General features: G+C 39.7%; 5 protein-coding genes across 8 annotated transcripts in view; 2 read left to right on the plus strand and 3 right to left on the minus strand.

The window, feature by feature from the left end:
• Window positions 1-616: 616 nt before the first annotated feature.
• Window positions 617-89,941, minus strand: bsnb (bassoon (presynaptic cytomatrix protein) b). 4 transcript variants are annotated; one of them, XR_006106859.1, is made up of 13 exons: window positions 89,673-89,941; window positions 77,100-77,490; window positions 54,667-55,545; window positions 22,275-22,484; window positions 13,414-19,719; window positions 8,722-10,816; window positions 7,493-8,331; window positions 5,834-5,957; window positions 5,602-5,748; window positions 4,569-4,624; window positions 4,213-4,334; window positions 2,902-3,113; window positions 617-760 (listed from the first exon to the last, which is right to left on the minus strand). XR_006106859.1 is itself a non-coding variant. In XM_042507653.1 (11 exons), the coding sequence occupies exons 1-10, from the start codon at window positions 89,849-89,851 to the stop codon at window positions 4,584-4,586; spliced, it is 11,808 nt and encodes a 3,935-aa protein (XP_042363587.1). In that variant the 5' UTR covers window positions 89,852-89,941; the 3' UTR covers window positions 4,234-4,249; window positions 4,569-4,583. The 4 variants fall into 4 exon arrangements, 1 of the variants encoding a protein (XP_042363587.1); XR_006106857.1 differs by having other exon boundaries at window positions 21,678-22,484; XR_006106858.1 differs by having other exon boundaries at window positions 2,898-3,113; window positions 21,678-22,484.
• Window positions 89,942-91,971: 2,030 nt separating this feature from the next.
• On the minus strand, window positions 91,972-107,375 carry bap1 (BRCA1 associated protein-1 (ubiquitin carboxy-terminal hydrolase)). The gene is given in 18 exon segments (XM_042507669.1): window positions 91,972-92,953; window positions 95,100-95,172; window positions 95,267-95,359; window positions 95,573-95,811; window positions 96,581-97,041; window positions 98,004-98,134; window positions 99,257-99,441; window positions 100,839-100,968; window positions 101,232-101,355; window positions 101,452-101,530; window positions 102,230-102,372; window positions 102,536-102,597; window positions 103,113-103,153; window positions 103,156-103,231; window positions 104,078-104,210; window positions 104,706-104,760; window positions 106,866-106,895; window positions 107,184-107,375. Coding segments are annotated over 18 exon segments (2,226 nt in total). The 5' UTR covers window positions 107,221-107,375; the 3' UTR covers window positions 91,972-92,819.
• Window positions 107,376-108,760: 1,385 nt separating this feature from the next.
• On the plus strand, window positions 108,761-130,833 carry rad54l2 (RAD54 like 2). The gene is given in 23 exon segments (XM_042507683.1): window positions 108,761-108,865; window positions 113,443-113,641; window positions 113,892-114,201; window positions 114,681-114,817; window positions 116,348-116,488; window positions 116,602-116,837; window positions 116,935-117,117; window positions 117,243-117,376; window positions 118,000-118,124; window positions 118,127-118,195; window positions 118,660-119,002; window positions 119,110-119,287; window positions 120,290-120,520; window positions 121,564-121,682; window positions 122,757-122,875; window positions 123,336-123,435; window positions 123,681-123,886; window positions 124,329-124,498; window positions 125,533-125,729; window positions 126,776-126,960; window positions 127,479-127,568; window positions 127,649-127,741; window positions 128,386-130,833. Coding segments are annotated over 22 exon segments (4,527 nt in total). The 5' UTR covers window positions 108,761-108,865; window positions 113,443-113,493; the 3' UTR covers window positions 129,399-130,833.
• A 3,515-nt stretch (window positions 130,834-134,348) lies between these two features.
• On the minus strand, window positions 134,349-140,051 carry LOC121958643 (transmembrane reductase CYB561D2). Its single transcript, XM_042507717.1, has 3 exons — window positions 139,679-140,051; window positions 139,553-139,590; window positions 134,349-138,517 (listed from the first exon to the last, which is right to left on the minus strand). The coding sequence occupies exons 1-3, from the start codon at window positions 139,809-139,811 to the stop codon at window positions 138,014-138,016; spliced, it is 675 nt and encodes a 224-aa protein (XP_042363651.1). The 5' UTR covers window positions 139,812-140,051; the 3' UTR covers window positions 134,349-138,013.
• Window positions 140,052-140,070: 19 nt separating this feature from the next.
• Window positions 140,071-144,179, plus strand: part of rassf1 (Ras association domain family member 1) — a 14,865-nt gene continuing 10,756 nt past the window's right edge. The window contains exon 1 of the mRNA XM_042507705.1: window positions 140,071-140,132. The gene's annotated coding sequence lies outside the window, so the exon portion shown is untranslated. The remainder of the gene's footprint in view (window positions 140,133-144,179) is intronic.

The raw sequence follows: 144,179 nt of genomic DNA on the forward strand, positions 1-144,179 counted from the left end.
GGTCCTCTCATCTGTGTGAATCTCACACTTGTGGGCACACCGGTAGTACTTTCCTTCCCTAAAAACCTACAGCTGATGACTAGTGGCATCTCATAGGTGGTGAAAAAGTATTGATATGGGCTTCTTCTTCTTTTTTTTTTTTCCAGTTTTTCAAATATTTGTGCGTGCATTCTCATGTCCACATTTACACAATGCATTCTGTAGACATTAAAACAAAAAGAGGAGAAATAAAAACACATTCAGAGAAAGGGTCAAATTCCCTATACTGGAATGTAGAGATCGGAGAAACCAAGCATTCGAGGATTGTAGTGGAGTCATCAGGTTAGTTGTCATTGCCGTGAAACACCTTGTCTACTCCAGGTATGTGCTGTCATTGTGGGTGGAGATCGGTTTCTTTGATACTTTGATAAAACCTATGAAAGTCCTTTTTTTCACCGTGTTTTGCATGAAAAAGAAGACATCAGTATAGAATCAAATATCCTTGCCAGATGTGACTCCTCAGACATGAGCGCTGTTCCTTTAAAATTCCCATAGAGGGCGCTGTGAGGCTTCCTTTATCAAGCTGTTTGCATAAGGAGATATGCACGACCAAACACACACCGAATTTCTCCCATGATATCCAGGTGCCTCTGTCAGCGGGCCTTTTACTGTCACACAGATCCCAGGAGGATTTCTCTGAGAGGAGGAGGGGAAGCAGGACTCGAGTCCCCCTTCCCCCTCTGCTCTCCGCTTCTCCACATCCTCATTATCGACCGTCCTCCTGAAAATAAACACAGTGAGGATGGGAATGTTAGCAGAGATACATTAATTGCACAATACGAATTTCTCAAGGCCACAATATTAATGCTTCTATGTAGACTTAACCAACATAAATGACAGAAATAAAAACGACCAAACAACTTAATTTAAAAAAAAAAAGAGAATGTATTTTAAAATGATCTAGGTCAGTGGTTCTCTAGTGGTGGGTTGTGGTCCAGAAGTGGGTCATGGGTTCACTCTGAATGGACTGTAAGTGACTCGCAACCATGTCAAGTTTGTGAAAAACTTGCTGTCTGGGCTTTTTTTTTTTACCCCACCCCAAAGCTACAAATATTTTTCCTTGAGTGACTCTGGGTGAAATGCATGGCATTCGTCCCACATGATGTGCTCATGGAGCATTGTTTTTAAAGTTTCTAGCTGGGAGAAATGTGTCATTTTGGCATTTTTGATTTTGGCAGGCCTGCAGTCTGTATGGCATGTTTTCTTTCAAAATTGCCAAAACAATTTAGAGAAAAAAAATCTGCAAAAGATTTTGAAGAAAAAAAGAAAATAATTCCAAAAGTTAAAAAACTACCTTAAATTGTAAAGGAAAAAAAAAAAAAAAATCGCTAAGGCCGTCTTGATTTTAAGGGGTGTAAGAAAACTTAAAAAATAAAAAATAAATAAAATTATATATATATATATAGTAGGCCTATATGTCAGCACATTATTCAATTCTGTGAAGAAATTAAAAAGTAAAAAAAGTAAACGTTTTCAAGACAAACTGCTTACAGCATGTCATCCCTCTCCGACCTTTCCTGTCTGTCTGTCTATCTATCTATCTTCCTACCAATCCTTATCAATAAAAGTAAAATATTAGGATAATGACACAATGAAGACCTGAACACAAACTGTATTCACAGTCTTTACTCTCTGCCTCATCCTGCATAAGAAAAGTACAGTTAATAGACTTAGAGATTATTAAACAATGGCCAAGCATCATTTAGAAGAAAACACTGACTTTGTCAATAAAGAAGCATATTATGTATGTTTGATTGTTAAAAACTAAAAAGAAAAAAAAAAAGGACAGAGAAAAAAGTTTCTGAAAATAATCATCTCTGACGCAATATCCATCGTGCTTGTTTTACACAAACTTCCTGCAGTCATTGTGTCACTATTTGTGTAAATTGTTCAGTTCACCAGTTGTTCTGTGCTGATATTGTTATGCACTGAATATAATATAAAATATCTCACTTAGTCAGGGGTCGTCACCTTATGGTAAAAAAAAGTTCCTCAAGGAAAAAAGTTGGAAACCACTGATCTGTGTGTTATGCCGTGGTCATTACACAGCACACTTACACAGACTGAAATCTTCTGCAATGTTTACGTTAGAGTTCTGCTAGCCTTTACTTCCCATGCCACTCTAGCCAATCACAGCCCTGCTGGTATCGGCCGTTAATCCACGGGGCTGAGCAGACCGGCCTGCTGCTCAAAGAAGCACTGAGTCGGGTTTATCTCCACATTCCCCCACTTTATCCCCAGACTGGCCACAGACGCAGAGACGACTTGACACGGCTACTGATATTAATCCAAGTGTCAGCATGGACGGCATAAAAACTGAATGATAGACCTTCAGTCAAATGAGCCACAACTTTATCCTGTGCAAGTCACAGCGTGTGTTGTGACAGACGCCAAACAAAGTGCATTGAAATCGTCTCTATTTGCACTTCTGTAGTTGTGCTCCATTGAGCAGAATTAGTTTGTTAGGTCGCTCTACCGTGTAATGAGTGACGCTTACCATGAGTCATGCTTCTGTGTGTGTGTGTGTGTGTGTGTGTGTGTGTGTGTGTGTGTGTGCTCTTGTTCCTGTGTGTCTTTGCGTGTGTGTCATTTAAGCAAAGCCACAGTTAGCCTTCTCAAGCTTATTATAGCTCAGTGTGCTTGGCCCAGATTATTGGGCGTGCGTGGAGTCAGAAGGTAAACCGTACTAGTGCTGACCTCCCCTGTTCTCAGCTTTGGCCTCTCACCTCTGCGGCACAAAGTTCATGAGGACTGTGACTTTAATAACCCGACCTGACACAGCAGTACACCAATAAACAAAATGCTGAAGCAAACAAAAGAAAAACCAAGACAGGTGTATGCGAATGGCTTTTACTTACTCACCATCGGTCCAATGAGGCTTCAGATGTCTCCACAATCATCATTCTGGGACTGTAGCTCTGTCAAGGCATCCACTTACTTTCAGGCCTCTTCAGCCCTCTGCTCGTGTCTTGTAACACCGTGCTGACGAAGCGATTGCCCTTATTTAATTCACTTCAATCGTGCGCCCATGTCTGGGGAATTCAGTGCTGACAAGGCATCCTTTGATTCCAGCTCTGTTCAGTAATTTGGGGTAGGGGAAAGGTACAGCGGATCAGTCAGAATTTACAATCACAGAATTTAATCAGTCATCACTTCTATTGAATCTTCTCATTTTGCCGACACAGAGTATGATAATCTATGTAAATATCCAGCTGATTAAACACTTAATCAATTAATCAAAGTGTGACAGAGTTTGATGTTTTCACAGTTTGGAGTCTTGGCGTGAAACTAAGACTCATTCGCACCGATATGTTTTTGGCTTTGGCAACTATTACTTTGTTTAGGCCAAATGTCCACACTACTTTTGCATTTTGGAACCCCTAAAGCTGAGACCTTTATATACAATATCCTTTATATGACTAAGTAGAGTCTCATTGAAATTTTAAATCTCTTTTTCAAGAGTGATCTGGCCAAGAGGGTAGCATAAGACATGGTTACAACAACTAATACAAGCAGACAAATACACTGTCACACATTACATAAGTGGGCATAAAACCCAAAATAATAAATAAAACACAAGAACCAGTTGAATACATAAACATGTGCAATTGTCTGAATCAGTTTCAGTGATTATTTGAATGCAATCACAGATTCACCTCGTTGTATGTCCAAGCAAAGAAATCTTACTTTTCTTTACTTTTTGTCACCTCCATAGTATTTTCTTTAACTGATCAACTAACCACAGAAAAGACGATCCACCTTCTGTTGACACTGGCGTGTTCATGCCCAGTGTATGTGTATGGTCATGTTTTTTCAGGCATGTTTGTATGGACAGTGATTATTTCTGAAATGGTGCTAAAATGCTGGTGTGAACGGGATTGTTTTCACATAAAAATGAATTAGTGTGGATGTGGCTAAAAACTAACAAGTTAAAATGGAAAATATATCCCACAATCAGCAGTTTACCAAGTTAACGCATTACTGCTTTTTGTTTTACACAATGAAAGTGTCACAAAAGTGAATGAGTGCATTATTACATCTTTAAATAGTTTTCCGCAATGCCATTGTTTTCACTTGCTTAGCTGAGCAGATGACACAGTATTTATCACAAAGACTTGTCCAAAAAAAGTCTCCATTTCTGAAAGAATGAAGGCAAGTTAATGAGATACTCACTGATGCACTCAGGAAATCTCCTCCTCGATCTCTTCTTCTGTAATGTGAAATGTATTTAATGCAGTTTCATAGGTTTTTCAAGTACAAAGCTACCAATCCATCTCATTTCGACTCTGCATCCCCTGAAACAAAGAAACAGTTGATTCAAAATAAACAAGTAAAGCAATAAGCACATACATTATCATTTCCCAAATATCCATATTTCACAACGAGGAAGCAATTTATCATTTCTGTTGATAAGAAGGCTGCCAGCTGTTGCCTCCCATCCTAAAATCAATCCATGTTTCTAAATTAAAAGTTTGAAAAAAGGAATTGCTAGCGCCTGTAACTTTTAGAGAAGTATTGAGTTCACTCACCCTCCTCTCTTTAGTTCACCAAAAAGAAGTGAACTTCTTTCCAAGGCCAGACAAAGCTGCAAGAGAGACAAAAGGAGGAGAAGCCAAATATCAGAGTCTAACCCAAACAGTGACAAACGCATTCAAGAATTCAAGTGTCTAAAAGCTCAACAAAACCTAGAAACAGAGTTCCCACACATTTTCATGGACAAAATTTCGACAGTTTTCTATGACTTTTTAAGAACCCATGATGTTTTTTTCCCCTTCCCCACTTGCAGGGCGCTTTTAAAACATAAACATAATTTCAGGCAGCTGGCACACATGAGGGGAGAGACAGGAAGTGGGGAGAAAATTAATAAACCTACATGATGCAAAATAAAATGTCACTAATTGACGCACATTAGAGCAACGTTACATCAACAGTCTTAGAAAATACATAGGAAGGTTATCCATGCAAGATTACTGTAACAATTTCATTACACACAGCAAAATTCCATGACTTTTCCAAAACTTTCAATGATTTTTAACCCTTCAAAACCTGGATCGACATTGATTTTCTCTTGCTGCTTTCAGACACGTGCATTCTGAGCAAATTGGTTTGATGTCTTTCGAGAACATGGGAGAAAAAAGACAATGAGCAACTTGACATGAAATGTTCTGCAAATTGCAAACAAAAAGTTATTATAATAATTCTAATAATAAGAAGATTTTTATAATTATTAGAATTAAATATTTAAAGTTTTAAAATTCAGGTCATGTCCTTGTTTGCTGCTGTTTTTTACTTGCCTTTTTTGCTTCTGTTCAGGTAATTTTCTCATACTTTTAACTAATTTGTTGCTAATTTTTGGCTCATTTCCTCTCATAAGTTGCTTGTTACCTTCTCCTCATTTTGAAAGAAATCAATCCAGTTGGCTCAGATTTTAAAAATTCAACGACTTTTCCAAAACTTCCAATTATTTTTACTTATTCTATGACTTGTCTATGTTTTTTAAGACTGTGGGAACCCTGTAGACGTTGTTAGACTCGAAAATACATTAATTTATGATGACTGTACCATCTCCCAGTTTTCCCGCCTGCTCTGCTGCGCCTCCTTGCAGGATTTTAGTGAGAACGTTGTCCCCTTCAGCGGGTGGCGGTGCTGCGGCGGCGCTGCCGATACCCATGGGTTTGCTACCAATCCCTACAGGAGCGGCCTTGGAGCCTGCAAACAACAAACATCATCACATATGTCGTGGTTTGCCTGTGGTCATTGAGTGGTTTATGGTAAAGGTGGAGCTGAGACTTACCGATGCCTGTTAGAGGAGGGGTGGCTGTTTTGGTGGACTGAGGTGCTGGTGGGACTACTGTCGTAGGTTTCACTCCTGTGGCTGCGGCTGCTGCTGCTGCTGCAGGTGCAGCATCCATTTTTGCCTGTTGAGCAGAACAGAGACAAGTATTAAGCACAAAAGTTTAAATTGCTACTATATATAATTCTACACTATATCTAAAATGTAATCCTAATTGAAATATAATCAAATAAAGTTAATCAAATAACTTCTTATTCTATGCTTCTTTTTTTTCTCAGTGTATTCTGAATTTTCCTTTCCACTTCTGTCTGTGTACAGCGATTGAAAGTAATTGCATAATTTAATAGTTATTTAAATAAATATGGTAAAACACTTTCATTTAAATATAATATATTACATACATTTAATGCAAAAGTCGTACATTATCCCATGTTCAGATGTAAAGGAGTAAATATTTGCACATTATTTAATGTGGGGAAAAATGTATTGAAAAGGCACTGGTGTTTTTAGTATTTACAAATTTGTTTTCTTTTTGCATTTATTCAAGGTAGCATATATATAAAATATATTTTTCTTTTTTTCAATGTTTTTTCTTATTAAAAGGTTTTTCACCTTATGCTACAACCAGCTGCTAATGATATAACTACAACTCACTATCAGCTAGTGGCTAAAAGGTTAATGAAGAGATGGAACTTATCGAACTGTCTACTGACTGATCTATCAAATCAAACTGCTGAACCTGAAAAGAAATGAAAGAAGAAGAATGAAAAGCTGTTTGGTCACCAATTGGAATCCAGATGGATCAGTCTCTTTCAAGTGGAGAATCTGCGCATAATTCAAAATAACTTGACAGTGGATATTATGCTCGTTATCAACTACAAGTGTCTTTTTTGAGTGAGTCAGATTGTTCTCACACTCTACAATCAAAACAAACAACTGTTGCTTCGTTTTGTGACATTTAAAAGTGTTTTTGAAGGTTTACGCAATAGGACACTGTGATAATGGCATCTAATGGTTTGAATTATTATCTGTCACCATGACCAGCCTCTTAGGAATATTTTAATAAAAAAGAACCACACAATTCAGGATTTCAAAAGTAGCACATCCTTTAAAACATAAAGTAGGAACACTTAAATGGTAAGTTAGGTATTTTTTAACCTGGACCCTGTTTTACCATGTTTTGTGTCTAAATGACTAATGGAGACAACTTAAAAAAAAAAAAAATCTCTTTGGCATTTTTGTTTTATTTTTAAAGTGAGAGAGGCAGAAAAGCCAAGGGAGAGAGGAGAGATGGAATAAGTTCAGGTTCATATTTGAAGTTTGGCCGCTGTGGAGAAGACTTAGCCTTAATGGTATGTACTCCACTCGGTTGGTGGGGAGTTCTCACCACTCCTCAGAATGACCTTCCAACATGATGTGTGCATTTGCAACACAATAAGAGATGTATTGATATATAGTAGAGGACCCGCCCCTACTTTTTATTTGTTTTTAAATTACCCTACCCTAGGACATAAATTAACAGTGTGAACATGCCTTGAATAGCTATGGATTTAAAAAAAAATTGTTGTCTCCATTAGTCTCTTAGACACAAAATAAGGGAAAATAGGGTTCAGGTTGAAAAATGCCAAGTAAAGTAAAACAAGGTTTAGGTCCACTCACCGCTGTCGTAGCTGGCTGCCCTGCTGCAGACCCTGCTCCAGGCTGGCGTCCCTGTGGTGTGGCTTGGCCGGGTTTGGGCTGCTGCTGTGCCGGTCCGGCTCCTGCGGTGGTTGTTGCAGGCTGGCTGCCTTGAGGCGTCTGGCTGTGCTGCGGTGGCTGCTGCTGCTGCTGTTGTTGTTGTTGTTGTTGTGCACTCTGCTGCTGCTGCTGCTGCTGTCCCTGCTGGGTACCATCAAGCTGTTCTGGATGTCTCCCAGACTGTCCCTGACCACCTGACCGCTGCTGCCCAGTATGGGCCTGAGAGGGCTGCTGCTGCTGCTGGGATTTAGGCCCTGCTGTGGACGGATCCTGCCTTCTGGGGGTTGTCCGATCTCCTTGGGGTCTCTGGCTCCGTCCCCCCGTGCCGTGGTGATGACCAGACTCTCGAGAGAAGTCACCTGAGTTCCGGGGGCTTCCCTGGCTAGAACGAGTGTCTGGACCGCCTCTTCTTTGTGCAGATGAAGAGCTTCTGCCATCAGAGCGGACATTTGGGTCTTTGGGGTGTGTCCTGGAAGAACGGGACGACCTGGGATCCTCTGAGGTGTGGCGGGAAGAACTGTGTCTACCAGAACTGCTGCCATGGTGACGGTGATCTCGTGGTGTTGAGGAGGAGTGTCGTTGTTGGCTGTAATCATCCTGGGGACAGTATTCCTCTGGAGGTTCATCATAATCATGGTAGGTGTGTTTACTACGCCTGCCTGTGGATGAGTGACCTCCACCTCCATGATGTCTTGAGCGTTCAGAACGGGCCTCTCGTGGCTTCTCAAACCAATCAGTCTCCTCTTGGCCCAAATGATAGGCTTTTAAAACCAAAACAAACAGTATCAGTCAATTGTTTTATGTGGTGAAAGGAGTAGCATGCAGATTGAAGCCATGCAAAATAATGGGGAAAACATGCTCCACAGCCCAGAGCCATGCGCAGTTTTGAAGAATCCAACAGAAAAAAAGTTAAAAAAACAAAAAAAAAAAACCAGACATCACCTTTCACTAAAAAAGGATGCGTGCAAAACAAAAATACAAAACAGGCATTTTTGGCTGAATTCATCACAGGGAACAATCCATAAAAAAAGACAAACAAAGTAATGTCACTCTTCCTAAAATTCCACACATGGCATGCAGTCCCTTTCCAGCACACTTTAAAGGTGGGAGGAACAAATGTCAGGCAGCACAAATGATTCAGCACCAGTTACCTTCACTGTCAGAAACAGCACAGTGCATGTCATCTACTAGGTAAGGGTCATCTGGTTTATAGACATGACTCCTGGGCAGGTCCTTCTTGTGATGGTCCTGCACATCTGGCAGCGAATGGCTGGAGCCGTACTGGTTCCTCACATCATGGGCGTCTGCTATGCCAGAGCTTCTTCCCATGCCTACAGGCTTTCCAACAGGACTGAGCGGGCTTTCCTCTTCTGAGTTCTGGGTGCGCACTGGAGCCCTTCCACTGCGGCTGCTTCTCTGAGACCTCTCCATAGCGTCTCTCTCGTAAGATTTGCTCCTGTGGCCTGTGGCATCTCTGGATGAAATCTTGTCCATACCATATCCAGTGGATCTGGACCTCCCGGAGCTATACATGCGGTCCTCCTCCTCAAGACCATCTCGACTGGTGCCGTAATATTTCTGCTGGTCATATGCGTTCTTCTTCATCCCGTAGGTGCCGTCATCCTGAATCTTCTTGGTTCTGGACACAACTGTACAGCTGCCTCCTGTTGATGTTGTCATTGTGTATGAAGCAAGGTCCGACTCCACATCCCGCGCTTCCTCAATAGGGGAGAATTTAGAAATCTTCTGCTCCATTCCCTGCTTCCTGTGCTTACTGCGTTTAGAGGAGACTACTGCAGGGGCGAGATTCTTGGGTGCGAGTTTGTGGCTACTGGAACTGCTCCGTGATGTGTGTTTATAATCATCATAGTAATAGGAAGAGCCTCCGCTCACTGTGGTGCTTGTGCGACTGTCCACTGCACTCTGGTACCCCGTTGTTCCTGTGGGTCGGCCATAAGCATCCACAGACTCCTCTTCGGGCCGACCGTAGGCACTCCCACGTGCAGGGCCATTCTCACTGCGATACCGCCCTCCTACAGGATGACCTAGCGCATCAGTAGGTTGGCTAGTGTTGTCTTTTGTCAACTCACTGATGTCGTCAATCATGACATAGTTCCTGGGAATATTCTGCTCCAGGTTGGAGGTGTAGAGTCCATCTGAGGCGTAGGCAGAGGTGGGGCTGTCCACAGAGTGAGTGAGGCCAGGCTCCGGGGGGCGATACTGTCCATACGCGTTGCTGTAGACTGAGCCAAAGTTGGTATCTGGAGCTGAGGTAGCCACTGACACTGCTGGGTTGCTAATAACTTCGTAGTTGGTGGGGAGTTTCTGCTCAAGGTCAGCCAGGGATGTTTGTCGTGGTCTTTGATGAACTGTGAGGATCTCTGCCTGGGGCTGGTACGAGAGCCCGGGTTGGTAGGAACTGTGGCTGGGGTAAGGAAGGGTCTGGCTCGGCATAGGCTGACCAGGTGGATGGAAACCCTGGTGACCGTGCTGCTGCATGCTGAGGTCTGTTTGGTAGGAGGACTGGCTGTACATGCGATTGGAATAAGTTCCCTGGTTCTGGTAGCCCGGGCCTGGAGGGGGATGAGGCTGGAACGTTCCTGGTTGGGGTGCAGAGGATGAAGGATACTGAGGAGGCTGGAAACCTATCTGTTGGTAAGGAGCGCCTGGCTGTTGCGTTGATGGCTGACTTTGAGGGTATGGATAAGACATATAGGACGAGGTCGAGGGATACTGGGAGGTGGCATTGAGGTCATTAGTAAACTGGCTCAACGGTGCAGTACTGGGCCTTGTCAGCAGACCATTAGCATCAAAGGTTCCTGTTGCAGCCACCAGCCTGAGGTTATTGAGCTCACTGTCCGACATGTAGTCCCGAGCATCACCCATACACCTCAGGTAAGCCAGCTCTCTCCTCTCCCTCTCCTTCACCATGGTCTCCTTACGTTGGGTGATGCCGAGCTCTAAGTAACGTAGCTTGGCGTCAATCTCTTTCTCTTCCTCCTCCAGTTCAGCCTGCTGCTTTCGGAGTTTCGACGACTCTTGTTCCACAGCTTTTAGTTCGCTCAGTAGGCCGGCCTTGGTGACCCCCTGGGCAGGTCTCGGAAGGACCCTCTGGGGCATGCCAGGAGAGCTGTACATTTGCGCTGGAGTCACAATGGGGAGCGGAGTCTCCTCTGGAGGGGGGCTGGGAAGAGTCCTCTTTATTTTCCTCATCAGAGAGTTCTGCTGCTGCTGCAGGGAGGCCATCTGCTTGGAGAGGCAGAGACACATCAGCAAACACTGAGCTATAAACAGAATGTGTTTATGTAAATTAGACTCATTACTGTACACTGGGTACTCACAGAGGGTCTGCACATTTCTTTAGCCCTGGACCTAAGTGAAGAGCTATCAGCCTGATACGCTGTCAGAATACTTGGTTAATTAACATGTGTATGATGGGGGCGTAAGCTCCATCAATAGTTCAATTAACATAGTTTGATGTCATTATATTGATTAAAACGCTGTTTCACTGAAGCCGAGAGACAAAGTGACTTTTTTTCATTTTATGCCTGATTAACTATGTTGAGATGTTTAGTAGTGGCAGTCAGTGCAGTCAACGCAAAGCACCTCTTTTACATAACAATACTGCAAAGTGGCTAAACTTAGGGATTAAATTTAACTTATTTTACTAAACAAGTAACATTGATAACATTGTTACTGCTTTGAATTAAATATCAAATGTCTCTACCATTAAATGTGTTTGAAAAAGCACCATTTGTGCTTCTTCAGTTCATATCTAATTTTAATAAATGTGGCATCCATGAATGTCAGAATAATTCTTAATTGAAAAAAATACTGCACAAAGACATGTTTGTCTGGATAGATTTGTAAATGTAAACATCAACATGAAATGGCAATTTAATTTTTTTCCAAGTTGACTGGAAACATCAGAGTATAATGCATTTTCATGTAAATGTATTTTCAGAAACATTTTCCTTTTACTTCTTTTATAAAATATCTACAGTATCTAGCCTTTTTTTCACATAGCTTCAAATATTTATGAATTGCATGCAGGTAAAAACAGTAAAAAATATAAACTACAAATAAAAACACAACATAAAAAGGCATTTGTGCTAGTCTAATACTTACAAAATAGCTGTGTTGGGAAGCTCCATGGTCATATTTTTAGGTATCCACATGAGAACCGTGTATGAAACATTAACACTAAAGATTAGAAGTGCAAATGTGTGAAATGCCTGAAATCCTATTGCTATGTTTGCTTCTCGGACTAATTTTGGTCTAAGTGCACAGCAATGTTAATTTACTTTGACCAGCTGCTAACAATCAGGAAGACAGCAAAGCAGCACCAGGATTCCTCCACATTGTATGTCCCCCTGGCAACTCTCAAGGCTTTGCCAGATATAGAAGACATGACAGAGACGTATGTGTGTGTGTGTGTGTGTGTGTGTGTGTGTGTGAAAGAGAGAGAGAAACAGACAAAAAAGCAGAAATGGGAGAGATAAGGGAGGAGATACAGCAGAAAAGGATGATGGGAAAAGCTTTCCTGGCGTGGCCAGCTGCTCTCATGAGAACATTCTGTCACCTTCTTGATGCCAGATCCTGTGTGATCATTACACACACAGCATATTCTGCATAAACATGCATGTACAATTTTTTACTCTCAGACAATGAATTGACAAAAACTGCCTTAATTAAAAGGCCTCGATTTCTACTGAATGTTTCTCCACATGCTAATTGGCTCTTGTAAATGTTAAGTGAACTTATTTTTCCAGGGTTCGGCACTAGTATGCACTGATCTTTAAATAATAGTTTGAGTGCAACAAAATACCCTGCAAGTTTTATCACATCCTGAATATTGTCAGTGTCACCTCAAATACATACTGCATTCTATCCCGTGAAAATTCACATGTACGGTAATCTTGACATCATTAAATGTTGTGTATCAGCAGCAAAAACATATGTTGTATTTGATCAAAAGACTTACAACTCCAGGGGGGACCTAAGGCATTAATGCACTGCAGCTTTATTTAAAGAAGCTATGCCAGATTTTTCAGGGGTTGCTGCATTTCTAAAAATAGATATTTCTTCTGAACACATTCCCCTGAAATACAGTGTTCTGTATGTTTATTTAGGGGTGTCAGTTTCAGTCAGCCTGACACCCATTAACTGGTAGTTAACCAGTTAAATTTTTAAGGAAAAAAAAAAACAACAACTGCGAAATTAAAGTGAAATACAAGAGGCCTCTCCTTTTAATTTGGCACTCCACAGACTCATAGAGCTTAACGCCACATTTCAAAACAAAGCTCTTCATTTAGAAGCAGAGAAATTTTTATGTTTGTTTTCTAAAATGCCTTGCCTTTTATTTTCTGTTGGTTTTGACAGCTAACACTGCTTTTTAAAAAAATGCCTTACCCATTTTGCAGGATTTAGGTGTGTTAGTCCAACTTAGAGAAATATGATTTAGTACGATTTCAGTGGGACTAACATGTTTACATGTATTTTAAAAGTTTTAGTGGGACCTACACAATAATTTGAGTTTTTCTGACATCATGAAAACATACGGACTGTTGGGTCAGAAAGACATTGCTAGTGGTATTTGTAGAATGATTGTGCTGCTAGCGTGCAACAACCAGACCTTGTAAATGCGCAATGCATTTAACTGAAGAGTAGCAAAATTTACCTACAGACCGACATGGGTAACTGATCAAAAGTACTGGCAGTTTACCGACGAGCGGTAATCAATTGACATCTGTAATTCTTTTAATTATCGTTTAAGTAATCCTTCAAAAATTAGACAACTGATAAATGAAATTCAGTCTGAAGAAATAGAGTTCGTTTCGTACCTGACTGTTGGACACAGCTTGCTGATGATATGGGGAGAATCTGTTCTTGGCAGGATCCTCTGATGTGGGGCTGAGAGGCTTCGGATCCGACATGGAGCGCTGCACACTCTTTATGGGTCTTGGTAGGGTCTGGTGGCGTTGGGGTGATTCAGCAGTAAAGGCTTTCTGCTGGGGCGTAACATGGGCCTTGTTGAGCTTCTCCTGGGAGGCAAATGTGGTCTCCAGCATGCGATGAGGAGACAGTGGAGATACAGGGGAATACAGCACCTGGGGAGATTTGGGCGGCTGGCGAGAAGGAGACTCATTTTGTTGATAGCCAATTTCCAGGGGGTCTGGTTTTCTCCTCTCAAATTTAGCGACTCCTTGGAGTCTAGGTGAGGTTGGGTCAGATGTGTTTGCACCGACAATATGCAGACTTGTGGAGTACGGACTAATAGTCGTCGGGACGCTCAGTTGAGGGACGACCACACCCTGAGACTGAGACTCTGGTTCTGTCTGGCAGGCAAGACTCTCTCCTTTGTGGGTCCTCTCAGGGGCCGCTATGTAATGTAATAGGTCAACCTTTGAGGTCTCCGCCATGGTAATATGGATTGCAGGTGAAATCCTGCCTAATTGGTCGGACTCTGTTTGGCATGATGAATCATTTGTGGTCTGAATAGCTATACTTGCAGAAGCCACTTTAGATGACCCATCTGATTTAGCCTCACCACTGGACTCAGAGTGTTTTGATGCGCGTGACCTCCTGCGTCTCACTGGCTGCTGGTCCCATTCTCCCTGGTCCTCCTCATCGGTCTGCACACTGCAGTCTGCAATACGCCTTGTTCTCCTACGCCTGTTCATGAACCTGTCCTCTCCTTCTTCATCGTCTGTTTGCACACAGCTGTCAGTAATCCTCTTCACAGAGTCCTCCTCCGAGCCATCCCTCAGCCGAGGCATGGAGTTCTGCTTTTTCATGATCTTGGAATCAGCCTGTTTGTCGCTGCTTCTCAGAGACATTTCAGAGGCAGAACTATGAATAGGTCGAGCAGCCACCACAGCTTGGACCACTTGTCCATCCTGCCAAAACTGAACACTCTGACCATCTTGTTGGATAACTCTACCACTCTGGTCACAAATAATGAACCCTTGAGGGGCCCCTCCAACAACTACCCCTTGTATAGCACCCTGGGCGGACGTTGCTGCTGCTGCCACTGCTGCTGATGCAGCAGCTGCCTCTGCTGCTGCAACAGCAGCTGCTGCCTCCACTGCTGCCGTCTTTTGCCTTTTCTGCTCCTCCAACTGCTGCTGTAGCTGCTGCTGCAGAGACTGAATTTGCTCAAGCTGCATTCTCTGCTGGGCCAGTTGTTCTCTTTGCATGATGAGTTGTGTCTCCCGCTCTGCTTGCTGTTGATGCAGAACTTGCTGTTTGATTGTCTGCAGCTCTTGAATCTCACGCTGAACTATAAGTTGTTCTTTTTCTCTGTGTCGCTGAAGCTCCATACGATCTCTTTCAAGCTCTTCGTGTAGGCGCAACTGCCGTAATTTCTCCAGTTCAACACGCTCCCGCTCCAGCTGCAGCACATGCTCTTGTTGCTGACTCAGTCTTTCATCTTCCTTACTTTTCTGGGAATCCGTGGGAGGAGAAAGTTTGGAACTTGGTGCCAGGGCAGCTTGTGGCTGGCCCTGTGGCAAAGCTAATGGTTGAGGTTGACTGATGGGTTGAACTTGAGGTTGGGTCTGGGTTAGAGATAAAGGTTCGGTTTGAGCAGGCAACTGGTGCGGCTGCAATTGAGCCTGCACTTGCTGAACATTTGGAGGTTGGCCTTGAGCTTGAGGAAGGGACGTAACACTCTGTGTGGTAAGTTGAGTGAGCGTTTGTTGATCTGCCGTGGTTTGCATGCCTGTTGCTGGTACATTTTGTGCTCCTAAGTGTGCTGCAGGTTGAATGGGTGGAACGGTTGCAGGTGTTTGCGCAGCTACTGTTGTTAAAGGCTTCCCCAGGTACACAGCAGTTTCCTGGTGTGTGCTGCTTACATCAGGCACGCTTCCTGATGGTGTGGCTGATGTAGGATACTGGGTGGGAGGAGGGTAGGAATATGGTCCCTGTGTGGACAGAGGCATTCTGGGACTGACTTGAGGCAACCTGGTGAGGCTAGCCAATGGTACAGCAGTTACACCTGTAGGGTATGGTCTATAAATTCCTCTAGGCATGGGACGCAGGACAGAGGAAGGCTGGGTGGTAATTGGCAAGGTGGAGGCTATGGGAGTGTTAATGGTGGAGTATATCATGCCATCACCTCCTCTCATAGCAGCAGGGTACAAGGCGCGTATACTTGCTTGTCTAGCATTTATTAGGTTTGTTAGGGTTTGGCCATTTGCTGTTGGCCTCCCATCTGGTCCATACAGTAAGTTTGCTCTTATTGATGCTAAGCTTTGCTGGAGGTTTAGTCTAGCTAAAGGTCCACCCCTTCCAGCCCCATATGCTACCAGTTCAGGATTATTCGCATACCGGCTTCCAAACTGGTCCACAGTGTTAAGAGCTGCACACATGCGACTTATCTCCCTGGCAGTGGTTGCACTATACTGAGCCAGATTGGAGTCCTGTGGTGCTGTCGGGTCGCGTGAACCGTAGGCATAGTCAGCACTGATATTGGACATGGAGCCATATCTGCGAAGGGGTAAGGAAGGGCCTGCAAAGTCTCCTTGGTGACGCAAGTCTGTGTAAGATCCATACTGTGCTCCAATGCCAAGGTATCCGCCATCATAAGCTTGATTCATGCTGCTGAGATCAACAGCAAGACCCCCCTGGACGTTACCTGGATAGTGACCAGCATCAGTCATGGATGGCAAATTAGTATCAGACATGGAGGGCTGAATTCTTCCTGAGGGGACTATGGGTGGTTGATATGGTTTATGTTCCTCTGTTACCCCTTGTGTAGCTTGAGGCTGGTGTTGTTGCTGTTGTTGTTGGCTCACATTGTAGTGTGGTGGATAGGGAGGATGGGCTGCTTGAGAGGCTTCAGTGGTGGGATTTTTATCTGAGGATACTGTTGTAGGCTTCTGAGTGAATGACCCTGAACAGGAACCAGCAAAGGGCAATTTGTAAACAACATCACAACAAGCCACCTGGTTTTCTGGTTTGATCTGTCCAGTGAGATCCAAGACCTGAGGAGGGGGAGGAGGGGGAGGCTCCTCTCGCTTCACCAGTTGAGTCACTGTACCCCCCTGCGATGTGTTACTTTCATCCATTTGCACCATCATAACATGGGGCTTACCCGTGGACAAGTTCATTACTGTTGGCTTGTTTTTTAGCTCTAAGGCAACTCCACTATAGACTTCATGAGGAGCATTAGAAGCGGACACTGATGGTGAAGCCAGGGGGGATAGTCTAGGAATGGCACTAGCAGTCACCGCAGGCTGGGCACTGCTTGTCTGGCTCACTACGAGGTCTTTTTTCATCAGCAGTGGCTGGACCTGATTAGCTAAATTGTAACGTGCAAAGGAGGATTGCTGATGGTGCTGCTGGAGTTGCTGCTCAAGAAGCTGTTGCTGTTGCAGGAGTTTCTGCTGCTGCAACTGAAGCTGTTGCTGTTGTATACCCAGGTTTTCTAGGCAGGCATCAATTTTGGGAATAGATGGGTCAGTGACAGGTGGCTTGGTCTGGGTCAGACACACAGCGGATCCAACACCCTGCCCCAAATCCATACGATTTTGCAAAGGATCCCCGTACACGATTGGTTGCTTGGGTTGGGACATGAACATAGAACCTGCAACTGTGACGCTAATTGTGGTTGGTGTTGATACAGATATGTGCGGTTGCTCTTGTGCATTCAGGTTCATAATAAGAGGTTGTACTGCTGTGTGTCGACCAGACGGCTGCTCTGTTCCTAAAGAGTATCTCCTTGAATCAGAAGCAAGGGATGTTAGGTCCATCCCCTGGTCTGTAATAATAATCGGAGCTGGCCTCAAGGGGGATCTGAGATCCACCACATTAGTACTCGACACACCCTGACCCACAACCATTGAAGAGCCAGGAATATTTGAGATTTTACATAGAGATATGTTTTCCATAGATCCACGACTATGTGCAGTTGTTGTCACAGTGCTAATACCAACACTTACTTTTTCAACTTTTTGAGTCATGTGTGAGGCATGTTTGGGAGACTGTTGTGACGGATGCCGTTGTGGTGATGTTGGGGAACTTGCTGAGGTGGGCTGGGAACTATACAAAGTTTTACAACTGCCCTGTGTTGGCGATGACAAAGGGGAAGTGGAAGAATTTACAGTGATTGGCTTGGCGGGACTTGTTTTGTCGGAGCCTAGTGTAATCACCATCACTGGTGAGTCTTGAGAGGACTGCTGTCGTGCAAGACGTGGTGACATTGCCCTTTGAGGTGCCTGACCTCCGTGAGATGCTCCAGCCGATGTAGGACCACCAGGCAAAGACGGCAGCTGCCTGCCGCTACCACCAGTGGGTCTAACGGACGGTGAATGCGTTGGGCTTTGTGCTGGAGAAGTGCTTGGGGAGACTGGGGGGCTGGGACCTTTAAAAAAGGAGAAAACTTTGGAGCCTAGGGAGGATGCTCCAGGGTCAGGTGATGCCTGTGTTGGCCTCTGGGAGCCTGCTCTGCTGCTAGCAGGCACTGTGCTACCTGCCTGTCGAGATGTGGCAGTCTGACTGACTTGGGCTTTGGTTGGGGCAACTCCAACAACGCCTTCGATTTTGGCACTCTGTGACATCATCCTATTTTGTGTTTCTTTTGATAAATGCTGTGCTGCATGAATTGCTGGAATTCTCGGATCACTCCCGGTTGTGGAGAAGGACATAGGTGCAGTAACCTGCGTTGGGCTCGAGCCCGGGGTTAGAACAGTTCCTGCTTCAAGATGCTGTTTACTGTCAGGCTGAGAACCACCTTTCTGTTGATGTCCTTGCCTCTGCATGAGCTGTGCTTTCTTCATCATCTCCTCATAGACCTCCTCTGCACTTTTTAGTGTTTTATCAGATGGTGATATTGCTGATGTCTTTTCTGTAGGGGAGTAGAGCGATGTGAAAGTTGGAAGATTGTATTCATTTCCTGATTTGTAAAGCTTTCCACCAATCATCTCAAAGCCCTCTGCCTCTGAGTCCATTGACGGTGAGTATTCAGAACATGATGATCTGTGAAGCTCCTCCATCTCTGCAGCCTGTCTTAGCTCTTCTGTTGGAGATGCATCTTCAATAGGAGAGAGGTTACTGGGGGGAGTTTTGGATCTTTCCCTGCGTCTCTGTGCCCGTAGCTCCTCCTTATCCCTCTTTGTTTTTCGGGCAGTGCTTCTGATCCTCTGTTGCTCTAGATCTCTCATCTGCTCCTGTTCTCTCAGCAGCTCCTCCTCCTCTCTAAGCTCATCCTCCTCAGATGAATCCTCAATAGTGGGCAGTAGTGGCCCATGGGACCTATGTCGAGCCTTCCTCTGCTGCTTCGCCTCCTCTAGTCTTGCCCTACGACTGGGGCTGCTGTCACTGTCATCCTCCATGGATGACACAGATGTAGGGGATGTTCCGGAGGTGTAGCTGGGAGTGGTGGCAGGTAGGGTGGATGAATATTCTCCTTTAGAGCGCTCCTCAGGAGAACCAGTCAGACTCTCCATCTCCAGCTCTGGTTCCCGTAGATCATGCTCAGTGCTGAGCTCCATGTCTCGGTTGTAACTGTTGGTGTTATTCAGTTCGATGGTCTTGAAACGCCGAAGTCCTCCAGCCATTACGACATCTTCCTCATCATTTGCCTCTGATGCCTTGGTGTCTTCCTCAAAGCTGTTAGAATGATGAGAGAGTCGTCGTCTCTCTTTGCTCAAATCCCCACTGGTTTTATGTCCCCTTTTAGTCTTCTGAGTTCCATGTTCTTCCGTCTCCTCTTCGTCCGCACTCATCTCCATAATTTGCCTCCTCATGAATTCCTCATCTGTTAAATCTTTATGTGACTTCTTCTGTCTTACTGGCAATGGTGAGAGACCACTTTCACTGCTATCTTCCACGTAGTCATGGCGAAGCTTACAGCTGAGGTCATCCTCTGATTCATCTCTTGCTGCATCATCATCAGGACTGTAGTCCCGGCCTTGTCCTACAGACAGTGAATGTGGCCTGTGCTTTTCTGATGTCGTCTTTGACTCCAGTAGAGGCTTCATGGAGCTCTCTAGCTTGGTGATTTCTGATGGGATGGACACACCTCGTTCACTGAGCTTGATTCCTTCTTCCCGGATCTGTCCTGTAATCTCTCCATGAGAGCTGGAGATGCCATCTGAGGAGTATCCAGTGTCACTTAGACTCTGTGTGCTTGACTTGTTGTAATCCTGAAAAAAAGAGAGAAAGAAAAGGAGAGAGGTCAGAAGCAAAAAAAGGGCACATTTTTTTCCCTAAATTAACTCACGGCATGGTCTATTACAAGCTTCAATGCACACCTTTTATCCCACTATTTCATCAAACTCATCAGCAGTGACATTTTCATGAGCATTTTTAGATAGGGAGTAAAATTAATGCAGTGGACCTAATACAGTTGAAATGCTCTCTAATACTTAAATATTAGAGGATAATTACATTAGAAGGAACAAACCCTTAATCAAACAATCAGATACCATAAAACTTTAGGCTAAAATCAACCCAAATATTTCCTTTTGGTTTTCAGAATTTGACTTTCCCCACAATTACCACCAAGCAACATTTATACATTTGATATCTTTAAAAAATTATATAAACACTTTTTATTTTGAAATACATAAAAGAGCTTTTGCTTTGACTTGCTTGTGAACACAATCTTATTTTGCACTTTATTGAAGGTATTAATCATATTCCATTGATTTGGGTTGAGTTTGCCTTTTAAAGTTATGTACAAACAGATGGATAAATACACTGACACACAGAGTGAATATAACAGACAATTGAACATACAAACATCTACAGACAAATGTCATTTTGGTTACATGCTTGATTGCCATCTCTGACGCATTCTCCGTTGCATTCTTCGAACCGTTGAAGAATAACGAACATGCTTAGAATGCTTAAAATATCGTCACGAAGTGTCACAGTGAACAAAAAGCTTGCGTTGGTTACAAAAAAAAAATTAAAGTGTACAAAATCAGGCGGAGGAATGGGGGAACAGGCTGAAGATGAGAAATGGACATTAAGACAATGATGATGGCTATGATGATGATGATCAGGTTGATAAAGATGACGATGGTGATGATGATTATAAGGATGATCACCATGATAATGACAAAGATATTATGATGTTGAAGAGATTAATACGGATAGGAATATTTCAAAAAAGGGCATGGTATGAAGAAACACTTATGTAATAACTATATTACATTAGTGATCATAATATGGTTTGACAACTTTAATAGTGCTGAGAATGAACAATAAGAGAAGAAGATGGAAATGATGGAACTAATGATAATGAGGAAGGAAAGAAGAATAAGAAGAATGAAAGTTTGGATTGGAGCAACAATTAAAACAGAAAACAAACATGGTAACTACAGAAATTCTAATTACGAAAAAAGAATTAAAAGAACAGTGTGTGAGATTTAGTGGGATTTTGTGGTATCTAGCAGTGAGGACTGCAGATTGAAACCAGCTGAAACTTCTCCTGGTTAAAATTCCTTCAGTATTCTTTGACCAGGAGGATTTTACTGGGAGCCAAATTATCTGCAGAGATCTCTTCTTTGCCAAAATAAACAGACCCAGTTTCACTTTTAAAAACACTGAGTAAAGAAGTTTCACATTAAAAATCATTTCATCATCATCAAAAATCATCAACATTTTCCTTGATGCTGTTTGGCATGTCAAAGACGGGCTGCTAGTGAAATGCAAAAATCAGTCTTTTTTCTGACACTGTTCAGTTTGTTGCAGAAGGGCTGCTAACTACAGTGGCAGACATAAAAATGTAAAAAGGCAAATGGGCCTATCTAGAGCCAGTGTTTGGTACAATGGCTCACTCTAATGTAACGAAAAACACAATTCATATTTTTAGGTGATTATACACCAAAGAACGCATATTAATTATATTCCAATTATACCAATATATCCCCCTAAATCTTTGGCACTGGACCTTTAAACAAGATAGAAATAAGGATATGACGACAGTGATAAAAGTGATGTGGAATGAATGATTATAAGGATAATTATTTGATGAAAATGATTCTGAGAAATGGTTAGAATGGAGCAAACAATAAAAATAAAAATAAAGTAAAAAAAATTAAAAATGGTGACTCAAGAGTAACAGGTGAAGGCGAAGAAGTTGCAGGTAGCTCACTTCATGGTGTCTTGACTTCTGTGTATCTTCAGTTATCTTCATGTCTTTTGGTGAAGTGACAGTCTCTGACATTGTCTTCTTCGGTGAGGCCTTGACGTCTTCTTTTAGAGATTTAGACACGACTTTAGTCTTCTCCTGGCTCTGCGGCTGTTTGCGGGCCTGGTTGTTACCTGTGGGTTTAGACTGAGTGGGTGCTGTCTTTGATGGGGTGGGAGAGGCCTTGGCATGGTTGGGTGCAGGTTTACCAGGGGTGGCTTTTGCACCAGAAGGATGAGAAGGGCCCTTAGTCTGAGCTGAGGGCTGAACAGATCCCTTTGCCTGAGTTGGCCCTTTGGCCTGGCTCTGGCCCTTTATTTGGTTAGCAGACTGAACAGGGCCCTTACTCTGAGACTGTGATTGATTAGGACCTTTAGGTTGAGGTCCCTTACTCTGAGCTGAGGGTTGTGTTGGACCTTTAGTTTGGGAAGGTGGCTGAGTTGAACCTTTAGGTTGGGGAACAGGTTGGGCAGAGCCCTTGGTTTGAGGGGAGGCTTGGCTCGGCCCCTTGGTTTGAGGGGCAGGCCCAACATGTTTCACAGGAGAGACAGGGCCACTTACTTGGGGACCCGATGGTTTCTGTTGTTGTTGAGGACCTGTGGGCCTAGGCCCTAAAGGTTGATTTGGCCCTTTCTGCTGAGGTGGTTGTTGATTGGCTGCAGCAGGTGGCCGGGGGGATCCCACGGGCTGTGCAACAGGAGCTGGAATATCTCCCAAGCTTCCTGACAGAGCCCTCTGCGTCTGGCAGTTCAAGCACAGCCATTCTTTCTTCTGAAAAACAAGCACAAAGAGAAAAAGAATCAAAACATGTTGGAACAGAATAATCAAAGCACGTACGCCATTATAATAAACTCTATTATTCATGTACATAATTCAGCATAACACACTCAAGTTTTCTTTTCTTTTTTGTTAGCATAGATATGATTATTGATTTTCCAAGACAACAGACTCAACAATGTCAAACGCGGGGAGGGGGCTTGGATTGTGTACTTTTTCAATGCCAGTTTAGATCTTCATGCACATTTGCACAATTTTATCAATAGACTTGCTTTTACCACCATCAAGCTTTCTTTCAACGAAGCATGAGCCTTTTAAACTGAAAAGCTTGAACACAGCTTTTCATTGTTCACTATGGAGCAGCTTTTTCTGTTGCAGGAACAATCCTCTGACACATTTTCTTTGGCCTTTTTTTCACCAAAAGTAGTGCATATATGCAGTTTTTTTTAAAATGCAAGAAAAAACACAGAAAATAGGGAATAAACTTTTTTTCCAAATTGCCAGTAGACCCAAGTCGTGTACACGGCTCTGCAGCAAACAAATACGCCCAGTTCTGTTTTTTTTTTCCAACTCATGCGGTGCATTCATTCACCGTCACAAATGTGCTGGAAAACAGGTAAAGCAACTGAAGATGACAGCATGGAGGCCAGTTTAATATCATGCTGGTACTTCTCTGGTACTTTTTTTTATCAGTTACTTATTCAGCCTCTCACATTCACACTTGGTGCAGACTAATTTGGAACAATGTTCAATTGCATTGCTGCTTTGACACAGACACACACACACACACACACACACACACACAAAATATTTCCATCACTGTTGAATGGAGCCCCTGACTACTGCAGAACAATTTATCCTGGAAATGAATGCAGATTCCCAGCTGGCCACCAACATTGTGGGACTTCGATATTTGGTTACATTTAGGTTGTGACATTGGATGGCCAACATTTAATGGCAGACAACATCTAGCACTAACAGAAATTTGACGCAGAATGCTGACAACAAATGACAATATTTTGTTGGTTTTAGGTTGTGTTTTTAAGTAACCAGAATCTAACATCTTCCAGACGTCTCATGCCAACATCATCTTGATGTAGAATAATGACATTTAGTCATAAGGTAAAGAGAACAAAACCTGACGTCTGCAAAATGTCCTAAAGTTAACGCACACACAACTTAAAATTTTATTTAAAACATTGTTAACACCTTTTTCATTCCAACAAAAAATAACGTTTGTCCAACACAAGAAAACAATGTTTTTCTGATGCCATATTGATGTCCTGTGTCACCTTATCCACTGAAGACAAAAAAAAGCCAGATGATATTGGGTGTTAGTGGGTTTTTTGTGCAGTTAGAAAGCCTTCAGTGTCAGCTGGATTCCACCTTACTTATTAAATGGGCAGCAATCTGACTATGCACACAAAGTATGCTTAACATTTGTGTTTACTTTGATATTGACATTGTGTCGACACATTATTTGATTATCAGTTGTGATGATTGATGGGTAAGGAAATATAAATGTGTCTGTTAGTCAGAAAAAATTAAATCAGAAAGTTGTTGCTTTCCAAACGGTCATGGAGTGCCAAGGACTCAGTACAGCGAGTCTGAACAACTGAATATTTGAAAGCCTGTCCAAACAAGGCCTTTCATCTCTTGGTGAAGACTTAATCATTTGACAACATTAAGCACTCTCAAACAGGGTACACAGAGGAAGAGTGCCGTGTGAATACAAATTAACACATCTACTATTAGATTGAAGGGGTGCAACTGTCATTAGACCTTTTATGAAGCCCACAGCAAACTTTCAATCTGCAAGATTCGTCCTTCACCGACATCCTCACTGAGAACTATGTTTGGAGGTAGTTATATATTCTGACACTGCTAAAGCTCCCGAACAGAACCCATCAAAGACATGATATTAACATAAGCTGATTCAATTTCAGGTCAATGCAGCAGATCGATGAAACAGCTCGATTGAAAGAGATTGCTATATTACAGGTTATGAAAGCTGAAAAGCGAGGTGGCGGCACCATGTTTGTAACACGGCCCTCGGTTTTCTGTGATAATCATCCGTACCCCAGGCCTGAAGAGGGAGCGCTCTTGAGTCGCAGACTCATACAACAAAACAAATAACCTCATAAACACCTCTGTTGCTGATTACCATCTGCCCAATAAATCATTACTTTTATTGGTGTCATACCTCAGAAGCATAAATAGAGAAGATGGAATTCAACAGCATGCCCAGAAACACTGAATAAATAAAAGCAATGCAGGTGCTCAATGACTGTATCAGAGGACATCTTCACTGCGATCCAAATAGTCAAGATGGTAGAGAGGGTTGCAAATATATATATATATATTTTTTTTACATGCCCTTACTTTTTTCACATATGCAACTATCAAATATCATCTGTGCTCTTGGAATTTGGTAGGTCACAAATCAACCCAATCTGCAGAAAAAAAGTTGGCATTGTACATTTCTGCAAACAATGGATACCTTACGTTTGCAAATTATTATGTAGCGGATATGTTGAAAAACTTTATGGCAGGAAAAAAACGCGCTGTGTCAGTAAAAAAATGACCTTTTTTATGCCACTATGCCAGCAGGAAAAGCTGCAATGAGTCATTAACAAACAGACGCTTTTTGGACCACTATTTGGTATGACAACTGCAATTGTCTCGGTGAAAAACAATTGCTTTTAGGGCCACTATAAGGGGAAGGAAAAGCAGTGATGTGTCATCAAAAAGCAATTGCTTTTTGGACCATTATTCCAGCAGAAAAAACATGCATTCTGTAAAAAATGCTGGGCCACTTTCTGAAAGAAAATCCAGCGATGTCTCACTGACAAACAACTGCTTTTCGGGACTCTATTCCGGCAGGAAAAACAGTGTTGTCTCCATAAAAAAATGACTTTGCACCACTATCCAAGCAGGAAAAGCAGCTACGTATCTGCAAAAAAAGAAGTGCTTTTTGAGTCAAAAGGGCCACTAAAAATACAGCCAAAAACAGTTGCAAAAAAGCTGGAAAAACAGCCAAGGGTTGCTTTGAAACACCCACATTTGGTGCCAAAAGAGCCGCTGGAGACACAGTGATCACTCACTAAAAAAATATTATTTTTTTATTATATTATTGGTGTACAACAGTGGCCTGCAGCTTGGCATGCATCTTACCTTGGCAACACACCATCCTGTCTGCCTTGAAATCTCTAAATCAGCTCATATGCTACGTCACTTCAGACATGCTGATATGATTTGTATAAACTGTAAACTGTATAAATTTGTATAAACCTGTTTGTGGTTTGCACAAATGTAAAATGCCAACATTTTCTTCTGGAGACTGGGCTGCACATCTCTGACACGGACGAGAGCTTAAAGAAGAGTGATCTGCCTGAATGATATAAATAACTGAGAAAAGCCGACATTACAAGCAAGACAGAGCGAGATAGAGTGACAATCATTTAGTCAGCGAGGAACATCCTAACAGCACGATAGGGATCTTAATCTAGAGACCCCAGAGACCGACATTTGACCGACAAGTCTCCAGTGATAGGAGGACACAGTCTGTCTTCTTTTTTCCTTCATACTAAATCTGTGTAAAGAAATTGATCAGGCTCTGTGTGAGTGAGAGATTGATTATTTGTTCTTCTCCTTGTGTCCTCTGGGTTCTTGTAAAAAAGAAGCTATTTAGCTCACAGGCCACATTGAAGGGTCCATCACAGGCCACTTCTTAGATTCTGCCCAGTAAAACTGATTCGTGATGCTGAGAGGACCTACAAATAACGGTTAACCACTCGCTGATGTGGGTGGAAAGAGACAAAGCTGAAATTTAACAGAAGAGGATGAAAAAGGAGGAGGAGGATGGAAGGAAGAAGGAGAAAGTGGTGGTGGACTAATGATGATGACGATGAGAGGAAGAGAGAGGGTGGTGGTGACGATGATGGCTACAAAGGATGAACTATATATTGTATGTAATGCTATGTCTGTATATTGATTAAATGAATAGATGTCTATCAATCAAAAGTAAATTGGAAAAAAAACAACAATTCTCTGTTGTGGGAAAATCCATCATGTTTATGATGTTGGGAGAATCATTAAAGACAGTTTCCAAGTTTACACGCAGATATTTAAAGTAGTGCTGCAGCTTCCATAATTGAATAACCTTTGATAATATTCTTGCTTCATTCATTATCTCTTTGGTCTATAAATGACAGCATAGTGCTGCGTGAAATGGACAGAAAATTATATCACAATGTTTTTAGGCTGTATCTTGATACACAATATATATCTCGACATTTTAAAATCTCCTCAGAAGCATCTCATTAATGCTAAAACTGGGAGACAGAATTGAACAGAACATTTTTTTTTTTTACTAAATTCCCTCTTTTTTGTGACAATACTGTAGGAATGACTATTGGTACATTGAACAAATATTAATGCAATTCCGCTTTTGATCAATAACCATTAGTAATGCAGATATAATTAAGTGGGTAAAGGCAACTATTGAAACAAGTAGAAGTGTCTGATGAGTTGAGAAAAGTGCATCACTTTACTGTAACGCAACCGTTAAAATCATAAAAAACCACCATGTATTCCATATCACAATATAACAATATCTAATATGTTGGACAATATATACAATAATATATGATCTCATGTCTAGATATGATAGAATATCTTTATACTGCCAGTCCTATGACAGCAAATAGTCACGAATATCTGTCAGAAGTTCCAAGAATCAAAAGTAATGAATTTGCATGTCTTGTTTTGTCTGTTTATTTTCTTATGACCAACTGACCGATCAACTAATTTTTGCAGGCTGTAATTAATTGCTACATTTATCAGTTATCTAAAAAAGCTAAGAGACAAAAGCCCTTGTATATTGTGGCCTTTGAGGCTGTTATATTTGTCATTTAATATACAACTGCCAGATTACACATTCTGCAGACACAGAGAAACATTATCATCCCATTGGACTCATGTTTCTGGACTCATGACAAATGTTTCATATTAATTGGACTTTATGTACTGGTTTGGTCTCCGGTGAGTGGTAAGCAAAACATTTGGGTTGTAACTATAAATTAATTTTATAATAATTCAGGCAACCAACTATTTTCTTAAAGGGACAAAATACATTCTGAAAAACATAGCAATGTCTCTTTCTAGATGCTTCCTTCTGTATGGTGATACAGTTGGCAAGTGTAGTAAGGTATAAAGAAAATAGTTCCTACATTAACCTGCTCACAACAAGGTCAGTGGATTATCTTGAGTAACAGGGTCATGATCTCTGGAAAGAGTTTTTAATTGCAGTTTTTAAAATGTATTTTTTTAGATGCTTTGAGCATAACAAGCCAAGTGCCATCTAAATCCATTATATTGGAGATTATATTGCTGTTATCTCCAACAACACACACCAAAACCATCTAGATTGATAAACAGCACTTCAGGTAAAAGGAAAAATATGTGTTTTTGATTTGGATGAGAACTGTTCCTTAATATAATCAACTTTTTTAGTCTAGGAAACATCACAAAAAAAGTGAAAAATGCCAACTACAATTTCCTAGAGTCAAAGTTGACTTTAAATGTCCTTTTTGTCTGACCAACAGTCCAAAACTAAAAGAAACTATTAGAATTTTTTGTCATTTTTGCTTGAGATATTACTTAAATTATTGATCGACTGTTGCCAATGAATCTTCTGCCATCCATCTAATCGATCAGTTGACTAATTGTTGCAGCTCTTGACTTTTTAGCTTGCTAGATGTTGCCTGTGTGATGCTGCACAGGTAGCTTGCAAGCAGTGCTTATATCCAAACCAGCTGCCTGCTGTAGTGACAGAGTGTTGAGACTCACCCTCTTTGGATTAATGTGAAAATTAATGATTAATTCAGCTTTGTTACTGGTAGACTTCAACTATTCTTCTGTTGACAATAACTCAATTAGAGCCCTTGTGCAATATGAGTGTTAAATTATGCAACTCCCTCGTTTAAAAGTGATGCCATTTGAATCATGAATGCTGTGAAAATATGCAGTTGAAGAAGGACCACGCTGCAACAATTGAGGAAAAGTGTGGGCAGCTATAACATTTTTCAGTATAAAAGGAGATAAAATAAGAGGCTGGCAAACATTTGGTCAGCTTAAAAACCTTTCAAGGACAGAAAAAACACAGTGACTATGAAAAGTGAACAACTTTAAACTTCACCCACTTTGATAAAGTGAGATTCATAAAAACAATAACTGCCAAATATAACATGGTGTAAAAACAGATACGGTGGCTACATTTGAAATCTATGTGTAACACGCTATTTTTTGTGATGCTATTTTTCCATTCAAGATGAAACCTTTCTTAATGTGCCCAAATCCTTCAGGAATCTGTTGTCTCAACTGAGACCATGAAGCGTGGATAGAGCCACTGGCATGCCAAACAGACAGACTTGCTTTGTTTTCATCTCTCTCAAGTGCTCTACTGAAAAGCTATATATAAACAGGTGCAGGACTCTCAGAACTAGCCATCTGTGCTGCTTCTTTCACATGTAAAAAAAAAAAAGAAGAAAAAATGAGTAGAAATGTCAGTGACAAGTATTTGTGTGTTTGTGGACAGCTAGTCCACATGTGGGACAGACACAGAACCACTGAACTGAAAATACAGACTTGAGGACATGCTACTGTATGTGTGTGTACTATGTGCAGCACATGATCATCCGATCTAAAAAAAAGCTGCCGGCCTCTGAAGTCAACTCCCTATCAACTTCCTCAAAAGCACATCAAATCTGCTGTAACTATTTTTTGAGCATGTTCATAAAGCAGAATTTAATTAGATACCTAAATTAGATACTATAATGAAAATTTTCCTCGACCACGAAGCTTTCTTCCTGCCATTTAGGCACTGCCAAACTCCGCTCTTTGCTCCTGAATCAGCATAACATCACTGCGTGGGTGAAAGGGAGAAAGGAGCAAGGCCAAACCGGAGCTGGGAGTAGCAAATTATTCATGTAGAGTGCTTTAGCTTGTACAGCAGTGAGCGGTGTGGGCTGTGCTTCCCACCTCTGCCCACACTGTGTGGAGAAAATCAGGTCCATATAAAAGACTGAGCCTCTGCGCCTCAGAGACAGGCATTTAATGCACCCTTAAAACAGAGCAACAAATTCACTGTGGCAATCCCCGTCTACTTTTTAACTGCCCTCTGAAGAACAGCACTTCAATAGCTCAATACATAGACATTCACCTACAGCTAAAGCTACAAAGGAAATGTATATCAAAATTAGGGCTGGAGGATAAGGAGAAAAACAAATACTTAGATAGATAGATAGATAGATAGATAGATAGATATACTTTATTGATCTCAAAACTGAGAAATTGGGGACTTTACTGTAATGCAGCTTGTAACATCAGAAAAAGGCAACACTTCTGCCATATTACATTACTATTAAATCCAAAATCTAGGCATGTCATGATACCAGATCATTAGTAGTCAAAACCGATACTTGTGAAAATCAACACTTTTCTTATTCTGTAAGAGAGCAAAGAACATAAAACAATAAATCCTGTGAAGTGATATATAAACATACAGCATACAATGTATTTCTCCTCTATTGTTGTTGTTGTTGTTCAGCACTAAAATGTGACAGTTCATCTTTGTGAAATTTGTACTGCCCCTCCTCCACTGTGACTGGACAGCTAGGTAAAAATTGACAGAGACGAGTGCAGTTTTTTACCCAAAGCTAAACATTTTTTAATTCTAGGCGACCTGAAAAAATGCCAAATGTATAGCGCTCAATGCAGAATAGACGCTCAGCACCTCTTCACCAAACAGTAACCTCCAGGGCTGAAAAATTAAGCCAGTGTGGAAAAAGCCAAAATTTGTAGTTAGTCTCTATAGACCCCCTTGTTAAAATGCCCAACTTAACAAAGAAATAATCATGTTCAGAGTTCTGGTCTCCATAGCTAACTTCAACATTCACAGGGTGTATTTTTGTTTGTTTGTTGTTTTTTAAATAACTCACCCGTTTACATTTTCTTGAGGCTCAAAGTTATGCATGTTTAAGAGCAAGACTGCTTGAATGACAAGCTGTCTGTGAGTTGCCGCTACTGGTCGCCAAAGCCTATGAGTCAGATCCACACCTCGCGCCTCCACAGCTCAGACCTTTTTTCCAAATATGGTCACCTCTGGCTCCAATAATAATTAATACTTCTTGTCTATTTTGATGTTTATCTGTTGTTGTCTGTTTGGTGTGCACCTGAATCTGTGAATGTACAGAACTTGAAGCCATGTTATTTGAACATGAGTATTGTTTAATTTTAAATAAATGAATAAAATTGGCTTCAAAGCTTGGCGCACTTCCTGGGGGGCTGGTTACCATCCTTCGCAGATTGTTGTTCTTTCATACTTGTAGCAAGAAGATTAAAGAGAGGATAAGTCACAGCATCATATTATGCATATCATTGGGGAAAAACACATGCGCAGTAAAATCTGGTCTGCCCAATAGCTGCTACACTATCTTGGAACAAGGGAACGACTGATTCTTCTCACTGTGGCGTACAAGAGAAAAATGAGTACTAACACATTTTCTGAATTTTTGGCATTGACTTGGTACTTAAAAATTAGTTCTTGTGACATCGATACCAAAATCTGAGGCGATATCTTGTCTTAAATCACAATATTTTGCCCAGCCCTGAACAAAATCTTTTCTTCAAGCAGAAAATAATTAGTTTTTAAACAGTTGTTTTATCACTCAGCTGACTGCTCACTTTTTGTGTTTTGGGACTGATGTGTGTGTGTGTATGTGTGTGTGTGTGTGTGTGTGTGTGTGTGTGTGTGTGTGTGTGTGTGGCAGCAGCAGCAGGCTCAGTTCGTTAGTGAGATCATCTTGTTAGTGAACTGGTAACCTCATTAAATGGCGGGAGGCTAACTTGTTTGCTCAGTGGAGATTGTACTTAACCTTGGCTCTGAACTGTAACTCAGAGACTCCACACAAAACAAGACTACACACGACTTTAATCTATCAATTACATCTGCAGCATTTGGTGTCTGCGCTTATCCACTGCAACATGTAACAAGCCACCAACAGAGCATCCAGTTAGAAGGCATTTCCACAGATTTTTTTAACACTGTATCCTTCCAACAGTCTCTGCTGTCACCAGTGCAGCTACAGCATCAGTGTGTTTATTATATCTCTTCTGTATATATGACAAATTTACCATTTCAGATTTGATTTAAACCTTTTAGGACCTGGCGCAAGACGGCTGCAGGGAGAACTTAGTGGTTAGAGGAAGAGCTAAACTCTGCTGAACTCATCGATCTCTACAATAAAGCCAGAGCTGTTTTTGCCTCGGCCACAGTCCTGTCTAATGTTTTTGTCCTTACATCAGCTAGTTAAAGCTATTGTTTATGTGTCTAGATAATTCTACGGTGTCCCTGAAAGATCAATGCACTGCAATTTCACAAAACACATGCAAATTAAGAAAACATCTTCACCAATTGGACAATGCATAAACAGCATCACAAAACACCCTTCAAACACAAACAAAAATAGAAATGGACTGACAACCTATACATGATGTTAAAACAAGCGCAGACAATAATAGTGTATTTGAGTCTGAACATTCTGTTTGATTGAGACAATGTTGAGAAATCTCTACATGTTTACAGTTTTTAGTGTCCCTTGGAACGGTAGTTTTGTCAGTGTTTCAGCATCAGTGTCAGCATTTATGTATTTGATGTTTTCTCTCTTCTCTGGTGTTGTCTGTGTTTGGTTGTATGGTCAGTATTTTCAGCTTGCTTCCATATTTGGTTGTTTTCTATAATTGTTCTGCATGTGTGTTGCCAAATTAGTGAAGATGTTGATGGGGGTGGTTTTGGGAGCACACACAAACAGACTGAGATACAGTTTCACAGTTCTATTCATACATTTGCAACTAATTTTGAAACAATTACACCTATGTCGATGATTTCTTTAATTGCAGTTTGTCTGTTTGCGTGTGTTGTCATCAGATACGTTCAGCTCTCAGGGCTTTCGTATAATTCTATGAAAAAATCAAAATCTAGAATTCCATATCTGCAACCTGTTCTCATTCCCGTGTTGTTAAACAGAGAGTCTTTGCCCTCGGCATCTCATAGTAACGCACAGGGTGCCCTTTTGCATCTCTATGTGACCCAAAGCTGATACACGTAATAACAAGTGGTTAATGTTGTCAGTTATGGTTAAGATTATGCATCAAAACTACTTAGTAAGGTTTAGAACTCCATTCAAACTTTAAAACTTAATATGGAAAAAAAAAAAATCTGAATCATCTATTATTCATATTGAACAGCCGAATCTGATTCGACAGCCATATTTCTGAAATGGGAAAAGCCCTACTTCATACCATTTCAGTTGCTCTCACCTTGCGTGAAATCCAGGTGTGTCTCATAAAGATGCTACAGGGAGCCAAAATGTTGGTATTGACAACCTAGTGATGAGAATGGGCTGGTATCTTACAGTAAGCTTATGAAGTGGTGTACTGTGGAGCACCAACTTTCTTTTTTTTCAGAGTGGTACGTCACTGCAGCAAGAATTACAACATATGCTCAGAAGATGATCTTAAGGCCAAGTCTGAATGTAAAGTTGTGCAGCTGAAACAAAAGTGTTGGCTGTGTTTGATGCAACAGCAAATGTGAATTCTGCTCTGTTGTTTTTTTCACTTGACAAGGCAGCAAGATTGGAGTTGAGAGAGCAGTTAGTGAGTGAAACTAAATCTGCCATGAGAGACAGAGGTGGACGGTGTGAACACCGGCAGTGTAGTGATGCTCCATCCAGTCAGCTCACAGCCGGAAAAGCTGCCCTTTCACTGTCAAAATAATGAGAGATTGAACACTGCAGGTTACCACAAGGAAAAGGTCAGAGAGATTGATCCTATTCTCACAGATTGATCCCACTCTCAGAGGAGCTTGCTGAGACATTACAGCCCTGATCACTCACGTGTGTGTGTGTGTGTGTGTGTGTGTGTGTGTGTGTGTGTGTGTGTGTGTGTGTGTGTGTGTGTGTGTGTGTAAGTGTGTGCACATGTGTCTGTCTATGCCTAATCAACAGTGGCTGGCTATAAATTCACCAAATTATGTAACGCAGCAGGGAAAGCATATTAATTATCCAGACTGCAAACCCCTAATGACAAGCCGAGCTAAAAGCAGGTATGTGAATGACAAATTAAAAGCGCTCAGATGGGGCTTAATTTGATTAAGGAATGTACCATCCTGAATTAAAATCCAACCATGTTTTCTGTCTCTCTCAATTTGAATGATCAAATAATGGCAAAAATTGCTCAAATCTAATAGGGCAAGAAGACCAAGCCCTCAAAAGTAACAAACCAACTCCAGGCTATAAAAGTTGTTTTTTTGAGTTGTTAACAAAAACAAAAACTGTAAAGTACAAAAAGAAATAAACTTTCTTCTGGCAAACCTGCACAGCGGAGTAAAAAAATAATTGCAAACCCCTGCAGGATGGTCCTCCACAGTGTGTCTCTGAAGAGGAATTCAAATGGCCATGATTGTTTATTTTCTGTGGTTTCCATGCTAATCAATCAATTACACACTTCCACAAGGACAAGACTCCTCACATGATATCACAAATACAAAAACATGAAAACGGTCTGAAATTAATTGCATTATTTGAGCCTGGACACACAAAAGCATCAAACTTAAAGCTACAACAACTACTTTATTTGTTTGGCCACTTGGGGGGCAGGAAAAACTAAAGTTGAATATCTGGCTCAGTAGCTGCTAAAAGCTCCACTGTGTTCAACAGCTAGTTGCTAAATTTGTCAGTCTGTGTAATATTACATAGCCTAGAGTAGAGCAGTGATTCTCAATCAGGGGTCTGGGACTCTGACCAGTGGGTCAAGTCATTCCTGTGCAGTTCCTGCAGAATGGGAGTCAATTTCAATATTCATCACAGGAAGAAAAGTTGATGGTAGTTGGTGGGAGAGGAACCAAAATAAACTGGCAATATTAAGTTAATTCATTTTTTACAGAACATAGAAAAGAGCACAAATGTCATTTTATGTTAAGCATGTGAAATAAAATGGGTCTTTTGTTAAGATAATAATACTGCGATATTGATTTGTGATAGCGTGTTAATGACCGAATAATAGATTGTCGATTATTTGTTATCATCTCAAGTTAGAACTGCCTTTTGGTAAATCCAATATGAAAAACAACAACATTAGAGACAGCACATTGTGCATGTATTGTTTCAGGTAACTCGGTGTCTGTTGTTGTGGTCCTCATTTGTATTAATTTCCATCTTTTAATTAATACTGAAGTAGTGATTGCTTTAGTTTGCATACTCCCAGTGGACCAGTGACTCCACCTTCTAGCTGATATGCAGCTGCAGTATCTCTTTTGATAGCAGGAGCTCGTCTATACAAGAGGAGGCTACTGCAAAGCATTTTCTTCAGGGAGAGATAACTCTTAAGAAGGACCCAGTGGACTCTGTGATCTGTCTTAAAAATACTGTGCTGCACATCCCACCTTTTTCTCCACACGGCTGAAATAAAAGGTCACATTGTTCAACAGCTGAACTCACAATCCTGGTCATAAATCACAGACTCTCTCTTTCTTTAGTTGCAACCATGAAATAAAGGCCACAAAAGTAACCAGAAATGTGCACGGATGACAGAAGCCAAACTGCTGGTGAGGCAGGAATATGATGGAGAGTTTTAATTCTTCTGACCCATGGAGGGAGCCAGAGAGCGCAGAGTTTCATAGAGAGATATGGAGCCCAGTGGGAGCGTACACACCCACACAACATCATGAATGCGCAGAGCAGAAGAACAAACAGTGCACTCACAGAGTCGAGTCTAGCATCCTGCTAAATATTACACTTTAGATATGGACTGCATATTTAACACCAATATTTTTGAAACCATCTCTTATTTCTGCACTAACTGTAGTGACAATCCCACTTTCTGACACACACACACACGCCGGCATATTTTGTTATGCAGATCTGCAAAGTGTACGAGCAGTCTGTGTGTAGCCTACACAGCCTCAGTATCCACCTCTCACTGTCAGTCAACTCACAGCACGAGTCTGTCCCCCGCATGGTGTCTCCGCCAGGAACCAGACCACAAGCTGCGAGCAAGAAATGTCAGCTGTCATTAAACGCAGTCACAAACCTCATCGAGATATAATATTTTGGGTGCTCATTAACCAGGAAGGAAAGGATGATCACTTCCCAATAAGTTATTGTTTTCATGCCACAGTAGAGACCACAAATGTGAAAAGAAAAAAACTGCAGCAATGTTAGAGAGACAAACTTTCTGCGAGGAGAATGAGCAAATGGAAGCATGACAGCAACGCACGGCAATATAAAACATTTGTCACGCATCATGTGTAATCCTCTCCCCCAAAGTTCTGCTTAGAAATGTCAAACTTTGTCAACTTCTTACACAAGTTCTCCTAAAATAATTCAACAATAGCTTTCACGTCTCTCTCATCAAAACCGCCTCGGTCATTACCTGAATGTAAATTTTTCTCGACAGTGCACAACAAAAGCGCTGGCCACGTCAACCTTAAGAACAAAGAAGGGAAATGAAGAGGATAACCATGTAACAACAAAGGCAGAAATCATCATAATAATCCTTCAAGTTCTGCGTCTCGCAGAGATTAATGAGGCGTGCAATGGAGGAGGTCATAATTAATTCCTAACAAGTGAAGGTCAGGGGAGCAGAGGGTCAGTGTGAATTATTAACTACCACGTGCACAGGGGCGCGCTGCCAAGCAGGTGTGAATGGGGTGAGTATAAGGTGAGTCGGGAAATATGTCACACACAGTTTGGTGCCCAGACACAAAGACACGCACATGTTTAATGAGAGTAAAGGAAAATCTAAACACAATGCATGAAAAAGAAATGTAAACAAAAATGCACCAGTAGCAGTCAAAGCTTATATAAAAAATAAATAAAAAATCGAATTAACGACAAATACTCACTGTATTCTGCCGTTTCCCCGCAGTAATATTCACAATCAGGATCAAAAATCAGCAGAGCAGGTGAGCCTTATCAGAGTTCTTTAAACCACCGTATCCATTTCTATTATGCACAGTCTGAATGAACAGTGCTTCAAAACCACCGAGTGAGCAGTGCAAAGCGTGAACGAGCACATGTCACAGCCGTGTGCCGGTCTGTGCCAAACCACACCACGCCACACCACGGCTGTGACAGGTCAGTAAGAGTCAGCAGGTATATAGGTCAATCCCCTGGGACTCCTTCAATGGGGACACGTGAACAGGCCTGTGGATTAGAGAGGAAATTAAGGATCATCCACTGAGCAAGCAGGAAACGACTACAGTAACAGCCACTCATATACAGTACAACGCAGCACATTCAAAATCAATATATGAAATATAGTAGATGATCATCTCAGTAATGTTTTGTAGGACACAAATAAAGAGCATCTCCAAACTACATTGTCCTAAATAAATACTCCTTCTACCTCAGGGCGGCAGTGGCATGTTCGACAGGCCAACCTGCAGGTAGACAAGTCAGTTTTCTGAGATTATTTTTATGAGACTAACATCAGTTTGAACAAGGTCGCGTCCAAAGCATGAAGAATCTTGTCCCAATTTACTTAAATTTAAAAGAGATACAGTTCTATATTAAGGGCTAAAGTAGTCCCTAAAGTCGAAACAAGACTGCCAGCAACCTCCAAAGCAGGTTCTATAGTAATATATTTAGAACCTGTGAGACATACGTTTTAATGGAAGCACAACATGCTTTGCACAAAATTCAGCCAACGAGCCTCTGCACATCTACTGCCACTGTGTCCAGCTCTAATCAATGCACATTTTCTATAATAAACAAATCTGAAAAAAGATTTACTTCACTACTGTATTAACTATGTTACAATAACATTCAAAAACAGCTACTTTATATACTTTGTCAAGACGTGAGAGTCTGCAGCCACACTAGTAGCTATGTAACACGGTCTTTAGGTAAAGAGTTACTTTGTGTCAGCTCCAGCACATTCAGTGTCCTAAGTAAGCTTCCCCCAGATTATATGCTTTGAGCAGCATGCTATTTTTTGTAGGTATAATGTTTACCTCATTCTCCATCTTAATTTAGGATATTATCATGCTAGCATTTGCTAATATGCAGGAAATACAGCTGAAACTGATAGGTCTATCTTCTCAGGTATACAGTAGTAAATCAAAGTATCGGATAAATTGAAAATTTGACCTGATGATGGCTGATTAAAAGTAAAAGGATCACCACGGTAATTACAATTTGTCCTCTAGGAACCATTAATGTCACGCCAATCCATCCAGTAGTTGATGAGATATTTTGGTCTGGACCAAAGCAGTAGATCGACTGACCCCCTGGCTAAAATGAGAGACGCGTGTAAACTAATTAATGTAAGGTCATTATTTTAAAAAATTATAAAAATGCATAGAATAATGATCGGACAAGCAGATCTTCAAGGCTGACCCTATCTCTTACTTCATTATTATGTTTGCAGTAGACTTTTTTTCTGCAGTAGAGTGTGTTACTGCAGGACAACAGTGTGTCATCTGCCACTAAATATGCGTCTCTGGTGTCCCTCCAGGGGGCTAGGCAGCACAGGGTCAGGTCATGTTTTCTTCTCTTTATTTACTTATTCTGTCTGTTTCTATTTCTTTTAACGGGGGCAACAGGTGGCCTCTGTCTGCCCCGGTGGCCGATCACATCGGTGAGACTGTCCTGCCTCAGTACAGTAGGAGGCTCTCCATCCATAAATAAGACACTGTGAGAAGCATCAAGACAGCCAAGTGATCCCACAAGATCATTTTGTCTGAAAGCATGTTTCTAACCACCCATCTTCTTCTTGAAGTGACTCTGCCACAGACTGGTGGTAATATTTTCTGCTCTACCCTACAAGGAAGCTACCTGATGCCTTTTAATCCCATTTTTTTGACATTTCTGAATCTGTAAAGGCACCAGCAGCCTTCTACATAGGAAAAAAAATAGCAGGAATTATATGGTATATGTGGTAAAATGTCAAATTTGACCTTTTTTACATTGAACCTGTAGCTAAAAATCTCTTTGAGATTAAAGATCTTTGTATCAAGAGTTTTCTGGCAGCTATAATGATGGTTTACAGACCAACAACAAGACAGATGACTTACAGATTTAAGGCCTAGTAACACCAGACCTTCATCAAAAAACTAGTAAGGCCGACTGTTGTGTCGCCTCATTTCGTCTGTGTCTCGGCCAAAAAGTTGCTCTTGAACACATAAGAAAGCCCACAGCTGACAGCCAACTGTCACGTTAATTCAGCGCAGCTTGAGAGGATATAACTTGCCATACCAGCAGGCGGCGTTCATCTGTATTCGTCATTTAAAAAGGGAAACCGGAGGGTCGACAGGACGGATTCAAGATGCTAGTTAGTCAGTTGGCACATTAACAACACAACCCAATGTTGAAAAAATTCTGGATATTGACAGTGCACTAGCAAAAGATAACACAAACAATTGCACACCTTTTAAGCTGAAGTGTTCAATGGGTAAAAAGAAAAATAATCTTACCTTATATAACAGGTTTGTTATGATTTCATGCCCTCTTGACTTTAGTCATTTGCTTGCTTTTCTCACTTCTGTTTCTCTTCTCATACACTGAGCTGACCTACCAATCAAAGTGATTTCATTCACCAACAGGTTCTGACACTGATTCAACATGCTGAATTGGTTGAAAAGCAGCCAAAAGGGTCTGACTAGTGCCAAGGACATACCACAAAAACTAGGGCGACAGACACTCACTGACAGACCGACAGACGGCCAAGAATTGGCCTGGTGTATCATGGCCCTTAGACTTTAAGACTTCAAAGACTTAAGTACAACACGCAGGATTGTTGGTTACTATTTGTGAACACACTCGCCAGCAAAAGTGAAAGTAAAACCCAACCCCAGATTCGCTTGACAGGGAAATACAAGGAAAATAAGAAAATACAGGCAGGGGCAGAGTCTCTGCAGAAAAATACACTGCCAAACACTTCCAGTGACTCTTAAGTGATTACTTTTGTACGAGTCTATACATTTTTTGTTGTTAAATTAAAATCCTGAAGAGTATATCTTTGAAAATCAAAATTTAAGGGAAATGCAATTCTAAACAAAACAGAATTATTATTATTATGTAAAAGATTTAATCTTAGAAAAAAATCTATAAAACTTATTATCACCAAATCACCATCATATATGAGGTACTAAGCTTATAAACATGGCATATAATAACCCTAATCCAACGCCCCCGCCATGTCTAAATATAACTGAATCTTTAAGGGTGATCGTGTGGATCCACCTCTTCATCCCTCAAAGAAGTGAAATCATTCCTAGAGGACAAAAACAATCCAATACCCCACTTCACACACTTCACTTGTAAGACACCATTCAAAGAACAACTGAAGCTCTTTAACAGCAAGTGGTATTTGACCGTTTCCTTAGTTTTCTTCTTTTTTGGAGGGGGTAAGCCTTTTAGCCCAGCTCTGCTAATTTGCCTTGAGAATACTCAAGATGAATTGCGGTGTTTATCCCCCTGCAATCCTGCTTAAAAAGCATCCAGAGCAGCATCACACAGCTCAGCTCAGTTTAGTGAATGCACCTCTCTCTGTGGTCAAACTGTCTAATGCAGTCAGTGTAATAAGAAGTCATTGATGTGTCTTATTTCAGCCTTCCTACACTACCTACTTCCAGTCTGAATCATTCACTGTTTCCACCTTTCCGGGCTCTAATCAGCATAGAGGCTTAATGTCAGCGAGATAATGAGACACAAAATGGCAATGTGGCTGCATAAGATTAAGTCAAATGTACACACAACAGTATAGTTTGTCTGCAGCATCACACAGACAATGGGTGATGCCATGGGTAATTAGCTCACTCCTTTGGACACACGGGAAGATTCAACAGTCAGATGTGTGTTTTGCAAACACTCTTCAGAGGCAGCAACGGAATAAAGGCAGCGGCAGAAACAACAGTCAGACCTCTAAACATACATCTGTTCTCCAAAATGTTAATCAAGCCACAGCCAAACAAACCTATTTTATACTGTGCTTGGCAGCTGAACCCAAACAAGTCATGTGTCTCATCGCATATGTCTATCCCCAGGACAAGTTAATCAGGCTGTCTTCTCGGCCCCGTTTCATTTTAGATGAGTTACTAATATTCCTGCCAGGCGAATCTACAGCCATCAGCCAAGCAAATACAAAACATGTATTTCGCATTTATCTTTCAGACAAGTTACTCAAGCTGTAACCTATCACCAGCGTCTCGTCAGGTGATACTTTACTGGAATGAGTCCAGCAAAGATATGTGTCTAATGCAACACCAGTCTTTCAGAGAAGTTGTTCATTGTAGATGTACTTGCAGGGTTCCCACACATTTTTACAGATGAATTTTCAAAACCTTTCCATAACTTTTTCATATTTTACCCTATTTCCATGACTTTGTTAAAGTACTTTAAAATAGGTCAGCATATGTAGTGATCATAGATCATACTAAAGGTCTTACTCCAGTGTGCTAAGACAGGCAATGTAGAAAAAAGCTTATTACACATTATTAAGCAAGCATTTCCCAGCTTTTGCTTTTACAAGATATTTTCATATTATAACAGGATGTTTTTCATATAAAAAGATATTCTCATTTTATAAAAAGATGTTTCTTGTTAGAAGTTTGTTGAGACATGTAAACATTTTTGTCGTTATAACGACAAAAAAGTTTATAAAAATGTATGTTTTAATATTAAATTATCTTGTAAAAATGTGAAAACGTTTCATTTTATTGCCTGATACTGATTTGTTTTTGTTTTTTGGGCCTGGCAGTTTTACGTTTCCATATGGAAGGTTATCCTTGAAAAGTCAATGTAATAATTTCATTACACACAACAAAATTTGAAGACTTTTTAGCAAACTTTCAGTGATTTTAATTAATTTCATGACTTTTCCAGGTCTGGAATCTGTGATTTTGAAATTCCATAATGTTTCCAGATTTCCCATGACCATGGGAGCTCTTTGAAGACACCAATATAGTTCCCTTATTGTTGTTCTTCAGCAAAGTAAAGCAGTGATAGTATTACACTTTTAATAAAGTGCCTTGTCCAATAAAACCCTTTGAGGTGTTATTATTATTATTATCAGTGCTTACCTTTCTAACCTACATCATTGCTTTCTGCTAATGACTGAGTGGAAATGATGCAATCACCCTTCAGAGACTAGAAAGTGTAAAAAGTAGATTTCCTGAAGAGAGAATTAATTTAACAATAAGCTGGCTGTCACTTTGGGCTTGTCTCATACTTTGTCTGAAAATAACAAATTTATGAACTCAAGACTACGGAAAAAATGTCTTCCTACTGATAATACAGGAACATTACTCATAAATGTACTGTTTGGGGGGCTTTTTAAGCCTTTTAAGAGGCTGACATTTCCATCGCAAATTAATTTACTTTCACTTGTTTGTACTGTGGTCATTTTACCCATTAGAGTTGTTAATGGAAGGATGAAAAAGGTGGCACACCGTGTGGTGAGTTGTGAGTGGTTCTCAGGAGAAATAGCAAAGTTCAAATCGCATTAAGTACGGTAGATTGATCGGACATCTTTTTGTACATTAACTGGTGTAAAAAGGACAGAGATCATTAACATGGCTTCCAGAAAAAAAACATACATTTGAGATAAAAACAACCTTTTATGTGTTGGTTTTGTGAAGTGAGATGTTTATAAGAAAACGACAGTGACCAAGTGAACCCATTAAGCACTATTACCCTTCCTCTGGTTGCTGTGTCACGCCCCAGCAGTAAACTGCACTGGCAGTGGAGCCCCAGCATCTTCACTAATGGAGGCAGTGGGAGAACCATCTCTTTGGCTGAGTGTAATGATCCTCATACTGCTCTTGCTATTGTTAATACTGTTGTCAAGCCGCAGCTCGAAGCCACAGCCCATTCCCTCAGCACTGATCTGGTCATCTCCACTGCTGCCCGACAGCTGCAGCACTGAGAAGATTAGCAAAGGGTTAAATGTAATATCTGAGTGATCAGTCAGCTTTATCTCTTTCATTTTGCCTCTCAATCTCTTGCTCCCTTTCATTATAGCTCTCCCTCTGTCTGGCTGTGTTTTTCGTTCCCTTGACATACAGCTACACGTCTCCATTCCATAATCTCACATTTGTGTCGGCAGCCTTTTAGTATTTGCTGCCTTTGAGCATAGCGCACACTCAACTAACCCCCTCCTTCTCTCCTAATGCCAGCATTAGGGAGTAGTCGCATGCCTGAGGTGCTGCAGGGAAGAGAAAGCGGGAACACCGATGAGGCGGGTGAAGTGATGTGTTGAGACAGGAGGGCCCAGTAGCAGGAGTGGAAGGACTGCTCCGGCCCACCTCTGTGGCTCTGACAGCGAGGAGAGACAAGGCACTGCCAGGGGCCCCCGGAGCATCGCTAAAGCTCGTTAGCATAGCCACCAGGCCTTGAAGATGATGAGTTCTGAAGAGGTGATTAAGCCAATGCTGAGGTCCCTTGTAGGCTTCAAAGCACATTCACTCACAAGGTGGGAGAGGAAGGGCATTTGAAGATAGAAACCACGAAAAAGGACTGGAGGGGTAATTTCAGTTCAATATGGTCACTGTGCTTCTAGATAGTCATTCATCAAAAGAACTGATATTGCTGCCGGTGCAGGCCGGGCTTGGAACAGGTCGAGGTTGACCTCAAAGACATCTCATGAAAAATGAACACTTGTGGTGCACAGAAGCTTAGGAGAATAAGGCACATATAATGCAATCCCTGAGTCAAGAGTGCCAGTCAGTGTATATTTTTCTCCTTTACATTTTTCTGTTTCCTGTTCGTTTCAGGTTTAAGATCATCACACATCAGGTGCGTGACGAATAAACGACACAAAAATGCAAAATGCTGGCTAGCAAATATTTAGCATTTAGACTATTCACACCGGCAGCGTCGCAAATTTGCAAAAGCTGCATTATTGTTCATTACAATGTTTTGATGCAAACTAAAATTGCGATTAATAGCAGAATTTCTATATTTAATCGCGATTAATCTTTTTTTTTTTAAGGAAAATTGTTTTGGCTTGCTGAAAAGCTATCATGACGTGGTTGGTACCACTCATCATTCTAGCTTTAAAACTCAGCCCAGTACAGCCTTTTAAAGACAAGACTGTTGGTTTGGGAAAGACTGAGTTAGATACTGTGACACATGCTGGACCAGATTACCACAACAAACCACAGAGAAGCTCTGATTACAACACACGCAGAGGGAGTTTGACTTCATTCTCTGCTCAGGGCACCATTACTCAACATATCTTTACATAGCAAATAGTGGTTTGCTGGAATTAATGCTCTGAATGTCACATACAGAACTTTTAAGAATCAGAAATTATGTTGCAACATTTAAAAAATCTTAAAAAGCACAAACAAAAAAGACTGCCATGCTCAAGCAGCTGTGGGAGCTTCGCCCTAGATCTCTCAGCAGGTCTGTGATATACAGGAATTTAAACGAAGTGTATGCGACTCCAGCTCAGACTGAGCCCAGAGCCTGCTGCCAAACGCAAAGGTCCCAGAGATGAGAGTGAGTGGCATTTAAGCCTCCAAACCAGCGAGCCATCTGTGCTGGGTGCCACATAATCTCAACAGGAAGCAGTCATTGCTGTACATCACATCATCTTCCTGTCTTCTTGTCCCACAGTACAGTCACACACAGGGATTTGGGGGAAAACATGCCTCAAGTAATTTAAACGGAACGTGCACCACCTCTTTAGAAATAGGGTGGAAAACCTTTGTTTCAGCATTACAGTCTCTTTAATGCTAATTTTCTTATCAGGCAAAGTCAAAATGGCATTGTCTCAGTTTAATCATCCAACAAGGCTTAGTATTCTCAGGTGGTATTTATTTGTGTGGGTGGATCTTTACAATGGCGTGTTGGGGTTAAGCATCATACTCAAGGGGATCACTTCACTCCCTCAACACGGATTACAAACACTCTCAACTATTAGCTCCTTCTACAAGACCCCCCCCCCCCCCCCCCCACACACACACACACACAGAACACTCACAAAGAAACACACTTGTCTTGCTGTCTGTCTCTTTCTGTTTGCATCTGTATCACCTCTTCTAAATACTTCATCTTATTATGTGTAGGGGGTTTTAAAATGCTCGCCCATGCTGTTGCTGCTAAATCAACAGAGCGTAGACTGAATCAAGAGGGCTGAGCACCCGTGTTGCAATGTCAACTGCTAGCGATTCAACCAGAAGTAATTGCCAATTCAATCAATGTGTCAACAGCAAGCAGTCCCCAACTCAGGCATGCAGACAGGAGGAAGAGGAATGCAAACGGAGGGAGAGGAGCACTGAGACATGGACAGAGAAGGAGGGTGTAGATCTATCCTTACTACTGCTGAAACAAGAGAACCAGACAGCCACTGTGTCACATTAAAGAATGTCAAGGGGAACATTTTATGCATCTGGAACGGCACCTCAATCTGTACTATGTAGGAGTTTGACAAAACATTTGAGAAATAGCTGGAATAAAATTAGGTACAAACCAGCAATGGAATATATTTCTGCTCTTGGCAGAGCGAGGTGAGTCAGGATCACGCAGTTCACCTCTTTATTACATCTGAAATTAAGAGAACAGGACGGTGACGTGCAATGATGTGTGTGTGGGGGTCCGTATTGTATGTGAGTGTGTCTGTGGGTGTTCGCAGAGCTGGATAATGTTTAAAAAGTGCCAGATGCTACCATTAGCATTTTAAAATAGGAGTCAGAGCACAATTTGTGGATGGTTGAAATAACTGAAATCACAAGATGTAGTTATGGATAATTATCACATTTAAATAGTTGAGTTTTTATCAATCATTTGTATCAAAGTATAATAATATAAGGCTGTTATTCTTGGTAGCATAGATGAATTACTGCACAAAATGTTACAGGAATGAACACATTCTGGCCAGGAAGTGATACAAAAACACCACAAGCTGAGGCAAAGGAAGTGCAAACACACATAAATTAGATACACAAATGGAAAAAACGCCATAAAGAGACACAAATGACAATAAAAGCACAAAAAGACCAAAAAGGATACAAAATGACCTCAAAGAGACAATTAACTACCTCATAGAGACACAAAACAACCACAAAGTGATACAAACAGTTATAAAGAGACACAAAACTCCCAAAAGAGACACATAATTACCTCAGAGACACAGGGGCACAAAATGACCAAAAGAGACAAATAATTACCTCAAAAAGACACAAAACAGCCATAAAAAGAGACAAAATGACTACAAAGAGACACAAAATGATCAAAGATGATACAAAATGACCTTAAAGGCAGACAAAACAACCACAGAGAGAAACAAAATTACATCAAAGAGACACAAATTGACCTCAAAGAGACACAAACAACCAGAAGGAAATAAAAAATGACTAAACAGAGACACAAAACAACCAAAAGAGATAAATAATTATCCCAAAGAGGCACAAAATGACTACAGGGAGACACAAAACCACAAAAGATGCATATCTACTACAAAGAGTTGCAAAACCACCACAAAAACTGTGTATCCTCCTGCTGTCTAGGAGAGGTGGTGGGTCCTTTTGCTTATCTGTGCCCAGGGGCCCACTGTCTAATAATCCGCCCATGCTTGGTAGTCCTCATTAAGGACAAATAAAACCATTCTAGTGTCTGTATTCACAATAAACAGTGAACTGACAAATATTGCAGACTTAGTTGTAATATCACACTCAGTGTGTGTAGTCTGTTAGTTCCCAGTATTGTGTTTCAGTGGGCGTGAATACATGCATCCTGGCATGTGCAGCATGTGTAAGATGCATGTGGGCGTGCAAATCTGAATTCTTGCACCAGTACTGTATGTGCTCTGGCTTTCCACAAGCACACACTGCATGCAGCAAAGGAATATGGAAGTATTAAAAGGCGGCAAGCAGCTGATTGAGGCCGGGTGGGTGGGTGTTTAAATCTGTGATGGTGTACCATCATCACTTTGGGAGCAGCCAGGCTGAGCATGGCGGGATGGATGCGTGATGCCGGCAGCCATCTGGCTTTGGATGGGACTCCTGAGGGAGACACAGGCTGGTGCCAACCTTCAGAAAACACTTCCAGCATGTTTGAGAATGAGAATGACATGTTCATCTATACTGTGGCGCTGTGTGAGAGCGGCAACTGTGTTCCCGCGGAGCCGTGACACATTCACAAATACTGCATGTTCTACATATGTTCACTGTACACCGGATGTGTTTTCAAGGGCACTGCAGTTTAAGCAATTTGTGGTCCTGGATTTATTTCTTTGAAAAACATGGAAAGAAGGCAGTGAGCAACTTAACAACACATGGCCCAAAATAAAGCAAGAAATTAGTAAAAAAATGCAAAAACTACCTGAAAATAAGCAAAAAAGGAAAAGTAAAAACCAAAAACAAACAGGAAAATTACATGAAAAAAGTGCAAAATGTTTATTTATTTTTTGTGATAATTTTGTAGTATTTTTCGCCTCTTTTTAAAAACTAATTTTCGGGTCATTTCCTTTGTCACCTTTGACTAATTTCTTGCAACTTGTGGGTAATTTTTTGCAAAAAAATTGTCATTGCATTTTTCCCATTGTTTTTCAAAGAAATAAAACCGATTTACTACTAGTTAAATAGCTTGTGAATGGTGTCTGAAGACAGCACAAGAAAACTGATGCCCAACCAGATTTTAAATGGTTAACTGAGTCAACATTAGGCTCCATTTAAACAAAAAATGTTTTAAAATTGAACAGAGTTTATGAAGAGTAAACTTCATGCTACATAATCTATCTGCAATTTCTCACTATCAACATTTTATCAGCTGCACAGTTTACTGCACCCTGAGATCTAGGCACATAAAACTGAACCAATATATAGTTACTGCAGACGGTTTTAAAAGGTTTCTCTTTGCACAGTCTCTGACTATAATTGCTTTGTCACAGCTGAGCATATTACAGAATGAGACTGTGAGAGAGCCCCTGTGTGTGCGCACATATGTGGGTGACCATATACGATGAATGCATGCTGAAAAAGGTGGCATAATGAGCAGGTAAATCGCAGACAGATTCTAAATTATGACAATAAATATGTTTATGTAAACAAGTTATTTAAACGCTGGCTTTACTTCAGAGCTATGTCGTTTCTAGCAGACGAAATCTGTGTGACCAGGGAGCAGAAACAGGATAGACCTCAGCTGAACTCACGCATCATCAGGATATGCTGAAATTAAACTGAAGTTTTGTCTGAAGCATCTTAATATTCTACAGAATGAGAGGGAGTCACATTAAAGTTAAAAAGTGTGTTTAGGCCGACGAGGCAAGTGTAAATGTTGAAATAAACCTGCTTTGACTTGCCTGAACAGTTAATTTATTGGATATGAAGGACCAAACATATGTTCTGAAAGTGTAAGTACAGAATTTGATTCCCTAATAAATCATATCTGATTCTAACATCTTGAATACAACCTGCTCCTGATATTCAGCCACATACAAAAAGGCATTTGCAGTAACACTAATATGCACCTGCACGTATGCATTTCTCCTCTCACACACACACATGCAACTTGCACACAAAGGCATCGACACACGCTGACCTTATGTGACATGAGGAATCAAACACAGCACTCTCCCCGCTCCACACTGCATGAACTATTTATAATGTTCTCCCTCGTTGAATTATTGATGAACTATGTTTGCTGTTTCTCCGCACTTTTTCTACAGTTCTGTGAGAAATTCAGTCCTTCTACTAATGATCCACTCACAGCCTCCGTCTCATTATAAACGGAGGGCACGCTTCTATATCATGCTAATAGACACACCGAGTCAGATCGGTGCACCTGCCCGACCGTGGGAACGAAATGTCAGGCATATGGGGAAAATAATGTTATCGTGAGGCTGCTGGGAACTGAAACATAATGCATTTTGTCAAACAAACCTCCACCTGTATTTACTGTCAAGAAAAAGAAGGCTGTATCTGCCTCTATGGGCTGGAGTTGCCCGTGCTGGTTAAATGAGAAAAAGACAGTGGTGACCAAAGGGATGGCTGAGGGGGGCCATGGCCCCCCTGATACAATTGGGTTCAAGTTGGGTTTGGCCTGATTTTTTGGATCTGATCAGAGCTCTACCCCCTTTTTGTTTTTGAATGTATGATTTTAATATTAATAAGTTTCTGGGCATTGTACCATTTTTTGAGGATAATTTTCTTATCTTTTTTCTCACTCTCCTATTTTTTAACACTAATTTTCAGGTTGTGGTTGCTTTTTTTTACCAATTTCTTGCTATTTGCTAATTGCCTTTTTACCCATGTCTCTGCAGAGAATTAAACTTATTTGTTCGGGTTTCAAAGGCAAAACACTTGTGAAAGGTGTCTGAATGCAGCACAAGAAAACTGATGTTAATCCAAGTTTAAAAGGATTAAAATGAGTCTAAGACAATGAACTTAAGATGAAATTCACAAGTGTTTTGTTGCAAGAAGCAGACACACAAGCCCGTGACGATGTAACTATGTCACCGAATACTTGAGCAAGAATTCAGTGGCAACTGGGTCATAATGTAAATGATCACACCTTTGCATTGTCGCTTGTAGCGTGAACACAACATTAGGGCTAAACTTAAAGACTTGAAAAAAGACTTCCTTACAACCAATGTAGCCAATGCCTTCAAATCAATATGTGTCTTTTTAAGGATAAAGACAAGTAACCTATTTGAAGTACAATTAACTGCTTAACAGTGATAGATAACATATTAAAACAGGGATTTAGTAGAACTCAAAACGTTAACTGTTTCAGTATTATTCTATGTACATCAAATAATTAACTGCAAAAAAAGGAAACAAAGTGTGTCAGATTGAGAGATCATTGATGAGATCATTTTTTCAACTATATACTTCAACAGTGTAATAGAATTCCTATAATTTAGCTTTGATTGCTGGTCGTGCAACAACGAGATTTTCAGTGGCCCCACCCCAATAAAAAAAGTTCTGGGGGCGCCAGTGTTGACAGAAAGAAAAAGCGAGTCAATGATGAGGACTGACATGCTGCGTACTGTAAATCCGATTGAGCAGCAGACGCACATTAAAAACATTGTATGTACGCTTTGCAACCAAACTCTGGGGAGACAACAATGACAAGGTTGGTTTTAATCTCCTTGAGGAGCGTAATGGGGGAGGAAACCATCCCAAAACAAGGACATCTTATTTACTCAGAGCCACACATGACTTTCAGCACTAATTGATGTGAAATATTGTGCAATGTAACAAACAGTTGGCTCCCTCTCACTCATTATCTCTGATTCTCGCGCTCTTCCTCCTCCTCCTGCTCAATCTATCACCTCTTTCCTTTCTCTCCTCCTCCGTTCTTCCACTCGCTCTTGCACAGACACTGGCATTCATCGTCTCATCACAGATTAAAAAGGGTCTGGCTGTTTTTTTTGTTTTCTTTACATGAAACAGCTCAGCCTAATTTGCTCTGAATGAATTATGCAGTGTGTCACTCATTGGGTGACAGAAAATGTATTTTCATGAATATTAACAGCATTTTCCTGAAGCTACAGACTGTTTTAAAAAAATCCTCTCTAAGTACTGAGCAGAGAATTTCAATACAGGATGCCTGGTACAAGTCGTGCTGTAGGTGTGACATGTTAAAAAGCGGTTAACACTTTATTTAACTTTATTTCAGCATTTCATTTTTGTAATATAAGTAGGTCAATTTGTGGAGATATTTTTTCCACTTTCTTTTTCTTTTCCATTGCACCTTTTCCATAGTGCAGTAATTTCTTTTGTCAAAATTTTAAAACTGATTATGTCCACTGTGCTTTAATGTGGTCAAAAAATAAAATAAAAATAAAATTGGAAAAACATGGACAAGCTACTTTTTATAGCTATTGTAGTTTAACCATTTATTGTTCCATTTTAATAGCTTTAATTACTTTGGCACATACTTAGCAGCTCATTTGCATTTTCTCCCCATTTGTGTTGTCACTTTCTATTAGTGGAAGCATTTTCTGAACTGTCACCAGCCCGGGAGGACTTTGTTTACTGTAAACTGTTTCTTCTTCAAGCCGGAAAAACAGAAACCTTTGGAGAGACAGGGACATAAAATCTAACTAAAAAAAAATCAGTTTTAACTGTTTTTTTTTCTTTATAAAAAAGATCCTTGGCACAATTGAGCTTTGAAGGAGAAGTCTGGGGCTGATATTGTTATTGTTTGTATTATTGAGTACACAGAAATCAATTCTGCTGTCATACTAACAAGTATTGTCTAGCCAGAGTTATTCTTGTTTGTCCTCCATCATCCAAAAACTATTAAAATCACATAAATGTGCCAAACTGTTGCACTCTGTGACATATTCCTGCAATACCATTAACATAGGCACCATCCACCCATTCGCCAGGATAAATGTTGGCATTGTATGTTTCTGCAGACCACAGGTTACATTTGAATGTTATTATGTAGCGGATAGAGTGAATTTTTTATTTCTTTACATTTCAACAGCGTATATATGGTTAGGTTTACGACTTGATTATGGTGAGGGAAAAATCCTGTTTTGGCTTAAAATAGCTGGTTTTGGTGGCATGATAGCGCCTGGAAATGCAGCAATGTCTTGGTAAAAAAATCAACTGCTTTTCATGGCACTATCCCCATTGCAAATGCAACAACACGTAGCTAAAAAACACCTAGTTTGGTGATTAAAAAGTTGCTAGAAATAGTATTAAACACCTAAAAAAACACCTGGAGCACAAAACAACACATTCTTGACACTATCCTGGCTGTAAATGCAGTGATGGGTTGTACAAAACACCGATGTTTGGTGACTAGAATGCCGCTGGAAATTACATCGATGTCTCAGTAAAAAAATTGCTTTTTGTGGCACTATCCCAGGTAGAAATGCTGCAAAGACTCGCTAAAAAACAACTGGTTTGCATCTTGGCCGGTGTCTCGCCCATGGGTGTTAGCTCAGATACATGTAATCAGCACTATAACACTTTGGGAGCACTGATGATATGAATGAAGTGTAACGTATCCATGGTTTGTGAAAACGTACAATGCCAGCATTTATATCCAGTGACTGGGCTGCATAGTTTATCTTTAGTTGATCCCACATACACTGTCCTGCTGCTTTAAATACTCACAAAATCGAAGTATATCTTCATATATCATTTTTAAAACTCTATCTTCCATATGAACCACCAGGTTCACATTGGCAGAGTTTGTTGTTGCGGCACTGCCTACTGTTATAACTACTGTATTTTCACAATTAAAAGCACATACTCTTCTCATTTATGAAGCCATACAAGTTACTGGATCAAGAACACTGCCAATGTTTCACAGTAAAAGGCATTGTGTCAGCAAATGAAAGGATTCTGTGAACAAAAATGTCCGAAGTTTCTGTTTTTAAAACAGAAACACGAGAGGTTGAGTTAAATAGATAAATTTATATTTTCTAATGTCTGTGACAGATAAAGACATTGATACTCTACTAAATGGTGGTGTCAGTGTGGCTACTCTAATCTGGTAACATGGGCATCGAATTAAAACAACAGGTTCTGTGACGTGGAAGTCTTAGTTTCATGAAAAGAGAGAAACATGAATTCAGAAGGTGTATGGTTGTCTGTCTCTATTTAATAAGTAAACTTATGATTGTAAGATTAGTTCCTTTTGTTGACATTTTGTGAGTATATTAAGTTCAGAGTAGACTGAAAATGGCAAGACAGCCTGCAGAGTGTATTAAACTCACCACTGCATACTGATACCTTCATATACCATATAGCCAAGTGAAATTCCAGGAAGGCATGAAGATATGAAAAAATAGCTACCGCCCAAGCCTACTACTCAGTTGTTCAGCCACGGAGCACAGATTAAACTCAGGGTCTTTAAGTATATCATACAGATTGATATATTATGGAAAAACCAGACCAGACCAGTGACATGTGAAGAAATGATGCACCTACAGGCTTTGTCATCAGGTACAGTGTTTAAAATTCTGCCTGCAACAGAGAGGACAAGACAGAGAAAAGGCCAGAAAAACTAAGAAACAGAAAAGTTTGGAGAGATTAGGGGAGGATGAGGAAGGAGAAAGTGCTAAACAGGCTGTGGAAATCAAGCTGAGAAACCTAGATTCAAAGTACAAAGCCTCACACCATGTCCAAATGGTTCTCACCCACTTTGGAGCGACCAACCAGCCAGTTCTCATGGAAGGACAACAAAAAACTCACAGGTTTGGAAAGAACACACCTTATGCTGGATTGAGGCCGTAGCCAGCAAAGCGGAAACACAACATGCCTAATAACAGAGTCTCTCATGAAAACAGAGCAACAGCAGTCTCAAAGTTTTTGTAGACTCTCAGCATCTTAGCAGCCAGGCATGAAAGGGACGCCTGACAAACAAATTATCTCTCTGTTTCCATAGCGATCCATGAATGGCCTGTGCTAGGGCCTGTGACAACCAGATGCCTGGGAAGACAAGGCTCGCCCATAAAAAGCCAGCGCTCTGCAGAAAGCCTGTTATTACTGCTATCATTCAATTGGACTTGATTTGCATAATTAAACTCTGTTATTGCCTGGCTCTGGAAGCAACTGCAAGTCTCTGCTCTTACCAACTGGATCCCCAGCATGACAGAGGACTAGGGGGGCACTTCAGGGAGGAATGCACCCTCAGTTGACCCTTTAGATGTGACTAATCAATACCAAGATTATCAATTAAATTGAACTTGATAAGGCTCTTTTTTTTTGGTAGATGGGTCATATATTTCTGTGCAGCTCCGGGGTAGAGTGCACACTGATGAGGTGAGTCACAGCCTGGACTTCTCTCTGCTAACTACATGAAAGGCCCTGACAGAACTGAACAGAGCAGGTCCTGACTGAGAAACACAGAGAGAGGGAAAAGCAGGAGAGAAGAGAAGGAGCTCACAGGCTTACATAAAGCATCGTGTGCACAAGCTGCAGAACCTGCAGCTAGAAATTTCAAATATTAACCCATGTTGTACAGAAATGCTCTTTTGTAAAAATCTTTTGCATTAAGAAGTATTTAATATATAGTAAATAAACTAACGCCACTAATAACGGATCACATATGCACAGTTGAACAGTATGAACAGCTTTTGCTGACACTAGATATCAAACAAAAGACAGAGATTGTATTGTATTCACTTGCTTTGAGCTGTAAATTCAACACCTCTTCACATTACGGTGTGTTCTCTGTCTCTCCCTCTGTGCTGCTGCCTGCATGTCTGCAGCTGCAAAGAGTAGCATGAAAGTCAAGAGCACTCACTCCACAGCAAAATCTGGGGACCAAAATGTCCCAAGAAGTACACAGCACAGAAAAAAACAACTGCTCGACCTGAAGTTATCTTGGTTGACTGAAGGTCAACATTCAAGGGGCAGAGCTAAACAGAGTCTTGGTTTATATTTGATCAGCATTGACTAGTTTTACTGTTTGATTGAAGTTTAGTCTGAGTTTGAGAGAGAGAGCGAGAGAGAGAGAGAGAGAGAGAGGGAGAGAGAGAGAGAGAGGAGGGTTCTCTCTCTCAATAAGCCTCTTTGTTCTTTGGGTCCGCTGTAGGGTGCATACAAAAGTGTGTAAATAAAATCTTAAGTATGAGCTACAGCCCCAGATCCAGCAAGTATCCTCTGGATTTAAGGTGTACTATGTGCAGGTAGATCTAGGCGCTGGTAATAGTGGGAAGTTTACCACAGCTCATTGACACAAATTACAAATATTGTTATGACACAAAGCTGGTTGAAAATTGGCAAAGTATCTTTTTAAATATTTTGAAAAACTTTATTTAACCACTAGTGTTAAAGATGGAGAGCCCACAATAATAGACTGTTCTTAAAAAAACACTAATGAACAATAAGAATCAGCACAGACAGACAAAAAGAGTATCACGAAGAACCTCACAGAGGAGAGCAAAAGGAAACCATTGCTGACCAATTGACAGCACCTGCAAATACCTGATTCAGGCCCACAAGAGTCCCCTCTAAGTTGCAGCCATTCACTCCAAGACCCAGTGGCCACAAATGGATAATAGCACAACCCATTCAACTGCACTATGACACAGCATTTTTCACAGAAACACGTCAATAAATCATTTCATTTGGCGAATCCATGGTCTGGAAGCCGTTGCAGACACTTTGTTATAGTTGTGAGCCAATCAGATCAAATCTTACCTCGACAAGGTGTGGAGTGGGATTGAATCCACACATGTTGCACACTTGTTGGTGGCACTGTGTGCAGGTGTTGTAGTTGGGTTGTTCTGCCGTGTTGCCGATGTTGAGGTTCGTCTTGCAGAGAGGACAGCAGGCTTTGGGTTGAGAGGAGTCTGGGGGAGCTTGCTGTTGTTGCTGCGGAGCAGGGCCTCGAGGCCCTTGTTGTGCAGGCTGAGGTCCTGAGGGTTTACCTGCCCCGGGCCCTGGACCAGGAGGTCCCCCTGGTTTAGGGGCTGTTTTTGGGGGCTGTTGTTGGGGTTGAGTAGTCTCAGATATGAGAGTGCTGGCTTGGTTAAGTAGAGAAGCACCAAAGCCAAACAGCTTTCCAAAAGTCTGCTCTGGAGGCGGGGGCTGACGTGAAGGGGAGCTCCCCGCACTGCGAGTCTGGTCCTGGCGGGGGTGCTGGGGTTGATGGGCAGGGGAGTTGCGGGACAGATCAGGCTGAGAAGGGGCCTTGGCCATGCCAGGGAGAGCGACTGCCCCAGGAGGGAGCCTTGCTTGTTGCTGACCTGGGCCAGCTGGACCAGTCTGTTTGGTGGGACCAGGCACTGGGTGAGCCTGTGCTGGAGGGTGAGCCTGTGCTGGAGGGTGAGCCTGTGCTGGAGGGTGAGCCTGTGCTGGAGGGTGGGCCTGTGCTGGAGGGTGAGCCTGTGCTGGAGGCTGCGTCTGGGGAGGGGGCTGTGTCTGGGGTGCAGGCTGAGTCGAAGCATCAGGTTTAAGTTCTGGTTTGGCTGCATGAGAAGGAGAGTGTATCTGTTGCTGACTCTTGGAGCGCGGTGTGGTCATGTCCATCCCCAATGCTCTCTGCATCTGACAGTTCAGACACAGCCACTCTTGAACCTGTGGAATAAAAAGAAAAACAAAAAACTGTAAGCTCAAGTGCCTAACCTTCAACTTTCAGTGTATAAAGGTCAACTTTTGTTAGTTTTGTGTCTCTGTCAGAAAGAGGAAAACAAAATAACATATTCATATTTTTTTTATTTTTGTCACACTTAATTGATGCCAAAAGTAACATACAAAAACAATCATGGCTCAGTCATTATTATTGTTAAATAAAAAGTAGACTTTTATGTGTGATTTTTTCGTATATTTCTGTCTCATGTCTTATGTCTATGTTATTTTAAAAAAACAAATTACACATAAATAACCATTTTAATGAAATGTATCCTATAATTAGAAAAACAATTTTAATTTGTACATTCTGTGTTGTAGCCTGCTAATGCTGAAACAGACATTATCATATCATGCGATTTTCTTTTATGTCACAAAATGCCATTTTCATCACTTTTAGTGTGATTGAAAAGTCGTTTGGTAATGGGAATGAAATGTCAGCGTTATTTTACTGAAAATATTGTATAAATAACAGATGTAGCTACTGTCACCCATTGATTTGTGGACTGCTGTTTTGAAGCCTCAAGTTTGACATTTCGGCCGTTGCCATCTTAGCTTTTTGGGGACAGACCATATTTGGACGAGTGGTTGGAGCTGTGGAGGAGTGAGGGGTGGATCTGACTCACAGACTGTAGCGATGCCTAAACCTAGACAGTCACTCAAGTGACTCCACCCTTAAATATGCTTTTGGTCCTAATGTCTGTATGGTCTCAGCCTTTAGGGTTGTCAATTGATATCAGTACATTCTTCCAAATATGGGTTACATTTTTAATAGTTTTAAGACCAAAATGTTTTACAAAAGCATGCACACCCAGACGATAAAAAAGTAGGCGCTGGACAAAAGATCATACAAGAGACAAAAAAAGAAAAAAAAAAACCAGACCAAAGTAGACATAAGTTGTAGAATGACTCAAAAATGTCTATGGGAGTTCAAGAAATAGTTTGACAAACTGGATAATATGTTTATTGGCTCTTATTTAGATGTATGCTAGGCTAACTGGCTGCGGGTGGTAGCTTCATGTTTCCCGTACACGAGAATGATATCTTCTAATGTAACTCTGCAAGAAAGCATATATTTCTCAAAATTTGAAACCTCTGATAAAATGATTTATCAGACAGGGCAATAGCAGCTAAAAAATACACAGCAACTTTGCTGTTTGCATCTTCTCCCTGCATCTCTCTGTGTTTACTGGAAGCTCCACTTTCTTTCCATTGTCCACAGAGATTCAAGTAAAACGAACCAACAAACTCTAAATTGCCTATGGGTGTGAATGTGAACATGAGTGTGTTGGTCTGTTAATGTGATTGACTGGCTGCCTGCCCTTCCCCTCATCCAGTGCATGCTGGGACAGCCTCCAGCCTGCTTTGAATAGGAAACATTGTGTCTGGAAAATGATTGAATGAGAGAATAATTGTGAATGATGTGAAATATCTCATTGAGGAAGGATTTAAGCGCTCCCATGCCTCTGCATGGACTTTTATTGGTAAACATCATTTACCCACAAACAAATGTGAAGGAAATTTGACAGACGAAGTGAACTCTGGGCTTCTCAAACAAATCATGGCTGCCCCTGATTTTGTATCTTCCCTCGCATCTTTTCTCTGTGTCTCTTCCCTTTTTGCTTTCTCTTAGTTTCATTGCACAACATGTTCCCTTTCTCATTAAAATCCTCCTACCATTCTCCTCTTGTTCCTCCTGCTGTTGTCATTTCCGTCATGTCTTTGCTTCTCCTATCTTCAGCTGCATATACGCACATAAGAAGGTGAAAGTCAGGAAGAGGCCCTGGTGATGGCACATGGCCATACGTGGTAATTGGCATCCCGGTGCTTTGACAGCTGCCACACTATTGTAGCTGTCTTGGATTCGTGGTCATTACATAATGCCTTAATGCATTATAAATGTAGTCAGAGAAAGGTTGCGTGAGGGCTGGGGCTAGGTTGGAGGTCTGGGGCACAAAGAGTGAGGTGGGAGGGCTGGACACCGCCTTTCTCCTTTATACCCTTAGATAAAAAAAAAAAACAGATCCCTTTCAACCTGTAAGGGTGGATTCCTAGCGATTTTGGTTCGTCTTCAGCTGAGAGTTTTCAGTACTCTGGGAACTGCCAAAGCCAGGTTTGAAAGTGCAAAAAGATATCTTCACTTCTGCTGTATCAAATGCCTCTGCAAGCCTGTGGCCACGGGAGACTGATTCACACACAAGCTCACAAACAACACACACACGCAAGAAAAAAACAACCCAAAAAACTCATCTATGACATTGGTTCCCAACTGGTCCAGCCACTAGGACCAGATTTCTTCTTAGTCATTAGTTCAAGGACTGCACATAAGAGAAATTATCACATTTTCAATTAAAATTAAAAAAAAAATTATACATATTACAAGAATAAAGTGCAATTAGTTAAAACCAAGGGTGTTTCTATTAAGATATTGGGACTTAGCCCAGACCTTTGTAGGAAAAAAAATCAGGAATGTTTTATTTAATGTATTTATTTATTTATTTTAAAGACAATTTTTTTCTCCAATTTTTTTGTCCTTTGCAATTTGGGTTAATTTTTAAAAAACTTTTTGCATTTTTTTTGCCAGTCAAGCAGTATTAGCTTCAGCACTTTAACGTTGCATAAATTAGCCTGTCCACTAATGCAGTTTATCTTAATTTATATCTATTATTTACACTTTTTCTTACTCACAGCTGGTTTAAGTTACTGCATTTAGCGACAGAACAGCAAGGTTGAATTTCAGACTTTTTTTGCACATTTTCTCAGTATTACATTGTTGAAACAGAGCAGCTTATGTTGCTGTGTTGCTGCTAAAAGCTAACTAGTGAAATGCCTGTCCAGGTACGTCATTGTTGACCACAGTACATTGCTAATCACTGAAAGATATATGATCCAGATCAATGGATTGTTACACCCTGAGTGGTCACTCAGAGTAGCGTCACTAAGTCTGTATTCAACCAAATGTCTCCCCTTCTGTTATGGTGTTGAGTAATGGCTAGAAGTTAACCTTTGACCTTTTGGATATAAAATATTATCACTTCATCAATTTGTCCTATTAGATATGTGTGTGAAATTTGGTCATCATAAGCATATGAATTCTTGTGTCACAGACAAAAATGACGGTGTTTTGAGAGCCCACAGTGGCTCTTGACTTTTTACCTCCAAAGTCATTTTATCATTGAATCCAAATATGAAAATATTCCCTCAAGGCATTCTTAGGCTATCATGTTCATGATTTTGAGATAGACAGACAACCCCAAAACATAAAGTTGTCACCAGCACAGAGATGTTAAAATAAAAAAATAAAAAAATAAAATAACATAAAGTTACACTGATTATAGTTTTTTATATTTTGCTCAAATGATACTTTGCCTTATAGTTACCTGTCTATTTCAGGAGGACTACCTGAGGCTGGTGCTGCATGTACACTGAAATCACGACAACTAAGAGATTGTCGTTTTCTCTCAATTAAAACGTATTCTTCTCGAAGCTTATGAGCAGACCCACACTGAATCTTAGGCACAGATTTGTGACGACACCTCTGAATATTAAAAGAAAAAAAGTTATCTTAAATGAATATTGTTTTTGTTATTGTATCACATTACAAGCAAAAACAAACAAAAAAAATCTGCTAAATTACACAGATGTTCAATCTGGATCACTCTAAAAACTTAAAAAAAAAAAAACAAAAGAAAAAATATAGATTCCAATTTGGTCTGTTGACAAACTGCTATAAACTAGATGCAGCAGTGAAACTTGATGTTGCTCAGGCTATCTTGTATACTCTTCTCAGGGAACAAGAAACATTCATGACTACTAATAATGGAGACAAAAAAGCGATGCACACAGAGAAAGCACCTGGGGTTGAAGCAACCCTCATAGACAAAGTTTAAAACATCTTTCATAATAATCATCCGCTTATAGTGATCATTTTGACAACTGCGATCACTATAAGAGATTTGGCCAGTTAAATATATAAAGGTCCTTTAAATATGTTTGGCTCTAGTATTTGTGATTGTATGCTGATTACATTCTAGATTGTTGTCACATTGTAATGTATAATTGCTGTTTTACTTCTTAGGTTTTAATCACAAAAGGCTATTGACTGTCTAGAGCATGTATTATTTGTTAAAGCATTTCACACAAGCTAACACGGTAGTTGTCACTTCACAGTTAAGCTACAGTGGTATGAGTCACTGAACCTAAAGTGAAGTATTGCTCCACATATCTCCAAACGCTGACTCACTGTGCTTTGACTTTCAATTGAACAAGAACTCTGCTAAAACAGTAAGTTAACCCCAGCTGATAACACCTAATTTTGCCGTGGTCTGATAATCAAACTGAACTGCCACTTCTTTTCACTTCATTACTCATTAATAATTATTCGCCATTTGAATTACTGGGAAAATTGAGATGTGGGCAATGATTAAGAAGTCTGGAACCACACTAATTTCACTGGCCTCCAGTGGTTGATGAGGTGATGTCAAATGTACTTGGTGTGTTAAGTATGCCCTGACATTACCATTAGATGTGGCAACAGAGGACTCGTCAGACTACACTGGTATAGTCAGAAGTACAAAAGGCTTGGGTTTATTACCAAGGTTATTATAGTTAACAAGAACTGAACAAAAAACTAAAATACTAACTGAACTTACATTGTGACTTTACAAAACTATCTAAAATAAAATAAAAATATAGAGAAGAAATGTCTTAATATTTAGTCTTTGTCAATTTGTTTGAATTTGTTAACATAACAAGCATGAGGAGGCATTGGTGCATGTGTCCACTGAGACTGTCATGTATTGCCCTCACAAAAGGTTGTTTGTTTTGTATAACTATTTTCAATTTATTAAATCTTGCCTCTAATAAATACCTCTATATCATTAAAAAAACACTAATACTGGAACTAATAAAAGCTAAACCTAAAATAAACATTTTTAAACAATAAAAAATAAACTGAGACAAGCAAACCAAGTCGAAATTAACTGAAACTTGACCCAATTGAAACCAAAATTGTATACCAGGGTATTTACAAACCTTGAAGGTATGATTTTCAGTACTGTCACAAAAACAGACACTCCTCGTAAATAAAGAAGTAAATTGAAACGGAGATGCTGTAATGAGGTAATGCACCACCAGGGGCCGGTCTCTACTGGTGTAACAGGCAGCTGAGCTGCAAAACATGGGGACTCTAAGTGGTGGGGATAACATTACAGGACTAGTAAAAAGCTGGCCAGCAACGGCACAGAGAGACAGCGAGGAAAAACAGCATGTAGAGCCAGCGTGTTTGCACATCTAACTCGGTGAATTAATGGTTCATTTCGATCAAACCAGAGTTGGTGAATATTGGAACAATAAAAAAACTAAGTGAGACAGTTTTAGTGAGTTGTATTTTGTCTCTGTTTAGTTTTGAATTAGGAATCATGTCATGTCAGTTTCGTTTAATTTTGCTTTCGAAAGACTGACACTCATTAACCAGCAGCAAAAAAAAAAAGACAAGACTTACACAACGGACTTTCCTTTTATTCTGGTGCTCCACTGACTCAGTGAGCTTTGTTGCTGAATATCAAAGTGCTGTCAATTCAACAAATTTCTATCACCAGCAGCCCAGCTTTTGCTTTTTTTTTTTTTTACACAAACACAGTCATACATCATATGCTCCTGTGAAATGTCAGGAAAGTATGAAGATATGAAAAAACAGACTCCGCCCAAAGAAGTATTTCACTGATATAAAGAGAGTTCTGACATAACACTAATCTGCATCTGCAGCAGAAAGATGCAAAAACTTTTGAAATCAATGTTGCCGCAGCTGAGAACAGAGAAAATGACGCTTTTTGCCCAAGAATTAGAAATCCTACAACTACCAGAATGAATCACGGCTTACCAGACACTCATGCTGGTTGGTGACATAATGTGGTTTGGTCCAACTGAAACAATGGCAGCCAGCAATCTCGCATTACAGTTAAACAGTGAACTCAAACATGTTTCTGAAAACATTTAGGCGAGAAACAACTCAGTAACAGAATCTGGTTTATATTTGATCAGTGCTGCTTAGTTTTACCGATCTCTGTTTTTTCCGCCTCCATTTTCACTGCGCAGGAAGCAGTATGACGCCGTCTCCCTGCTCTCAATCTCTGGCTATTACAGCTAAACAAAGTGTTTAAATATGTTTCTAGACAAACAGGCAGTGCAGTGACATAATCTTGATTTACATACGATCAACACTGCCTAGTTTTACCGTTTTGTCGGATTTCGGTCGGAGTTTGAGAGAAGAGGGGCGGGTAACTCTGTTGATCAGCTGTATACTCTTTGTCCGCGCTGTTGGCGTCACAGGTGGTGGAAAATGTGGAAGTATAGCCTTTAGTTCGAGCAAAAGCTCGAGAGCTGGGGGAAACTGACGTATTTTACATCATTTGGAGGAGTTTTGCTGTGGGGGGAGGAGGGATATCTAGGCACTGATTACATTGAGGGCAGCTTACCACAGTTCATCTACACGTACTACCCACATTGTTTTAATACAAAGCTGGTTGAAAATCAGTGAAATATCCCTGTAAGTACAGAAACCTTTTGATTGCCTGTCTCCTTCTTATGTAGCCAACCAGATATTAAACCTGATGCTTCGACTCAGCCTGAACCCCAACACAGACCCCTCCTCAGACACAGCCTCCGGCACAGACTCATCCAGCGCCTGGTCCTAGCAAACAGTCTGGTCCTAGCAAACAGGTCAGCAACAAGCCAAGCTCCCTCCAGGGGCAGCCGCTCAAGGCACCGTCCCAGCCTGATCTGCCCTGCAGCTTTTCATTCAAAACTGTACTGTTCACTGCTTAAAAATGTTTAGCAATCACTCCACCTGCCTTCCAGTATTTCTCAGTCTGTTTCCAAGTCTCTCATTCAGTCGGTCAGTCATTCAGTAAGTCACAGGCTCAGCAGCATCTTAGCCTTGCGCCTGGCCCCCTGCCAATCTTCAGTATAAGGAGTGATAAGGCCGCGGTTTTCACTGTCAGTCAGGGAAGCTGAGAAGCCGGGAGCAGAGCTGAACCCTGGGGACAGTCAGAGTAATGTGGACAGTGAAATAAGCACAACACTAGAGCAACACAACACCAGCCAACACTGGACTCACAAGTGGGAACTCCTCTTTCCATCATTATTATTGTCCTTGACTTTTTTTTCTCTTTACAAATTACTGTTAGGATAATCATATTAAGCCAATTGTGGGGAAAAAAACAAACGGGAAAAACAAAGAAAGCAACTGTGGGGAGGGCGAGCAGCTATTTATCAATTTCATCGTGTCTCTGCTTGCCTCCGCCTCATCTCTCCATCTCATTCCTCTCTGCATCCCCCTTGTTATGAGGCAATCATGTGGATCTTTATGAAATCTGATCTGTATCAGCAAAAAACAAGCGCACTGCACACTCTGTCTCCTGCTCTCCTTCTCGATCAGCTCTCTATTGCAACCCTCCATCTTGTTCTCCTTCACCCATCTTTATTTCCCCTCCTTATCTCTCCAATCACACCACTCCCTCTACACTCTTCCTCCATCGCCATCTCAAGTATACATTTTTGATGGCTCTCATCCGGCCTTGCTTTCATACATGGATCCAGTTCCTGCCTTAGTTTGCTAAATGTGTCTGTGTGCGTGTTTGTGTGTGTGTGTGTGTGTGTGTGTGTTTGCAATGTTATGATGCACATCAGAGGTCATAGGCTGGAACAGGAGCCCACAGTTCTGTGAGATCTCTGCCAACAGGATGCTCGAGCAACGTGGCTTCATGAGGAACAACATCTTGCTGCCAGAAATAGAACCTTTTAGCAGCGAATGCCCACAGAGACTTGGATATGGATCAAATAATGAGCGCAAAGCATGCTTGGCAACACACACACACACATATTTACATGTTATGCTGATTTGGGTAAGATGTGATACTCTTCATCATATCAGCTAGGGCTCCAACTAATGATTATTTTTAATTAATGATTTTTTTTCTTTTCTTGCTGTAAAATTTCAGAAAAACATGAAAAAACACCTTTAACATAATCACAGTTTCCTAAGGCCCAATCTGATGTCTTCAGCTGTCCCACCAACAGTCTAAAATTCAAAAATATTCAGTTAATTTAAAAAAAAATGCAGCAATTTCTTACATTTGAGAAATTGGAGCTAGAAAAAGTTTGGCATTTATGCTTATTGAATGATTAAATGATTATCAAAACAGCTGCCCAATAATTTTTCGTCTTTATGGGAAACAGAGGTTTTGCCAACAAAACCACTTTATGTTTAGGCAATAAAAATATTTCACGATCACAACTGATCAAACAATTAATGATCTGGGTTGAAATAACTATGTTTTTTCAGTAACTTAATGAGTAAAGCTACGTCTTGTGAAGACTATAACACGTGATGTTTGCCATTAACAACATTATGTGGTTGAAATAACTGAAGTTGACTTTTGGTTTCACGATGTAAGTTGCCTTGTGTATACCAGGGCCACTGAGCATGCTGCCGTAACTGACACCTTAAGAATGATACAGGTTAGATATTGTTACTTTGCCCATCCAAGCTGTAATTCTTTTTAATGCAACCATTTTATGAACACTCACAGAGTTTGAGTTATAGACAGAAAATCTGAATTTTTTCATAATTGAAAATCAGTGAGTTAACTCCTGTCTTTATTGCCGTTATTAAAGTAGCAGCATCAGTAAAACATTAGATGTCGTCGAGACTCACTCCATGTTTACAGTGAAATACATGTCAATGAGTTAAACTGATTTCAGTCCTGCGTTTTGATTCTTGATCATGGAGCAAAAAAGTTGTTTACAAGTGAATCACAAATTGATGCTTTGAGCGAACGATTTGACTATTTTTGGTGAGGTCCAAACACCATCCCTGTGACCACAGAAAGATCCCATTAAGTGTGAGGAGCAGAAGAAAACAATAATGACAGCCGAGGAGAGAGGTAGAAGGCTTCTGCGCACACACACACACACACACACACACACACACACACACACACACACACACACCCCACATGTTTTGAGATGAAACACTACACACATCACACAGGTGCACAGAGTTATCCACTTTCTCTTCTCCAGTTTGCGTTTGCTGACAGGAGTGAGACATCATGCGCTCCATCATTCCCCAGGAAAGCAGGGTAAAGAACACGCTCCGAGACAGAAACAAACTTCAACCGAACAAGAACGCAGACAAAGGAGGAAGCTCTGTCTCGGGGATCACAATGCGGTATCACCATGCAGTACGTACAGCAGCTGAGCACTGCAGTTTGGGGATCAGGGTGCTTGGAATGCAGCGGTTTATCAATTCCTTGCAAATTGGGCCAAAAGAAATTGAAATTCCTCCCAGTGCCTCTCTCTTTCTCTCCCCCCTCTCTCTCCTTCTTCCTGTCAATTTGTCTCTTTCTGCCTCTGCTCACCCATTCAGTGCTACAAACAACTACACAAGTACAATCTCAATAAAACACATCTGTTTTACTCCTAAACACTGCCAGGCAGGGAACGACATTCATAAAAAGAAAGGAAGACCAGCGGAAATTATGAGTGGTTGTGAAAAATCACTGTTAAATTTCTATTCATGCTGTTTGTTAAGTGCATAGGAATAGTTGAGTGTCTTCTACATCAGTGCAGGTGCAATGTCAGGCACAGCGGGAGCCCCGGTGTTACAGAGTGTTTTACTTTATATCTTGATACTGTATATAGCACAGGACACAATGTAATAAATGTCTGTGTGGTGTAATCACAAGAAATACTTTACTGTATCCCTGCAAAAGATCCGCTGCTGCTTTCGTGAAGCTTTTAATTTTTGACTTTTGTAGAGACTGTGTTACAGTGTCTTCTCAACTTTTTGTGCTGTTGTTTACAAGAGTACCTACTGTAAAAGTTTATCGTGTCATGTCAGGGTCCTGCATAACCCTGTCGAGGTTCATTTTGCAATAAAAACCCACTCGCTGTACATGATCCAACTGAATACAAAGTTACATACTAGGATGGTGTTAGCCTTTATACTACAATACATATGTGGGTAAATGCATCCCAGACTGTCTAAACCACAAGTGGTTTGAGCAATCGGATCGGAAATGTGTCTTGGTGGCTGTTTATACCTGTATTTAGCGCTATCCAGGTGTGATCCGATCAGCCGAGAAGCATGTTGATGCCAGGTCTAAACAGGGTGCTACAGATGCTAAAGAGTGCCCCAGGGACAATGCTCAAGCAGCTTATTTTTGTGGCCCGATCGAAATATATAAAATATATACTGACTTGTAATGAAAACAAACAACAAAAGAAAGTGTTATATGGTGCAGTCCTAATAGTCAGTTGAATTTTAAAGACGATAGGGAGCCTATAAAGTGAGTGAATAAACATGTCTGACCTAAAAGAACAAAGAATTTACTACTGCAAAAAGTCATCCCAGCTCAAGGCACTAGCAGAATAAAGAGACACAAACAAATCACTACAATATATCTGACAAGGTGTAACAGTGATGCTGCTATGTTGATATATACATATAATGTGAGCTGTATATAGTTAGGTAAGTTAAATTGTTTGTTGCATACGAAATAATAAATCACCATGTTGCGCAAAGTGAGCTTCCAATGTGTTTATCCTGTCTAATTGTGTTTCACTGCAAATTTAGAAAAATGGACTGAAGAAAGTAGAAACAGAGAAACAGGTGCACCATCTAATTCAAACACTCTGACAAATGTGATGATTCCTATTATTCCCTCGATGGAGAGCACAGCCAAACTGACTATAGCAAGCTGGGACTTTAAATGCAGTGAGTTGCAGGGTAATAATAATCACACCAGTGTCCCAGATTTAGTCTCTGGCAGTTCTCATTGCGAAATATTTTGGTATATGCAAAATTCAACATGTAGTGTCTCAGCTGGATTCCTGACCCAGTTCATCCTGTTTGTCCACTTAAAGCCCCAGTCTGTGATCACAGCCTGGTGCATTGTGTGAGAGCACTGTTGCCCAAACACTAACGTTTTCTTTATGGTGATTTAGTAAACTGGACAAACTGCACGTGTTTAGCAAAAAGTTTCATGTCTCACGTTTCTTTTGAAACTTTGCAGTAAATTGTTTTATAGATTTCTAAAAACAAAAGTTTTAAAGCACGTGTTTAAGCCTACATGTTAAGATAACATTTAATTTCCAAGTTTGATCAGGTGTCATCCAAGAAGTCAAAGTGTTGAGGTTTTGTCAACAGTTTAGATGATTCGATTTTTTAACCCTTTGAAACCTGGAGAGACATCATTTTTCTTATGCATTCAGATTGGTGCGGTTTCTGACAACACAAGAAAAAAGGCAATGAGAAACTTGGCAAAAAAAATGTACACAAATTGCAAGATCTAGTAGATTTAGAAAATATTTTTATATAAGCTTGGGAAAAACTTACAGAAAACGATATTTCATATTATCATAGTTGCACATTTATTTTTTTTAAAAAAAATTTCAAAGTCATTTCCTTGTTTTAACGTTTCTTTCTGATGTTTTTGAGCTAATTTTCGGTCATGCTTTGTTTTTTTTTGTTTTTTTATACTAATTTCTTGCTAATTGTGGGTAGTTTCTTCTTAAGTTGTACATTGTCTTCTAGTGTTTTTGAAAGAAATCAAGCTCAGGTGTCAAATGGCTAATACATCTAACACATTTGTATTATATCTATATAATAATTATTTGAATTAACACCTATCAGCCACCACATTAAAACCATGAACAAGTGATGTAAGTAAAATTGATCATCTTGTTGTTGTTGTTGTTGTTGTCCTGCTGGGAAACCTTGGGTCCTGGCATTCATGTGGATGCGACATGCTATGCACCATCTACCCAGACACCATCACAAACCAAGTATCCCCCCTCCTGGTAATGACTCCTCAATGGCAGTGGCCCCCAAGCAGGACAACACACGATGCCGCAGCATGCCGCAGCACAAAAACTGTTCAAGAGGGGCCCGAAGAATGTGACAAAGAGTTCAAGGTGTCAACCTGGCCTTAAAATTCCCCAGATCCCAATTTGATCGAGCATCTGTGGGATTTACTGGAACACATCCAATCCATGGAGGCCCTACCTTGCAACCCACAGGACTCCCCCCACGGGTCCTGTATCCATGCCTCAACAGGTCAGAGCCAAATCCAGTCCAAGGAAACCACACTGTGAAATCTGACTTGGCTCTGGCCTGTCAAGGTATGGACAAAGGACATCTGGGATACTGGCATGTCCCACAGATGCTCCATCAGATTGGGATCTGGGAAATTTGGAGGCCAGGTCGACACCTTGAGCTCTTTGTCACGTTCCTCGAGCCATTCTTGAGCAGTTTTTTTGGTGTGACATGGCACATTGTCCTGCTGGGGGGGGGGGATCTGGAAGAGGTGTTGCTATGAAGGGGTGTTCTTGGTCTGCAGTGGTGTTTGGGTGAGTGTTGCATGTTGTGTGGCATCCACATGAATGCCAGGACTTAAGGTTTCTAAGCAGAACATTGAGTTGTAAAGAGATGATCAATGTCATTCACATCACAAACACAAATCCAATTTTCATTCTTTAAAAAAGATAGCCACAGAGCTGTAAACAAAATAACTTACAGAGAACACACAAACACACTCTTTATCAAATTAAAAGCCTTCAAGTTCAAAGATGTGGTTGATTTCAGAACGGCTCAAATCATGACCAGAGCTGAAAATCAACTACGACCTAATAGTATCCAAAACTTGTTTCAGATAAAAGAAAATTTACATGATTTGAGAGGAATTAGAGTATCAGGCCGGGGTCTAGACTGCTTTGAATGGGGTGGGCAGTGAGAAATGTTGGTGGGTAATAAGTTATTCTTTAGCACTGTGTGTTATGATGTAAGCATTTTGTGTTTTATATCCAAAGCCATTGTGTTTTCAGGGTTTGAGGATATTTAGGGTTTAGACATGACCTCAGTAGAGGGGTCCTGGAGAGTCTTCCCTCAGGAAAATCTTTTGATAAACAAGCTCTAATTTGATGCTTTTTTAATGCACTCTGTCACCTTATTTACATTCAAAGTACACATCTTTATTTTTATAAAGTTGAAATGTCTACCACAAAAAGTGTCAAAACTAGGGGGAACTTCAAAACTGCTATCATTAAACCTGTATTGACTAGAGTTGCATTTATGTCAACAGTGCTGGAATTTAACTAAGTAATCTACTCAAGCACTGTAACTAAGTACAATTTTAAGGTTCATGTACTTAAGTATTTACATTTTATGCTAGTTTGTAGACTACTTTTACTCAAATACTGTACTTTTTACTGCACGATATATATATGGGACCACTTTAGTCACTTTACAGATTAAGATTATTAATAAAAATATAAATCAACTAATACATTATCAAGAATAATTATATTATTAATAATAATGAATCTACCCAGCAGTAGGCCCATAGTTCAACTGAGCTTCACCTTAACAAACTGGTATATTAAAGTCATAAACACATTAATGCATCAGTGATTATAATGTAGAGCTTTTAACAAATTTAAAAACATCTTTTTAAAACATATTAAAGGGATATGAGATGATAGAACAGAGAGGGAGAACAGGGACAGTAAGACAGGGGACAAGACAGGTAGGCTGATTTTGATAGTGTGACTTTTTTTTGTTGTATTGATGCATTTTCTTTGTTTTGTAGTGTGTGTGTGTGTGTGTGTGTGTGTGCGTGTGTGTGTGTTTATTCCAACTGATCTGTTCTCACTTTGTCTGCATTCTTTTTTTAATTTGATCGAGGCGTGTACAGTGAATACTGGGAATATTCATGTTTAAAGTTAAGTTGTCTTTTTTAGATTCACTTCTTCCTACTCCTGTTTGGACATAAAATACTACTGAATTACTGAATATGTCCAATGGACATTCTGGTGTTGCTTAAATTCTGTTTTTTTGTATTAACCCATTTCATTTGGCATGTTCAAAATAAAGATCTAAAACAAAAAAACAAAAAAAAAACTTGACTAAACTAATGTTTTGGCTGATCAGAGTACAGTTCACATATTGTACTATTTGTGTAATGAGGAAAACAGTTTTAATTTTTTCTAAAGTGCCTCAGTTGCTAACTCAGCAAATGACACATGCAGCCCGGCTCTTGTTGGTGGGAAACCAAGAATGAAACTACAGCTCACTTTGTCCTCACAAATAATTAAACAGCAAATTTTTCTACAAAACCTTTGATGAGTAACAGTTGGTCTCATAGACAAAATTATTAAACTCACTCATTATTTTTTCAACATCTCCCAGCACACACCAAGCAGAAGATAGACTGACTCCTCGACCCCAAAGAAACTGAAATATTCCCAAACCTCCCCCCTCAAGGACCTGAACTAGAACAGTATTTTCAAATATGAAACATTCCGACTTGTTATGAGAGTGAAATCTCAAGAAATCACATCTGATTATCTGTATTCAGTTTTACATACAGTATGTCAGCCATGGCAACCCACGACGTCCTTCACTGATGTTTAACTTAAACATGTGAAGCTCAAGAAAATATTAGCCTATATTAGAGATCAATATAACAACCTCATTGTCACCTTTTTCTTCTTCTTTACCAGTTCTGGATGCCACTGAATCTCATGCGCCACATAACGCAAAGTTAGAGGGGGATTAGAGATGTCTGATGCTAAATATTTGAATTAATTCGAGGGGATTAGGAACCCGGCTCTGGCTCCCTCGAGGTATAATGGACTTATCCTTCAATGATATGACCGCATCATTTAAGTTCATATTTATTTTTATTTATTTTCCACTTAGTATTTGTAGACTCTCTCAAACAAATATAAGACCATGAATAATGTTGGAATTTAATGTGGTCACTTATATAAACAATATGCATGCAATGAAACAACTGAAGGAGCTCTCACTTTGAGGTGAGCAGGAAACTCTTGAGGAGTTTAGAAGTTAAAGTTCAAACTGAGATCAATAATGTACCTGAGACACTCACAACCTACAAAGTTACTTCAAGAACACTTTGAAAACATAACAGGATGTTTACTTATGACACTGTGAACACCTTGTTCTCCCAGGTTGGTGTTACTGTAGCAGCTTGAGAAAATCAATTTCGGGCCTTGGGATTAGAACCTGGCCAACATTAAAGTCCCAGTCAGCTAAAGCACCTCTGACTCTGACTGAGAAACTTGGAGATATCTTACTATAAGTCTGCATCCCACAGCTGTGCATGTGCAGAGAGGAGCGAGCGGAAACATTCGACTGACTGACCAACAGAGTGACTCATCGTCGCTCTTAGTCACAGCTAAATTTAATACTTGCACGATGTAGTGTGACATATTATACAAACTGCACCTGTGTTACCTTTGCATCCAACCTTTGTGGTGTGGGTTTCCATTACAGATTTGGGTAAAACTTAAGCGAAATGTCGGTATGTCGATAAAACACAATTTCAAGATCACTGCGTTTCCATTGCGTGATGTTACGCCACTTCTCCTCTCTTGATAACATTCCATTTTTCCACTCCCAAAATTTAGCAAAACATTGAACATTATTTAGTCCACTGGCTGAGAAGCTAGCATGACATGGTTGGTACCCCACAATTCCTCAGGTTCTCTAGTTACATATGATACCAGTATTATAACTGTAGCTTTACCACTCAGCTCGGTACAGTGGAGACGGCAATGACAGCCAGCGGTTAACACGATTGGAAAATATAAATGTGCCCATACCAATGAAATATTAAGTTATGTCACCGTAGTTGAACATTTTAAAGTGCGAAATTGTTTTGTTTTTTAGGGTTAAAATAGATGCCACGTTTCTTGGTCCGGCTGCCAAATATATCTTGTGCAAGTGTCAACTGTGGCCACCTACCTGATATATTTTGATCGGGGAAGAGGAGATATAAAGAGTGCGTTAGTTGAGTCTTTTGTGTGGGAGCATTTGTTAAAACTGTTTCTCAGCGTGGGGGTTGTTGGTTAAGAGAAAAAGAAGCACTTCCAAGGCGCTCCTCAAACACAAGTACTTAGAAGTCATCATTTCATGACTTGTTCAAAGAGTGTTTCAAATCCATCTCCAGAGTGTTTTGGCAACGCTGATGCCTTCATCCTGCAGAGGCACACCAAACTGCGCACAGAAAAAGTTTTGTTTTTAAAAGTGCCCCAGAATTATTTTTTGATTTATCTCCATATTTTGTATTTTTGTACTGCGGCTATCAGAGCTGAATCAATGTAGTGTTGCATAGTGTTAGTATGAACACTCTGACTATTATGGTTAATTTATGATGATGCTTTTCTCTCCTGTTCTGTCTCCCTCTGCTACCACACAGCTCTCTCTCACAGCTCTCGCTCTCTTTCTCTCAGCTGTGGCTTCTCAGGACCGGGCCATCGTTGCAGACAGAAGGAGGGTAGGATCTATAAATAGAAATTGGACCAATTATAAAGCAGATGTTCCCCTGTATGATGGTGGGAGAACACAGTGGGGAGTGTCTGTGGTACTTTCACTATCTCTCTGAGCTCTTGTTCTCTGTTGTTTTATTCTCTGTCTCCTAATCTGTCTTGTTTCTCTAACTCTGTCTGCCTCTATCCTTCCCCCTTTTATCACAATGTTTTTAATCAAACGTCGCCTTCATTGCTATTTTTTCAATATTTTTTTAATCATGCTATTGTCTGCGTCACACATGTAAGTACAAGCTCACGTGTATGGCTGCTTGCACGTTCTCAGCGAACATTTCTAAATAAACCTCTTCGTCTCAGCTTGATTGACAGCCCACTAACAGACTGTGGCATATAACACCCATTTGTTACTCGCTGTTTACGTCTCTCTCTACATTGCGTTTCCATCACCAGACTGTTTAACACAGCTCTGACTAGTATTTCAACATTTTCTATCATTCCTCAAACAATTCTACAGGAAATGGGATTGTCTCCATGAGCAATTCAACTGATAAGGTGGCTTCTTGCTAAATGTTAAAAGAAAAACTGCTCTAATTTATACTTTTGATGCCAAGCTGGAGATACCGTTTGGGACTTTGTGGCGAATAAGCATAATCTAAAATATCCAAATATGGAATCGCCCTCGGTTATCAACATTTTAATCAGCACTGCCATCTTTCTGTAATTTGAGGGGAAATCCTCTTCAATAACAGATTTTGCTCATATTATCCCTGTAATCCGAGACAGTTCAATCAGTGTCTGGAAACTATTTGTACACAGAAACTCATTTCTGACAAAGCAGGACGTGAACCTGGACTTAACATATGTGCTGTCTTCTTGAGACAATCCTGGAACTGCAGGGGAATAATGATCTTTAAGATTTTAATTGAAATAAATGTCTGTTAAGTCACTATCTGTCACAGAAAGAGGGAACAATGGTGCTGAGCCTATGGCTCACTGTAAATGAAAGTACTTAAAGAAAGCCCTTAAATTTGCAGTTTTACAAACTGGGTGACTGTGGCATTGTCCCTGGGAAAAATTACAAGCAGCGCACAGTAAGTGATACGCTTTCCATCACCCAGCAGCTGTTTGTCCAACAGAGAGGGTAGACAGTGCTGACACAACAGACTCACTCGTCAATGCACTTGTGTGTGAAGCAGCATTCAGTCTCTGCACGTGTTGCAGGTAAACAATTACTATGGCTGAACAAATAAAGAGCGATGACTATAGACAATGAAACTGGAATGAGTACTAACTGACTAACGTCACACACTGTTTGGATCCAAAAACACACTTGCAAAACCAAGATCTCCAAGATTACACAACACATTCTCAATGCAGCTCGTCCCATGTTGCAGCTCTGTCAGTCGACTTCAGCATCTACATTTGCTGTGTTACATATCCCTCTGTGTCTGTTGTATACGCTCACTACCTTGATGTCAACAAATGCACAATGTGGGATGATGTAGCACATGGTTGTGTTCAGGCAGCAACATGGATGGTAGAAAAAAACATCACTTTCAAACAGAAGGCCAACACCTGACAGTATCAAAGTCCGCATTTGTGGGACCCATCCACCTCCCCTCCCGCATGTCCTATTCTCAAGTGATGCCGCCCCTGTGCATATTGCATAGACGCGACAGGTGCCATTTGGCTGTCTGCCGGTGTATAATATCATCATTCATCGGGTAACCATGGCATAACCCGACATTCACAAAGAATAGCTAACTATAGCTGTATCTATTTCAGTGTGTTTTCAGTTCACAGAAGTGATTTTTTATTTTTTGGTTACCTAAAAAAATTCTTGTTTGGCATTTGGTTGTACTAAAATACCCTATAAGAAGTGGGATATTCAGTTATTACACAAAGTACACTTTGTTCTAATGGTTTTAAACCTGTTTTTGGAACCAAAAATAAACATTTATTTCATCAGTTAACCATAACTATAAATGTACTGTGCTAACCAAGCTAGCAGCTAGCAGGTTATCTTCACCCTCTCATCCAGATATCATCACTGCTCGCTCCAAAACTCCATCATGGCAAGGGTTTAAATGCCAAACCCAAGGCTTCAAAACTGGAGTCCACAAACCAGTGGGTGATGTTACAGTGGGAAAGTGTATTATCCTATCCAGTTTATGGTTAAAATACCAACTTTAGCAAGCAGGAGAAATTTCCACTGATCTGGGACCCATTGAGATCCCATTTTTCCTTCGTCTGTTTTTTTTCCTCTTTGGTTTGTTTGTTTAAGTCTTTAGTTATTATTATTTTTTATGTATTTACTCTTTAAGAATTCTTTTTTCCTTGAAATGTATGTTATTTTAAGTACTATCGAGGGCGTTGAGAGCAGTGCAGAGCGCTGACAGGTACCAGGTGTATTTCCCTATATGTTTTTATTGCTATCTTTACACATTTCCATCTTATTTTCATAGTTGTATAAGTTTTCTTTCTACATTATGTTTTTAGCATTATTATTATTATTAATAATATTAATAGTAATAATAATTTGAATTGAATTTGAATTGCAACTTGTTGCAGTTGCAAGAGACAATATTACTGTTGTTTGTTTGTTGTTTGTCAAACAAATTTGTGTGCAATATTCACAATTGTCACATCTCTTGTTAAATCAAAAAATGAAAATTTAAGTTCTATAAAAATAAAAAATAAAAAGCAAGCTTTAAAAGCAAAAATCAATGCCATCCTAATAAATCCTGAAAGTACTGTTTGTCTCCACTTCATCACTAGTACAACAATAACTGCTCCTGCTTTAAGGGAAGTTTTTACTTCAACCTTCTTGGCATGACTATCCTTTCCTCTGGGTCTGTCCTCGCCATCACTGTAATCGTAATTCCAGTCATAGTCGTCTTCACCGTTACCATCACCTTGATCTGAAACAACGTGGCCATCATCAATTGCACTGATGAGTGATAAGGCTGTGTTAGATCTGCTGCAGTGAGGCAAAAGCCCAATCCATGCTAAGTAGGTTAGGGGGGTAAATCTTCAGGTCTCCAGAGGCTGAGCGCTTCCCCTCAGTGCCTCTCTCCCTGTCAGCATCTGACAAGCTCACCAAGGCTGAGCTGAAAAATACCCATAACATCCACCTCCGCCATTCTCTTTGCTGCCATGCTCTCCTTCACTCCCTGCCACGATCTATTCTTTACTGTCTGTCTCCACTTTGGTCCACGCACTGGCATTTCTCTCTAGTCCTTCCATCTCCCACTACTACCTCCTTGCAACTTTTGCGGAGTCTCCCTCCTTATACACACAAGCACACACTCAGTGTATTCATCCTCACACACACACACACACACACACACACACACACACACACACACACACACACACACACTGGTAAAAACAGTTACATGCACACATCTACAGTTAAAAAATCATTTTACTCTGATAGCATGTAGGCCAGCTAAACTGACATTGCATCTTGGCTGCAATTTGCAACATGACTCACTGGAGTTGACGTGAAACTTTGTGACAGATGACACAGCCACACTTGACTCACAGTAACAGCGAAGCATAGACTAATTCAAATTAGGCAAGTGATTTATTTTGGGATGAAGGCAATAGGCTTTCTCAGCTACCTGTTAGCAATGATGACTGTTTAGATGCATATAAATGGTTGAGAATGATGGGGAGATGTGCTGCGTTCAGCTGTGTTATAAAAAGCTTTGTTTGGGAGAGGCTCTGGGCACGATTTGGATGCTCACTAGTGCCTGTCAGAAAGGATAGCTTTGTTCAAATGCTGTGTGTACATTTACTGTGAACATCAGCTGTAATAGATTTTGCTCAAGATAACAGCAGACGATTCATTACAGCTAATAGGAAGTGACCAATATGTTACTGCGAACAGAATTGCGAGATAACCAACCAGGTCTTTGGGGATGAAAGATCATAAGCCCACCAGATCATTAAACACTTCATCAATCAAGGTGAACAATGGCCAGAACTGGGAAGTTCACAGCTCTCAATTGGCGTGCAACTAATTCACATCCTCGCTCAGCTTCAGTTGGTGCGATCCAGCCTGCAAGCCAGTCACAGCCAACTTGACAACAATAGTCATCAACAGCATTACTCACAAATGTCAATGAGAAATAATTACCACAGGATAAATTAAGCCAAAATGAAGCACCTGAATCACCCACTCTGATCCACGTTTTAAATGACACACTTGCTGTGAGAGACTTTGTGTTCCAGTATGCTGCATGTATAAAAGGTGTGCACTGATGTCACTTGTTCAGGTAATTTTCCTGTAACTTTTTACTAATTTGATGCTAATTTGTTATTTCTTTTTTAATTTGCTTATTGTCTTCTTTCCATCATTTTTAAAGAAGTCAAGCTGATTTACTAAGGTTTCAAAGGGTTAAACATGTAGTAAAATGCAACATTAATGCAGTCGCAGTATTAACCCAAAAACAATTATATGTAAGAGCAAAACACTGAACATGTTACTGCACAATGAGTACTGTTATTTCAATGCTTTAAGCACATTTCTCTGAAAATATTTACATGCTTTTACATTAATGAGATTTAGAATGCTGGACTTTTATTTGTAGTAGAGAATTTTTAGATGCAGTATTAGAACTTTTACTCAAGTAAAGGAACAGAACTTTTCTTCCACACTGTATATGTCAATATATGTGGCTCATCATCGGAGAATAATGTTACTCTAAACTAAGCCTGAAGGCATAAAGACGCCCGATTGTCTTCTGAAGCAGGACTTTTCAGCCTGATTACAATTACAAGGACTCTGAAGAACATTGCGGTTGTTTGTGGACAGGTTTGTAAAAATATTGAGATTTTATTTAATTCAGAAAACCATGTGCTCAGGAAGTCAATGTCATGCAACCAACCCACTGCTTCTCCTCTCTTTAGCCTTTGGGTAGTCTATACAAATGCTTGAATTCATCCTGAATCTGTGCAGTTGATAGTACAACAGCTCTGTTTTTTTTTTTAGCATTTTGTGTTTGTGTTTTAGATGATTTGTTTTCCATGTGAATACACCATGGCAAACGCTGACTGGGTTTGTAACTCTGGGCAGATACTCATGGTGGCTTCACATATATACCATGTACAGTATATGTTTTGTATTAGGCAATGCTTACCTCTGTGAGGTGAGGGTTGGGGTTGAAGCCACACTGGTTGCACACCATGGAGCGGCACTGTGTGCAGGTGTTGAAGTTCGGCTTGTCGTCCCCAGTGCCCATCAGGTCAGTGGTTTTGCAGACGGGGCAAAGTTTGCTGCTGGGCATGGGTGCAATTTGTGGCACAGAGTAAGGGGAGGTGGGGACGCTACCTCGGTCTGGGGACACAGAGGGGGACCTTCCAGTCCTGCTGCTACCCACATCCACATGCAGACTCTTCCTGGCCACGTGACCCTGGCCCTGCTCTCCTTGAGGTGCAGCATGCTGAGGGGTGTCGTGGGAGGCCAACCTGTCCCCTGTCCCATGACCACTCTGGACTCCTGCTTTAGGTCCCGGGTCTGACGGAGGTGGTCTGGTAGAAATGGAAAAGAGAACACAAAAAATGATTACAATTAGTGACACACATTCCTTTGAACTAAGTTCACTTTTTCAGGACCATTCAGTCAGCACAACAGGTGGCATCCAAAATGCAACCATAACACTTCATACATATCTCAGGTTCAACTCCTGTACCAGAGCAAGTAAGATTTACCAGGATTCGGTACCAGCTGCACCTATTATTTGATTATTTTTTCTCATCTATTGATTATTTTTTTGATTGATCTAACTATTATTTTAAAACTTGCCATATACAGCAGGTCATTATTCCCCAACAAAAAATATCCCAGTCTTAATTGTTAATCTATGTTGTACAGTCTGATATAAAGTCTCTCCAAAATAAAATTAATGCAAGAGCTTGTTGCACTCAAGTAAAGGGAATGTGGTGCAATCTACATTTAGCAATCCAACAGCACGTCACGCGTAAAAAAAAAACCAAAAAACGGCAAGGCACCGTTTCTCTAGATGTGCTGCAGCTGACACGCAGCTCAGACGAGACTGCACTGCTCAAGCACTGCTCGGGCGAGCAGTGTGCACACTCTCACTTGATAATATGAGCGCCACATATATTAATAATAACAATAATAATAATTATTATAATAATAATATAATGCTGAATATTTTATATTGCCTCTATCAGTTTCTGTGAAGTGCTCGTCGTGGTTTGTTTTCGTTCTTTGAAGCTGTTCTGGCTTTGCCATGTATTTAGGGTGGAACAAAGGTAGTGTATCAGACAACAGCACTGTATACTTTTGGTTTTCTTGCTCATTCTGGCCCTGAGGGATTATTGCCAATAGTTAAACAGGAATGGAGGATTTTCACTGTCATAACAACTTAGTCCTTGTTTTGTCATGGCCGTCATCTTCAAAGACACTCTCAGCAGCCGCTCTGCAACCACAGTGAGAGAATATTGGAAATAAAGGGACGAATAAAGGAATTAAAATAGAGCATGTCAGCAATTATGAATCACAGCCGATGATTTGAGTCACTGCACAACCCTAACCTTGTTCCGCTCTCCACAGGACTCCTGTGTTCAGTGTCATGAACCCATCAGGAAAAGCGTGCACTTTTCAAACCATCACTGGACTGTTACATTTGAAATTCAACACAGTCCTGACAGTGTGCTGACCACTGCTCTAGCTCTATTTGACACCAAACTGGACTTTTGAGAATTATTTTTAAGCTACTGTCTAGTTATATACACACAGTGGACAACTAAAGTCTAAATCTACACAGCATCCTCACGAGATAGAAGGTAGTTTCACATAATTATCATCACTTGAATGGCAAAGACACCAAGTTTGGTCTCTTGCGACTTATGCAAAGCCTCGGGCATGGCTTAATGAGACTCAAAAAAAAAAAAAAAGACACCTTTTCAGAAGATTCCTTTAGATATTTTCATCCATCAGCAAATGGGAGTCCACTGAGAACAACTTGTGGCTTTATGTCGAAAGCACTACAAACCGGTTGCTTTATCACAAAGTGGATAGTAAAAGGTTTGTACGCTGCCAATAGTTTGTAATTGGAGCTCCCTGTGAAAGAATATATCCCAGTGCAGTGTGGGAATGTAACTAAGTACATTCACTCAAGTACTGTACTTAAGTACAACTTTGGGGTACTTGTACTTAACTTGAGTATTTCCTTTTCATGCCACTTCATATTTTCACCCGATGACACTTCAGAGGAAAATACTGTACTTATTAATTCACTACATTTAACTGAATACTTAATCTACTGTAAAATTTAGGATTTTTGCATAAGAACGTAAGAGTTTAAGAACATACTCTGTTTTGTAAAACATTTAATTACCAAAACATTTATACAAATATAGCTGCAAGAATTAGTTGATTAATCATACAACTAACAGAAAATTAATTGCCAACTGTTTTAAAAAAAAAACAATTTATGATTTTTTGAAATTGTGAGGTTTACTTTTAAATTTGTATATTTGTAATAAATTACAATAACAAATAAAGATTTTTACAAGTAACAGAGTTTTTTTTACAGATAATACTTTGTCCACCACTGTCCCAGTGTCACTCAAAGGAATAGTTAAACATTTTCTTACTTTATTCATTCTCTCAGGTGAGATGATTGACTCTCAGGTCTAAATATAAAGCTACAGCCGGCAGCTAGTTAGCTTAGCTTAGCACGAAATAGACCAAATAGTCAATAGTTTTAACACTTAAATTTTTGTATAGTTAAACAAACAAGATACAATATGTCTGTCGGCGAGCTTTGAAGATACTGGTGAGCAGATTGTGTTACCTCTGGACAGCTGACTGCTCACGTTGTTTCCAGCAAGCCCTGAGGAACAGCACCAGGCTTTGAAACTTGGAAACAGTGGTCAAACATTACAACTTCCGGGTCTGTCATATGACGCCATTGGGCCCCAAAAGATTTTTGCCATCAGTTAAACAATATTATAAGGGAGAGCGTGTTTTAAAGTCATTTGTGGCGCGACGAAGTAGTGCAATTAGGAGGCAATCAAAATAAAAAGATTTTTGAGACCGTTATCTCCATTTCCGTGGAAAGACACGGAGTCTGACTAATAACTGGAAAACAATCTATCACCTCATTAGAATCCTATGTGTAATGAAACCTAGCTCACTACTCCAGCAAGTAGGTCGACGCTTCGCAACGCCCTCGCAACGGACATATTTTATACCGGCTAAATTTATGCGTATGCTTTCCACATATCGCGGGGTATTCCAACTAAATAAATACGCCAAATATAAACACGAAATGCTAAGCTTTCTCAGTCTTGTGACGACTAAGATATCTGCCGAAGCAATGTTTCTATCCATGTTCAGATTTAGCCACGACATCCACAAACTTTACCTGTATTTTTAAGCTAGTAGCTCCGTGTCACAGCACAGCTGGTGGAGGATGCCAAACATTTCCAATAACTCAAGGGCAACGTAAAGTCCAAAAGTCAAAGTTAATGAAAAAAAAGAGAGACCATTTCCAAAATCCAAAACACGTTGTTATCTAACGAAATATTCTGCTTCGTGATGGTGTTTAGCCTTTCAAAAACAACGTTTCACTGTGGCCCAAATCACTTAGCCTACATTTCCCATCATGCCTATTACTGAACTGAGTAGTCTTTGGTTTATGCCGCGTTCCAATCAACTCGGAAGTCGGATCTTTCCGAGTTGAAAACTCCGGCCTCTGTCGGAAGTATCATAAAAGTATCATAAAAATTGCGGTCAGTGACATGGAAATGTTCTAGTGGCAAGCGGCAAGACAATTAAACACTGATAACGTCAGCCTTCTGGTATATTTAAATAAAAAAGACGAGAGGAAACGAGGTGTAAGGTAAGACGCCTTTATATATTTAATTTTACGTTGTATTTTTATTCTCAAACAAATTACCTTGTACTAGTACTATATATAGCTATATACTACTATATATATAGCTTACAAACGCTACTGTACCATTGCTGCCATTGTTGTGTGAAGTGTGGCTAAATTTTTTTCTCTGACTTTATGAGTCGGAGCTTCGACTTCAGTGGCGGTTCCGGTGCATTTTTTTGTCGTCAAAACTTAATTGTCCTCAAGTTTTGCCGTTTTATGTTCATAAACGCAAATATCAATTTTTGTCTGTGTTTATTATGTCAATGTGTCTGTTCAGAACATGGTGGTTAATACTGGTTATTGTCATCTTTGTGTTATATTATAGTTTTTCACTATTATTGTGTTGGCTGTTACTTTTCAAAATCCAGCTATATTTGTTGCATAAATTTGTTAATTGTAAAATGCGTGTCTTACCAAAGAAATAAAAACATTGTATAGTCATATAAATTTGGTACTTAAGAAACAATTGAGCAATACTTGTAAAATTCGGAGTGACATGATGTCATGCAGATTTAAGTACTCTCCTAATGTCTTGGTAACTTATCAGATAGCTTGGTCAGGACTATTTACTCTATAGTGGTATTATTGCACATATGCAGACATATTCATGTGGAAAGATGCATGTGAACAATACCCTAATTTATCAAGCATCAAAGCGTGTCATTCTTTACATAAAATTATAGAAGGCTATAAATGTTTTATTACTGTAAGTATGGGTAGTTTAGACAAAAATAGTAAAGTAAAGCTATGCCGACATTTGTGCTCACAGCAGCGCCTGTACTTCATGCCATCCCTGCATAAGTCAGCGCCCCACTTGGGCCACCCCAAAAGTCTGGACACACCACTGATGCTAATCTAAGATATCTGACTGCTGGTGAGTGGTATCGATATTCTGCTCTAACTATTAGCAAGAAAATGAATAAATGTATATCAAACTAGTCCTTTAAAAGAGAGAGTGTGGTAACAAGCACACAGTGAACATCATGTTTTGTAAAAATATATTCACGCCAGCTTTAATAAAGCGATAACAGAAAGCTATTCTCTCCTCCTTTGCAAAACATTTTAGGGGCCGCTAATGTGTGCAAACATCAGAGCCTCTCCGGCTCCTGACACAACAATTTTGTTCAAAACGTTCAAATCCATTTTCAGTTTGAATACAGAATAAGGAAACATCACATCAAAGGTAAGGTCAGTAACATCTCAGCAGCCAGGTGTGCCCATTTCTCTAGTATCCTCCAGCAGTGTTGCACCAAACATTGTAACTCACAATACCGGGTCTGAGGGCATAAATCAAAGTATTGGCTGCCTACCGATTACATTGCTTTGAAAGGATTTACTGAAAAATAAGCATTTGGTCAGTTTACAAATAAAATATGTACAGATCTTCTAAAAACATTGCCGCACGCTGACATCTGACTTGGAACAGGAGAAATTATCTGATAGACGGGTGCTTAATTTTAACCTGACACAGTATATCTGTATCAGTATCCCTATAATGGAGATCCTATATGTTTCTCATTGATTTACTCCTCTGTGCATTGGAAATGAAACTGGTTACATCGGGTGTCTAAGTGAAACCTATCTCCTGCCATCCATTTAGTCATATTTAAAAGGTCAAAGCGGAGAGGCAGCAGATGCATCAGGCTTGAACATGTTTGAATGCATCATTTGTTTCTGTTTGTGATGGCCAAATGCACGTTAAAGGCATCAACCGGTGCGTAAACCACCATGAAATGCTCATCGACAAAAGACTTGCACTGCTGTTTTCACAAGGTTGAGGAATGTCAGTGACCACTGACTTTTTGGACGTAAAATGGAACAAACTAATGTTTTTTTTCCCCAGAGGGAAATACTTTCGACTTTGTAACAATTCAGTGGTAGATTTAATTGTGTCATGCTGTGACTGTTGGACACGTTGCTTGTTAGACAAGAGGTTTAATGTGTTAAAGTGTTTAAGAGCTACTTGATCACACTCTTTATACGTGTTAATGACATATATGATACGGGTTCTGATTTTATTTAAGTTTACATAAAAGTTTCTGTTTTTTTTAAGTGTATGGTAGTAGACATATTTATATTTATATTACTTATAATAATGTTTCTGTTAGAATGCAGGCTAAACTGCGTACCACAGCTATGGTACCATAAGGTAGTTTTGTGCGCATGACAGATGAGAATAGGATGACGTCGTGCTTGGAAACGACAAGAAGTCTGAGTAGGCATGGATCGAAATACAAATTTATAATAAATTTAATGTGTGGAATAGCACATCAAGTTGGTTCTGGGCCAGACGAGATGTAATTATGGAAGGACTTTGCCTGTTGTGTTTTTCCGCAATCCCAAATAAACCTTGTTAAAGTTTTTTCCTGCCTCACGTGAGTACTTGGATGCTACAAAACTGTGCTGGAACACGAGTCAAAACCGATACACCTTGCAGACTAAGTGGCCTCGGAACTATGGTATGTTGAACCGGCCGCTATGAAGTACTTTTTATCAGCTCCTGTTACCAGGGGTAGAGTGGGAGGAAGGGGACACACATTGACGTGATTTTGTATTAAAAATGATGATAAATGCATCCTTTAAATGTAATTTTCGGTTGATGTTGTTGGCAGCAACAGCTACATTGCGCTTCTGGTATCAGACACAAAATGAATGTAGTTAATTGTTTCAATTAGCCAAACCTGTGACAGAGGCTGTGACAAATAGACCCAAGTCAAAGCTGCTACAATATTCACTAAACTAATTATTACAGGCTCTGACAGAGGTGGATGGCAGTGTTATAGGCCATGGCACTTCTTTTTTTTCCAACATTTGCAGACATTTCATCAATTAGTGTCACACAAGCTGGGCAAACCCTCAAAAAATAATTGATGAGTAGCCGAGCGGTGGATGAGGGGGAGATTACTATAGAGACCATATAGTCTCCATCATGTTGGTCAAATGCAGCTGTGGTGCTTAAACTTTAAATCTCCCACCTGCAGTGTGTTACATAACAGAGGGCTCATCCCATGAAGCAGACGACATCAAACCCACAACAAGTGGCCCTTAAACAACGATCCCAAAATCAGCACTGTGTGTTACAGATGTTTCGTTTTATTGTGATTGTTCGAGTGCAATTCAGATGAGTAACAGGATGCACCAGTTTGTGCCTCTCAGGTATTGCCAATACATTCATATCCTGGAGCTAAGAATTGGCAATCTTAAAAACCCAGATGGTGGTTTAACAACAGCTACTGCTATGCTGATGGTATTTCCCGAAACTTTACAGAGTTTAAACAATCTGGATAAAAAATATCCCATTTATCGAGATGCAGTGACACATGTATTAGCTAAATTTGTACAAAATAATCCAAAATTAAAGAACTGTGTTGAGTTATATGACTATACTGGGGCTGCTTGGGACCTACTGTGTGGAGTTTGCATGTTCTCCTGCCTCCTAACACAATCCAGAGGCACTCGTGTCAGGTTAATTGGTGACTTTAACCGTTGAACCCTGAGCAAATGAGCTTGATTTCTTTCAAAAACATGGGGGGAAAAAGAAATGTTCTGCAAACTGCAAGAAATTTATAGACTTGGAAGGTTATTTTTTTTAAAAAAAAATCTAGGTAAAGTGTCCTACATATATAGTTATCATGATTACATATTAAAATTGTAGTAAATTTTTCATAATAAAATTGTTATTTTAGGCACTATTTTAAAGGTAATATCCTTGTGCTTTCAAAAAAACAACAACTTTGTTTTTCTTTTTTTCCTCATTTTTTTTGGCAATTTTTACTGTACTTTTTGCTACTTTTTGGATCATTTCTTCTTAAGTTGCTCACTGCTTTTTACCGATGTCTTTAAAAGAAATCAAGCCAATGTGCTTAAGGTACAAAAGATTAAATTTGCTATGGGTGTGAATGTGAGTGTGAACGGCTGTCTGGCGACCTGTCTAGGGTGTACCCCGCTTCTCACCCAGTGTCAGCAGTGATTGGCTTCAGCTTGTGACCCTTAAGAGGATAAACTATCACAGCAAATGAATGGACGGATATTGCTGTATTGATGTTTCTTTCCAACATTTTACATTTTTAATCAAATAATGCATTGATAATAAATTGTTTTAAAAAGACAGTAAAGATATGTCATCTCCAGTTAGCTGATTTAGAAAACAGAGTTGCAACTTGGGAAAGGGGGTTAAATATCTTTTTTTATTGTGCAACCGTAAACCTATTTTATTTCATCCACATGGTTAAAAGAGTCTTTGAAGATTCTGGAAATACATTCAGAACCATGTTTACTCTTGCTAAACAATCACTTTGGGATTTTCCATGATTGTCAGGTGTGAATTTTCTGGAAATGTGGATGCTTAGCTCAGTGTATGGAAGTTGAGCAGTGCTCAGCTCCAGCCATAGTTTAGTCCCAGTATATGTGAAACTGACTATCAACAAACAGTTTGACTAAGTACAACGCACAGAGGAAGTATGCACAACTACACATAATGTACACACATTCGATACAAGTATTTCTTGAATGATTTTCGAACATTTAAGGTCACTATGTTTGATACTGGACTCTATGCATGCATTAAACATGAAAGAAAAATGAATAGGGTTTAGCATTAATGGTCAAAAATCTACATGCCCGAATTCAATTTTTCTACTTTCCCCTTTGGAAAATTGTTTCATTTACTGGCGGGTACCTGACTTGCTGTAAAACTAGCATTAAACAACACAATACATAGTTGGAGTTTAACCCACAACCTCTAACATCTCAGTCTTAAACACTGGTCTGTGACCCTAAGGGGGTCCTCAGAGTTACTGAAGGGGAGCCACAACATTATTGTTTGATAATTTAAGTCTTAATTTTATTTTTCTCTTCATTAAATTATGTCTGAACACAGACATTAACATTTCATTTACAGTATAAAACATTAATGATAAGCTTATTGTTACCCATGAATCCTTTTGCAATCATATGATGTAGCTAAAGTTAAATCAATGAGCAGCACTCTTCCTTGATGGAGCGTAAATTAGCTGATAGTTACATAATATTGAAACATATTCACCAATTTGCTGGATCATTATTTCAAGTTTATCGACATTCTTGTGAGCTACAATGGATCATTCTGTAACTTTCCAACAGAGACAGTAGATAAACTGAGACGGCCCCCTTTAGATTCATTTTCTGTATCTGTGTCACGTGGATTTCACCACTGCCCCACCCCTTTAGGAGACTAGTGGACTAAATTTGTATTGTATGTAGCATTGTGTTGTTTTGAATCTTATTTCATCCACCCACACAATGGTTAATACACCTATAAACGAGGTGGTGGTATGCGGGGAGAGACGACCACGCCCACTTTGGAGGCCGGAAGTGAATACCATTTTGTATCATTGGTGCAGCTTGTAATGAGGTATATCTTGTTATAGAGTATCTTTGTTTTTAAGCAAGACACTCTGCGGTACCGTCCACTTATGAAACCACTGGTGAAAGTGCAGAGGGTGACGCTGAAGCACCTAGCCATGCTAAAACTGCCACTGCTGCAAGTGCAAAAAAAGAAGACCCAAAAATATTCAGAGAATTATCTCAAGTGCAACACAGTTTTATACAATTAATGTAGCTGGGGGTCCCTGCTCCGCCTTTCTTTCAGATATGGGGTCCTCAGCCTGAAAAATGTTAAGACCGATTCTTTAATGCCACCCAACTAAACTCCTCCATGATAACTGAGATGCTCGCTTCCACTTCAGCTCTTAAACCTTGTCTTTACCTTCTGCCATTTTTTGCAGGTGCCTATCAGTACTTTGCATGTGCACCTCTCAATAGAAATTACAAAGAAGGAGTGCCCAGTAGCTCAGAGGGCACTTAAGTCCTCAACGCAGTGGCCGTGGGTTCGATTCCGACTTCGTCCCTTTGCTGCATGTCATTTCCTCCCCCTCCCCCTTTCACGCCTCAGCTGTCCTAAGTAATAAAGGCAAAAGCCCATAAAATAATCCTAAAAAAAAAAAGAAAAGAAATTACAGGGAAGCGGATAGAGTGTGTGCCCCATATAGGCAAAGTCCTTTGCAGCAGCCCAGGTTTGATTTCAACCTGCGGCCCTTCACTGTGTGTCATCCTGATTCTCTCACCCCCATTTATGTCAGTCTCTAGCTATCTTGTAATAAAGCTGAAAGCCCCCAAAAATAAAAATAAAAAATTACAAGGAAAAGAGATGGCTCACTCCTTAGTCATTTCCATCATCAGCTCCAGTAAAAACATTTTTTTATTTCTTTTTTTACCACTTGCCTGATCAGGCAAGTGAGTTGCTAGATTTACTAGCCTGACATGGCATTTTACTTGCCTTGGGGCAATCCTTATTGTTGAGCCTTGATCAGGCTCCTACAGGCACTGGTGCCTTTTACATTAAAGTGTAGTGTCTATGTTTGGACATCTGGACAACAATGCTACACTGACTCATAGGTAGCCATTCATTTTCTGTATCCTAGGGCTGTCATAATGTCATAAATAATAAGAGCTGCTTTTGCATTATTTGGGCTGTGATAACCATTTGGTATGTGTAGGCTGCACAGTGAACCGTGCTTTCATTGCTGAAGGTAAATTAATTATGAGGGCATACTGTTTGCACACTCTGTCTTTTTAGAACATGACTGCATCCATCATGTTATATGAAGTGTAGCGTTGTTCAGGTTTGTAATAGACTTTTGATTTATACAGAGTTAATGATTTACATTGTTTGGAAAAGGCTTGATCGAGTAGCTCTTAGCACTTTATCACATATGCTGTTACATGACGGAGCAAGAACAGCTCCTCACTATTTTGGCTGTTAGACAGAAAACAATGATAATGTAGCAGCAGCACATTGAGCCCATTGTTGGAAGTATTTAGCGTTCAACACAAGGCAGTATTTCTTACAATGCTTGTCGGTAATGGTCATCAGGTCAGGATGACTGTGCACTTAGTCAAAGCTGTTAATATTAGAGAGGAAAACAAGCATTGTGGAGCTCTGTGAAGCAGAAGGGTGACTCCCATCATGGATTCCCATATGGGCTCAGATTTAGCTCTTTGACTGTGATGAATAAAATATAATATGGTGCAAAATGCCTATATGGAAGCTGCTTCTGATTCTGGTTATATATAGCATATTATGCCCCCATTCATATTAATAGGCAAATTTATAAAATGCTGCAACTCATTTTAATTAAGATGAAAGGCTCCTATCTACAGTCTGAACGCAGCCACTGTCTCGTTGTTTCTGACACTCTCACAAGTTCTTTGTGGACGAGTATTTTAAAGGACTGAATGTGGGGGCCTTGATCTTAAGAAAAAAACATTTTAATCAGACATATCATATCACGCTCTCACCATCGCTGTGTGAGCAGTCTCTCAGCACTCATCGTCACCTTATGAGACACCTCAGGGTGGATACCAGAAAGAAATCAAGATATGAAAGAATCATGAGGTTACATGGGCACCGAGAGGCTTTAAATCTGCCCTGCAGTGAATTTACGGGACAAACAGAGTGCTTTTTCTCCTCAAATAGACATTATTATACCATTTTCTTGTTACGCATCCACAGCTCCACATTATACCTCACAATCACTTTGTGTAACGACGCAAATCAGGCACAGACAGATTGAATTTTAGCCTCGGATGAAGGTTTGTAGCATGAAAACATGCATTTCTTCTTGGATGACAGGCTGAAATGGCAAGTACAGAGAGACTGTAAGCAGGTGTGGCAAATCCAACACGCAGCTGTGCCTCTGCTCTGCTTGTGCGTATTCAGGTCTACAACTGTTGAACTGTGTAATTAAGGCAATATCAGATCTTGTTGGAAGGGTAATCCCTCCCACACACCCACACTGAAAATACAGACCTACAGGCTACTACATATGATTAAACGCTAATGATCTGGGCTGGATTTTGGAAAAAGGTAATATTTTGTCTGTTTACAACTGCCAAAATAATGGAAATATTGTCATGCAAGGCTACCATAACTCAATATGTCTGGGCTCATAGATGCAACAGCATTCCTCAAGAAGATATCATCATTTTTTTTCTTTGCTCTATAGTGGCACAGTGGGGAAAAACATTTCCCACTAGCTGCATATTGATCTGAGATCTGATGAGTGAGGCAGGCTGTATGGCTATATGCGTTACGGTCCTGTGCTCACAATGACGCTGTCTGATGGCAGCACTGTCACCCAACACAACGCTGACATCAGGATACAGACGTCTCCTCACCAGCAGGAAGGTGATTTCTTGGTTCTGGTTTTCACGTCGAGGCATGTTGAGGAAATCAACCTGTAATGCAGCCGACTGAACGTGAGATCCAGTGCACTTTGCATCATTTACTAATTTATTTATCACCTGAAGCATTAATATTTGTGAGACCCATCCCTGAGTATTCATATTGACTTGGCAATGCTTCACTATGAGGAGAAAAATGCCATTCATTACACTTAGCCGCTGACGCCTGGGGACAGACACCGTGAAAACGGGCGTATAAATTCCTATTGAAAGCTATATTATTGATTCTCCATCGAAAGCGTTGCATATTAAATTTGACTTCGACCCAAATTGACGTTGAGTAATAGGGTGGTGCTGCCAAAAACCAGAAATGGGTCTCAAAAGGGGTGGTGAATTGTGTTGACAAGGATATTGAAATAAATAATTAAGCGCCCATTCAAGTCGTATCTCCACGCAGTCGGTTGATCCTATAGCCCGTACACACCGTACAGATGCACCGTACACGCCACGCTGCCGTTAACCTCCCTGATTTCTCCGCACAGTTTGCCGGGGAAGCGCCCTAGCTACCGCGGCTACCTGTTAATCCCCGGCCCGGGTGCAGCTCCACTTCCTCCGGCTGGCGCTCCATTGCTGGGCTTGATGAGCTGTCCAGAGTCCGGTGGTGCTGAAATGGAAGCCGGAGCCCCCGCTGCAGGGACGGCGGGGCCGGGCTGTCCCGCCTGTCCCTCCCCTTCCATGCTGGCCTCGTTCCCCATCGCCTCGGGAAAGGTGTCGACGGAGAGAAACGATGTTGTAGATGGTTCTACAGCTGTGGCGAAAACTCAGATGAAACTCAGCGCTGCTCCCCTTCCGCCATCATCACCTACAATTCAGCATCCCGCACGGAGCACGCGCGCTGACGGAGAGGGCGAGGGAGCGCGCTGACGCAATGGGTGGGAACTGGAGTGGCTCGTACGTGCGCGTTCGTGACGCTCGCTGATCTCAAGTCACCACGCAAATACCTCTGAGCTCTCTGTGGCACATGACTGGAGACTAGTGGGACCTCCCTGATTCAATCCACGTCATAGATCATTTGTTTTTTGACCTAACCGACCTGAAACATTACATATTAACAGTAGAGTCCTTCATCTGATCAGTTTTTATTTTGATTTTTTTATTTTTTTTTTTATTTCAAAAAAACCCACAATACTTCTCTCCCACTGCCTCTCCAAATCTGAACTGCCATATCCTGCAAGTTTTGTTTTTGATTCTGTTCTTGTATTTGTATCTGTTCTGTTCATGTAAGCATCTTTCAGTATTTTGTATTCTCTATTTTGTGTTTGCATTTCATTTCTTTTTGCATTTCATGTAAAGAGTCTTTGAGTACTTAGAATAGCGCTGTACAAGTCTTATCTATTATTATTATTTTATCATCAACATCATCATCATCATCATCATCATCATTATTATTATTATTATTATTATTATTATTATTTTATTTTAAGTTTTAAGCCATAGGGTTCACACACAGTGCAAATTATTTGTGCATTTAATAGCAAAATTCTCTGGAGCTGGAACTATCAGTCAATTAATCGATTAGTCAACCAACAGGAAATTAATCAGCAACTATTTTGAGAATTGACTGGGTCGTTGATTCAGTAATTTTAGTAAATGGTTCTAGCCTCTGAAATGTAAGTAGTTTCTGGTGTCCTTATTTGGGTTTTTAGACTCCTTTTTTCTATTTTCTGATTGCTGTATTTATTACTACTATTATTTACTACTAATACTACCACTACAAACATTAATTAATTAATTAAATTTTTTTTTTGGATCCCCATTAGCCCCTACAAAAATAGCAACCACTTTCTCCAAGGTGCACAAATAATCATAATGAAAATTAAACCTAGTATTCCTTATTCTGCAGATCTTGTGTTGATGACCAAGGCACCACAGGCAAACAGTGGTGATTTAACACTACAGCACATTTTTATTTGACTCACAACTTAAGCTGTGTGGCTGAGGTATGTTTTGTTTTTTATTTTTATTTCACTATTTTCTGACTTAGTGTAGACTTAAGATTTATCAACAAATCGAGAAAGTGAAAATTGATTAATTCATGACTACATTAAGAATGAAACGTAATATTCCTAATTCTGCAGACCTTGGTTTGTGTCACAGGCAAACATTGGTGATATAACTCTGAAGCATGGTTTTATTTGACTCAAACATCTTAAGATGTGTGGCTGCAGGGTATTTTTTTTTAAAAACCCACTCCCACATAGGTCACTATGTGTACTTTATTTTAAAATAAAATACAAACTGCTGGAATCCCTGGCAAGATAGAATCAAAGTGTCATGTTAAGATTGATAGTTCAGTTCATCTTTTGGTAAATTAAATGTTCCAAAAGACAGTTTTCCAATTTGGATCATTAAAAAATAATTATCAAATGAATGTGTCATATCAAATGGCAAAATATGTTTTGCGAAAAATTAACAAAAACTTTTGTAGATGAAAACTGAGATTGTTGTCAAAAATGCAAAATACCAGTGCAATAACAACAAGAACACATTAAAATCTCGGTTCAGACATACATTACAGCAATGATGCCACAACACGATCCCTCTTTAGAGGAGATGATTCTGAGATGGTCCCACTCGTCCCTGAATGCTTGCTCTCCCTAGTGTACACCAACTGTCACTACAATAAACCACTTAACTCTGATCTGATAACCCTAATCTAGTGAACCTACTAAGATTTGTAACATGTGATTAACGTTGAAATTCACGTTGAATTTCACGTTGGTGAAATCTTACACCAATCCATTCACTACCATTAAATAAAATACTGTAATCCTGGATAGACTGCTGTAAAAAGAAATACAGACAATGAAAGATGTCTGGATTATAGTACAATATTTTCTTTGACTTTATTGTAGTATGAATTGGCAAGCACAAAGCACAACTGAGCTCAGTGTACAGATGAGCCAGTGAACAGATACATATGTACAAAAACACACAAGTGCACACATCCGACTTAATATTCACTCAGTTTGAGATCTCAGGTACAAAAATAACACAAGAGCTTGTTTTTCATATTCATCAACAGCGACAGACGATTAGTTGAAAGAATCAACCTCGATGCATCATGACTTCTTCTCGAGTTTAAAAATTGTCCATGAAGAATGTGATTAAAAGATTCGTTTCATTTTATTAATTGATTTACCATCAGTGAAGAGACTATGACTGAAATGTTGCGGATGAAGAAAATGCTGCCTTGTTTTTGGTCAAACATTCAATACTTCATTGGCACCATAAAAACATGAGGAGGGGGACACAGTTGAGGAATTCATGATTTGTTGTTACCAAATTGTGTATTTAGTGACAAACTAAACTGCACTGACTGTAGAGGAGGTCTTTCAATAAGACTGAATACTTTGCCAGATGAAAAACCATTCAGACGCACCATGACTGTTTTCATATTTACAAACTGTCAATAGCAGTGGCACAAGAAAAAAAGAAAATTTACATTGAGACTAAAATGGTAGAACATATGTACATGACTGATAAAAAGAACTGACCAAACACGTGGTCGATTTCATGAAGGAGACGAGGCTCGGACTAAAAAACAACACTAGAACTGCCTTTATGAGAGAGTGTCAGGAGTGCATCGATTCCACTTTCTCTGTGGTGATTGCTCGGTGCTCGCAGGGGTACGTTTCTTACAGAAGTTATGATTGTTTGTAATTACTGGCGCTTGGCTTTGTAAGGTCGGGAGCGTTTCCTGCGATCAGGCTTCCTCTGTTTGTGCAAGCGGCCAATGCTCACTCCCTGCCGTCGACGCACGGAAATGTTTTGCTCCACAAGGCTGGCCAGCATGCCTGCAGAGGAGAAACAGTAAGGATGAATGGAGGAGCAAAAACATGATGAAAAAATACCAGCACAACAACAACACTAGAAGCATATTTTTGGAATTTTAATAGTAGCTGAACATAAAAGAGGTAACAAAAACTGGCTGAAACCAGAGGCACCAAATGGAGGAACACAATTATTGAAACCTATAAGATGAAGATAATTAACAGAACCAGGAGTCTACCTACACTGCTTAATGTGATGAAAAAGAAGACAGAAAAAGGGTATTATACAAATTTAAAAAGGAAGGGAGGGAAGAGGGGAACAGAAAGAAGTAAAAATGAGAGAGGGGAACAAAAACAACAAAACAAAAACAAAAAAATACACTTGAACACCAAACCCGTCCTAATTTAGTATATTTTTTTCCCCTGTTACTTATTGTTTTTCTTAAACGTATGAAGGTCTGTATTATTATTATTATTATTATTATTATTTCCCTTTTTTACTTTTTAAATGTTGAGTTGGGGTGGGGTGGGATAAATAGTCGTTATCATAAAGATTGAAATTAGTTGTAACTACTGTAAGAAATTATAATTAAATTAATAAAAGAATGAAGAGCATTACACATTTTTAGCATGTTATTACATTTCTTTTAAAACTGTTATTTATTTAGTTAGATATTTAGTTCATTTTATTTTTCATTAAAACACTGACTAACAGCTGATTTACTGGAAGTTGTGTAAAATAGATTTACCACATTCTTTATTTAATTGGAGTCATAGTGAATTATTGAAATTCTTTTAATAACATGGACATGTAAAGTAAAAAGGGGACAGAAGAAGTCATATAAACGAGAAAAGTACAGTGCTTTTTCCCCCGAATTTTGTTTTAAACATTAGGTACCTATTCCCTGTTCTCACTCCCAGGGCGTCAAAATGACATATGACACCATAATGACCCTATAATGACACCAAGGACACTCTTTAGCATTTGTATGAGATGCACCGAGCTTTCAACCAACTCCAATGTGAGCCCATCTGCATCATAAGATTTTAAGGGGAGCACCACCTAATTTTAGAATATGTTATTTCCATTGCTGAGGAAAGTTTAATCAATATTTGTGAACATGAGCTACTCTCTCTCACCCAGAAACCACAGCAATGTCTCAAACTTGTGATGTCATCAAGTATAAAGTCTGGAGCTGCTCCACAGTCAATGAACAGAGGCCTGATTTTTTTGTTTTGGCTTTTTTTTTTTAAGACCCAAATAAGCTTCATTGTTTTATTTTATTCTTTTTTCTGAAACATTCTCCTGTCTGCCCTCAGTGTCATCTAAAGCATTTCTCCTAAATCAAATCAATCAATGTCTATGGAGCAGCTCCAGACTTTATGCTTGATAACATCACAAATATGAGTTTTAGTGCCCTTGTTTTTAAATTTGGTAGAGAATTATTTGTACTTACTATTATTTTTGGACTATCTAACCAAAGGAATAAAACGTAAGAATAAAAAAAAAAATAGGTTATAGGAGCCATAATATGCATTTATCCTCTGTTGTTTATCATTTGTTCAGGCTGCGCATGTTCTTTTGGTTACTTTCACCTCCGGCAGGTGTAACTGACACATGGGGAGTTTGGTTTCACATGTTTTACCTCACCTTTACCTTTACCATCATTCACTGACGTGGCGACACTTAGACAAAGAGGGGGAGTTTGGCTCCAATACCTTTTATTGATAGCAGTTGAGCGGACGTGAATGGGTCCAACAAACACAGGACTTTGACCCAGGAGACTGGTGTTTATGTCAGGTTTGACACTAAGCAGACAGCTTAGTTTCAAAGCAACTAGCAGAAAATCAACTATTTGGCTAAATGTGTGATGTTGGTGTGTTGCAGTTACAACTATAAAAAGTATTTTAAGGACAGATAAATGTGTGTTAGGAACTGTAAAAAAAATACCCCTGTAACTGCTAACTCAGGCATTTAGATAAAAATATCTATAAATACAGTGTGATGAGAGTGGAGGGGTGTGAAACATAATGATCAACCGCAGAGTAGCCAGAAATTAAAGTGGAACTTCAGAAGAAAGTATAAAAGGGGTTTTGACAGAAGGTTAAAAGGGGGCATAAAAAGTGAGAAAAAAGAGGAGAAACAAATTCTCAAGATAATGAGATTTACCTTCTTGGGCCAGCATTGATATAAAGGTGCAGATGAACTCGTCGTAATTATGAGTCCTCCTCTGATCATCAATCTGACCAAATAAAAACAAAAGATTTAAATTTCAAAGCCAATAAAAACAATGGCTCAACAAAAAAATGGACTAGTTCCAGTTAAAAGAAACCTACTTTATATTTCTTTCGCTTCTCTACTTCCTCCTTTAGATACACCTCATAATTGGCGATGTCAGCCTCTACACACTTGAGCAGTGCCAGCAGCTCCTGCACAAGACAGAATCACATAAACCGCTCTGTGTGTGTGTGTTTGTTTATTATTTATTTCTACTATACAGCGTTCGCAACAGCTCCCTAATTGGCAGCACAAGCAGAAAATGTGAGAGTAATGTGAATAAAAAAAACAAATCTTGGCAGACTGATAAGAATAAAAACGTTCACATTAAGTGCATTTTAACACTACAAAGTTCTTGGACTTACTTTGGGAGAATACTTATCCCCAGGAGGCTTGCTGTCCGCAGCAGTTTCCACAGCGTTGGGCTTCTCCTTGCTTGGTCTCACCTCTGCTCCGTCTTTGCTCTCCTCCTCTTTCACCTCCGCAGACGGACCCTCGTCTCCCTCGTTCACTCCTTCCTTCTCTCCTGCGGAGAGGTCTGCCTTCTCTTTGTCTTTTGTCTTTTCGGGAGTGCACAGCCGCTTTGTGCCATCAGCAGCCAAATCTACCGTACAGACGGGGGACAAACGGGGAAAGTAACAATCGATCAAAATTAGCTGGACGCAGACAATCCATTAATAAAAGCAGAGTATGTTATTCTCATTAAGGTCACCCCAAACTGTTTACTTCTACGGTTCAAAATGATTAATATGCTTTGACTGCGGGGTTCCTACAGCTTAAGGCAAATTAAATTTAATACTTTTAAAGAAGGAATAAAATTCAAGAACAATTTTGACTAATGAATACATTAATGAATGAACCAACATTTTTTACATATAGTTAAGAGCAATTTTGCCCAAATGTTTAGTGTAACATAAAACATTATGGTTTCTGTCCAGTGAAAAGTTAGATCTGGTTAGAGGTAGGAATTACCTGGCGTTGATTATTATTTCTGATTTTGTGTGTCTGTTTTAATATCCATTTTAGGGAATTAAAGAAGAGGGATTTAGAAAATAAATTTAAAAAAAAGAGATGTTAGCAAGTATTTTGAGATTTTACAATGCAACATCAGAAAAAAGCTATTCATAAAATCCTACGTCCCTTATCTTTGCATTTTTAAGACTTTTGAAAGACTGAAATAAGACATTTTAATACAAATTAAGGGCTCATTTTTTAGATTAATGAAGTCAATTCCTTTTAATACTTTTTAAGGAATTGCAGGAACCCTGCGACTGCACTCCTGATATCAAGTGACAGACTCAATACTCACTTCAGCAGATGCTTTTGAGCCACTTTTGTAAATAACAACACGGACGACAGTAACGATCTCTCACCAGATGGAGGGAGAGCGTAGATGACTCCGTCCTCCTGCAGGTGCAACAAGGCCGCGCTGACGGACGGGCCCAGTTCTCTTACAGCACGGTTATGTCTTGAATCCAGCCTCAGCATCTCATCTTCTCCAAACAGCACACGAGACAGATGGGACGCAACTGGACTAGATGGCCGCGTAGCAGCCTGGGAGCGTGCGGGCGAGCGCAGCGGGGAGTTGAAGGCGCTGCCAATCTCAGAGGCTGTGTCCGTGCTCTCGTTGCTGGGAGTCGGGGAAGGCTGTGAAGCAGATGTGATGCAGATGCCTCCTGTGCGCCCCTCTGTGCGCACTGAGAGGGGTGTATTTAGGGCATCTTTCCTTTGGGCCTCCTTCAGTTTCTCGGCCAACACAGTGAGGGCGATCTGGCTCTCCATTCCAGTTCCCACACGTCCTTGTCGAGTTCGCAGACTTCCCTTCCGTCTAAACCTTAAGGACAGCAAGTTTTAAACATTAGCAAAATCAAAAAAGATCGATTATGCTTTTCTGTATTTTGCGTCATATATATAAAGTCAGGGTTCACACACATTTTCATCAACAAAATTTCAAAACTTTTCCATGACATGTCAACACCCATAATTCTTGCCTCTTTTTTTCTATTTTTTTCAATTATGCCAGATTCAAACTCTATTCAAACGTTATTTGAGAGACAGAACGCAAGGAGCAAATAAAGAAACGCATGTGATGGTAAACAAAACATATTACATGTATCGGCGCGTATTTGAGCGAATTTGTGTCTCTTCTGGGTCATTTTGTGACTGTTTGGGGTTTTTTGCATCTCTTTGTGAGGTTTTTTTTTTTTATTTTTTCCTTCTCTTGGGTGTTGCTTTGCATCTCTGAGGTCATTGTTGTGCATGTCTGAGATCATTTTTGTGTCTCAATGGTTATTTTGCACCTCGTTTGGGTCGTTTTGTGTCATTTTAGGGTTGTTTTGTGTCTCTGTGGTTGTCTTGCATCTCTTTGTGATAGTTTTGTGTCTCTTTGGGGTCATAGTGATTTTACATGGTAGAAAGTGCCACTATTCGCTGTTACAGTCATTCCTTCATCTGCAATGAGGGTGCAGAGAAACAGAGATATGGAGGACTCGGAAACACTGACCAATCAGAGAAGACTGGTCATTTTAGGAGAGGTTCTTAAAGAGACAGGTGCTAAAACAAAGCGTCTCAGGCAGAGGTTGTATACAAGTGTTCCAGTATAGACAGTATGAGAAAAAATTAAGTGTTTTTAGATCATTAAAGCAGGTAAAAAAGTTCTAGCAGAAATCTAAAACACAAGTATGAACCTGAAAATGAGCAAGATAGATCCTCTTTAATCTGAAGAGCTTTAGCTTCATTCGGTCAGGTCATTACCTCAAATGTACAAAGATATTACATACACCGTGTGACGCTAACCTGTTGGGTTTAACTGCAGAATCAGTTACTTCCTCCTCATCATCCTCATAGTCATCTTCGTCGTCAGAGTATTGGCGTTGCGTCCCTGGCACTCTTGAGCGACCGACTCCAGCAGCAAGATCCTCTTCTTCCTGTTTATCAGAGAATCTTTGATAAACCTCTACATATTTTTTTTGCAGCCACCACAATGATTTTAAATATGGGCAGCCTTAACAGCAGGGACAGAGAAAGAAATGAAAAACTGATACAAAGAGAATCTAGTAGAGAATCAAGAGTTTCAATGACATAAAGGACAGAAAAATAACATGAACAGATCTGAGATGAACAGAAAGAGGCATCTGATCTGTCCTAGTTCCTAGAAGAGTCGAAAATGAATGCTTTCACTTGTCCCTACATGTAACACTCTGTTCTAGCAAATAGGTGCGGGATCATATGCTGTATAGATTTTGGGCTGTAAAATAAAATTGACTTGTCTTGTCAAGACTAGACAGATCACGTTTACAACAGTCCATGGACTCTGCAAATCTGACGGACTGGGGAAGATTGTCCCAGAGGGCTAAAACAGCAAATGCAAGATCACCTTTTGTTTTGCAGTTGAAGCAGGGGACAGATAAAAGGCCAAGATTTAAGGATCACAGCAGTTGAGAAGCAGAATAAGGAACAAAGAGATCAGAAATGTAACTCGGGGTGAGGTCGTGCAGTGTCTTGTATGTAATTAACGGGATGTTGTAGTTTAGCAGTGTAACAGCTGGTCTCCTGGTATCTCCTCCATGCTCTTGAGACTGTGCTGGCAGACACAGCAAACCTTGTGACTGCATGTGCGGATACAACATCCTGTAGAAGCTGGACTACCTGTACAACCTGTTGGGCTGCGTGTGCCACCCCATGCTACCAGTAGTGACAAGGACACAAGCAGAACATAAAACTAGAGAAGGGTAAGTCAGGAAGGATAAGGAGAGAGCAACTGTCTGTGGCTACCACATGCAAAACTATTCCCTTTTTGGACGGTTGTCTTGCATCTCTCCATTGCACCTGTTGTCATTTTCATTTGAACCAAAGCAGGTGACACTGATTCATATTCACCTGTGCTTCCTAAATGGACAGATCGATATCCCTGAAGTTGAACTGACTTGGTGTTATCCTGTGACGATTAAGTGTTACCTTAATTTTGTGAGCAGTGTGCATTTCATTGTACCATTGACCCTGTGTTGAGCTACATATGACTAATGAAGTCAAACTGAAACTCGTCTTACCTGCATTGGAGACTTGGCGTAGTTGTGGTTGTCCAGGAAGGCAGGCAATCGTTGAACGATAGGATTTGGACTGGTGACTTGTGGAGGACCGCCTCCTGTGGGGACGGGTGGTTTGCCCATGACCTTACTGTTTCCTGAGGGGCTGGGAGCATCCTTATTCTGAGCTCCTGACTCATCCAACAAATCTAAAATGACAGTCAGTGTGTTTCAGTTGAATATTTATAAAGAGCTCCTTCACAACTAACTAACAAATACTGGGAAAATAAAACCGACTCAAGGGGACAGTTCTCCCCAAAGTCAAAAATACATAGCTTGCCTCTGACTTGAAGTGCTATTAATCAGTCTAGATTGTTCTGGTGTAATTTGCAGATTACTGGAGATAATGACTGAAGCGATGTCTGCCCTCTCTTCAATATAATGGAATTAGATGGCGTTCAGCTTGTGGTGCTCAAAGTGTCAGAGAAATACATTCGAAAAACTCAACAGCAATGTCTATTTCCAGAAATCACCCGCTAATTAAATCACCACACAAAAGGAAGTGTGCATCTAGTGATGGACGAGAGGCTCGTGCTCGTGGCAGTGTGAGATGTAAATATTATTGGCGTCCTCCTCGGTTGAGCTGTAATATTAACCAGATCAGTGGTGCTAGGTTCCTTTTGCGAGGTGAAACAGCTGGTTGGTGTACTTCAGGAGAATAAGAATAAGGTTTTTTTTAGTAGAAAAGTTTTTTTGGTGCTTTGAGCACCACAAGCTGAGTGCCATCTAGTTCCATTATACAGGACTCCCACACAATTTCATGGACAAAATTTCAAAATTTTTCAATGACTTTACAAGGCGCCATAATAACTTTTTTCTTTTCTGCCCCGTTTGCGCAATGTTTTTTAAACATCTCAGAATGAAACTGTATTCAAACAAAATATCATCAGCTGGCAGATATGAAGGGAAAGACAGAGTGCAGCGAGAAAATGGAGAAGCATATGTGATGATAAACAAAATGTCACACAGCAACAGAAATAAATCTGCAGTTATGTTACATTACCTGAAAGGTTATCCACAGAGGATTACTGTAACAATTTCATTACACACAACCAAAATTCCATGACTTGGATTATATTAGTATGAACAGAATTGTTATTTTTATTTTAAGCACTTTTTTCAGGTACCTTCCTTGTTTTTTCTTCTTTCTTTTTTTTCCCTTTGCTAATTTTCAGGTAATTTTCTTGTACTTTTTACTTACTTCTTGCTTATTTTGGGGTATTTTATTCTATAGGTTGCTCATGACCATGTTCCCATTTTTGAGAGAAATCAAGTCAATTTGCTCTGGTTTCAAAGGGTTGATAATTCAATGACTTTTCCAAAACCTTCAATGATTTTTACTTATACAATGTCTTTTCCAGGCCTGGAAAATGTGATTGTGAAATTCTTCGACTTTTCCAAGTCTTCCATGACTGTGGGAACTCTGATTACATTTGAAAGAAGGCAGACATCTCTACAGCTGATATCTCCTACACTCTGCAACTCACACAAAAAGAACCTACACTTAAAAATATGTATTTTTAAGGGGACCTGTCCCTTTAAGTACCTGGATCAGCCCCTTGGGATGTAACAGGCTCCACGTCTGTCTCTTTCTTGATCGCAGTGTTATCATCAGTGGAGGAAGACTCCTGCTGCTTCTTGTCGTGAACGAGTTCGGGCTGAGTGAGCCGGATCATCTGATGACATGATATAAAAAAGATTTTATACAACATATTTTCAGCAGACATGACTAATTCTGCTTGTTAAAATTTTGGCACAATCATGTTTCCTTTACAAATTTCTCCTTGAACATACTCAAAAAAAGTTAAAAATACATAATTATAGGAATGTTAGGACACCAAAATAAGTGTTAACTATGACATGCTGTCGCAAAGGTTATAAAAACTCATCTTATTTTATTCTGTTTCTGCCTGTGATGAAACTTGAAGCCATTCCTGACCTTCTGCAGACCCTCCAGAACGGTCTGTCGATTCCTCTTTAGAATTTCCAGTTTGGACTCGTACTTCATCCTGCGGTCAGGCACCACCGCCATCAGGTTGAAGCGAATGTCATGGTACGGCTCACTGGGAAAGAGCAGAGCGGCAGCATGAGAATAAAGCCTTGAGGGTGTGTGTAAAAGGTGAACCACCACTGCTTGAATTAACTGGCTCAGGACTCACCCAGCAGTAGCAAGTCCAATCCTCTCCATGATAACCCGCCGAGCTTTATCGGTCCATTCCTCCTCTTCCCCCCAGGGCCCTGAAATAGAGAGAATTATTACAATTCATTTAAGTAGCAACTTCCAAAATATACATGTGTAACAATGGCAGCAATTAACAAAATAACACTGAATGCATTAATGCAAGAGTGCTGCAAGGATGATGTTTTTGTCATAGGCCAAACCAGAGGTTAGCAGTGCCCTGGTCCCCTCGGCAGAAAGCCAGTGGGATTTTTCCACTTGATTTTTGATTATTGCAGAAAATAAGCTCCGTGGTCAAATTTTATGATAATTACACATTTTGTAAGGTAATTTTCACACAAGAACAGAACTCCCTGAAAACACAGGATTTTTTTAGGGGCAGTTAGGGCCAAAAAAAAAACACCCAAAACACTAGGTTTTCTGTAGAAAAATTGCCATTTTTTTTAAAAAGAAGAAAAAAACATTTTGAAAAGAAAACATGTCTGTGGTGTCATTTTGACAATTTTTATTTCAGTGGGCCTGCAGTTTGGAAGGCACGTTTTCCTTAAAAATAAAACTTTTTAGCTTTTTTTTTAATCACACAAAAAGATTTAAAGAAAAGAAAATTCGCTTAAAAATTTTAGAGAAAAAACAAATCACGTGAAGTTTGTGAAAAAAGTATCCAAAATTCTATAGGGAATTTCCATAACAACCAAAATGCTACAAATCAGCATGACCAGAACAGGACTCAGTATTTCTCTGTCAGTGTGTAGTTGTACCGTGGTCAATGGGGTAAGCCTTGAGTCCGTCGAGCTCAAAGAGGCGGTCTTTGATTGGCACATAGCTAACAAAGTGGAAGGCCTCCATGGTCCGCACGGCACTGATCCCATTCTGTTTCTCCGGCAGGTGCCTGGGCTCCGGTCTCCATAGAAACATGGAAAGAGAGCTTAAGAAACTGATGAATGCACATAGGCTGACATCTCCCACAGTAACGCAGTATGGCAGACCAATCACAGTAGGATTTTTTTTTTTCCAGAATCAGAGGCACCTGAAAATTGAAAAAGGAAGTTCTTACTGTAACCTACCTGGCATGGCTGTTATGTGCTCTGGCAAGCTCCGGGGCATTTCCTATTGCATAACCTTTACTCTGAAAAATACATAAAAATGAAAAGTTAAACATGACAGTGAACAGAGGAGGAAGGGAAGAGAGAGCAAGTGAGAGCAACTTTGTGACCAATATGATAACTAAGTATACAAATAAATGAAAAAAATCCTGATTTAAATGTTTGTTTGAGGAACAAAATCAGTTTCTTAGCAAGCTCTTGGGATCATTGTCTATTCTTATACATTTAATATGTTTAGTTTTTTTCAAACTATTATAATTTCTTAGACACATCTACAATATTTGAAAAATTATTCCAAAGTAATCAGAATTTCTGAGTGACATTAACTGAAATAATTTTATCCAGTCATCCCTCTAAAACTAAACAGAAAAATATAATTATTCATGGAAACTTCACCATGAACAGCACACATGAAGGGTGACTGATTTAACTAACTTTAATCAGGTATCAAAGCTCCAAATGTGCGCTTGAAAATGGTTGGGAAGACCACTGAAGGCTTAAATGATACTAAAAATAACATGAGTGAGAAACATCTTACCTCTGGGCTGAAGCCTTTGGTGAAAGCCTTCATGCGACTCGGGTGGTGCCGAGCTCGACGCCACTGCAGTTCAGAAGCACGCTCAACAAAGCGTGGGTGGCACATGAATTTGGTATCAGCTGGGTACAAAAAATGGATGCATGAACACGAATGCACCTATGATTTTCATGAACTGTATTTGGACAATGCTGGCAAGAAGGGCTAGATGCAACAAAACATTTTACCATGTCTACTTTGAATGTTCACATCCAACTCTGAGTTTATATATATATATATATATATATATTTGAAAGAATATACATCTTTCTTTTATTATTATTGAATATTTTGAATCTGTGGTTTCATATATATTTTTATTCAAGTTTTATTTCACCAGAACACTCTCCTGAAATTACGATATTTTATTTTAAAGTAGCGCTGAAATGACTGACAGATGATTAACAGCAGTTACAGAATACAAAAAAAAAAAAAATCGGAATTGGTTTATTTTATTTTAGGTATTATTGTGTGCATGTACACATTTTGCATTATAGATATTGTATAATTTGAATTTGCTGGTTAGAGCTGGTTGGAAGTACAATAATTTGCAGGCTTTTCACAATTTAAAAATATATATGTTTATAAGCATATATAAGTATAAGCATGACATTTAATGAATGATTCTGTGTCCAGATAAGTTATTAATGACATTTGTCATCAATCATTCGATCATTTTTGCCACTTAAATGAGAAAGCAGCAACTTGAAAAAATAAAACAACTGTTATCTAATATGATGGCAATTTAGTCTAGATGTACACTTTGACTATGCACTAAATTGCTTAGGAACACTGCATTTACATTGTGGACAGCACAAATACTGAAAACAGCTCAGAAGAAATCTGCTATAGTTTTTCTGATTCAAATACAAATGGATGGCTGCGTAATCAAAAGACTTACTGTCACAGCAATAACAACAATAACTTACCTGATGAGCAAAGAACATATCATTCACAATCTCCTCATCAATGACGGAGGTCTCATCTACCAAAGTGTTAACTTTCCTCCTGGATCGACGTTCCTCGATCCACTTGAACAGGAAGATGAAGCCATAGACGGGACTAAAAAATAAAAAGATGCCAAACACTTTTTACATGTTGTTGCTACAGTACAAAAAAAAGCAATATTCAGACATGAACTCGGATGTCACATCCTGACACAGGGCTGCATGATATGCAAAAAAAATCATATTGCATTTTTTTGGATATATATTGCAATACGACTCATGATTTTAGTGCAAAATGGCAATTTTGCATATAATTTTTTTCTGAAAAAAAATCCCTTATGTGTGAAATACAATTTGTGGGCTATGGCACCTCTTTGTTGCACCACAATGCTTCAGTTTTAATGGTGCCATGTTGTGACAAATTTTACCTTTACCAAAGGATTGCAGCTCCTGCAATTTGGATATTGAGCTTGGCCATGTATCAATAATATTTTGATAAACTGTGCAGCCCTAACCTGACATATTTACCAGGTAATTTCATTTTTGTTTTACTTGCAATCATGACTCACTAAACACACTGGCATGGACCTGATTGGTTCAAGTTTCATACCTTTGACACTTGCTTTGAAGGTCATAGATTTCCTCTACTTGGACACCTTTGACACCTAAAGAGCACACACAAAAACACAGAGAGAAACATTTTAATTTACTTTTTTAGCCCCACTACTTCAACTTGGAGTTTAATAGACACTGTACAAATACGCAACATTTTTGGTTTTTGCTCCTATTTATCCCAGCTTTAGGGTTAAGATCAAAGACTTTTTATGTATTCAATTATATAATTCTGTCAAATTTTGGTCATAATCTCTGTTCAAATCTGTGTTAGTGAGAACCTTTTCTTTCCCAAGAGAATCCCTCCACCTGACAGGTGTGTCATATCAAGATGTGATTAAACAGCATCATTACTACACAGGTGTTCCTGGGGCTGGTCACAGTAGAAGGCCACTCTAAAATGTGCAGTTTGATACAACACAATGACACAGATTGCCCAAATTTTAATGGAGGTTATGGTGGTTTTCACCACCATAAGACATCTCTTATGTAATTTCTGTGAATTTGGCAGTATATCCAACCATTCTCATAACCAAAGACCACGTGTAACCCCACCAGCTTGAGACTGATAACTGATATTTGGAAACAAAAATAGAAATCTTTCCGTCAATATTTATATTATAACAAACTCCAACACAAAACTTTTATAAAGTCAAGTGAAAGTTTAAATAAAAAATGAAAATATAAAAATAGCTCCCTTTACAAAGTAAAAGTTAACTCCCATGCTGATATTTTATTTGTACCGAGTAATTAATTGATTTTATTGGCGATCATTAAAGTAAAATACTGAAACTGAATTGAACTTAACAGAAAGCCAAGTTTTGACACAACATGTTTGTTTAACAGTAATTGCCACCAGATTCATGGAAAGGGCGTTGGAGACAGCTTTTGATCGTAACGTTTTGGAAAAGAGAATTGCTCAGTAACATAGATTTTTGCAAATCTGTGACCAAAATTTGCCAGAAATATATCCACTGAGAGCCTTAAAAAGTCTTTGGTCTTTAACTTAAGCCTGAAAAAATGGGGGCAAAAACAAGTATTGCTTTTAAATTTCCAGGGTTCCCACATATTTTTGGGGACAAATTTCAAAACTTGTCTATGACTGTTCAAGGATCAATGATAAAAAAAAATGTTTTTCTTGCCCCACTTGCCAGGTGTTTTTCAAAACATCAGATTCAAACTTTATTTATTTAATTCCAGCTAGACATTCACAGTGAGAGAGACTAGGGGGAAAATGGAAAAGCATGCGACGGCAAGACGCCAAACACTGGCGCATATTAAAGCTACTGTATGTCAACATACAGAGAATACATTTGCATTTATATTAATTGACTCAGAAGGTGGTCCGTGGAAGATTACAACTACAACAATTTCATTAAACACAAAGAAATCACGTCTTTTCCAACACTTTCCACGATTTTTACAAATTCCATGACTTTTCCAGGCCTGGAAATTTAATACTGACATAAACTTGCTGTTATGTTGTATTACAGGGACAGTAATCCACAGAAGATTACTGTAACAATCTCATCATACACAACCAAAATTCCATGACTTTTCCAAAACCTTCAATGATTTTAACCCTTTAAAAGTTGGATAATCATCGATTTTCTTGTGCTGCGTTCACATGCCTTTCATGCTTATTTTGAGCGCCAACCAAACTGGTTTTGATTTCTCTCAAAAACGTGGAAAAAAAGGCAATGGACAGGTTGGCAAGAAATGTAGTGCAAATTGCAAAAAAATAAGATAACTATTTTAAAATGATTTTTTTTTTAAATGTCCAGGAAAACTATTTTTATCAGAATTGCATGTCGGAAATTATGAACAGAATTATTATTACTATTATTTTATGAACTTTTTTTAGATCATCATCGATTTTCTTACACTTCTTACATGTTGCTCCTGGCCTTCTCCATATTTTGAAAGAAATCGGCCCAATTTGCTCAGGTTTCAAAGGGTTAATAATGCAATTACTTTCCATAACCTTCATTGGGTTTTTGCAAATTCCATGACTTACCAGGCCTGAAAATTTTATTTTTAAATTCCATGACTTTTCCAGGTTTTGCATGACCGTGGGAGCCCTGATTTTTGTAAAATATACTGACTATTCACATCGCAGCATTGTGAGAGTTATAGCTACTGAATATGAACTACTCACCAAAGTCCTCGACCAGCAAAGTGAAGAGTCCTGAAATGATTAAACATTTAAATTAGAGTTCATATAATACAGCAGAAAATAAATCAAAGACCAGTGTGTTAGTTTTGCTAATAACGGTATCGTTAATCGTCTCCATAGTTTGCCTTTGGTTACTCACTCCTTCAGCTTGCGCAACAAAAGACACATGCGTATTATACCTAACTGTGTTTTAATGTTGTATTGTATTTGAGTTGCTTGTAAGCTGAATAGCTGAAGCTGTTTATGAAGCTAAAGTGTCCTCTGGTCTTTATGTGTAAGCTAACGTTAGCTGTGTCTCACCTGGATCACTCTCGAGCTCCAGCCACCCTTTGTTCATTTTCGCATTTGTGCACACTTTAACTAGTTTTACTATCTACGATGTTTTCCAGTCCATGTCCGACAGAAAAATAACGCTGTTTCCATTCACGACTCAACTGTGGAGCTCAAGATAAACACAATAGAGACAGAGTTGGCCGCCTACAAACTGCGTCATCAAGGAGCGACCGGGAATCAGTCCTCCCTGCCTGCGACTTCCTGTAGGCAGAACTACAACTAACGCTCATTAATCAATAAATCAGTCATTCAATCAATCGAGCAAACAATACGTGTTTTTTTAAACTGTGTTAAATGTTTATAACATATTTGTAAAGCAAAACCAAGAAAGTTATAAATATTAATGAGGGTGATATGCAAATTCAACAATTAGATCAAATTAATAATGGTATATGTGGCCATTAAATCAAGATTTTTAAAGACATAATTTGGGCATATTTATTGCAAGTCAAGCACACTGTTCAAATTATGGCACTATTAATATTAGCAATGGACTATTTTCACATTGTATATTTGTTGTAATGTGAACTTTAACACATTCCTTTCCAAATATTTTTGCACATCTCTGTCCAAAACTGTACAGCTTTCTTATTTAAAAACAGCACTGTAAATAGGGTATTATTCTTAGCTTTGTTTCTCTTAATATGTTTAATATTTGCACCAGAAACCAAAGCACATTCCTTATTTGGCAACAAATGCCTTTCTGATTCTGGTAAGGGATTTTTCTTTATTTATGAGGGCAGGGGTGTAACTTTTTTTTCTTGGGATATCATGACCCTCAAGCCGCACATATTTTTCTTGCATGACCCTCCGTTAACCCTACCAAAAAGGGACCATTATCACAGTTTCTGGCTATGATAAAGGCGAGATTTTAAGATTTGTAAAGCAGACATGCTTTTCAAACCCTCTTGTGGGTTTGGGGGCTCTGTGGGATTTAAAATAAATAATAAATACAACCATTTAAAGTCAAATGTCTCTCCCCTGAGCCAAACCCCTCAGACTTGAAGTATTGCAGAAATTTAGAGTTAACCCTTTGAAACCTGAGCAAATTGGCTTGATTTCTTTTAAAAGCATGGAGGAAAGGCAATGAGCAACTTAACATGGAGTTGACAAAAAAATGCAAGAAATAAGTGAAAAGTTACAAGAAAATTACCTGAAAATAAGCAATAAAATAAATAAATAAATAAATGCCCTTAAAGAAACAAAAAAGGGAGAGAGACAGAGAGGAGAGGAGAAAAATAATTTTAAAAAAATTGTTTCCTGTAACATAATATATATATATGGTTGATATATATCTATTTCATATATATATATATACATACAAACAAATATACAAGATCGATTGTTTCTGGACATGTTTCCCTATTTTTAATAAATATATTTTTTAGAATATCTATAACCCGATGTCACTCCAGATATTAAACGGTTTAACCATTTATTTTATTTATTTATTTATTTTTCCACGAGCCTTTTCATCCCCGGAACCACAGTTGGAGCTACCTCTACGGGGACGGAATTTATGGTCACACTGGAAAAATTTGGAAATTAGCAACGTTTATCAGTTCATTTTCACAGTTACTGGTCGGATTAATTGATCGGTTGTTGGCACAGCGGGGTTTCTTGAGGAGTGCAGTGAAGCAGCGGACAAGGTAAGCGCCAGCAGCGGCCCGATGTTTGAGTTCACCCGGCGCGTCTCACCTTACTGTCGGTTAGCCTTGTTGTAATTCAGGCTAGCATTAGCTGCGTGAACGCTACACCTACACAATATAAGATTGTTATCTCGCCGAGACAAGCCAACAAAACACTCAGCTCGACGCGGAGAGCCGTTTATCTGCCGGTCCGAGTTACAGCCAGCCACCGTGTCTCTGCTGCGGCTCACGGACAATAAACAATGCAACAATTACGTGGTTTTAGCGTTTGAATTTGCGTTTATTGTTGTGTAATTAGCTAGCGTGCAGGTCTGCTGACTCAGCCGGAGAAACAGTAGTGTTTATATGCGCCCAGTTAGGAATCACATTAAGCTAACTAACGACAGGTGTTTGGTGTTAATTAACAATGATAATAATATAAAAACAGATGAGCTCCAGAGGTAGCTTCATGCTACATGCTAGCCTCCTCCATCCACGGCTCAAAAGCCATTGGGTGAAATCCCTCCCATGTGTCGCGTCATATGTACCGGTGTGTTAAACATATTTTTAAAAACATTAAATTCTGTATTGTTGAAAACGCAGTTCATTTTTGTAGTTCGCTGACATTCAGTATCTGGTTTATGCAAATGTAAACAAACAGTGTGAGGACTGTAGACGCTCATAATAATAACAACCTGATTTGAATAGATCACTATAAGAACTAACTTCCACACTACAGTAAATATTTTTAAATCCTTGTTTGTGCCCCATTTTCACAGTTTTAAATAAAACATCCAAGACTTTTTAATGCTCTCAAAAGATAAATTCCTGTCATATTATGGTCACAAATTTGTTAAATCTATTAGTGAGCACTTTTTCCAAGATAGTCAATGCACCCTGACAGGTGTGGCATATTAAGATGCAGATTAAAAGATGCAACTCGAAAAATGGAGAAAAACAAAAAGTGTAATATGTTAAGTTGTAGGAAAGGTCCCATTTAGTGACCTAAGGGTCTGAGAGTGAGTTTTTCTGATTATATGAAACTGCACAAAAAATAAAAATGCCTAGAAATCAGTGTTGTTGCCAATCATTGACATATCCCTGATTGTAGCCCCAAAAATCTCCTCAGCGTTTAGCATAAATAATTCTTTGTGTGTGTGTGTCTGTGTGTTTGTGTTTGTGTTTGTGTGTGTGTGTGTGTGTGTGTGTGTGTTTCTCATTAAAAACAGTGTTATTATGCAAACAGATTCTGAAAATGAATAAATATTTAGTATTTACAATCAGGCCTGAAGTTGTTTAAAAAAAACCCAAAAGAACAACAACTGGAAAATAATATTACTGTATTAGTAGTATTATAGTAGTCTTTTAAAGCAGTTTAAGAAAAGGTCCCATTTTGGGACTTGGGGGTTTCAGAGTAAAACATTTTAAGTGGCCACAGAGGGTTAAACAGCATCATTACTACACAGGTGTGCCTTGGGATTAGGGCTGGGCGATAAGTCCCTTAAATAACGTCACAATCTTTCAGGGTATTTTTGGTATAATATTCTTGTCAATGTGACAAAATACTGAGAAATATTTTTCTATTAATTCCAAAAACAACAATTGCAAAGAAATAGTGATATAGTTTTATATGTCAACATAAAGCAAAAAACACAAGTTTGCCCTCAAATATTCAGTAAAAGCCTAAACTAATTCTTTCATTGCTTTAGTTTGTAAACAACAGCAGAAACTCAGATTCTGTATAGAATATAAACAGCACAAGAAAATTAAATCAACCACAAAATGCTCATATAAACAGTTGCCTTAAAATATACCTGAAATTTGTCTTTTTTGAAGGAATTTTGCTTTTAGTCATGCTTATTGTTGCTGTGCGTAACAGACTGAAATCATTATGTCAACAAGTTGTAATATTGCCATTATCACAATATGAATTTTTCTTTTCATAACAACATTATGCCAGTATTATCCTGATATGATGTGGTACATACAATAGAAGGCCAGATTGATCAACACTACATGATGCCACAGATGTTACAAGTTTTTAGGGAGTGGGCCACTGGCTGGTGACTTAGAAATGTCCACCAGAGCTGTTCACAGTTAACTTAATGTTCATTTCACAACCATTAGACTTCTCCAGTGTCGTTTCCCTGAATTTGGCTGTACATCTAACCCAACCGGTCTCACTATTGCACAAATTGGTTACGATGACAAACTGCTGTCAGGTCAAGAACCTGATGAGGATGTTTAGTGTGCAAATGAGCTTCCTTGGGATGATTTCTGACGATTTTTGCCCAAATTCTTTGGTTACGGAAACAAAGGATGGGTGGCTGGTCTCAGACGATCTTGTAGGTGAAGATGCTGGATGTGGAGATCGTGAGCTGGTGTGGTTACAAGTGTTCTGCAGTTGTGTGGCTGGTTGGATGTTCGGCTAACTTCACAGAAACGCTGTTGGGGACATGTTATGGTAGTGAAATAACATTTAGCTCATGGGCAACAGCTCTGGTCGACATTCCTGCAGTCAGCACATTGCCTCAAAACCTGCAACATCTGTGGCATTGTGTTGTGTGATCAAACATCACGTTTTAGAGTGGCCTATTGTTGTGACCATCCCTAGACACACCTGTGAAGAAATGATGCTGGTTAATATGACCCACCTGTCAGGTGGATGGATTACCTTGAAAAAGGAGAAGTGCTCACCAACATGGCTTTAAACAAATTTGTGACCAAAATTTAAAAAAATATATATGTATTGAGTACTTTAAAAAGTCTTAGATCATTAACTTAAACCTGTGAAAAACAGTAGGAAAACAAGTGTTACATTTAAACTTCAGTTCAGTGTATATGCACACCAAAGTATTGTGCTGTCAGACATTAGTTCTGCAGCTGTAACATCATCAAATTACTTAAACTTTAACGTGCATTTTCCATCTTGTTGTGACATTTGCAGTGTTACCAGTATTTGATTTTCTGTATATTCTGGCCAATTTAACAAGGACCCAGAGGCAGCAAGTTAAAAACTCTTGAGATGTTATTGATGCAGACCTTTATTATTATTTTCTTTACATATTACCAGCATCACCAAAGTAGCCTATTGGGAATATTTTTAAGCACTCAGTGTTTCCTGTCCAGGCAGATTAGAGCTGCTTTTTTTCACAGCAGACATTTTGACTCATCGTAGAAGGAATAACACAGATGAAACTAATTTTGTTAACAATGGCTTATCTGTATCAACTTCCTTAACAGTGAGCCAGCAGTGCCAACACCCTGAAATCAGTTTGCCTGAATGGAAATGGTCGTTTTAAATGTCATTGATTGCACTTGTCCTTTTCCTACAATGCAAGCCAAAACGTAGGCTGTGATAAAGGTCTAGTAATGTTCTTATTTTAAAGTCTGTTAGTGTTGCCCATGGGGATGTCCTGATCGGATTGGAAGTATTGGTATTGGGCCGATCAAAGCATTTTTTAATCAACTGGGATTGTTTGTTTATGTCCGCCGTCACACAGATGTCTTAATCGGAGAGCATGATTTGCAGCAGATATTCAGGTTTTATTGTAATGCTGCTACTCCAATAAGAAGAAACTGATTTTTTTCCGTGTTCACTTTAAGCTGCTACACCACTTTAAGTGAAATTGAAATTTTTTATTGTTTAATTTTTAGTGAACTAGTTTTATTATTATAATGGGAATTGTACCTGATTTGTGTTTGTTGCGACTGGAAATGTTAAAGTTAAGCTCCAACACTACATTGATGTGGAATTGTGATTATATAACTAATTTATAGTGTTTTGTCCTTTTTTTTTTTTTTTTTACAATGCTACGCTAAGTGGTTTTGAGAGCAATTTCTAAGGACACATTTGAGCAGTTTTACTTGTTTTTTTTTTTTTTTTTGTTTTTTTTTTTAAAGCTGCACTGAGTGGAACTGTAATAAAAGCCATATAGAATATTTCTAGTTTGTTTACTTTGTTATTTTGTATAAAATAACATTAAAAAACCCTTAAGGAACTGTTCGGTTGCAGGTATTTTTCCTTGCATTGCATTGCAGAGCTATCAAACTGTCAAGCATACACACTGGATTGATTTTATAACTTCAAAGAATCTGAAGTGTGCATTGTGCAGCTATATTATCCAGGTAAATATAAGTATCACATCGGGACTCAGTATCGGCAGGTACTCAGGGCTTAATTTAGAATAAAGTTAGGATAGTTTACGGTTAAGGAAAAAGGTTAAGTTCAAGTAAGATAAAGGGGAAACACAAATCCATGGGGTAAACAGACTTTTACACAACTGGAATGCCTTTTGTGATTGAACTCCCTTACAGTGAGCTCAATAGGTTATTCAAAACGCTGTCCTTTACATTAGTTAGTGCCAAATCATTTCGTCATATCCCTCCAGCTCCCGACATCTTTTTTTCATGTTTTACTAAATCAAACATTGTAGTCTTGGCTAAAATACTGTTATTTAATAAGCCTTGTCAAGGGGCAGAAAATGAGTGTGACTACTTTGTAAAGTGAAAATACCAAACATTTGCTGTTTGTTAAAAGTTACTGCCGGATAACTATGTTTACCTGTGTAATGTTATGGTGTCTTTGATTATTTTAGGGCTCCTGATGAAGGTGTGCAGGTAATACATTGCGAGCCTTGTAAGACGCCATGTCTGAAGAGGCGATTTCAGAAAGTGACCTGGAGCCCAGCCTTAACAGTGAGGAGGAGTATTTGGAAAATGAGGAAGATGAGGACAATGAGGACATGGAGGAGGATGAGGATGAAAATGATGGAGATGATGAAGATGATAGCATTGGTAAGGGACAAAAAGGTTTGAGATTTCTGATTTTCTCAGAAAATATCACAGTTTCGCGGTATCACAGTTGTAAATAATTGTATAATAATGATTGTAAATAAATAGTCAATAAATAAATTAAGTTCAATTAAAAGCCAAACTAAAAAGAATATTCCTCTAACGCATTCACAGACAGTAAAGAAAGAAAAGAAATTGGTGCTTGTTGACTAGCCTGTGATGAACTCAAACACTGTCTGTTCTCTCGCTCCAGAACGACCTGCGAGTGCCCAGAGCAGGACAGAAGCAGCTCAGGATGGCAGGGACTCCGCTTCAGCTACCTCCGGAGAGCCATCCTCAGAGCCTCCGTCTCAGCCTGCGTCCCGCCCATCCTCCAGGGCTCCCTCCAGACCTGCCTCTCGCTCTCAGCCTCCAACCAGCCCTGAAAACTCGAGCCAGAGCAAGCCGCCCTCCAGCAAAACAAAGAAACATAAAGCCTCCAAATCAACCAAATCCTCTAAGTCTTCGAAAGGCTCCAAACCTTCCAAGCCATCTAAGCCCGCACACATGAGGAAGAATATCAGGTGCATTTATATGTTTAATATTTTTTTCCCTGGTGTGTATTACATCATTTACTTATTTAATTTGATTTATTAAAACAACAACAACAAAAACACTGCTCAGGAGCAAGCTCTAATTAGTCAAACAGAAAACAAAGTTCTTATACGATGATAAAAAATGAAAGATACTATCTCATTATTGAGTTGTACTTATTGAGCAGACCATAACTTATTACGAATAAAAAAAAGCCCCCAATAAAATCATGGTTCCTAAAAACTACCATGACTGTTCTACAGCACTGTCATCATTATAGTAATCCACATCAATGCTCGATAAAGAAGAAAACAAACAACAAACATATAATTTACATTGTAGTATGTACTGTATATGATCCCCTAGACCATACACACCGTACAATACAAAATCATCAAGCTACTCGCTGTGTGTCGTCACATAAGGAAATGTTCGTATTTTAACTGAACTTTTTCCGTTATGACAATAGAAAGCTGCTCAAAGAGGATCAGCTGGAGGCCGGGACCAAGGCTGCTCAACAGGAGGAGATGGACAGGCGAAAGCGGCTGGAGCAGCAGAGGAAGGACTTCCCGACACCAGCCTCAACTGTCCCAGACTCTCAGCTAGGTAACTGTCCATCTATCAGTGAAGCTGCACCTTTCCAGTCATATTTAACCCTTTGAAACGTGGACCGACATCAGTTTTCTTGTTCTTGCTGTGTTCAGACGCTTTTCACAAGCTAATTGACCCTTTAAAACCTGTACAAATTGGTTTGATTTCTTTCAAACACATGGAAAAAAAGGCAATGAGAAACTTGGCAGGAAATGTCCCACAAATTGCAACAAATTAGTAAAGGGTGACAAGAAAATTACCTTAAAATTAGTTGCATTAGAAAATCATCTGAAAAAATGACCAGAAAACTATATTTACAATAGTTTATATTTATTTATTTATTATATTTATTTTTATATTATGTTAAGGGAAAAAATAAAGAAATATGTACAATTTTATTTTAAGCACCTTTTTAGGTAATTTTCTATTTTTTTCTGTTGCTTATTTTCAAGTAATTTTCTTGTAACTTTTTTACTATTTTATTTTTTTTAAAAATTCTTGTAAAGTTGCTCATTACCTTCTCCCCATGTTTTTTTTTTTTTTTAAGATATTTTCTTGGGCGTTTTTGCCTTTAATTGATAGAAAACCACATGTATGAAAGGGGGAGAGAGAGAGAGAGAGAGGAGATGACAAGCAGCAAAGGGCCATGGCTGGAGTCAAACCCGCGGCCGCTGCAGCAAGGACACAGCGTCTATACATGGGGCGTCCGCTCTATCCACTGAGCCACCAGGCGCCCTGTCCCCATTTTTAAAAAAATAAATCAAAACAATTTGCTCAGGTCAAAGGATCAGTTCACCCCAAAATTAAAAATCCATTTTTTTTCTCTTACTTTCACTTAGAGTATTAGAGATATCGGCTGCAGAAAGGTCTTGTCTCTTTCTAATATAACGGAACTAGATGGCACTTGTGGTGCTCAAAGCAGCAAAAAATGCATTTTTAAAACCCAACAGGAATGTTTCTTTTCAGAAGTCATGACGTGATTACTCAAGATAATCCACAAGCCAACTGCATTACTGCACAGAAGGAAGCGTGCATTTGCTCATAGACAAGAGGCCTGTGCTCATGATAGCATGAGATGTAAACATTGATGTCGCCCCCCTAAGCCAAGCTGAAATGTCAGGCCGCAGCTACACAGTGATGCAGTTTGTGGGTGTTGTTCAGCTGAAAGAAAATAGTTCCTATGTGAAATTGCTCATAACAATCGGTTATTTGTTATATTGTTATTTGTTATAATTATCTTGAGTAACTGAGTCATGATTCCTGGAAAGAGACAATGCTGTTGATTTTTTCAAATATTTTTTTTGGGCGCTTTGAGCACCACAAACAGAGTGCCATCTAGTTCCATTATCACTTAATGTGGAGAGAAGGCAGACAACTCCATAGTTGATATCTCCGACCCTTGGAAACTCACACCAGAAAAACTCTAGACTGATAAATAGCACTACAGGTAAAAGGAAAATGCATATTTTTGATTTTTGGGTGTATTCTGCCTTTGAGCGTACTTTCTATCTTAAATTTCCAAATATCCTTCCCTTTGTCCAATAGTCGAAGCTGCCTCGATTTTAGGAGAAGTATCTCATTTGGTCCCTGCTCTCCTGAGCAAGCAGGATGTGATCTGTCTGGACAGCAGTGGTGATGAAGATGAAAAAGTGGACCCCAAGCTGCCTGCACTTGCCATTAGAGATGGTAGGTTTTTGATACTTCTGTGTATCTTTGATGCTTTTTTCCAGAGTGATTCCTGGCAATGTGAGAATCAAGCAAACTCTCACATAGTGTTCACTTCTCCTGTGATGGTGCAGATATAATTGAGCTTAGTTCTGGGGACGAGGACGCCCTGCAGATCAGCAGCGAGTCGGCTGATGAAGACGTTGATGGCACCACGGCCTCCGAGGAGAGCAGCGGGGCACACATCAACGACGCACTGAATCTGCCTGATGCGCAGGGACGAGTGCTCGTTAATATCGGTCACCCTGCAGAAGAGAAAGACATTTCCTCGCTCGCTCCACAGCTGGCCAGGGCTGTCAAACCTCACCAGGTATGCACACAATCTCTTTCTCTCTCGAACTCTTAAAATATAAACACTCAGAAACAGAAACCTACAGTCCAGATTGTCTTTTCTTCGCATGTCTAAGATCGGGGGAATCCGGTTTCTCTACGACAACCTTATCGAGTCTCTGGAGCGGTATAAGACCAGCAGTGGCTTTGGCTGCATCCTGGCTCACAGCATGGGGCTGGGGAAAACACTACAGATCATTTCCTTCACTGACATCCTCCTGAGGAATACTGAGGCTCACACTGTGCTGGCCATTGTTCCTGTGAGTCATCAAACTGTGTATTGTGCTAATGGAAATGATGTGGAGTAAACATTTATGTTCCCTTAATACACAGTTCATTTGTTTTATCACATTAACCTCCTCAATCTTTGTTTCCTTCCTAAAAGGTGAACACACTCCAGAACTGGCTGACAGAGTTTAACCTCTGGCTCCCACCTCAAGAGGCTCTTTCCGCGGACACTGACCCTGCACTCGTCACCGGCCGCACATTCAAAGTTCACATTCTTAACGATGAGCACAAGTAAGTAACACGCCATGTTGTGTTTGAAACAACATGGCGTTGATTCCTGAAAGAAGTCAGTTTTTTTAGTTGTGCACTGGCACTTTTAAAAGCTCTTTGACCCTGTAAAACTAGAACGAATTGGTTTGATTTCTTTTAAACACAAATGCAAAAAAATGGCAATGGCAAGCTTGGCAAGAATTGTCCCAAAAATTACAAGAAATTAATAAAAGGTGACAAGAAAATTACCTAAAAATTATTTTTATTTTATTTAATTTTTTATTTATTAAAAAAATAATCCAAAAAAATGACCAGAAAAGTATTTACAGTGATTTTATATTTAAAATTATCTTACAGAAAAATACAATTATGTATATATAAAATAATTTTATTTTGAGCTCCTTTTCAGGTGATTATCTCTTTTGTTGTGTTTTACTTTTTTCTTCTGCTTATTTTCAGGTAATTTTCTTGAAACTTTTTTACTATTTCTTTTGCAATTTTTTGGGACATGTCTTGTTCAGTTGCATTGCTTTCTCCCAATGTTTTTAAAATAAATCAAACCAGTTTGACCAGGTGCTCAAGAGTAATGCATCCATTGTCAAATATTTATGCTGTGTGAATCACACTGACTGTGTGACCTGCAGAACAACACTGGCCAGGGCCAAAGTTGTGGAGGACTGGTCCAGAGATGGAGGGGTGCTGCTGATGGGTTATGAGATGTACCGCCTGCTGTCCATGAAGAAGAGCTTTGTGATGGGCAAGAAGAGGAAATAAAGAAGCCCGCAGGACCAATCATCATCGACCTGGATGAAGAAGACAGACAGCAGGAACTCATGAAAGGTCAGCAGAGGACATATGTTTTAAAACCTCTTTCACACCCCCAACACTGAACCATTTCTGTGGTTTTTAGGGGTGGCGGGGGATCTTTAGGAGGAGATAGAAGGTTAACAGCATGTTCCACACAAAAAGTGGTATTCATACAAGTAGGAAACTAATTTGAGATGCAGCTCAGCACTGTGTGTCAAGTTTTTATTGTCATGAAGATGTTTTAGTTGGGTACTAATTCAGATGTTTAAAGTTGATTTGATTTGATTTTTGGAAATTTATTTTGAACATGTAAATTTTTTTTTTAAATGATCATACAAACAAGCAGACTGACAGAAAAGTTTACATTTCTGTTCATATTTACATCTTGCGAATATAACTTATGTCTTGTCTAATAAGCTGAAATGCAAACGTGAATTTAAAGTTTAACTTATATCTACAAACTCATTCGCTCACTCTTGCCTCATGTGTCTTTTCAGGTATTGAAAGGGCCATAGCGCGGCCCGGCCCAGACGTGGTGATATGTGACGAGGGTCATCGCATTAAAAACTACCATGCCAGCACGTCCCAGGCTCTGAAGAACATCCGCTCCCGCCGCCGAGTAGTCCTGACCGGTTACCCGTTACAGAACAACCTGATTGAATACTGGTGCATGGTGGACTTTGTAAGGCCCGACTTTTTGGGCACGAGGCAGGAGTTCAGCAACATGTTTGAGCGGCCCATTCTGAACGGCCAGTGCGTGGACAGCACACCTCAAGATGTCCGTTTGATGCGCTACCGCAGCCACGTGCTGCACAGCTTGCTGGAGGGGTTTGTCCAGAGGTAAACCTGCTGTCAGTGTCGAATGTAGAAATTGGACATCATGGGAAAAAAAAGCTTGGTATCCTGGATGAAGCTTACCTGTTACTTTTCTCTATGGTGCGTTACAGACGAGGTCATGATGTGCTGCGGGACCATCTTCCCTCCAAGGAGGAGCACGTGATCTTGGTCCGGCTTTCTCCCGTTCAGAGGGCGCTGTATACCGAGTTCATGAAGCGCTTTAGAGAGGCGGGGAACAGTGGCTGGCTCGGTCTAAATCCACTCAAAGCCTTCTGTGTGTGCTGCAAGGTGAGACTGTTTTCCTCGCTGTCAGGTGAAACCTCTGGTACTCAAGGACCAAATGAGCCCCAACTGGTGGGCTGCGGTCCAAAAGTGGGTCACGGGTCCATTCTGAATTGACTGTAAGTGCCGTACAGTAGTGAAGTACAGTGAATTTGGAGTACAGAGCTTTTATTTTGAAATACAGTTTTCTTTTTTTTTTTCTTTTTTGGGGGAGGGCGGCTCCCCAAAGCTGCAAATATTTTTCCTGTTTTTCCTTGAGCCTCCCTGACTCAAGGAAAAAGCATGAAGCATTTGTCACACATGATGTGGTAAAGGACTGTTGTAAATTTGGGAATTCAGTTATAATTTCTGTTTTTACAGTTTCTGGCTTTGATAATGTGTCATTTTGGCGATTTTTATTTTTGCTGGTCCATGGGTATGGAAGGCATGTTTTATTTAAAAGTCACTAAAAACAGAAAAAGAAAAGAAAATAAAAAAAAAGAAAAAAATCACCAAGAATTTTTAGAAAAACGAAAGCCAAAAAACTTTAAAAAAAAAATCACACACAAAAAATTTAAAAAAATAAAAAACATTGCAAACGTTCTAAAGAAAAAGAAAAAAAGCTTGTAAAAATCACAAAAAAAAAAACCCCAAAAAAACCCAAAACAACAAAAACACCAATTTCTTTTAAAAGAAAACATGCCTGTGGGTTTGGAAGGCATGTTTTCTTTAAAACAATTATTGTGCTTTACTGGGCGAAGCCCCCAATGTCTTCAAATGCTAGAAACACCCCTGGTTTTAACTCATTGCACTTTATTCTTGTAAGATGGTTTTCTTTGTTCCATTAAATATGTGGTCATTTCTGTTATGTGTGAACCTTAAACTAATGACTACGTAGAAATCTGGACCCAGCGGCTGGACAAGCTGGGAACCATTGCTCCAGAGACACATTCCTGATGAAGCAGGTTCATTTTTGCTGTAACCGTAAAAGTGCTGCTGTGGCATTTCATTTTTCTTTCCCGGATGCAGATCTGGAATCACCCAGACGTCCTCTATGAAGCCCTGCAGAAGGAGAATCAGGCCAACGAGCAGGACCTGGACCTCGATGACATCACTGCAGCGAGTAACCCCCGCTGCCCTGCACCGGGTGCCGGCCTCAAAGCCAAAGTAGCGGACTCCAGCAACAGCAAACTCAACAACACCCTTCCAACTCTCAACCCCTCGCAGGATCGAGCCAATCAAGTCATCACGTATGAATGGGTACGTCATGAGAGGCGGTGCAAAGCTCTTTTCTTCACAGCTTAGTTTTACATAATTAAATATGTAATATGTAACTTTTCCACATTAAAGGGTCTAAAAACAATTCTACCAATGTATATTTAATATATTTAGTTGTGTACAACTAGTTGTACTTATGATCTCAAACATTTCTAACAATGTTCAAACCCCAAGAGATCTGCTATTTTTATCAAGTCCACGGTCTTTCTCATTTGGTCTGTCAGTGGTATCATATCCCTTTTGTGCGTAGGTCAGGATTTTGGTTGTCTGCCAGAAATTCTCATAAATTAATTTTTCAGTCTTTTTAAATGACCAATGTTTTTTCATATGTTTTCAACACAACTTGCAGGTGGACTTCAACCAATAGCTGCAGTCAGTATCACAACACATATAAATATCAGGGCAAGAAGACAGGTAACTAAAAACAGGACATAATAAATAAAATACCTATTTTACATTTACTTAATGAATGTTATGTGTTATGTGATACAGCCCTGCTATTATGATAAAGACTAACAGATACAGAGAAATAATTACATATATATATATATATATATATATATATATATATATATATATATACCTGCATACTTTTTTAGCCAGTTCTCAGCCACATTTTTTAAGGAAACTTTGAAACAAATTGAGTATATGTTAGCGGCAGCATCAGGGAAAAACTGATATTTAGCATGAAACTGCGTAATCATTGTTTTGACAGGCATTGCTCATCTTTTGTTATTTATTTTTGATTGAGAGACCCCTTAGCAGCAGAAAATGACACAATGTACGTTTAATACAGCTGAATGAGTCCACAGGATTTGACATCTTTGTTTCAAATCTAAAGCACCTAACAAGTCAAGTGTAAAATATAAATATAATACTTAAATACTTCTTTACTTTTATTTTACTTTTAATAATATGTCATGTCAATCCAGAGCTTTGTTGTTTTCATTCTTCCGAGCCTGAAGTCTCTTGGAGTCTGACTGTTTTTAATTCAGCAGCTTTTTCTTCCTCATGATTTATTTCAGGCGAAGGACATCATGTCAAACTACCACACGGGAGTTCTGGAGAACTCTGCCAAGATGATTCTGCTTTTCCATCTGATTGATGAGAGTGTGAGAAGACGAGACAAGATTTTGGTGTTTAGGTAAGACCTTGGTTCAACATACGTTGTGTTAAACACAAATCCACCTTAAAGCAGCTTAAAGAGGTGGGCTGAATACATTTTTTAGCTCACTAGTCACAGTTATTTAGAGCTTTAAGAGATTTTTTTTTCTTACGTGTAAGAAATTAATATTTTAATCCTCCCATGCCGTATGACTCTTCAAGGCTTCTAGGAATTTAATTTCTAAGAACTTCTAGGAACTAAAATTCTGATCATTAATGAAACAAAATTAATGCTTTTTGTAGCAATAGTGTGTATATACAGCAGGACTGTGGCTATTAAAAAAACATCTGACTCTAAACTTTGAGTGTACCATTCAAAGACTGCACTTGAACTCCATTTTACAGGGTTCCCACGGTCATAGAAAGCCTGGAAAAGTCATTTTGCAATGTGATTTTCAAGGCCTGGAAAAGTCATATTCAGTAAAAATCAATGAAAATTACTGAAGTCATTAAATTTTGTTGTGTGTAAAGAAATTAATAGTTCTGCTAATCTTCTGGGGATAACCTTTCCTGTTATGTGACATACCGGCAAATTTATTTTTTGTAAGCTAACTGTTGACGTAACGTAGCTGTTGATATGTATCGACTTCAGATTGCACGGTATATCGTTTAAGCATCTACAGTGTGATGTTCAATAGTCACGTTGAAGGATGTGCAATTTCAAGTAATGCAAATTAACTCAAACAAATCACTGCTTGATACAAATAGAAAACTTGCATTGCTCTCATTTTCCATGACTTACACCAGCCAAGTTTTTCCCCTTTAAGACAGGTTACGTGTAAATGTGCCGTAGTGTGGCGGCGTCTGTTATGGGAAGCAAGACTTTCCTGTTTGTGTGTGTGTTCATGTGTGTAGAGAGGTATCATTACAGGATCAACAGGTGCTGCAGAAATGGAAATTTTCATGAGTCCTTGAGAAGTCATGGAAACATTTTGAAATTTTGTCCATGAAAATGTGTTTGAACTCTGATTTTATTTCATAATAACTTAGATTTATTTTGTACCAAAGTGAATTTACTCTTCTCACCCCTCTGTTTCTGATTTGTACCCACCAGTCAAAGTTTGTCCACCCTGACGGTCATTGAGGACTTCTTATCAAAGAGACCAATGCCGGCAGGCATCGCCTCTTCTGACAGCCAGAGCCAAAACTGGGTTCGCAACCTCAATTACTACAGTGAGTCATTCAGTCTGTTCTCTTTTTCCTCTCGCTTCCAAACCAGCAACTCTGCAGAAAGAGTGATCATCAACACCGAGGCTTCAAAAGATCGTCTGTATTGATTTGATATCACTGGCTGCAATTCCTCGAGTTCTCCCATTTGATCATTTGTCTTGGCAAATTTACACTGTGCTCTGGAAACACATTTAGGAGCAATCTTTTTGTAATTTGACTTCTTTGTGTGTACGTACAGTATATTTCCCAGGGAGTGTTTTAGATTTCTCCAGTCTTTTTATTGTGAAGCCAAAATGAAAAAGCACTTGTCCTTTAAGAATTCAATAGAAATGTCAACGATTGAAAATCTTCCAGCTTTTTCTTATCTTAATTACTCAATGACAAATATTACCATGATGCACTCTGCAAGTCAAAGTGTGTTCAGGTGCTTTAGTGTTGAGGGATGATGTGTATTTGTCTACAGGACTAGACGGGAGCACATCTGCATCAGAAAGAGAGCGACTTATAAATCAGTTTAATGACCCAGAAAACATCACAGCATGGGTGTTCCTCCTTTCTACAAGGTACGTGTCTCTGCTCTCTGTTTTCTAATCATTTTTTACACTTTTATACTGAGTGAGGCGCCCCAGTAGCTCACTGGGTAGAGCTCGTACCCAGAGGCTGAGTCCTTACTGCAGCTGCTCGGTGCTTGTGCTGCATGCCGTCTCCTCTTTCCCAACTCCCTCTGCTTCTCTCTCTCTTCCTTTCTCTGAAGCAGAAATACCAAAAATATTAAAAGAATAATAATTATTTGCTGTGCTCATTCCAGAGCGGGCTGTTTGGGGGTGAACCTGATTGGGGCCAACCGTGTTGTCGTATTTGATGCCTCCTGGAACCCATGTCATGACGCTCAGGCGGTGTGTCGGGTGTACCGCTACGGTCAGAGGAAACCCTGCCACATTTACCGCCTCGTCTGTGACTTCACATTGGAGAAAAAGATCTATGACAGACAAGTCTCCAAACAGGGCATGTCTGGTAAGAGATTTGTATATGCAAACCATCTGATGGTCAGATATCGCATTTGCATGATCCCCAGGGTTCCCACGTCATGGAAATCCTGGAGAAGTAATAGATTTTCACAGTCACCTTTTCCAGGCCTCCGAAAGTCATGGAGTTGTAAAAATCATTGAAAGCTTAGTTTACACACGTCATTAAAACATGATGTGTGTAATAAATGAAACTACATTAATGTAACGCAACATTTATTTTCTGTAGCTGTGACATACCTCTGATATATGTAGAGGTGTGATAGTGTTTTGGTTGTTTTTGTTTGTTTGTTCGTCACATACATTTCTTATTTGTTTAAGCACTTTTGGCTGTAGGGGAGGGGCATACAACTTAAAGTGGCTTTTTTTGTATTTATTTTTATGAATTATATCTTGCGTTTTAATGTTGTGTCCATGTTTTTGTTTTAAAGACCGTGTGGTTGATGACCTGAACCCAGTGCTGAACTTCACCCGTAAGGAAGTGGAGTCGCTGCTGCATTTTGTTGAAGAGGAACCTGAGCCGATCTCTGTAGAGTGGCGGGAAGATTTTGAAGCTGTGATGTATGAAGCTTGTCAACTTTACCCGCACCTCATCACCAAGGTACAGTGGCAAGATAGGTGTTACTCATGAGCCTAAACTCTGCATGAAAAGTAGTTTTTGGGTTTGATGTTTAAATTTAGGCATATGATAACTTGTAACAGACACAAATATTGTGTTTCTGGTCATTACTGCTCTGACTGTTTTGATTCTGTGGTGTGTTTATTAGATCGCACGGATGTAGGAAGTTCATTTCTCTGAAAGTTGCTGAGTGGCAAATGAAGCAACATCCCCACACACACACACTCCTCAAACAGTAATCCTATTTTATGCACTGGGGACTTTTTTCCCTTTTGCCTTAGTATCAAAATACAAGAAGTATCAGTTATTGGTTTTTGTATACTAATATTTTACGGAAGTTTAACATTATGGTGATAAACAAAGTTGACCACCGCACACTAAAGAAATTTGTGACAGAGCGAGCAACGTGTTTCGCCTGCAGCTTCCTCAGGTTAGCTCAGTGAAATTAGATGAGTATTCACAAGTGCTAGAGGTGATAAATACACACGAGTCACATGACTGATTATTAACATCTTTTTCTTTTTTCTTCTTTCTCATTTTTCAGTGTATTGGTAAAGTTGGCTTTACCTTGTAAACTCAATTCTTACCTAAAAGAAGGCTGAAATCTGTCTTTTGTGAGATAAGATCGACCTTCCTCTTACATTGAGAATCTGGTCTGATGGTTGATCTGTAATTAAAGGGATAATTCACCCAGAAATGAAAATTCAGTCATTATCCACTCGTGAAAAACATCACTGGTGTCATGTTTTTAGCTTTGTTGTAGACCAGCAGTATGGAGACATTTTGTGGTTTTGTTATGTATTTTTTTAACTTTTAAATCCTGCTCACCATTTGCTCCAATTGTTTGTTGAATGAGTGCAATGCCCTTCCTCTGTGAACCTTCTGCAGTTTTTTGTGGACTAAAAAAACTTCATTAGACTTTCCATTGGCATGAGGGTTAGAAGATAATGATTGAATTTGTCCTTTTTTTGGTGAACTATCCCTCTAAATTTCCCTCTTCCTGTTTTTCTCCGTAGCAACCTTTCCATCATGAGTCTCTGCTGGTGGACCGGAAGGAGTCGAAACTGACCAAAGCAGAGAAGAGAGCCGCCAAAAAGAGCTATGAGGATGAGAAACGAGCCTTGGTGCCCTACTCTCGCCCATCATATGCCCCCTATTACCCAACCAGTGATCAAACGCTCACAAACATTCCAGCATTCAACCAACGTGGCTGGTGGGTTTCAGACTGCATGCATTTTTTAGGGAATCTCACATAATGGTCAGGGCTCCCACACATTTCCATGGACAAATGATCCATGATCATGTTTTTTTCCTTGCCTGACTTGCAGGGTGTTTTTCAGACATATCCAGTTCAAACAATGTTTCAGGTAGCACACATGAAGGGAGAGACGGGACGCAGGGGGAAAATAAATAAATGTACAAGACTGTAAAAAAAAAAAATGTCACAAATTGAGGCACATTTGAGCAACGTGACATCAACAGCATCATAAAATGAATTTGCTCTTATGCAACATTACGTGGAGGGTTATCCACACAAGATCGCTGTAACAATTTTATTACTCACAACAAAATTCCATGACTTTTCCAAAACTTTTGATGATTTTTAACCCTTTGAAACCTGGATCAACATTAATTTTCTCGTGCTGCACCCAGATGCCTTACACAGGTATTTTGAGCACTGAGCAAATTGGTTTGGTTTCTATCAAGGAAAAAAAAGGCAATGAGCAACTTGACAAGAAATGTTCTACCAGTTCCAAGAATTTAGTAGTTTTAGAAAATGATGTTAAAAAAATCTTAGAAAAGATGTTCTATCTTTATAAGCACCAGAATTATAAATTTAAAATGATAAAACTCAGATCATGTCCTTGTTTGTTATTGGGGTTTTTTCTCTTCTTAGTTGCTTGTTGCCTTTTTACAGTTATTGAAAGAAATTCAGTTTGCTGATGTTTCAAAGGGTTAAAAATTCAATGACTTTTCCAAAACTTCCTATTATTTTTTCTTCTTGCGTTCCAGACCTGGAAAATGTGATTGTGAAATTCCATGACTGTGGGAATCGTGATTGGTCAGTTTCTCTCTAAGCGCTCCGAAAGCAAAACCACCATTATGTTTGTTTCCGTTTATGTTTGTTGTTGTTGTTTGAGGTTGTAGCTCTACATGAGTTTTCTTCTTTTTCTAAAAAAATTCCATCAGACTAGACAAGACTGTTATATGTGTGTATGTGTGCGAGCATGTCATGAGTTCAGCTCCTCATATTTTCAGGCGTCCCATGGCACGGCCGGATGACAAGCCTGTGGCAAGTGTCAGGCCCATCCAGTCGACCCCAATCCCCATGATGCCTCGCCAGGTCGGTATGGGCATGGCTGGCTCCAGCTCTGCCGGCAGCCTGCCTGTCAACTTCCTGCAGAAAGCTGGAGTTTATGTGCAGAGGATCGTCACCACAACTGGTAATTAATAATATATTTAAATCATAGAAAGTACCACACCATTCCCGTAATATTAGATTAACAAACTAATCTTTAAATAAAAGGAAAATGATTACATGTCTTGTGAAATGTAATCACCACACACTGACATCACTTCTTCAAACCCTTTTTTATAGATTTGCTTTTTTGCGATGTTGTCAGTTTTAGTTCATGTATTTTAATTTGTCTTTTAATTATTATTTAGTTCTGTCTTAATCATGTTCAATTCTATTAATATTCTATTATTATCTGCTTATATTCTTTGAATTGTATTTACTCTTGTTGGTATGGGTTTCTATTGTTAGTTTTGTTTTGTAGTTGTTTCTATCACTTTCTGATTATCATCTGTCTTATAGGTTTGCCTCAAATGTCTTTTTTAATTCTACTTTAATTTTTTTTTTTAATTAATTAATTTTTTTTAAATTTTTTTCTGGCCTTAGTTCAGCATAATGTTGTTATTGTTAACATATTAACATCAGCTGTTTTGTCTGCATCTACAGACATTGTCATCCCAGGAGCCAACAGCACAACAGATGTTCAAGCTCGAATTAGTGCAGGGGAGAGCATCCATGTCATCAGAGGATCTAAAGGTAGTTCGACACCTAAATATTTGCTCTCTGCAAACATTTTGAGTTACTGCCTCCATCACTTGAAGTTTTCTCCACCACAGGTACCTACATTAGGACAAATGATGGAAGGATTTTTGCAATTCGATCTGGAAAGATCAGTCGGCCAGCAGTCAGCGGCTCTGCTCTGTCAAGAGGTACAAAGTCTTGTTTATTATTCTTGTTTGCTGCTACATAGTTTTGCATAAAAAAGCATCCAAATAACGCTTGCATGTGCATTTTTAAACATGCTCATTTTACATGTACTGAGAACACCTGTGAAAACAGCTTTTTACTGTTTTCTGTGTTGGATGGATTTGGGGGCCTGATTTCATGTTGTCTGTTTTGTCATTATGGTTTGTTATTATGATATATTTCTGTTTTACCTGTCATTTCATTATTTGTGTCACATGATGGTTTCCTATTGGTTCCTGCTGCTATATAGGTGGGGCCGTACCTATTTAGCATGTTTTTAAAGCCCTGATGAAGACCGGTAGTGATTGAAACATGTCTTTTTTAATGATTTAGCCACTTTAATAAACGTTTTAATGTAATTTTCTTTCCTATTTATCCTGTTGGTTCCCGTTTTTCATGAACACCCAACACAGGTTTTTGACCGACGTTTGATTTTTTTTCTCCTTTTGTAACGGTGTTATTAATATTATTATTATTATTATTATTATTACGTTTGGCTACACTATCGTATTTTTAGGGTTGACCTTTCAAGAATACATTATTCAGGGGCAGAGTCACTGTACTTGTCTCCTGACATTTTCTGACTGAATTTCTCTCTCCTTTGCAGACTCCCAGGGGTCCTTGATCCATCCAGGCAGTAATGGCTGTTCATCTCCTGTGGATCAACAGCAGGGCTCACCCAACGGGGAGCAGCGGCCCTCCTCTCCCTTAAGCTCTGAGATCCTCAGAGAGCTCAGCCACTACACCTCGTCCACAGGTGATGCCGCCGCCGCCATGGGGAATGAATTGCCGTCAGAAATGTCGGCCGTACCAGGGGGGGATGAAGGCGGCTCGCAAAACAATCAGACTGGTGATCTCGGCAGACAGCTCAGTGACGACCTCTTGAACTCGGCTTTAGAGATGCGCGGCAGCAAGCGTAGGAGTACTGAAAGCCAGGGCAACACACAAGCAGGAGGTAAGCGCACTTCAGCTGCAACACGTTTCCCTGGACTGTCCATGGGCTCCAGTGGACTCAGTTTCCCCCCCGTGGGTCTGAACTCCTCCTCCCTTCTGGGGAACCTAAGTCACATGAGTCATCCACTTCTGATGGGTGGCAGCGGTGGGTCGTCATTCCTTCAGACACCAGGACAAACACTGGCTGACCTGCAGACCATGTTCCCCTCTGCAGGTTCAGACCTACTCAGACAGTCTGCCACAGGGAACGGACACCTCCCCGCCCCCTCCTCGTCGTCTCTGTCCACCGTTTTCTCCTCCTCTTCCACCACCATCCCAATGTCATCTACACCCTCAGCAGCAACCTCTTCCTCACTGGCGCCAGGTTCTCTGCCTCCGTACTTGATGAACCCCAACATGGCCGGCCTGCTTTCGTCAGGCTTCCCTCTCAATTACAGTCAGTCGCTGCTCTCTGAGCCGAGGATGTTCTCCACCCCGCTCCTTTCTGGGTCAGGGGGGTTCTCCACACCTAACTCCAGCTCCACTACATCCAGTTTCCTCCCCCATTTTAACAATCCCACTTCCAGCCTGCTGGGGGCAGCTCTGACCCAGCCGGACGTACATCAGAGTGCGGAAAACGGCGGCAGTAGTTCTGATGACGACGTTATAGAGGTGACAGGACAGTAGAGACTCAAGAAGTTTTGGATAGGAAGTTTCACACACAATTTTATCAATCATGATCAACATAAAGTACATTAGGGATGGGAATGCTCACACATTTACATGACTAAATGAACTAAATTGATCCTATGATAGTATCTACCATAACCTATAAACTGGTGATTGACGGTCAGATCAGAATGCCACCTCTACCTAACTGGACATGATGCAAACGAGTGAGTGAACATCAGATCAGTGGGGCCAACTTGGCGACTTTCTCGTCATACTTAGTGATCTTTCATACCCTAATAGCACCTTTGTTTCTAGAAAGCGGCCAGCGACAAATTTCGCTACTTATTCAGATAAGCAGGACAAGAAAGAAGTATTAAAGGCCCATATTGTTATTCAGTCCCGTGCATGTTGCTCAGAGTAATCCCAGTCCACGGCTCTTTCACCACCATCGCAGGGTCTCGCCCATCTCTCCTCTTGTGTCGTGCAGGCGGTTAGGGAGGAAAGGAGACGCAGCTCGCCGTGGGAGTTCAGTTGTAGCGAGCTTCTATGGTTGTGCAAAAGCTCCCCCATGGAAGCTTGGGGTGTGACACTGTGACTGCAGCAGCGATGTTGAAGGGTTACAGCAGATGGAGCTATGAAAAAGGATGCTATATGGGCAAAAGTATTGGGCCACAATACTTACTACACATTATACCTACAGGAGCTTTTATGACATCCTCTTCTGAATCCAAAGGCATTTATTTGGAGTTGGTCCCCCTTTTGCAGCTATAACAGCTTCCACTCTTTTGGGAAGGCTTTTTACAAGATTCATCCAGATTTTATACACCTGTGGCAATAGGACTGAATGAAACACCTGAATTCAAAGATTAAGAGTTATGGCCCAATACTTTTGTCCATATAGTGTATGTTGTGCACTGAGCTGTTGTTTGGGTGAGCTTTAGGTGCCCCAGGGTTGACTTTTTTCTGGAGGACAACCTGGACGCTAACTTTGTCCTGGCTCCTTTGTCAAAAAGCTGATGGGATTTTGGACTATGGCAGAAAATAAGCTCGATAGTAAACAAACCTTAATGAAATATGTTTTGTTTAGCAAGATAGTCTTCACAAGTGAACAACACTTTTAGGATTTTTGAAGTCAAAATGTAATAGCCAGAAGTAAAAAGGCATTGTTAGGCTAAAACAAACTACACTACCATGGCGTTGACTCCGCTACAAGGCTGCAAAGCCGTGTTCGGAGCAGTTCGGCGTGATGACGTTCTGTAGTCTCATTTAGCCACCTGTTAGCAACCGCCTTTTTAAACACACATAAAAGCTTCAAAGTTTGCCAGTGGGGTAATCACTGACGTATTTTATGTCGTGAAATAAAATACGAAACTCTTTTCAGCTTGTGTTAACCACAGATCTTATTTTAGGCTTCTAACGAAAAACTATTTTAAAAAACCCATTGACTCTGAGGCGAGGGAACCAGAGGTGCTGAAAGTCATTTCCGGGTTTTAGGACTCATTACTGGGGTTCTCTATTTTAAGACTCCTTAGGTGTGCTCAAAATGAAGGTGGCCAATGTCCAATAGCGTGTTTGCATAAAGACCGTGTTTTTTTATGGTCTTTATGGTACAGACTTTTTTTTTTATAATAGTGCACCAACTACTGAGCCTTTCAGCACCTGCAGAACAGATGTCACAGTGCGCGTGTTGTACCTTAGTGTGACGTAATTTAAAACTGGGTCTTCTCCTTTGACCCTACTTGTAGTTATGTGAAAGCTTTTGCTTTCTGGATTGAAGGTCCAAAAAAGTGGTGGATTATTTTAAAAGCTTTCATGCCTTTCAAATGTTTTGTTCTGTGTTTTTCTTTTGAATCGCCTTTATCAAATTTCTATTGCTTCGATAATGCCCTGTGACATCACTAATATGCAAATGAGCATATGATGTTTAGCGATTTTAAGCAACTTTTTGGGGCAGTTGAACAGGCTAAGTGACGTGATGCTTGATTGAAAAAAAGGCGCTCTAGCTCTATTTTGCTGAAACTTCGTGCACCTCCAACCTATTTTTAGAGGTACTGCAAGTCATGACTCGCTCAGGGCTTGATAGGCTCTCTGAATGATGTTGAAGCTTGTAGTGGACATTTTTTTACACTTCATCAGCTAGAGTTTACTCACTCGTATGTTAGGAAGAGGTGAGCAAATTAAGGTTCAAATGAAATAAATTAAATTTTATGAATAACAAGTGACTTTTCATCTGAATTAAATGAAATAGTTATAAAATAAAACTTAAAACTGAACACACACCATGAAGTTGGAAAAGGAAAAATAATCTGCATTCCCATTCCTAATAGTCTCATTAAACCACACATACACACACAGACTCTCACCTGCAAATGAGGGGATCAACTTGTACCTTAAAGACTTGACGAAGTCAGAGTAACAAATCCTTATGCTGAATATCCCAGACTTGTTCAGCTGGAGCATCAGAGCAGTGGGAACAGTCCTTTGTCGTTCGGGGACCAGCAGAATCTTTCTAAGCACAGCCTCTCCTGCTACACTTAAAAGCGAGGCCTCGCCAAGCTGTTGGATGGAATAATGCGATGGAAACTGCTTCATGTTGGATTGTCTCATGATATATTGCTAACAGTCTAGTGCAAAACCAAAATCTGACCGGTAGTTACACGTGTCAGCTGTACTCACCTGCTGAGCACTAATTGACCCGTTTTCTTTCAGCACAGTTTCCCTTTTCTAGTGAACAATACTGGAAAGCTACAGAGTACATCAGATAACTCCCAGTGGCCACAGATCATGTTGTTAATATTTGTCAAAATCCACTTGACAATATATTTAGAGAAAATTCTTCGAGGCTTACCTTTAACAGAGAACATCTTAGGCTTTCAGAGCATATTTTAGTCTTTAGCAGTTTGATAGACATTGTAGCATCCCCTGTTGAAAGGATATTATGTGTGATACTATTACTGAACATGTTGATACTTTGTAAATAGCTGTCATTATCATTGTTTATATTGCAAGTCAATACTGTGCAGTGTGTAGATTTTGGTTGTAGGGAGATGGTTTATTATTACAGTGACTATCATGATGATAAACACACTCTCGTGTCGAAGCTGGGGAAACAAATTTTTGTTCAACTATATGATTTACTTTTTTTTTTTTGTCCCCCCCTTAAAACTAAAATGAATGTACTTTCATGTTAGCCTTTGATAACACAGGGGCTGGGACATGGATTCGGACTGTGTTCTTTCATTTTTTAGCCTTAAACAACACAAAGGGGTCTTGAGACTTGAGCCTTTATCTTTATCCTTTTTACAAATCTGTTGGAAGAACTACTGAGCATTTAGACAGTCGGTGTCAGACTCGAAACACAAGTGGAGGGCAGATTCAAGGTTGTGATTTTAAAAAGTGTGCAAGCCAAAAGGAGCACAAAGCAATGTTAAAAAGGTAACTTTGGTATTTTTCAACCTCTGTTTTCCCATGTTTTTGAGTCTTTCTGACTAATGAAGACAACTATTTTTGAAATTGGTCCAGTATAATGTGAGAGTGCTGCAATGTAAAGTCGATGGGCAATTGTGCATCCACTAAAAGTGCTTGTTTTTGCCATTGACAGGCTCAGATTGTTATTACAAGTGTCTGGAAACATTATGGATCCATACAGAAACAGACTTTTTTTGGTAAAGATAAAGATCATTTTTGTTTAACCAGAAACACCCCAGAAATTGCCATCTCCAAACCCACCAGACTCCATTTTAATAAACATTAATTTTATCATCAAAAACACACCTCAATCAAAATCAACAGAAACAAAATAAAACTTGCAAAAGCTGTCTTGGATCATCTCTCCGCTGTTCTAGCAATCTCAAAACATGTTTTGGTTGAAAAAAAAACTTAATTCACACAGTTAGATGTAAAAATACCCTTGCCCTATAGACGCAAAAATTACTATATACTTGAATGGAGTCCAGTGGGTTTGGCGATGGCAATTTTGGGGCCATCTTTGTATGGACCCCTTCCATAATGTTGTTAGACCTTTACAGTAACAGTCTGGGCCTGTCGGTGGCAAAAACAAACACTTTTAGTGGATGTAAATTGATTGTAAATTGGTGCACAAATGGCCACGTGGTTACACTGCAGCCTGTTCTGTGGCTGTTAGTTGCTGCCATGTTCTGGACCAAATTAAAAAATAATCTCTATTATTTACTTAGACATAAAAACATGGGAATATAGCTTCCAGGTCAAAAAATACTTAAGTTAACCTTTAAAGTTGCTAGCTCACTCGCCTTTCTTTTGTTGCAGATTTTACTCAAAGTGTCCCCGCCATCAGTCAGCCTGCACCTCACGTGTAGTTTCGACTGTCCTTATTTTCAGAGCCTCGCTGAGAACAAGTAATTACCTAAATTCAGGGTTCCCACACATTTTAATGGACAAAATTTAAAAACTTTTCAGTGACTTGTCAAGGCGCCCTAATATTTTTTTTTCTTGCCCCACTTGCACGATGTTTTTCAAAATATCTCGGACTGAAATTGTATTTAAACAGAATGACATCCATCTGGCAGACAAGAAGGGAGAGACGGAGCACCGGGAGAAAATGCAGAAACCTTTGTGATCATAAACTTTGTCACATATCAGCATATATTAGAGCTAAGTCACGCCAGTATTTACAGAAATAAATTTGGTGTTATGTTAAAGTACTCCACAGAGTTATCCACACAGATTTACTGTAACAAAACTTCCATGACTTTTCTAGAATTTCAAATGATTTTAACTCTTCGAAACCTGGATTGTCATCAGTTTTCTTGTGCTGCGTTCATACGTCACAAGTATTTGTGCGCCAAGCAAATTGGTTTGATTTCTATCGAAAACATGGTGGAAAAGGCAGTAAGCAATTTTGCAAGAAATTAGATTTAGAGATTTTGAACATTTAGAAAACAATGTTTAGAAAAACTATAATTATCATTATTATATGTTGAAAAATATGATACAGATCCCTTTTTTGTGATAATTTTCAGGTAATTTTCTTGTACTTTTTATTTATTTATTGTTAATTCTGGGGTTGCTCATGGCTGTCTTCACGTTTTTGAAAGAAATTGAGCCAATAAGCTCAGGTTTCAAAGTGTTAATAATCCAATTACTTTTACTTTTTACCTATTGCATGACTATTACAGGCCTGGAAAAATGGTTTTCCATAACTGTGGGAACCCTGTAAACTGTAGAAAACATTGCAGGCTGAGTGTATTAAACCTTGAGTCAACGTAGCCACCAATCTTTAAAAGAGATATCGAACATTTCACTACAACCACCGGCGACTGTGGCAGAACCAGGTCAGGTGGTGTGGTGGCCTTACCGAACTGACAGTGCCATTATGTGCTAGCTTTTCACAGAGGAGCGTCTTTAAGAGCAGTGTAAGTAGCTTCTGTCAGTAGTGTCAGTCAGTGTAGGTCTGCCGTGCTTTAGGGAGTTTAGGTCTTTGCTGTTCTCTGTAGCCTTGTGTTTCTGTGACGTGACGACACCTCAAGGTATGTAGATTTAGGAAAGTCCCCCTTCTCCGTCGGTGAAACAGGCTAGACTCAGTGGTCGTTAGCCTTTTAGAAGACACTGGATAACCTGAGACAACAGATCATTCCCTAGAAAGTTACATTTTCATGTAGAGACGTTTTGTCCCACAGCCTGAGTACTTTTTGTTATTACCGGCTCTTCCCTGTTGTTGTTCTGGATGCTTCGTTTCTATCGAACTCGACTCTGTCTCCGGTTTTTTTCAGCATGTCTTGTTTGTTTCAGATCTGAAGGTGGAGCTGGCACTTTGAAAAAGGATCATATCTGCTTGTGAACTGTACGAGGCACATCATACTGACGCCATGTCTTTATTCTCAGTCTTCTCGACCCGTTTGGAAACACATTTGAATCTTGGGAATCATCAGTTTCTAAAACTTAACCTGTCTGCCCTTTCTCGTCACTTACTTGCATTTTTATGTTTTATGAAAATATTTCATTCTTTTTTAAATGTTTTTTATAACTTCTTATCAGTGTTCACTCACTTGGCAGGTGTTTCCCTTTATTTCAATGTAAGCGTCCAAAATTTATTTATTTATGATGGAAAATACATTCTTTTTTTGTAATTACGTTTTTTAACCTTTTGTTCACTTTGACCCATTGACGGCTGATCCAGTAAGAATTTCGTACATGCAGCCTAGATCGAAGCAGAATATGACTGTGTTATCAATGTTATTTTAACAATAAAACACTCTTCTATTGCAGTGTGAATCATTTACAAATGCTTTTAATTTACAATATATCTTCAATATGATTTAATATCTCTACCATTCAAATATGTGACTATATAAGTAATCAAAGGCAGCATAAATAATCAAAAGGCAGGATAGGCAACCTGAGATACAATAATTCAACAAATACTCAAAACAGATGAGAGGATTTTTAAAAGTATTAAGGTTATAAATCATTCCTCCAGCAGAAATTTTTGGCTAGTCATCAATACTTTTATTTTATTTTATTTAGAAATGTACCTATTTTTTTCTTCAAATTGTATCTCCCAATGTGAAGGTCTTGCAGCTATCAAAACCTTCACACTGCACAATTTATTTTCTTATTTATTGATTTTTTTTGTGCCTAATATCAGTCACATTTCAAGCACTTCAGTCTAAAATATGACCAAGAGTCTACGACCATGCCAGCAGCTCTGTGAGGCTGCACACTGATGCTAATGCTAACATTAACATGTTTACATACTGATTATTTGCTGGTTTAATGCTTACCATGTTCAGTGGTTTAAGCATTTTAGCATGCTAACGTGCTAATTAGCAGTAAACACAAAGTAGAGCTGAGGCTGATAGGAATGTCAATAAAGCTGTAATTGGTAACTTAAAAACAACTTTTCACTGAAACTGTCTCTAAACCCACACAGTAGTACACGAGACAGATAATCTGTGAAAAAATAAAATAAGGTTCCTGCTCCTTGTAGCACTTCTGATGGCATTTGTTAAAATCTACCACATGTGAACGAGAACAACCGATCAGAGCCGAAGAGTTTCAAACGCAGCTGTCAGTCATGTCAATCACTGCTCGCGAACTGCGGTCAAACTGTCAACGCTGTCAAAATATGAGTCAAAATTCTGTTACATGCATTGTCTATTTTTCGCCTCAAACATTTTCAGAAACTTATTTTAGTGTACCGTTTAGCTGTAAAATTAGATTTTTGCTTCATTTTGGCTCAACCGTTTTCAACATGGTGAGCGGTTTGCAGACTTTCTCATTTCACAGCTAAACTGTACACTGAAACACATTTCTGAAAACATTTGGGGTCATAAATAGATGATTCAGATTTAATCAGCACTGCCTCGTTTGACAGATTGTCGGCACTTCACGAGCAGTGATTTACATGACTGACGGCTGCGTTTGAAACTCCTCGGCTCTGATTGATCGTTTGATCAGCTATTGCGGATTCTAGCAAACGCCATTAAGCCTCCTACAGATTGGGAGATTTCAGCAGTCCTATAAGTTTGATGCAAGCTACACTGCGTGACAGGGATCTAAAAAACTTGGGTGCAACATCAAGTTTGATGTTTGCAGACTGTATGATGATAATGCTGATCATGGGCTATAAAGTATGTCCATCGACGTCAATATACAAGAACAAAACTTTGTCTGCGTGCATCATCAATCTGCGCCGCTGTATTGGTAACAGCAAACTGTAAAAAAAACAAAAACAAATCGAGCCCTCACTGCAGTGGCATTTATGTGTGTTGGAAATAGCCTGAATAAGAGTAGGAGGATGTGGGTACGGTCGTGGCTGGGGAAACTTGGCATGCCAATTTTGCAATGAGATCTCGAAGTAGTTATTAGCATCTATAAGCATTTATCATTGGCACTAGAGTCACGCTTATCAGTGCGTTATTTCACGCTGCATTTCTATTGGTTGGTTAGTAGTCGCAGCTCGTAGCAGCAGTCACGCAGTAAGATGCTCATCCCAAATTTCAGACACTGTCACAATTTCATCCCAAGACCGTGACAATGTCCATCCTTGATCCTCTCTCACTGTGTGACGTAGGACGTACCGTTTTAGAGCCACGACCAAAAATATCGGCACGTTTCTTTCACTAGTTCATCTTTCGTGTGGGACAGCCCAGAATCACACAGTGTATACCGGGCTTTTAATGAACGAGAAGGAGGAGGAGGATAGTTTGTTATTTCACATACTATCTGTCTTGTAGTAATATCAGGATGAAGTGACAGTTTTAGCAAATGTGAAAGTTATTTATATAAAAACTACCAACTACAGCTTAAATTTTACAAGTATTTGGCCATAAACTTAAGCCCGACTTGTGAAATATTTGTTGTTGTCAAATGTAAATTCCTAGAAAACAAATACATACGACATGACCTTGGTGTCTTCAACGGTTCTGTGTAAAAATGTAAAAAAGGCAAGAAAAGTTATTTCATTATCCACATTTGGCACTCGTGCATCATGAAATGTGAGGACCTTCAAAGCAGCTGCAGACATCAGTTCCTTTTTGAATTTCAAGCAAATCAAACTTGACCGCATGTGAGTAAAATATGAAATCTCCGAGGCAAACCTTTCGCACGTATTCAGTGAGTGTTTTAAAGAGTCGATACCATGTCTTCTGTCAGGAGTGCAGACGTTTCTTCGCCATGTACGCGCTGGTGATCTGGTTCATTATGACGAGGGCGTTGAGAGCAGTGCAGAGCGCTGACAGGTACCAGGTGTATTTCCCGACAGCTGCAGTGAACCAGGCAGAGCTCAGGCCGAGGAGCAGGCTGGCACTGCCCAGCAGGTATGTGACGAGTCCGGACGCCACATGGTAGCGTTTGAGTTTGGCCAGGGACCATCCTTTGGCCAGAGAGGTGTAGATGAGAGGCACGGCTGCCACAGACTGAAGCCCCACCACACACACTGTGAGCAGGCCCAGCAGACCGTGCCACGAGGTGAAGTGGGGTTTACCGTTCAGGTGTTTGTTGTAGGAGATGGCTGCCAGGCCGAGGACGGCACAGGACGCACAGAGGCACTGCAGGATCCAGTGAACACGACCTTTTGTCTTATGTGAAAACCTTTTGATGGGGGAGCCATGAGGGGAGAAGAGGAGTATGGCCTCTGTCATGAAGAAGGTGAACTAGTAGGAAAGGAAAGCAGATTAAATCAGGCTGCTGCTCAACATTATTGTCACTGCTCATTCATGTGTTGGTATATTTATTATAACTTATCATTTTATCTATTTATTCATTTATGTTTTATTTTTATCCTTCTATTTATAGGTTTTATTATGCCTCTGGTGTTTCCCCACTTATGGTAGCGTTTCCTCAGCTCCTGGTTTTAATGAGCTTTACTTAATCACAAAGTCTTGTTTTTATTCAGGTGCTTCTAAGTCTTTCATTTTAGATTTAAAAACATTTATGGACTCCTTGAGTTTCAAGTCATTCTGCAGTTTTTTTCCTCAAACAATTCAAACTGACTGGGCAGATAGACAGTCACGATCGGGAGACACCTGTGGTGGCCAATCACCTTTTAAGGGTGGCCTGTGCCACCCCTGGCCACGCCATAAACACGCCCCTGCTTATTATTATGTTTGATGATGATTATTTCTGACTGCATGTGTGGTTGCCTATTCTAGAATAGCGTTTTTTTAATTATAATTTATAGCAATAATTTGAGGTGATATGGTATTAAAATACTGGGTGGCGGGGATGGGGATGATTACTACATTAGTTCAATAGTAGTGGTTGGCTGATATTGGTTTTTCAAGGCTGATACTGGTACCAATTATTAATAGAGACCAATGACAGATATTTGGAAACAATATGCATTTACAATAAAAAATCTCATCTAATCTATAACAAACTCTAAAAATTTGTTTAATGCCAGTGCCAAATGCCAAGTTCCCAAAAGCTTTTTTTCTATAGTTGAGTGAAAATTAAAATCAAAAATGAATAAATAAAACTAGCTTCCTGAGGTTTTACAAAGTCAAAGTTCCTCCCATGCTGACACTTTAATTGATTTAATTCTAATAATAATAATCATGAAAATAAAACACTGACACAGATATGATGCCAAATATAGGCCCCAATAATCGGCTATCTGTCGACCCCTGTTTGATAAAAAATATTTCATGTATTTGCTGTTGAAAGGACTTGTAAAAGCTTAAACTTACCGCTAAAGTCATAAAAAAAGGATGCCAAGAAAACCAACCTGTAATAAAACAGGTAACGTTTAATTAATAAACGGTATACGCCAACAGTGCCAGTGACAGGCGGATGTTTTGATGATGAGGACTCACTTGTACCGGGTCGGGACAGAGCTGTGATGATCACCGTGAACACGACACACGCACAGTGGGTCAGCACCGCGGAGGCGGTCCTGCTGTAGCCGTAGATCCGAGGCTCGGACTCCGTGTCCTTGTTGTAAACCATGTTTAAGTCACTTTATGTGGACTTTGTTAGCTCACCTGCTGCTGACACTTCACCCTCAGACTGGACGGTCACCTAAAGTGAACTCAGTTTCAGCCAACAGAAGCGGAAGTGATGGTGAATACAAAGTAACTGTTAACCTCGAGCTGTTACAGTCCCGATGAGTTAACGCGATAAGACAAGAAATCAATAACGGATATCCGCATTAACAACTGTTACATTACTGTGACTTTGCGAATCATAAACGTATCTGCTCTCCAGTGAAAAGTCCAACATGCGTTGAGTTGTTATGGAGCCACGGCGGCCAGGAAAACATCACTTCCGGTAAGCTCTTTCAGAATAAAGTGCTGTCTTGTCAAGACTCACAAAAACTTTATTTTACAGAGGTAATGAGAACTGACGTTGAAGACAGTCATGTCTGTCTATGACAGAGTATGACATCTGTGTTGGGTGCACAACTTGAATTACAAGGTAAAAGGTAGATTTATATGTTTTTTAAAAAATAATGAATTAAAAGTTGTACCAAATCATGCTACATCTTTGGAGTTGAAGGATGACTTGATTAAAATTACCAGCTACTATTAAACTTCTATCTGGTTGCTTGGGCAACTGCAATTCCTGCAGTGCATTTTTGAGTTCGCATCAGAGTCTTATGTCCAGTTGGCTCTAAACAAGGTCCGCCTGTCCAGTGCAATAGCTTGATCCAGGATGTTAGGGGTTAACCTTGTCTCTGTGAGGATGTGTGCAAAGCAGTCTCTGATCTCCCCTTGTGTGAGCCTCAAACGCATCTCATCCACTTTAATCTCCTACTTCTATACTTCTTCCTACTCCTTTTTCAACATGTAAGGTGCAATTGTTACTTTTTTTAAAATATTGACTATAAGTTATCAAAAACATGGGAAGACAACAACAACAAACAAACGGGAAAATAAAAAACCAAAACAAAACACAGAGATAACACAAAAAAAATGCTTAAAATTTGAATGACTCTGTAAATAGTTGTAAATATTTTTAACAATGAGGTGGCAATAATCCCAAACCAACAAATATTATTCGGACGTGTGTTGTAGCAGGAAAAGAGTTGTAGCACTGTCTTAATATCTCTCTCATTACAAAGAAATAGTTAGCTCCTTACAAACCTTTTTCCACGCTTTTATTCTGAAATTAGAGTGCCCGGAAATCCCTGTTTATTGTGGTAAATTTGACGCACGTGTTGATGGCTGACGTGGATGCCTCTTAGAAAGAGTCTCCACATGCATTTAGTAGAAAACATTTTTTTATTGGTTGTCAAATCCGGAACTGCAGGTACAAAATTGTTTTTAAAGTTCTAGACATTAATTCAGTCGAATTGTTATAATCTCAAATCTAAACCACAAACTCCATGCAGTCAAACTATAAAACCCATAGAAGGTGGAAGGTAGATTTATTAGTCATTTTTTCATACAAAGTTTAAAATTTTTTTTTGATTTGTCCTTGATCCGGCTACATGTTTGGAGTTGAAGGATGGGTTGATTAAAATCAGCAGCTACTATTAAAATTCTTTGGGCATTTTGCTGCTGGTGGCATCATTTCATTTCTGCAGTGCATTTTTTGAATTTGCATCAGAGTCTTGTGTCCTAATGGCTCCCAACAAGGTCCGTCTATCCAGTGCAATAGCTTGATCCGGGATGTCAGGGGTCAACCATGTCTCTGTGGAAATGTGCACAGGGTAGTCTCTGATTTCCCGTCGCTGAGTGACGCTCAATCACATCAGTTTGGATGCTGGTTTCTGGTTAAGGATGTGATGTCTCAGACTAATACCACTCATTCCACATCCAACAGTTCAGTGGACACACTGGTCCGCTGTTCAGGTTATTGTGCTCCAATTACTCTCATGGGCTTGTGACCCTGCAGGGCCTCCACACACTGGGCATACAGAGCAAGACAACATGCTCATTCAGGAAGTCCCTCTCTTTGTTTTTCTCTGTCTTACACACACATTATAATGGAGACACATTATGCCCACAAACGCAGTGCCATATGGTTTCTTCATGCTTATAAAAATGAAGTCTAATTATAGACAGACAACAACCGTATTTATGTACATTGTGCGTTTCGTTGTTTGTTTCATCGTTTGTTTCCCGGAGGAGCCGGACTTTACATGTGGGTTCTTGTTATGACATGAATTCATCACAGAGACGCTTGTGTTGTCCAGATGGTGGTACTAAAGTATTACATCAAAAAGTCCTGACTCCCATTTTATTGGTCCAGTAGACATAAGATCTCAGATCATTATGCATCAAAGTTTTATTCTGCTTTTTTATTGACTACAAATACCCCATTACGAGGAAAGGTCTTTTTTTCAAAATTAAATATAAGTAAAAGTACATGTACAAGTATTTGCCACAAAATGTAATCTGAGTAATAAAGGTAAAAGTACTTATTTTGCAGAGTGACTACTGTCGGTGTTATAGTATTTTGTTATTTGGTTCATTATTTATTAATGTGTAAGTGGTACTTTAATGTTGAGGTTCATTGAGGTGGAGCAATAAAAAAAGGGCATACTCATGAAAAAAAACAATGAGTACAAACAAACGAGTACAGTATTTGATCACTTGATAAAGTATTCAGATCCTTTACTTAAGTAAGAGCACTAATACACACTGTGAAAACACCCTGTTACAAGTAAAAGTCCTGCACTGAAAATGTTACTTAAGTAAACGTAAGTAAATATTCAAGGAAAATGTACTTACAGTATTAAAAGAAGGCTGCCCTATGTAGACACACCCAAAAAAACCCTCAAAATCATTTAAAAAAAGGAAAAGAAAAAAAACACTCCAAACTTTTAATTTTTTACCCCCCCCCAAAAAAATAAATAAAAAGAGACCCCACCCAAAATTACAATTATTTCAAAAAAGAGAAAAAACTCAAAACCTCAAAGTTAATAAAAAATATAAAAAATCCTCAAAGTCCAAATTATTTTTAAAAAAGAAAAAAAAAACACCCCAAATTCACAATTATTGAAAAAAACATCCAAAATACTCAAAATTGTTTTAGAATAAATAACAACAACAAAAACATTTTTAAAAAACTAAAGTAATGTTTTTCCTTTTGTAAAAAAAGGTTTGAAATCGTTAAGAAAAATAAGAGAGTGGTACTCTAAATCTCACTGCAACGTGCATGTTTTGCCGGAGAGAGATAAAGAGTCGTTCTTCATCTGCCATCCATATTTAAGCCTGGAGGCTTTTCTCCATTTGAAAGATTTCCAAATGTCCCTCAATTAAACATTGAAGGGTCTATTCATACCACACTAAAATGAAACAAAAAAAACTCCCTCTGTTTCAGACTGATCAATATCATTCGTAAGATATTAAGGCACATCATACTGACTCATTAAATCCCCTTTTGATGAAAGTCTAACATTTTACAGACTAATATTTTGACTTTGTGGGCAATAATTAGGGCCTGAGCACCAAACGGTGCGAGGACCCTCTTGGAATGCAGGTTATTGTTATTTTTCTGACAATGAATCAAATTTTTGGAGGTTACAACATGCCCAAAAACCCATGAAAGTTGGTACACATGTCCGGCCTGACGAAAAATTTTGTATTTTAGTGGTTTCAGATGTGGGTGTAGCAAAGTTGCTTCACAGCGCCCCCTAACATGTTGCCCCAATAGCTAGTTTTACTATAATAACATAACATATCATACCCAGATGCAAAAAAAAGCCTCTTGGACCCACCCCCCAAAACCAACAGGAAGTCAGTCATTTCAAATTTTGTCCTTTTTTTTTGCCAATTTCCTGCCTCGTGCTTTTGCGATATCGTCCCACAGGATTAATCTGATCAACTTCAAATTTGGTGTCTCCAATTTTAACCACTTGTTGATGAAAAGTTATCAAAGGTCTGCCCTGAGCAGGTCTATATGCTAATTTTCTGTCAGTGTACTAACATGCCTCAATAGCGCCCCCTACAATGTTTCAGTGAGGCAGCCTTCTCACCTGCATGTATGAAATCTGATAGACATGTCTATCATGTCCAGATGCACAAAAAAGTCCCTTGGACCCACCCCCAAACCCAACAGGAAGTCGCCCATTTTGCATTTCGTGCTCATTTTTGGCGATTTCCACCAGGTCTCTCTTTATGCTAATTGAAATTTGTCCTCCCTTGTATTTGATTCACTCCCTCTCAGAAAGCGTGGTGAGCTGTACTCCATTATAGCTCTCTGTTTATGCTAATTAAAATGTGCCAACCCCCTTGTTTGATTGGCTCATCCTCGGAAGGTGTGGTCAGCTGTATCTTTTTGTAAGTCTTGCTTTATGCAAATAAGAATGTGCCAACCGCTGTGTTTGATTGGCTGACTACATCAAACATGAATTGCATTTTTGGAGGT

The sequence above is a fragment of the Plectropomus leopardus genome, chromosome 2 (assembly GCF_008729295.1).
Source record: "Plectropomus leopardus isolate mb chromosome 2, YSFRI_Pleo_2.0, whole genome shotgun sequence".
NCBI lineage: Eukaryota > Metazoa > Chordata > Actinopteri > Perciformes > Serranidae > Plectropomus > Plectropomus leopardus.

Coding starts and splice junctions, on each gene's coding strand:
- bsnb (XM_042507653.1), bottom strand. CDS start 89,851: ATGGGGAACGAGGCCAGCATGGAAGGGGAGGGACAGGCGGGACAGCCC. Junction 8,332..8,721: donor TGCTGTTTCTGACAGTGAAG/GTAACTGGTGCT, acceptor TGGTTTTAAAAG/CCTATCATTTGGGCCAAGAG. Junction 5,958..7,492: donor GGCAGCCAGCTACGACAGCG/GTGAGTGGACCT, acceptor TCTGCTCAACAG/GCAAAAATGGATGCTGCACC.
- LOC121958643 (XM_042507717.1), bottom strand. CDS start 139,811: ATGGTTTACAACAAGGACACGGAGTCCGAGCCTCGGATCTACGGCTAC. Junction 139,591..139,678: donor TCTGTCCCGACCCGGTACAA/GTGAGTCCTCAT, acceptor GTTTTATTACAG/GTTGGTTTTCTTGGCATCCT. Junction 138,518..139,552: donor CTTTTTTTATGACTTTAGCG/GTAAGTTTAAGC, acceptor CTTTCCTACTAG/TTCACCTTCTTCATGACAGA.